The sequence below is a fragment of the Protopterus annectens genome, chromosome 4.part1 (genome assembly GCF_019279795.1).
Source record: "Protopterus annectens isolate FY-2018-M chromosome 4.part1, PAN1.0, whole genome shotgun sequence".
Taxonomy (NCBI): domain Eukaryota; kingdom Metazoa; phylum Chordata; order Ceratodontiformes; family Protopteridae; genus Protopterus; species Protopterus annectens.
The window spans coordinates 959,279,627-959,423,805 of NC_056734.1; positions in this window are offsets into that span (position 1 = coordinate 959,279,627).

Sequence of the window (144,179 nt, forward strand, 5' to 3'; positions counted from 1 at the left end):
TAGATTTCATAAGTAATAAAGAATAATAAGTAATAAAGAATGAATTGAAATATTTTCATTAATACCAGGAGTAGTCTTTAGCATTCAGCCTCATTTGCCATTTAACCTCTTTAGATTCTAAAAGTGTTTTATATTTCCCCTCTCTAGAGTTAACTTTTTACTCATTCCAAAATTCCAAATAAAAACTTCCTATATAGGTGACAAGTCCTTGAGTGTTTATATGGTTATTTTCCTTTGTGATATCATAATTATGTTTGTAAATCCTTTTATGGAGTTGTCACTCTGTTTTGCCCACATAGAATACCTAACACCCTGAACACTTTGCGAGGTAGATGACAAATTTACTTAAACAATCCCCCTTCTCAAACTTAACTTTTGAATAACCCCAAACATTCCCAGAAGTTGTTGGCTCTAAATACCCTATTTAACTGAATAAGATCTCCTCTTAGGGTCCCTATCACTTTGCCGAATGAACTATCTATTGGATACCTCTTTGATGAACTTTATTTATCAAAACTTAATCCATTGAATGCTTGTTTTAGCAAATTTTTCCCCAGGGAGAAAAACTAGTTGGCCATCATCGGGAGTTTGCCCTTTTCCCCACTGTAGTACAATCTTGGAGTTGGTATATTTAATTAGGAGGTGGGGGGCACAACACCCCACATTAGGGTGAGGGGGGTGCAGCCTTCACCTGGGTGGGTTTAAATTTTGTGTTTTTTGTGACAGTCACTAGGTTGGCTGACTAATTTTTCTCCCTGGGAAAAATTTGCTAAAATAAGCATTCAGTGGATTAAGTTTCAATAAATAAAGTTCGACAAAGAGGTAATCGACAAATCGTTCGTTCAACAAAGTGATATAGATCCCTTCTCTTAGATATCTATAAGAGACACTATAGAAGTTCAGATATTTTAGCCTTTCATAATACCTTAAATTTTCATATCCATGGATATCCTTGGAATATTTCTGCTGTAACTCTCCAGTTTACACATGCTTGTTTTCTTATAAGGTTTCCATACTGTTATTGCATACTCAAGTTTGCGTCTAATGTAACTAACAAACAATGACTTCATTTCTGATTTCCTAGACTTTATAAATCTTTTTTATACAACCTATAGTTTTATAACTATCATTAACCAATTGGTTGATATGATTAGAAAAAACTCAAAGGTAGATCTACCCATATAACTTTAATGAATCTACAGTTTCAATCACTGTGTGCTATATTAGATATTCATCTTTCAATTTATGCCTACCAAATCTCATATGTTTAGTTTTTGATGCATTTATCAGCATATTATTCTCCTGTGCCCAAATGGTCAATTTATTCAAGTTCTTTTGCAGACATGCCTTATCTGTAACACATGTTATCAGTTTACCCAGTTTCAGGTCATCTGCATATAGACTGTAGAACACCTCAGATGAAAATGTTATGTCTGTAAGATACAATATAAACAAGTAAGGGCCTTGGACACCCTGACTATAACCAAGAATCCACCTGTCCAGTTGCTTTATGATACTTGCCATGTCCTAGTTGTAAGACATGCAACTGTCCGTCTTATCAACAGTACATCGATACCTAGTTGTTCTCATTTACTGATCAGTGTTTTGTACATGACCCTGTCAAATGCTGAAGTTAAATCTATATAAAGTACATCACAGCAGAATTTTTCATTCATAGCTGTTATTATATTGTTATAGAACATCATGTTACAGACTGTAATAGATCTATTTTCAATATATGCATACTGATGTATGGTTTTAAGTCCCATCCTACTCAATTCTGACAATAAACTTATCCAATATTACCTTTGCATAAGATTTTGTATTGTTGCGTCTGAGAATAAATTTTAGAATCTGCACATAGTTTAGCAATTTGTATGTCTTTACTTCTTCCACATCTTATGTATCTAAAATGGTTTCTTATTATGCTTGATATCTTTATATACACTTTCTTCAATTTTTTCTTATTATAGTCTTAATTTGTTTGTCTAGCTTATTTCAGTTTTCAAAGTTGTAGTTTGACCTATCTTCCATTTCTTATATTTTTTTCTCTCACCTTAATCAGGTGTCTTGTTCTTATGGAAACATAGCCCCCTGATGTTGTATGGATAGATCCTGATGTTAAACATTTGTCTTTTTGCTCTTAAACAATTTCTCTTTCAAACTTAACCCATTCCTTCTGCAGTTTTTCCATGGAACATATCACTCCAGTTAATTTTACATAGTGACTGTTTTGCTTCCATATAATCTGTAATTAATCATCTGTGCATTGGTTTAGATGTCAGTTTGACAGAATTATCTAGCAAAAAATTAACCTTTATAACCCCATGATCACTGCACATCAATGGTGGTAAAACATGACTTGAAGTAACAGTAATTTCTTTAGAAACACAAACAATGTCTCGTATTTTCCGTTCCGTGGTAGTTTTTTTTTACAACCTGAAGCAATTGTTGTTCCTGAGCATACATTATGAATAATTTCCTTACTAATGTTGTTGAATCAATATTATTCCAGTCTGTTTTTGGTAAATTTAAGTCCCCAGCTAATATTATTCTTCCATCCTGTATTTTATGCAAGAAATGTATGAATTCCTTTAGATCATCAGCATTTGACTTTGGTGGTCCATATACTACAACAATTGTTATATGTTCCAGAATTGTCATTATTGTCACAGTTACACAGTCTACTGTATTGGTGTTATTATTGAACATGTAATAATCACAGGTCTCACAACTATATTTAATCCCTATCATAACACCTCCACCTGATTTTTTGTTAGAATGTATGTTACAGTAAAAACATTTATACTTTGACAGAACTGGTTTCCAGTCAGTGTTCTTTAACCATGTTTCACAAACAATAGTAACATCAACACCTTACACAGAATAACCTACTGTCTAACTCCCAGCATGGTTTCAGGCCACATCACAGCACCACCTCTGCCCTCCTCTCCTTTACTAATTCCATAAACCAAAACATGAATGACAATAGGCTATCTTCTGCCTTCTTTCTTGACCTATCAAAAGCTTTTGACATGATCAACCATGAACTTCTCATTCTTTCTCCAAAGTCAATTTCCCTCAATAAGCATGCAATCCAGTGGTTCCAGTCCTACCTGACTGGTAGACAACAGGCTGTATTATGGCAAGGCAAACTGTCCAGCCAGCTACATCTCACACTTGGTGTCCCTCAAGGCTCCATACTAGGTCCACTACTCTTCTCTATTTTCATCAATAACCTTCACACTGCTATCCCTAAAGCTACCTGCATTCAATATGCAAATGATTCCACTCTGATCTGCTCAGCCACCTCCCCATCTGACCTGAAAATCTTAACCCAAAATACATTTAACAATATTGAAAACTGGCTCTCCAACCAACACCTACTGTTGAACCCCAATAAAACTAAACATCTACTCTTCACCTCCACTAGTAAATCAGACACATTTTCATTCTCTGTCACATCTAACACTGGTACTACTATCTCCCCAGATACCCATACTAAACTTCTAGGGGTTATTATAAATAATAATCTTAAATTTGACCTACAGGTCAACAAAACCATACAGACTATCAATAATGAAGCTTGGATCTCTGTATAGAAACAAGTCATTTTTAACCCCACTGGCTAGACCTGCAATCGCCCGGACACACCTACTCTCTACTCTTATATATGCCTCTCCTGTACTCTCAGACCTTAATAAATCTGAGCTGAGTGAGCTCTCCCATAGCTACAGCCATGTTGCCAGAGTCGCCACTGGCTCCACCTATAGAACCCACCACTGCCAGAACCTGAAACTTGTCATCCTCCCAATGTGCATGTTCCTCACTGGTGTTAGTGCTGAGGATTGAGGCTCCTTGATTACTGAGCCAGTGCACAGGCATCACAAGTTATAAAACCATCATCAAGACACCAGTAATAAGCCAGACAATACTTGAACAAGTCTTGTCTAAATACTGTTTCCCCTTCACACCATAAGACAGTATTGGCAAAAGCTAAGGAATATGTTACCCTCCTGTTGCTTTTGAAAAATAAAAAGTTATTAAACAGCACTAGTTCTATAAATGCTTGTATAAGTCTGACATCTCTAGATTCTTACAAATGATAATTCAGCATTACATTGTAGAACCATACAAGGGTTTGTGAGAGATTACTGAAAATACATTTTTAATATCCACAAACCATGAAGGGTACCCAAGACAAGTGCATTATCCCTAGTCACCTGTAGACCTTAGAAGTTTAGCAAAAGAAATTGCAGATATAAGAAAGAATCATATAAAAATTCAAGAGGAAGAACTTGAGACTATAACAAAATGTTATAACCCCTTTGGATATACAAGAATCAATTTTACCCATAGTAATCAGACTGTAGCAGTGGCAGAGGAGGTCGGACCCCAATAATTCATATAACCTCATACACATTTAACTGTAGTAGCAGGACTACAGCAGAAACACATGAGCTCAGAAGACAGTTCAGAATCTACAAATTCGTACAACCTTATACATATTTAACTGTTCTACCTGGATTGCAGCAGTAATGTACTAAGTCAGAAGGAATTTAGGACTGCTAAATGATGTAAACTCATACACGTTTGACTATTGTACATGGACTACAACAGTAATAAAGGAGGTCAGAGGTAATTAAAACCCTACTAATTCATCTAACCTCATACACTTTTAACTGATGTAAATGGACTGCAGCAGAGAGGAGGTTAGAAGAGAGTTTAACACCCTACCAATGCATGTAACATCATACACATTAAACTTTTGTACTCTGACTGCAGTAGTAACAGAGGGAGTCAGACGACAGTTAAGGTACTACTAATTCATGCAACCTGATATACTGTAGTGTGAAACAAGAAAGAAGCTATATAGATGGGAATTGGAATAAAAAGTTGAAGTCATACACTTTGCTGTTTAATCACTGATGGAAATAGGTTTACAATAAATATATATATATATATATATATATATATATATATATATGTTTGTGTCTTTCAGCTTTTCCAGGTTAGGGGTCGCCACAGCAGAACTCCAGTCCGCTAATGATTGGCAGTTGATTTTTACATACCAGCTTGCCAGGCCTGACGCACAACCTTCAACGAAGCTACGCCCATTCACTCATGTCTCAACGCAGAAGACGGTCTAGCTGAGAATCGAACCGGACAGCGTCTTACTGTGAGGCGACAACGCTACCGCAGCACCACCACATATATATATATATATATATATTTTTTTTTATTATTTTTTACTGTCTGTCAGTGTAAGCATCATTTTATCAATTAATAGAAAAGAATAATGGTAGTTTCTGGTGGGTTTTTTGTCAGGGATTTATTGGATATTTAGGTGGCCTTTTTTGTTCATTTTTATTTTTTTCTTAGACTTGTGCAACTCAAATGACTTTTTTTAGCATGGTTTACCCATTTTCTTATACTTAATAGAGAATGGGCATCTCTGCATCTATATCACCATTCTCATTAGAAAGCAAACATTCTCCAGCAGAGTGTTAATGTCCAGGTAATGCCCTCTGTAAAATAAGTCCACTGCTTCACAACAAGATGTTAAGCTGCAGTGAAGCTCATATAGTTAAAAAGCAAAGGTATGTCATTTTTATGCTTGCTAAACAGTGCTTAGTTGTTTAGTGACTGTAAAATGAAAAGAAAAGGTAAACGAAAAAAGGAAAGAAAAGCATGTGTGTGTGTGTGTGTGTGTGTGTGTGTGTGTGTGTGTGTGTGTGTGTGTGTGTGTGTGTGTGTGTGTGTGTGTGTGTGTGTGTGTGTGTGTGTGTGTGTGTGTGTGTGTGTGTGTGTGGTGTGTGTGTGTGTGTGTGTGTGTGTGTGTGTGTGTGTGTGTGTGTGTGTGTGTGTGTGTGTGTGTGTGTGTGTGTGTGTGTGTGTGTGTGTGTGTATGTGTGTTTGCGTGCATGACAGTATAAGCGACCAAGAGAGAAGGAAAGACACACACACACACACACACACACACACACACACACACACACACACACACACACACACACACACACACACACACACACACACACACACAGAAGCAGAGCCAGCTCTGACTGCAGCATGGAGTCCAAAAGCAGAGATTAGTTAAAAATAAGAGGAACTAAACTTGACTGACATTATTCCTTCATGATTTCTGCTCAGACAGTGGCATTCTAAAACAACATACAAAGAAACACTATGGGGTAAAATCAGGCACAGTAAAGAGGGAGGAAGCTGCAATGAATTGTGTTCTGTGATTTTTTTTTTATTTGCTTGCAAATAAAGACACATTTGAGGATGTGTTCACTCAACAAAGTGCCTGTAATTGGGGTGTGTGAGTGTGTGTGTGTGTGTCTATGTATATCTGTTTAAATGTCTGCCTGTCTGTGTTTCTGAATGTCTATGTTTCTTTGTGTATGTATATAGATATATATAATGTATATGGATTACCTTTCAAGTCCCAAAAGAAGAAAATCCTGAAAGTTATTTTTGCAAGACGAAAATAATAAAAGTTAAAATCTCGAAATATGTAAATTTTCCCAGGGCAAGTAAACACTTGCCCAAAGCTACAAAGTATACACTGTACCATCAGAAATTCACCGAGGTGGGGAGGCAACACCCCCCAACTATATATACCAACTCCAGGATGACTCTACAGTGGGGAAAAGGACATATCTCGCCACAATGGGCAAGTTCCTTTTTTAATTGTTGAGATACTACAGATGGGAAGTGAGTACAGCCATCCCTTGTTTAGTCTCTACGTTTATTCTGTGAGCTCAGACTCAATAACATTTTTATTCTGCTCACTGTACCACTGAAATGACTTTGAAGCTGCATTATCTGATGAAAATCACTTTAAAAATGGACACAGAGCGATCTTAACCTTTGGAAAAATAAACATGCATATTCTATGTGCACCTAGCCCCAGTCAAATAAAAAGCCACATTCGATTTTAACTCCATGGCTATCTAATTTTAAGTCATAATATAATTATTACTTTTTATATATTCACCTGTTAATTATGTAGAAATAAATCCCATATTATTATTTATATTATTCTTTCTTACATCTTATCTTAAATGTAGAAACTTTGCAACAACCTTTCATATGTTATGACAGGAATGCAATTAAAAAAGCAGGAAATAATCCATGAATAAAAGTAGCAGAATTATATGCCTTTAAACTATTATGGCACGTAGTTGTGAAAAACCAAATATTTATTACATGTAAGGCTGGAGCTTAGCATGAAGAGTTTAATCACACAGATGTGCCAAAGCTTAAATTTAGATCACCATTTGAGAAATATGCCAGAAATCTTCTTTTTCTTTTCGGCTTTTCCCGGTTAGGTGTCACCACAGCAGATCACCTGTCCACTCTTAATTGGCACTGGAGTTTTATGATGTTGAGTTGGCAGCCTGCCACCCAACCTTCCACGGAAGGCACACACATTCACACACTCATGCCTAGGGCCAATTTAGAGTATCCAATCCACCTACAGCATATCTTGGGGATGTGGGAAGAACCCGGAGCACCCAGAGGAAACTCATGCGACCACAGGGAGGACATGCAGACTCTACACAGAAGGGACTCCAACCAAGGATCAAACCAGAAAACCTCTTGCTTTGAGGTGGCAACGCTAACTGCTGGACCACCACGGCCACCCAGAAATATGCCAGAAATAAATTTAGTTAATGCAGAAACAATAAAAGATGTAGTGATTACATCATATAAACACTGAAAACATCCACTGGACTGTTTAAAAATCAGTGTATCAATATATAGGAAATGGGTAGCAAACACTGCAAACACAAAATGGTACATGCAGAAGAACCAGAACTTCTATAACATGAGCTGTGAAGGCTGCGACAAGAGAATCAAATTAGGAATACATGTAGCTCTACTGCTTTTGACCAAATGTTGTTTTGCAAAACAGTTACAACAAAATAGCCAAATATGCAAACTCACCAAGAGGCATAGTCCTAAACTGAAGGATACCCAGATGTGACTAGGGCCATGCATATTCTAACTCTTTGTTTTACATATTCTATAAGATGAACAAATGACCCACTCTTAAGACTGATATGTATGTTAGACATTGTACTTTTTAATCAACTGATTTCACGACACACTGTATAGTAGTTCATGAATACAGTTTGCAATCAAAATTCAAACAAAAATATATATAGAATGTAAAAGCATTCCTACAGTGCATTCTGCATCTCAAATAAACCAAGAAGTGAATAAATTAGTGAAGGGGCAGCAATGTTATGTAGGTATTTTGCAGTGTACACCCTTAAATATAAAGAACCATGCCTCTATCCACTAATGTGTCCTCTCTCCAAAGTGTCCTCACTTCAGAAAAGACTGCAGTATTTGTGCATGCAGAACAAAGTACTGCACTCCTCTCTGAAATAGCATGACCTTGAACAGAGTATATTAGAGGGGTACATGGGGTTGTAGCCCCCACAAAGTCTGCAGGTGGGGTTGCACATTTGTGAAACCAATTTTTCAAGTTCTTTTTTTGTTTGAGTGTAGTTACCTTTTTTAAACACTGTTACTAACTTTCAAGTCTGTGCTTAGCAGCATTTGGCTACCCATGTTTGGAGTATTTAAATTTACTAAAACAGCATTTATGACAATTAAGAGAACCAAGAAAAGTGTACAGTATGAAACAGACTACTTAGTTAACAAGCCAGAGTATGCTTCATTTTTACAGTTTTAGGACAATTTGTTGTGAATTTTAATGGGTTGTTGTGAAAGTAACAGCAGGTTGACTAATACAGCACCCTGGACTGAAAAGGCACAGTTATCATTTCGCTCAGAACACTGGTTTCACCTTTTGTCACAGAGTAATTTGGATAAGAACACTGAAAAATATCAATGGCCGTCTGGCATACACTCTAGTTCTCCTAAGCACTGAATTTCAGTTGTAGCTGGTGAGACTCCATATGGCAGAACTTAGAAGGCACTGATATTCACTAACAAATTTCAAGTGCACTATAACAGTGCAGTGTTAGTGTGTTGCTGCACATACTCAATTAAAACAAAATATTGTGTCAGTAATCTGGGGTCACTTTAATGGTACATTAGCATTCTAATATGATCACTGGGGTGCAGCATAATTATGACATCACTGCTCAGTTACAGTTGGAGTTGGAGTCAGACGAAAATGCTACTACAGAACACCATACTAATGGCATTGCTGTGGTACAAAAACATTCTTTGGTTGCCATTATGAGAGCAGCATTTACGTACTAACAGTTTCCTTTGTATAACAACATTACAATATCACAGCTGTGCTGCAGTAACACTGTGAGATTACTGATGTAATAAAGGAATGCCTGACAGCAGTTATTGTACACACAAACATGACACTGCTGCAGCTTCATTCTGACAGCATAACACAGTAAATTCTGACATTATTACTATTATAGTAGAATTCAAACATCAGTGTTGTAGCAAAGTACACTTGGTGATATTGCCATTTTGTTCTGGCAGCATTCCGACATTAGTACTGCAGAACACCAGCACTCGAATGGCTCCACATTACGCTGACACCTGACTCACCAAACACAAATCTGGCAAACTGTGCACATTGAAAATAATGCTGCTGAACCTGCACAGTACAAGCTCATACAGGAATGAAGCACTAGCTACTGGTCAGATGACCAAGTTACTGTGAGGCACCATGCATGTGTGGTCAAGCAACAGCATGTGGTATAGGGATGGGTGCACACTGTGACTGCTCCTACTTGTGATGGTACCTCCTGTCGCACATATGAGGCACCATGCATGTGTGATAATGAAACAGGATGTGGTGCAGGGATAGGTGCACGAGGCACCATGCATGTGTGATAATGAAACAGGATGTGGTGCAGGGATAGGTGCACACTCACTGCTTCTACTGGTGTTGGAAGTCTTGTGGTGATGCATAGGTCATACTAAGCCCATGACTCTTTTGCAGGATTTGGAGTGTCATTTATATGAAAACCTCACCCTCTTCACCAGGGATGGGATTTGCTATAAATACATACAGCAGATAACTTTTTCATTGCTGCCAGCAAAGTTTAGCATGACTTTTACATATAAAATGCCCTAGGCTTTTTATTTTTATTTGTAGTATCACCAAAAAAGACAGCTGGGACCTTCAATGTGCCACTTGCTAAGTTAATGACTGCTAAAACCACTTGCCTAGTATAATAGCACTCTGGCATCACTGTTGTGATACAATATAATTATGACAATTCAACATCTCTGCTGCTGTGGTACTGTCACATCTTTAACATCATATCTGTTATGTGACAGCCTTTAACTTTTGTTGATGTTGATGTGGTAGCTTGAAATTCCTATGGTGGGAAGCCAAGTAAAATTGCAATATGATTTCTATGGTACACCTGCAGTCTAACTGTTCTCTTTCACAGTAGCATTTGCATGTTCCACTTGAGGTTCAGCAATGTGATGACCTCATCACTGTGATACAATAGCCTTTTGACATAATTATTATGGCACAACTGAATGTGATCATTTCTGTTTGTCACTACTGAACTGCAGTAATAGCATCTGATAGCACTACTACCTCACATATCATGCTACAGCTGTATGGTTTTATGGAAAGACAGTCTATAGAGATTTCACCATGGCTGGCTGTTAGAGGAACTGCAGTAGTTAGAGGAATTGTTGAGACTGAAGAACTGGACAGCTGTGTAGTTGAACAGTAGGACAGAGGAGGTTGTTGTGACAGGGACAAATTGGGAAAATGACTTCTGGAGAAACATGTATCAGTTCTGGACCAGCATTCATCACTGCTTTTACCTCAGATGTAAGTAACAGCATGGAAGGCAGGATCAGCCTTTTTTCCAGACAAAGTTATAGCAGTGGAGGATGGGGATATAGTCTGTATGGAAGGATTTCAGAAGGCTGACTATGAGCATGGAAAGGAGAGAGATGAAGGTTCAGGTTAAGCAAATGCAGAATATTTCACTTGGGTCATAACAACCCTGGTGTGAAGTATCAGCTAAGGCGAGTGGAAAACTGATGACAACAAGAAAAGCTGATGGTGTTGGCCACATCTGGACTGGACCACCAGAAGCAGAATGAGAAGCAGTGGCAGCAAAAAACAGTTAGTTGTGATGTATCTTGAGAGGAAAGATGTCCAGAAGCAACTAGATAATGCTTCTGCTATAATGGATGCTGGTCAAGTCAGGCCAAGCCTTGATTACTATGTACAGCTTTGAAAGTCATACAAGGACAGAGATGTGAGGCTAATTAGAGAAGACAGGAGAAAGGTACTAAGAAAGTACAGAGGAAATGCACTAGAAATATCTGCGAAATGGAGGGGGATTTATATGTCCAGAGACTATAAAAGTACAGCTTTTCTCACTAGAAACCAAAACATGCAAAGGGCATGATATAGATGCACAAGATTATACTGGGGAGATGTGAAGAGTCACCCTGAATGGGGAGGAGGGTTTACGGGCTGAAGATGTTAGAGGCCAACTACTCTAAGGAGCTATGAATATACTTCTCCACTGAGAGGGTAGTAAACCCACAGAACGCATTAAAAAACAACATGGAGCAAATGGAGATAAGAGTAATAAGGAAGGTAGGGATGAAGCAAGTATTATTTTAATGCATTTAAAGGACGGACTAAATAGGTTTAGTGTCTCATTTTGGCACCAAGTAAATGTAACTGTATAAAATCCTAATTTCTAGCAATATACTGTGTACTGTATGAAGACATGAAATATTCTGTGGCTGTATAAAGACATGAATGCTATGCTGTACTAGAGAAACATTTGGTGGCTGTATAAAGATGCGAATGCTATGCTAGAGAATCTATGGCTGCATAAGTAAGTGAATGCTATGCTATGCTATACTAGAAAACCATCTGTGGCTGTATAAAGACACAAATGCTATGCTAGTTAAACAATCTGTGGCTGTATAAAGACATATCCTATACTAGACTAAGATTACTATGGTACAGCAACACTTTGGCATCAAGTTTCTGGTACAACTCTATTTGTATAAAATCATTCACTTATCACAAACGGATAAAGAACAATTCTAAACACAGACCTATAGTAAGGGAGGTTTGTTACATTCTATCTGCATAAAACTGCACTCCATCTTTACGACTGGTACCAAAATATGAGAGCTGTAGTAAAGGTACATGCTAACATCACTGCAGAACAGCAGTCTAAGATCAATGGTATGATTCAGCATTATCTGACATTATCTGTAGGACAGAACAATTCCCTGACTGCTATCACAGGGCAGCACTACCTTTGCTATGGACACAATGGCAGTGTTATGTTTCTAGCATGCTGCAGAACCAGTCTGACAGCACAATTCTATAGCATTCTCAGCATGACAAAACAGCAGTATGTCATAACTTCTTTGGTGTATCAATAATTTGAGAGTGTAGCTATATATGTATCACTGTGCCACTTATCAATACATAAAATAATGCCCTCCATGGCTTAAAATCATGTTTCTTACCTTGCAGTGCATTTGGGGGTAACCTGTAGGTACTTCTGCCTACTGTTGGTAAACACGAAGTTAGTTCCATGGCTAGTAGGAAATTCAGCAACAGTTTTGGTGAGATCATCTTAAGTTGAAGATGTCAATTAAAAGGTTAGCTTTGTTGTTTTCTTTCTGTGTTGCTTTTTCTTTTAAATCACAGTAAATTTTGGTCCGTGTTTCTGTTGCCTCTACTTCCTTAACTGTTTCATTTGTCAGTAGAAGAGGGAAATCACATAATGCAAAGGCTGAACAATTAGCAACTTTATTTATATCTGTGAATACATTAACACGGAACAGTGTGGGGGGTAAGCTTGGGGGCGGGTTCCATGTCTGAATGATGGAAGCAGTTGAATTCATTAAAACTTCATCGCATATGCAAAAGGTAGAATCTTGAAGTGAAGTGTTTGGGTCTGATGGGAAGTTTTGTTTAAATTCATTAGGGTATTTACTAGAGCTGAGCTTGGTCAAGCTGGTGTGCACTTGGAAGAGGAGCAGAAGCCTGTCTGTCCTGTCTGAATGAAGGCATTGTCTTCTGCACCCGGAAAGAATGGTACTGTCAAAGTGGCCTTTAATGATCACAGACAAGCCGCCCTAGCTGATCCATTTTCATGCTTTTTATCTGTCAGAGTAGAATTAATGTCAGTTCAGATCATTTTACTCTCCAGTGTTTTTCTTTTAAGAAAGTAAAAAAAAAAAAAAAAATATATATATATATATATATATATATATATATATATATATATATATACATATATAATTTATATTGTTAATATAAAGAAAGGAAAGCAAGTGTATTACAACTAATTCATTTTTATAAAGCAGTTTCACACTTAAAACTATATGGAATTAACGACTTGTAGATAAAGGACCAGAGTCAATTTTCATCAGTCTCTGTCTTTTAATTTTCATGATCAAACAGATTGTCAAACAAAAGAGTAGATCATTAACCCATTACCCAGATTTGTTTATTTATTTATTATTAAATAAATAATTGCCAACACAATTGTTTTAGGACTGGGAAAAGGGCTGCCTTTCAATCCAGCTTAGTGCATGTAAAAGCAAGGCACTAAAGACTAAGCAGTGAGACTCCTTTTTTTGTATTCATTCACCAAATGTTTACCAATGAATTTGTGAATAGTACATATAATAAAAAAACTTTCATCGATCCAAAACTGAGTGATCTAAAAGCTCCAAATTCAAAATGCTGAAAAAAAAATGTAGTTGCAGGGGAACAAGCCCCCCCCCTGTACACCTTCTACTTATATATGCCAACGCCAAGATCACAGAACAGCAGGAGAAAGGACAAATTCCCAATCCCCACTGTACTGCCATCTCCCTTTAAGTAATGCTGGCATTCTGCAATCATATGACTATTAAATCACTTTTGCCAGCATTACATATGTTCATTATTCCAAAAGTTTGACCTAAGAGAGAATGCCAGTGAATTTATATATAACCTGCGCAACACGTACTGGATGCAGTACAGAGCTTGTCTTCTTGTCAGATGGGTGATTTATACACTCTATCCAGTAGAGTCTGTGTAGCGCAGTGTGAAGTGAAGTGGTGCACTCTTCACATTGACATGGACAGACCTCCACTACAGTACAAGGGTGGATCAGAGAAGGAGGAGAGATGGAGCAAAGGTAGGGCAAGCCGCTCGTGTGCCCTCCATCACACACTAAGAGTGAAGGCAGGGAGAATGATGAGATAGGGGTTCACATAACCTGGGCATCCTGGAGATGAGTATGTCATTAAGTGCTGGTTTGGGTACTAACTCCCTAAATTGGGGATGCATGGGTCAGGGCAATATGTATCCTGCAGGTGAGTGGAACTCTGAGTACTGGCTAAGGGCTAACAGCATGTGAGACAGCGAAAAAGAGAGAGAGATGCATGGTGTAGGACATTGTTTACCCTGCAGGTGAGTAGAGCTCTGAGTGCAGGCTGGGTGCCAACAGCCTATGACAGAGACACATGGTGCATAAAACTATATATCTTTTTTCTGTTTTTAAGTGGTCAATGTATTATATGCAGATTTAGTGAGTCATACACATATATACACTCTCACATACAGATACACATACACATACCATATGTGTTTGCACATGTTTGTGTGTAGTCACAAATCAGATATAGATGTGTATATATTGCCAATAGTTATCTTGCAGGTGGTATAAAACAAGTCTCATGTAAGGCTGGCTAAGAGTCAGACAGGGAGTTGTTTCATGTTTTAATCCCTAGACAAACCTCCCTTAGGCCTACTCCTATGCTAATACCAGAGTTTGACCATAATTTTTTTGAGTTTGTCGGTCACATTGATTGTTGTCTGTAGGCTCAAACCCATGTGCTTTGATGGTAAGTAACAGTCTCATTTTCCTGATGTGTTTGCCATTGCATAGGTCATACAAATATTTCTCCCAGGTTTACCAACATTGACCCATACAACAGAAGACCTATAAGCACTGACAACAGGCCCAGACTGAAGATGACAGCCTTCAGCAGTGATGAGTTGGCTGTTGGTTAATGCACTCCTGTCAATGGGTATGGTAACACTTCTACTATCACAGATGGAACTGTTGGTATCAACTGTGCGGCCAATGCTTTGGTGCTATGTCCACAGCCGAGTCTGTTTGTGTCAGCAGGTTTGGCCTTCCAGGTTTTGGCACTAGTGCTCTCAGTAGGAAGTATGCAGTCCATGGTGATTTCAGTATCTGCATTGGAGGCACCCATGGAATGGACGTATACAGTGTCTGTTGCCAACCATGTGTTAAAAAAAGAAAAAGAAAGCACTGGATACACTCAAAGTCTTTTATTAAAAGTCACAAGTTAAAACCTCTCTTCAGAGATAAAACTTTCACCATAAGGCTTCCTCAGGCGAATACATCTTAACAGTTGCAATCATCAGTTAAATAATCATTAAAATCACATGACTCAGTTTCAAACCCGTTGATGTAATTCCCTTAAGTAAGGTTTTAAAGTGAAACAATCATTTAGTCCTGGTGGTACATGGGACTTCATCCACAAAATCCATTTCATTTCCTCACTTTCTGTTAATATTTTTACATCCCCTACCCTAAGTGGTTTATAAATTACTTTCAATATCATACATTTAAATACATGTTGTTCACCTCTTTCCAAAATGTGCTTGCTTAATGCATTTGTCAATAACTTGCGTTTAATATCACTAAGATGACCAGCTATACGTTTTTTGAACCTTTTATTGGTCATGCCCACATAGTAGCTTTCACATAGTTCACACTTAGCCATATACACCAGATTACTGGTGTTACAATTTCCATAAACCTGTAATACGAACTCCTTTTTTGTAACTGCATGTCTTATTGAACGGTTCATATATAAATGTTTACAATAAATACAATTATTACATTTAAAAGTGCTCTGCTTACATCTACTACCAAGGAAACAACTTCTTGGTTGCTCTTTGTAGCACAATGTCTGTTTTAACATACAATTGCATTTGTAACCAAACGCTGGACCTTCTGCTACTAAATCTTGCACCCCTTGAACATCTCTTAAGATTTCCCAATGTTTCACAATAATATTGTTTATTGCTGTAGTATTCCTATTGTAAGTAAGCAGACATCTTGTTTTATTTGATCTAACTTCAGTCCTAGCCTTTCTATAATGGCCTCTCCTAAAACATGGAACTATATCATGCTCTAGTTGTTGCTGTTTAATCTCTTCCATTGCTTTATCCACTGCTGTCTCTGAATAGCCTCTCATGATGAAGTCCTGACTCATGTTTGTTAGCTGAATATCTAACTTATCTTGTTGTGTGTTTAACTTTACAACCCTTTGCATTTGATTCAAAACTATATTTTCAAACGTAAATAATTATTACGTTTCACTTCCTTTTTATACATTTCAGTGTGTATTTCTCCTTCACCATTTTTATTAGCATGACATCCAGAAATGCTATCTGCTCGAAAGAGCATTCATATTTGAATTTCAGAAATGGCATGCTCTCATTAGCATACGCCAAGAATCCATGAAATTCTTCTAAACTACCCTCCCAGATTAAAAAAAGGGCCTCCACAAAATGCTTATAAAACGTAATGTGATCCCTATATCCATCTGTTGTTGATAGGACATATTTTTCCTCCCATATATACATAACTATATTCGCATAGGTGTTAGCTACACTTGTTCCCATTGCTACACCCTTTTGTTGATAGTACAGTTTTGTGTCAAATAATAAGACATTGTGAGTTAGAACTAATCTTAACATCTCACAGAGCATATTGATTTTTTGCATCTCATAGCCTGAAAATCTTACTAAAAATGTCTTAGTGCTAGCTATCTCTTCATCATGTGGTATAGAAGTAAAAAGTGAATCAACATCTATAGTAACAAAGTGTGACCTATCATTTAGATGGCCTACTGACCAATTATAAAATTACTCCAAAACGCTAGCTGTATCTTTCAATATAGTGGGCATTTTATCCAAAAATATCCATAGTTGCTGTTCTAAATATTTACACATCGGTTCTGTCACCCATCCTCTTGAAGACACTATAGGCCTCATTGTGTTAACACAAGTCCATTGAGCAGTCCAGCCTCTTCTAAATGTTCTGGCTGTCCCATTTGTCATACATCAGGACAGAGGAATCCTAGACATTTGTACTATTTTTACCATGCTGTCAAGCCTCAGATGTGTTTCTTCATTTTTGGAGTTGTAATCTCCAAAGATCAGAAGACAGCATATGTGTAAGGAGAAGCATGTAGGCTCTCCTGAAGACTGTCCTGTGCCACATATCAGTAATGAGAATGATACTGACTCCTGTTCACATCTGTTGACCAAACATTTGCAGAGGTCTAGGGATGGTGCGGCATATCCCATATCTTCCCCACCATGAATGGTGCAAAAAACCTTTTGTTCCACCCAGCAGTCATCTTGGGTACTCCAGCCATTGAACAATAGTTAAGGGATGCCACCAATGCATCTTGAGAAAGCCCCAACACTGTAGCTCCTGTTCCCAAAAAAACAGACAGGATTCTGTGGCCTTTAAAAACTGAAGCTTCAGTGAAGAGACTTTTAAACTTCATACTGTTACTGTAGCAGCCCTTAAAATGCTCCAGTTCCTTAGTTCCCAGCAATTCATCCTCCTGATAGAGTCAGTGGTTTTTGACCATCTAGGAACCAGGTTTATGTGCCCTCAACATTCTTTATGAGGACCAAAAGTTAAACTTCAACACAGCTGGTTTCCAGTGAAAACATGCTTGATGACATCCACCTTACTATACAACCTAAAACCCAAAATATAGCAATTCCACTGATTAAACCGGTAAGTAAAAATCAACAATTAAAACATAATTGTGAAAGATTCATAACTAATTGTGATATGAAGTTAAAAGCCAACTCAAAATAAAAATGTTCAGCCAAAATAGTAGCACACACTCAGGTCATTGGACCACAATTACCAATATGACTCAGTCATAGTCCATGTGGGAGTAAATGACCTGAGATGTGCCTCCCTAGACTATATGAAGAGAGACATCATGGAGCTCTTGGGATATGTATTTCAGGCTGGTATGAGCCTAGCATTGAGCAGCATTTTACCTTCTCCAAGGATGATTCCAAAATATGAACAAAAGATGATTGACTTTAATAATTGCCTTAGTTTCTGGTGTCATTCTAAGTGGGTGCAATATTTGTCAGTATGGAAGGTGATGGTCAACAGACCACACTGCTTTGCCAGGGATGGTCTGCACCTCACCCCCTAATCTTTTGAATATTAGCTAAAACATTGTCTTCCCTCATAGTGCCTTTTTAGGCAATGCCAGACTGAAAGAACTTCTGACACAGCAAATCAAAACCAAGAAAATATATTACTGCTCAATGCTAGGAGTCTAAACAAAAAACGCCACTCCCTAGATGCTCTCGTTACCCCAGAGAATGCCGACATCTGTGCGGTCACTGAGACATGATTTAAAAACACAGAGAGCACATCAACAGTGCCAGATTATAAAGCTTTCCATGCATTTAGGCCAGCTACTTCACAGGCAGGGACTAAAGGTGGTGGTGTCTCTATTTACATCAGAAATAAATATACTTCAATGCTGTTCAAACAGGACAATGCACTTGAGCTGCTCCATGCTCAAATCACCATAAGCAAAATCCAATACCACTTCCTTGCAAGCTATATGTCCCTCCTCTTTGACTCAGGAAACCAATACTATGTATTTAAACTTTTTAGAAACACTAACTATCCAACCCAATACCATATTCATGGGTGACTTTAATTACCCCACTATTAACTGGGAATTGTATATGACACCAAACATACATGCACAGAGATTCCTGGATTTTGTAAACACAACTTCCCTGGGCCAGATAGTCAATACACCAACCAGGGGTGCAACCATACTGGATCTGGTCCTCACTAATATGGGAGAGTGCTGCACACTCCCTACTGTAATGCCTTCCCTGGTAAGGTCAGACCACAAAATGGTCTCCTTTGCAGTAAAAATAAAACTAAGACCCCCAGCTAAACCTGGGATATTCAGGAACTATTCTAAGGCTAACCTCCTGCTGTTGGTGAGAACCTGGCAAAATGTCAAGCCCCCATAAACCCTGCATACACTGCTGCCTATGCAGAACTGTTCAAATCAACCCTGTACAAGCATGTTAATAGCCACATAGAGGCAGCTCTACCCATCATGAAGAAGTACAGAACTAAGTCAAAAAACAAGTCATCCTGGTGGAATCACAAAATCAATAGGCTATATAACAGGAGGAAGAAAATCATGGCAAAATTTAGGAGGTGCAGCACCCAGCAGGACAAAAGCATGCTCATCAAACTAAACAAACAACTCAGAGGACAAATAAAGTCTACCAGAGCCAAATTTGAGGTAAGTTTGGCCTCCCAGGCCAAGGACAGCCACAAAGCATTCTTTAGCTATGTCTGCAACCTCTAAGGCAATATACAGTTATGTGCAGGACTCATTATAAATGGAGCAACCTATACTGAGCCAGAATATATGGAAAACCTCCTGGATGATATATTCAGCTCCAACTTTACCCCCCCTCTCCCCCTCAACCTTCCCTCAGGAAATATCATCAAATATAACTCCCCATACTATCACTAGGGAACAGGTCCTTAATGCTGTCTCTACGACCAAGAACACTGCATAACTGGGTCCAAACAATATCCCATGATGCCTTCTAAATAGCATGAAACATGACCTATCAGGGCCTCTGGAATTACTGTTTAACTGTAGCCTCCAAACAGGCTTTGTGCCTCATGAATGGAGAAGGGCAACAGTCATCCCTCTGCACAAAGGTGGGCCATCTACAGACACTGGAAACTACCGACCCATAAGTCTCACCAGTTTTATATGTAAAGCAGTGGTAAGAATCATCATGGAGATGATCAATAGAGATAGTAAACCTCCAGACACTGGACCCTACCCAGTTTGGTTTCATCAGATCATGTCTACTCATCCTGGTGGACTTCTTTGAAAAGGTCACCAAAGCAGTGGATGAAGGCAAAATCATTCACACTGCCTACCTTGACCTGGCCAAGGCATTTGACACAATATCCCACTTGGGCATTGCTGACAAATTCAAGAGGTTAGGTACAAACCCATATGTCACCCAGTGGATAGCCAACTAGCTCACAGAAAGTTAGAATTGGGGAGTCCACCTCTACAAAGAGGCCAGTCACAAGTGGAGTCCCTCAGGGATCAGTCCTTGGACCGCTCCTTTTGGCATTTACTTCTCAGAAGCCAAGGCCATTGTCAGTGGTCTCTGGCTGGCTAAATTTGCAGATGATTGCAAATCAGGAGCTGACATTGAAACTCACACTGCCACAAATGTTCTCCAGGAGGGGCTGACACAGACAAACAACTTATGTCAGAGCCATGGACTAAAACTAAATGCCAAGAAATGTATAACAGTATCCTCTGGGAAGTCATCCATCCCTGGTAACTATCATATTGACAACACACCCCTTAGAGTTGACCCAGTAGTCAGGGACTTAGGGATACACATAGATAGTAATCTAGACTTTGACCATCACATGTCTACAGTGGTAAGGAAATCACTCTGTGCTGTGCAACTTATAAACAAAGGTATTCTGCATTCATCAGATCTATCACTGAGTACAATGCCCCCTTTGGTATGTACCTAACCAGGCATATCCAACAATTGTCCACAGAGGTTCATCACTAAAAGAATACAGGGCTTAAGTAAAATGTCCTATGCAGACCGCCTCAGTGTCCCATCCCTGTATTCTGTCTCCCACAGGCTTTTGAAGGGAGATCTATGCCTGGCATACATGGCATTGTCAGACCCCACTCTAATGGACCTCCTGCATATCCACAAAACAAACAGCACCAGAATTACCCATTCTAAACACTTAAATCTTGCCTGTGATATACATAGGACTTGATGGAGAGATAAGTATGTATCCAAGAGACTACCCCATCTATAGAACAGGCTCCCCATCCATGTGAAGCAGAGATCCTCCCTAAACCAATTCAAGTGCAACTTGGACAATTGGATGTGAAACCAAAAATTCATCTCTGGTTTGGCACCTATATCTCTAACGGACACAGGTTACCTGTATCCCAGGCCGATGCTTACACTTATCAAGGATATCAGAACTTGTTAAAGATTTGGGATGCATGGCTAGGCTAAAAAAGGCCCTTGTGGTCATTAGACCAGTAAACAGCTATGAAGCTATAGAGTAGTACCTGTGGCACTGAGGCAGACAACTGTACAAGCCCCCCTGCACCCCCTATGTATATATATATATATATATATATATATATATATATATATATATATATATATATATATATATATATATATATATATATATATATATATACCCAATCCGAGATCGCACATAAAAAAAAAACTCACACCATGGCATTCTCCACGCACTCGCACACAAATGCACATCACACATACACAAACACCAACAAATCCAACACTCATACTTACACATCCTGACCCTTACCCATACATACAATGTACAAAAACACACACACACTCATCTGCAATTTCATGCACCATAGCACTACACGCAATGTACTGGAAATGCATAAGCACGGATTTGAGATATTCAAATTTGATCTTATGCACTTTCGGCATTCTGAATTTTCAGCTTCATGGTCTCAGAATGCTGTAATTTGGTATTTCAGCATTTCACGATTATGAAGTGAAACTATATATATATATATTTATATATGTGCGTATATCTACCAGATCTGCCATATGCACCTACACAACAAGTGTGTGTGTGTGTGTGTGTGTGTGTGTGTGTGTGTGTGTGTGTGTGTGTGTGTGTGTGTGTGTGTGTGTGTATTTAGACTGCTGTGCATTTTGATAAATTTTATGTGTGTGTGTGTGTGTGTGTGTGTGTGTGTGTGTGTGTGTGTGTGTGTGTGTGTGTATCTATATATATATATAAAGAGAGAGAGAGGGCAGTTCTTTTGGCCTAGTGCTCTTTTGTTTGACCTAGAAAAACTGTGACTTGGTTTTACTAAACACTGGATTTGCTGAACATGCAGTTTCCCAGTTTTGGTTATGTGGAGTTATAAGTGGAGAAGCTGAAGTGCATCATATTGCTTGACCCACTTTGAGTTGTGATGTAAACAGAGGCACTTCCACCCTTTGCCCCTTTCTGTGCAGTAGCTGTTTTAAATGTGTGAAAGACATTATAGCACTGCTCTGCTAGTGTGCTTTCAGTGGCTTTGAACCATGTCTCAGTAACTACATAGACATCCTTATTCTCCAGAGTGAGGAGAGCTTGCAGGGAGCAGAAAGGCAATATCTTCCATTTGTTCTGTGGCATCAGCCCTGGAGAAGGTAGAATGCTGCTCACTGCTAGGCTCATACCTGCCTGAGGCAAATAGTTGGATAGCTCCATCATGTCTGTCTTCAAATAGATCAGGGAGATATGCCTCAGGCGCTGGAGCCCTTACAGGCCTAACCCCAAAAAGAAACCTCAGTCAGCACCTGTCATCCCTGTCAGTGAGGGACACAGGTGGAACCCCTGGGACAAATATGTGGTTTCCCATGCACTCATCAAGGCTGCACTTGAAGAGGGTCAGCGAGGTACTCTGACGTGTATGAAGAGTTTATTCCAGGGACGGAGCAGCCTCAGGGAGCCAAACCCGTCTCTCCAGCAGGTTTTGTTGATGTTGCATATTAGATTCAGGCCTTTTGAGTGAGTAATGCACAAGGAGTTAGACTTACAGATATGGAGCATCTCTAGTAGGGCAGGGGCCAAGATTGCTTTGTAGGTGAGACGCAGATCACCTCTGAACAATCTGTACAATACCGAGTAAAGTGATAGTGATTTGAGCTTGTCAGCATAGGACAGGTGTTGGAGGCCATGGATTCTCTTTGTGAGGTATTTCTGTGGCCTTTCCAATTGGTGCAGATGTTTGAAGAGGTACATACCAAATGGGTAGTTATACTCAATTATTGGTCTAATGAGGGAAGAGACTAGAGAGGTAATAACCTCCTTTTTTCTGGATGCAATCCCTTTAATTATGAGATGAACCAAGTAAAAGGCTTTTCTGACCACAGCCACTAAATGATGGTCGAATGTGAGATTGTTGCCAACCTGAGTACCCAGGTCTCTCACCACAGGTTGTGTGCTTAGGGGGTTGCTGTTGATGTTGTAATCAGTAGGGGCTGTGTTTTTGCCAAATGGTATGATGATACATTTTTTTGCATTTAACTTGAGGCCATGACTTTGTCACCAGTTGTTAGTTGCTGTGAGACAATCTTGCAGTATGTTAACATCATTTGGGGAGTCAATGACAGCACCCAACTTACAGTCATCCCTAAACATGGTCAGCCACAGGCCTTTTGTCTTTGCCTGGAACTCTGAGAATAGATGCCAAACAGTAAGGATCTCAACTAGTGACAGGTCTGCTATCAGAGGTGGAGGCACCTGTTTTGACCTTGAAGGTCCTGTCGATGAGCCAGTTGGCCACCCACCTGAAGAAATAGGGATTTATGCCAAGTTGTGTTAACTTTTTGATGATGGCCGAATGGGGGATTGTGTCAAAGGCCTTGGCCAAGTCAAGGTAAGCTATATGTACTGACTTTCCCTCATCCAGGGCCTTGTTGACAGTCTCAAAGAAGTCAACCAGGTTCAGCAGGCAAGATCTGCCCTTGACGAATCTGAACAGGGTGGGGTCAAGTGTTTGGAGATTGTCTATGTCCTTGTTTATGAGATTCATAATAATAAGCTCCATAGTTTTACAGATTAGACTTGTCAAGCTAATGGGGTGACATTTTCCAGGGTCAGTAGTGGCACCACCTTTGCACAAGAGGATGACAATGGCAGTTCTCCAAACTGCTGGAATGAAGCCTGTACTCAGGTTGTGGTTGAATAGGATGCTCAATGGCAAAGCTAGTTTTTGCTGGAGATGATACAGAATACAGCCTGGGATATTATCAGGTCCCATGGAAGCTGTGTTCTTTGCCTTGGATAGAGCCTTTAACACTTTATCTATGGAGATGTGAGGTGTGGGATAAGTATCAGAGATGTCTAAAGGGCCTTTGGGGGGACAGGGGTTGAAGTTTGCACTGAACCTATCTGCTAGCAGATTGACTAAGTCAACAGAATCAGTGTAAGTGATACTATTAAGTACTAATTCAGAACAAACCCGGGCTTTGCCATGGTGGTTTCTGACATAACTGAAGAAGGCTTTGTGATTTCTCTTTGTTTTGGAGGTCAGTTTTGATTCATAAGTGGCTTTGGAGGTTTTCACTAGTGATCTAATTTGCTTGTTGAGGCTAAGGAGGGAGTTTTTTTCAATTTGGAATTTGCTCATTTTTACCCTTGGACAACAGTTTCTTCCTTTTGTTGTAAAGGCTGTTGATAGAGGGTGTCCACCAGACAGGTTTGTGTTGCCTTGAGGAGCAAGTTTTAGTTCTGTTGCGTATGGCTGAGTCCATGCAGTTGTACAGGTACTTGCATACTGCATTGACATACCATTCAGCATAGTTGTCTGCATACTCTAAGGGGGGAGATGGTGTGACGCTACTGATACTCTCCCATAGGAGGTTGTAGTCAGCCTTTGCGAAGTTGATTACAGCTGGGGGAGAGGGTTTGGGTGGGATAGAAGCTTTGCATGAGACAGACCGATGATCTGATCTCACCAGGGAAGAACATACTATGGATGTGGTGCAGTAGTCACCCATGTTGGTGAGAACCAAGTCCAGAATGTTATCTTCCCTTGTGGGGGAGGAGACGAGCTGGTCTAGTGCATTAGAATTGAGGAAGTCAATGAATCATTGGGTGAGTACATTAGTGCAGGAATAGTTTACCCAGTCTATGTGGAGTAGTTGAAGTTACCAAGGATCAAGGTGTTAGAGGGTACCTTGATGGAGTCAAGTAGATCCAGGTAGGAGGAGTGGGTGTCCTGAGTCATGGATGGGGGGGGGTCTATAGCTGGGTATAACTTGGATAGGTGTCTTGCCAGCTGTCAGTAGCACCTGAAGTAGTTCCAGTGCATCATGCTGGTAAACCAGTCTGGCTGTGTACCTGACCTTAATGAAGATAGAGACTCCACCACCCTTAGTCTTCCTGACCTCATTTCAGGGTTGGAATGTGTGGAATGAGGTATAGCCTGGTAAGGTAGGGGGTGCTCTCCACTGCCTTGAACCAAATTTCAGTGACCTCACAGACATCAGCACTTTCCAGTGCAAGGAGAGCCTCCAGTGAGTGCATTTTCAAATTAAGGCTCCTAGCGTTAAGCAGCATGACCTTCAGTTTGCTTTTTGACAGACCTTTTATGTTGGAAGATTTGTCTTTGGGACATTGCCTAAAAAAGGCACAATGGGGGAGACAAGAGTCTTGGCTAGGATCTGGAATCACAGTGGTGACAGGTGGAGGCCATCTCTGGCAAAGCATCGAGGCCTGTCAAACATGTCAGCCTAGGCAGACAGGTTCTGGAACTCCTTGGAATGACACCAGAAACTAAGCCAATTGTTGAAGTTAATTATTTTTTGTTTGTATTGTGGTATCATTCTTGGTGAATGTAGGATGCTGCTTAGGGCTAGGGTCATACCTGCCTGGGTCACATACTCTGAGAGGTCAATCATGTCTCTCTTCATATAGTCCAGGGAGGTACGTCTCAAGTCATTCACACCAATATGGACAATGATAGAGTCATACTTGTACTTGTTGTGGAGATACTTAAATGCATGCATGATGTTGTGGATTTTGGCACCAGACAGACAACTGACCATGACCTTCTCCTTGTTGAGCTTGGTGAGGGGGACATCAGTGTGTCTCACAACTGAGTCGCCATTGACTAGTATGTTTGGTTTATTGTTATGCCTTGTGGGATGTGTTGGTTTATTGTTTTGCCTTATGGGATGTGTTTGTGAGACACTGGTGCGTTGTCTGCTGTGTGTGATATGTTTGGTGTTGTGTGTGGAATCTTTGTGAGTGTGTTTTGGTGGTCTCTGCTGTTTAGGTAAGTTTTTTTTACTGAGGACCTCTGCACAGGTGGGTGTGTTTTGTGCTTGGCTATGTGATGGGGTGTTTGTGCTGGCAATCTCTTCTTTGTCAGGAGTACTGACTGTGGCACGAGACAGCATGTATTCCAGGTAACTGATGTAGATGCATTTCTCACAAGTAGAAGAATTATGTACTAGGAGAAGAGGGCTGTCAGTAAACATGAGACAGTCGCTACACTGTTTCAGTATGCCCATGTCGACTAGGCTGGCAGGAGAAACTGATGGGAATTGTCCAGACATAGTGTTCTGAATACTTGGGCTGACTTATGGAGAGAGGATTTTTATAAGGGTTTGTCCACAAGAGTGTAAACTTCAAAAACCTTCTTAAGTGTAAAGTAACTGGCCTGAAGCATAAGTGCTAAAACCAAAACTAAGATGCATAGAATAACAGATAAATTTAATCATGCTACTAACAATCAGTAATAAATGCAGCAGAATAAAAGCACTTGAACACTTAAGAGCACACCGCAAAAATAAGATAATAAAGTAGGAAGAATACAATTACAACAAAAGCAGCTGAATAAAGTGTAAATTTTTCTTTAAGTGGAGAGGGGGGAAACAGAAAATAGTCCAAGATTAAGAAACTATGAGGGTTGGCCTTCCCAAATGGTTTCACTGAAGTCAGTTGAGTGATCAAATGAGATGGGACTGGGAGGAGTGTCCAAAGTCAAAGAATCAAGGGGGGTAGTCCTTCCCAAATTATCTCACTGTAGTCATTTGAGTGAGAAAATGAGATGGGAATGGGAGGAGTGACCAAAATCAAATTTACAGCAGGGGTGGGCAATTCCAAAGCCTCCAAGTTTAAGAGTACAACAACACTTGGGTGAGAGGGCAGGAAAAACAAACAATGCAGACAGAGACCAGCAATAAACAATGAAGCAAATATATAAATGCAGTACAGTTTTGTTAACTATCACTGAAACACATCAAGTGCAAGAAGGTATACTTATATCTGCTTGGTATATCCACACAGTTATAGAATCCAACAAAAACAGGCAATTAGCTCTGCTATATCATCTCTGCTGCTGAGAAAAAGTTTCACATACTGCACATTTAGAGTTTATATACATAAACATGTCATACTAAACATTTATAATTTACATACATTCACAGTTAGATGACTGGCATTCTAGAGTTAATAGTATTTGTTTAGGCTGTGCTTTCTTATTAAGAAACAGATTGGAGTCAGTCAATCTGACTGCTTAGACCTAGGTAAGTACAATTAGAATGGCAGGGTTGACAATGTATTTAGTTGTTAGTAGGTGGCTTGGCTTCCAAAATGATTCTGATGTTACAAGTAGATCAATTGTAGATGAGGGAGGTTAGTATTATATGAGGAGGTAATCTGGAGGAGTAGAGGACAGTTAGCCTGGAGTTAAGCATGTCTATAGCCATGATTTATTTAAGTGTTCTTTTAAGGAAGCTTTAATGAGATATTAGCTAGGAGTTAGGCTAATGGTTGGTGGGAGGAAGTTTCATAGTTTTGAAACAGAGTGTGAGTATTGTGATTTTCCTAACTTATTAGAAGGTTTATAGATCTCAAGTAAGTTTTTATCCTCAGATCTGAGAAGTCTGCTAGGTTTGTATTGTGTGATTCTGTTTGCTGAGCCAGGACAGGCAGTGGGTTTATAGATTAGGTTGTGTGTTGTGGTTAAATGTGTATATGTTAGTTGGTTTGATAGTTCTAGCCATTTAGTTCTTGTAGTGGTCAGATGGTAGTGGATTTTGTGAAAAGATGGACATGGCTGTGGTGAACACGTATTTTAACAAGAGGGAGGAGCATAGGGTGACATACAAGAGTGGAGGAAGATGCTCACAGGTGGATTATATCTTATGCAGGGGGGCCAGTTTGAAGGAGATTGGAGACTGTAAAGTGGTGACCGGGGAAAGTGTAGTTAGGCAGCATAGGATGGTGGTTTGTAAGATGATGTTATGGTCAAGAAGAGGAGGAGGAGTGTGAGGTGAGCACCAAGGATCAAATGGTGGAAATTGAAAAAGGGTAATTGTGAGGTGGAGTTCAGGGAAGAGTTATGACAGGCACGTGGTGGCAGTGAAGAGTTACCAAATAGCTGGGTAACTACAGCAAAGCTAGTAAGGGAGACAGCTAGAAAGGTGCTTGGTATGACATCTGGACAGAGGAAGGACAACAAGGAGACATGGTGGAGGAATGATGAAGTACAGTAGAGTATACAGATAAAGAGGTTGGCAAAGAAGAAGTGGGATTGTTAGAGAGATGAAGAAAGCAGACTGGAGTATAAGGAGATGAGGCGCATGGCAAAGAGACAGGTGGCAAAGGCTAAGGATGAGGCGTATGGAGAGTTGTATGAAAGGATGGACACTAAGGAGGGAGAAAAGGACCTGTACTGATTGGCTAGACAGAGGGACCGAGGTAGAAAAGGTGCACAGCAGGTAAAGGTGATAAAGGATAATGAGGGAAACATACTTACAAGCAAGGAGAGTGTGTTGAGAAGATGGAAAGAGTACTTTGAGGGGTTGATTAATGAAGAGACTGAGAGGGAGAGAAGGTTGGATGATGTGGGGATAGTTAATCATGAAATGCAATGGATTAGCAAGCAGGAAGTAAGGATAGCTATGAAGAGGATGAAGAATGGAAAGGCTGTTGGCCCAGATGACATACCTGTGGAAGCATGGAGGTGTTTAGGTGAAATGGCAGTGGAGTTTTTAACCAGATTGTTTAATGAAGTTTTGGAAAGTGAGAGGATGCCTAAGGAATGGAGAAAAAGTGTTTTGGTACCGATTTTTAAGAATAAGGGTGATGTGCAGAGCTGTAGTACCTACAGAGGGATTAAATTGATCAGTCACAGCATGAAGTTATGGGAAAGAGTAGTGGAAGCTAAGTTAAGAAGGGAGGTGGTGATTAGTGATCAGCAGTATCGGGAAAGAGCACTACAGATGCAATGTTTGCTCTGAGAGTGTTGATGGAGAAGTACAAAGAAGGTCAGAAGGAGATGCATTGTGTTTTTGTAGACTTAGAGAAAGCATATGACAGGGTGCCTAGAGAGGAGTTGTGGTATTGTATGAGGAATTTGGGAGTGTCAGAGAAGTATGTAAGAGTGGTACAGGATATGTACGAGGGTAGTGTGACAGCAGTGAGGTCTGCGGTGGGAGTGACGGATGCGTTTAAGGTGGAGGTGGAATTACATCAAAGATCAGCTTTGAGCCCTTTCTTATTTGCAATGGTGATAGACAGGTTGAAAGACGAGATCAGACAGGAGTCCCCGTGGACTATAATGTTTGCAGATGACATTGTGATCTGTAGTGAGAGTAGGGAACAGGTGGAGGAGACCCTGGAGAGGTGGAAATATGCTCTAGAGAGAAGAGGAATGAAGGTCAGCAGGACTAAGACAGAATATATGTGTGTGAATGAGAGGGAGGATAGGGTAATGGTGAGGATGCAAGGAGTAGAGGTGGTGAAGGTGGATGAGTTTAAATACTTGGGATCAATAGTTCAGAGTAATGGTGAGTGTGGAAGAGAGGTGAAGAAGAGAGTACAGGCAGGATGGAGTGGGTGGAGAAGAGTGTCAGGAGTGATTTGTGACAGACGAGTACCAGTAAGAGTGAAAGGGAAGGTCTACAAGAGGGTAGTGAGACCAGCTATGTTATATGGGTTGGAGACAGTGGCACTGACAAAAAGGCAGGAGTTAGAGCTGGATGTGGCAGAGTTAAAGATGTTAAGATTTGCACTGGGTTTATCGAGGATGGACAGGATTAGGAATAAGTATATTAGAGGGTCAGCCCCGGTTGGAAGGTTTGGAGACAAAGCCCGAGAGGCAAGATTATGTTGGTTTGGACATGTGCTGAGGAGAGATGCTGAGTATATTGGGAAAAAGATGCTAAGGATGAAGCTGCCAGGTAACAGGAAAAGAGGAAGGCCTAAGATAAGGTTTATGGATGTGGTGAGAGAGGACATGCAGGTGGTTGGTGTGACAGAGCAAGATGCAGAGGACAGGAAGAAATGGAAAGAGGTGATCTGCTGTGGCGACCCCTAATGGGAACAGCTGAAAGAAGATGATGAGTGGTTTACAGTGATGTATGAGGTCATTGGTATTTGTTGCAACATTGCTATTTTAGTGTAACATTGCTCCATTTTAGTTTTGGAGGCATTTTGTAGATTAGTTAGTATACAAGAACCATACAGTAGGGATGGGAGAAGAAAGGTTTTTACTGTTAGAAGTAATAACTGAGGTAGATCTTGGAGGTTGAATAAATGATGAGCAAAAGCAAAGTTACAAGTAAGAGAAATGAAACCAAGGAAAAGGAGAGATAGCATGGACAGTTCTGACAAGGCGATTGGTAGCAGGTGTCATAAAACTGGGTTTGGAAACAAGTGTGGTGACATTGAGCAAACAGATTTGTCCACATTAACCATGTATTGTTGTTTTTTTTTTTATGTGTGTGTGTGTGTGTGTGTGTGTGTGTGTGTGTGTGTGTGTGTGTGTGTGTGTGTGTGTGTGTGTGTGTGTGGTGTAAAAGAACTGAAGCAAATCTGCACTGACACCTGCTTGCTGCCCTGCTGAGGGGGACACTTGTGTAATTGCAGTGGACTGGCTCCAATAGGAAGGGATGAGAGTCCTGAACTGACATCCATCAATAGTTTTCATTTGCCAAAGCCATTACAGCAATGTTTTGCAGAGAGGTGGGAAAGGCCTCAAAGCTAACTGGTATGTTGTGTGGGTGTGGGTGGCTGTATTCGTAGGGAGTGGAGGTGTGCATTTGTAAGTGTGGTGCGAATGTTATGCATTATGAAATTGAGAGCTTGAGTAAAATTGTGCTCAGTGTACTCCCTAGGTATTTCAGCATTGCTTGATTGAGACATACAGATTTCCCTATGTTTGTCAGTGCAATGTTTGGATGCTCTGTCTGGAGTATGGTATCACTGCTATAGCTGCTGGTACTCTTTCAATACAAGTATCTAATTGGAAGTTTTCGCCAGGAGTCTGTTGCTGAGAGGATGAGGGGCATGCTACAAGTATACAACTAAGACTAACTACATAAAACAATTGTAACAGAAAGTACTGGGTCAACTTAGAGGTTAGGGAGGTCATTGTTAAGAAGAAACTAAGAATTGTCTCATTATTATGTAAAGCTTGGCATTAAATACCATAATTCAGGTTATGCTATAACAGAATAACTATGCAAAGATAACCACATGAGCAGCCAGAATGCAATTCAAATTGAATATTTTACTATGCACATTTTAAGAAATGGATAGATTGGCCTAAACTCTGGGTTATGTGCCTTTTTTTTTTTTTTTAAGAAATAATTCCTGGGAAATGCTATTCAGAAGTGGAGAGACATATGCGGGAACAGTTTGAGTGGTGCACCAGGCTGTGATTTGTTTGTCTATTGTCATAAAAAGCTGACTAATTAGTTGAGTCTAGCCAAGCTGGAAATGTGAGACTCTAGCCCACTGAAGGAGGGAAGATGAGAGGAGTAACTTGGCCAGGAATTGAAACTTACAAAACCGCTCCTTGTGAAAAGTCTTGTTTATCTCATAATTTGCTTACACTTTTGCAAGCTTCTTTCAGGGTATGTGTAGTACATCAGTAGGAACAACATTTGTAAAATTCAATCCATAGCAGTCATTGACACATAAGCTGAAGGCTCTCAAACTTGACAGTTTTTTTTTTCAGGTGTTCCATTCTAAGTGAATGGATGTCTATCTAGTATGACAACAAATGGTAGGGCTATTTATTCTCACAATCTGTGCATTATGGGACAAATTTAGCTTTCCAAAGGAATCATGATGTTTGCCCCATGAAGGCTGACAAGAGTAAAAAAAAAATAAATAAAATTAGGAATGTGTACTTATTTTGCTGCAGGAAGCTTTGAGAGGTGCAGTAAATCACATAAGTCTGACTACCCTCATAGGTATAGCCATGGAACTAATTAATCAGGACATAGGGGACTTCAAAATACTAGACCCATCTCAATTTGTATTCATTAAGGGCTTTGAAAAGGTCATCAAAGCAATGGATGAAGGCAAATGGTACACACTGCATACCTCAACCTGGCCAAAGCATTTGACACAATTCCCCAATCAGGCATAGTACTAAAGCTTACTAAACTAGAATAAACCCCTATGTCACCTGCTGTATTGCAAAATGGCTCACAAATAGGATGCTGGAAATCAAAATAGGGGAAGTTACCACCACAAAGAGACCAGTCACTAGTGGAGTCCCCCAGGGTTCTGTGCTAGGACCTCTCTTGTTTGGCATCTATGTTTCTGAAGTAAAGGCAAATACCAAAGGACTCTGGCTGACTAAGTTTGCAGATAACTGCATGTTAGGAGCAGTCATTGAATCCCCAAATGATTTAGCCATCCTGCAGGAAAGTTTTCCCCAAATAAATAACTGGTGCTAAAATCATAGACCAAAACTAAATGCCAAAAATGCATTATTGTATCCTTTGGGAAGACATCTATCCCAGGGAACTACCACATTAACCATGCCTCCCTAATTGCTGACCCAGTTGTTTGGGATTTGGGAACTTAAATGGACAGTGACCTAACGTTTGACCAACTTGTGTATATTGTTGTAAGAAAGTCCTTCTATATTACACAGCTTATAAACAAAAGGATTCTGTCTAGCTCTTGGGATGATATTGTCTCCCTTTAACCAGCCCTCATTAGACCAGTCATTGAATATAATACATCCTTTTGACTCACAGTAGAACAGTGCACATGCACAACTGGAACACCCACTGAGATACCTTACTAAAATGATAGAAGGCTTAAACAATATGTCCTACAAGGAACAACTCAAAGACCTGTCACTATACGCAGTATCCTACAGACCGTTAAAAGGGCTATGTCTGGCATAAAATGGCATCTTCTGATCCAGTACTCATGGATTTACTGCACATCAGCAAGTCAAATGACATCAGAAATACTCAGTCTAGCAGATCTAAACCACTTCTACAACATCAACAGAATGGTTTGCAGGGACAGGTATATCTCACAGGGGATACTGCTTCTCTGTAACATACACCCCATCCATATAAAACAAAGCTCAGTCCTGTGAATATGCAAGCACAACTTAGATCTATGGATGGGAAACAGACAATTTAACCCAGGACTGCCCACTGTTCTACTTAAGAAAACAAGAGTCTCCTTAATGATTTATCCCATGAATGGGTTACATCAAATTATCTGTGGTATGATGCAATTTATTCTCATTATGGCTATTATATAGTTATCGACCATGGGATGGGTAAGGTCAGTCTCTAACCAAATGGGATAGGTTCATTCAAACACAAAAAAGGGAACTTAGCTAGGCTTAAAATGGTGTGTAAGGGCAGCTAGCCTAGTATTTGCATATGAACCTATGAACGTATGTGGGTGTGGCATGGTTCCTTACCCAGTAATTTAAATACCTCATTCTTTATTAAATGAAGCCAGTGAGGTTTGCAGAAAGACAGACAGACAGACTTAAGTATGGAACATTGCAATAATCCAGCCTTCAGTAATACAAGTGGTTACTATTTATGTTGTGGTGTTCTATCTTGCTGGCGTTGCTTAGACAGAAATTCCAAAGGCTTATACAAGAGAATATACTTCATCATTTAGTGAGAGTTCAATATTCAGTATAACTGTTTCTCTTCAGAAAAAAATTCCAAGGGAGATGTAACAGTCTCTATCTTCCTAGGATTAAGTATCAGTCATGAGGAGAACAGTTATAAAGATAAGGAAAAAAAAGCCTCTACTATAGTCGCTGATTACACGGAAGATGTAAATGAGAAATACAGCTGAGTATCATCAAGTTGCTGTGGCAACTCAGATTGTGTCATGTCACAATATCATCCAGGGAATAAATTTCATGTCAAAGCTGTCATAACTCACATTGTGCCATGTCACAATATCATCCAGGGAATAAATATCACAGCAAAGTTGTGGTAACTCAGATTGTGCCATGTCACAATATCATCCAGGGAATAAATATCATGGCAAAGCTGTGGTAACTCAAATTGTGCCATGTCACAATATCATCTAGGGAATAAATATCACAGCAAAACTGTAATAACTCAGATTGTGCCATGTCACAATATCATCCAGGAATTAAATATCACGGCAAAGCTGTGGTAACTCAGATTGTGCCATGTCATAATATCATCCAGGGAATAAATATCACTGCAGAGCTCTGACAACTCAGATTGTGACATCTCACAATATCATCCAGGGAATAAATATCACGGCAAAGCTGTGGTGACTCAGATCATGAAATCTCACAGTGTCATCCACAGATAAATATCCCTTCAAAGTTGTAGTAACAAACTTTGCTATCTAACTATATTATCTATATTATACAGGGGATAACTATAACTTTATAGTTGTGGTAAATCAGAGTGTACCATGTCACAATAACATCCAGGGGTTAGATATCACTGCATAGCTGTGGTAACTCAGAGTGTGCCTTCTCACAATATTATCCAGGGGGAAAAATATCATTGCAAAAAATGTAATAACTCAGACTGTGATATCTCACAATATGATCCAGGAGATAAAACCACTGAATAGCTGTAGTAAGTCAAACTGTCCCATCTCACATTCAGGGGGATAAATATCACTGCAGAGATGTGGTACACCAGATTGCCACATCTCACAATATCATCTACAAGATAAGTATCATTACATAGCTGTGGAAACTCAAACTGTGCCATCTTGCATGTATGTAGCTGTGGGGAACACAGACTGTGCTATCTTACAATAGCATCCTGAAGATAAATATTACTGCAGAGCTGTGGTAACTCGCATTGTGCCATCTCACAATATCATCCAGGTAATAAATATCACTGCAGAGCTGTGTTAACTCAGGCTGTGGCATGCCACAATATCATATAAGGGATGTGCATCACTACAGAGCTGTGGTAACTCAGGCTGTGGCATGCCACAATATCATATAAGGGATGTGCATTACTACAGAGCTGTGGTAACTCTGACAGTGCCATCTTGCACTATCCTTCATGGGTAAATGCCACTACAGAGTTGTGGTAACATAGATTGTGGCATCTCACACTATCATCCAGGGGATGACTATCTCTGCAGACCTATGGTAACTTAGACTATACAATTTCATAATACCTTCCATTGTATAAATATCATTGCAGAGCTGTGGTAACTCAGACTGTGCCATCCAACAATATTATCTTGGGGATAAATATGACTGAATAGCTGTAATAAATCAAATTGTCCCATCTCGCAATATCATTCAGAGGATAAATATCACATTATGGCCGTAGTAACTCAAACTCTGCCATTTCACAATATCATTGGTAATCCAGACTGTGCCACTTCACAATATCATCCTGGGATGAGTGCCATCACATATTTGTGATAATTCAAAATGTATAATTTCATGAAGGAATCATCATGGCTGAGAAGTAGTAGCATTTCCTGTTTCACTTCACCAGTATTTTTCTAAGAGAAACCTTGACGAGTGGATGGGAATCAGAAAATTTACCCCAGGGATCACTGCAGTGGCTCTGCTGGACAGAGGCACAGAGAACTAATGGCTCTGCTGGACCAAGGCACAGGGAACTAATCTAAGGGGGCGGCGAAAGCAAACACATTCTGGCTAAGTTTATAGATGCCCTCGGGCAGATAGCCTAGTACTTACCTATGAACCTATGAACCTAATTCAAAGCAGCTTTTACCCCATATATCTGTAGTCCTTGGCATTCTGCTAATTCAGTTTATGCATGACTTTTGAGGGAATTGTGAACTAGTAGAATGCAGCTTATAGTGTACAAATCATTCATAGACAATCAGCTTTGTACCAACTAATTTTTTCTGTTGTTGGCCTCACTACTGAAGCTGGTTCTCAACTATTCCACATGGAAAATCAAAATAATTCCAAGGAATTACAGACTACCAAGACCAAATTCTCAGTAATTACTACGCCAGAAAAAGAAAATACATGTAAAAGACAAAAAGGGCACTAAGTAACAAGTCCCCAAATGTTTAAAACTGAGCAGTCTGCTTTACTACCTATGTAGCAAGTAGAAGAAAATCTTTTGAATCAATTATTTAATACCTTCAGAGATTAACAAAAAAATGAATATACCAGAAAATAGAACACCTATTCAAAAGGCAGAGATCACAACATGGAAAAGAAGTTAACTGTATGTTGTCATGACATGTCAAACATATTGTAACAAGTGATGGATGGATTTAGAAGCCAGAAGTAGGAGAAACATTCTTACTAGAAGACATCTGGAAGAAAACTTAACCAACCCAACTTAATGATGCAATATAAGAAATCTTGCTAAATTTCCTAGTCATTCAGCTTCAACCCAAAATCTACAAATTGAAATAGCTCACAGAGCTCTCAGGGGCAAAAAACACTAAATCTTTCAAAGAAAAATATGTTATATTATTAAACTTCCAAGCTGTGACTGCTGTATTAAAATTTAAAAAAGAATAGAACTCCCCCTGGGATTATGAAACGTTTATTATATTGTGATGGACAGTTGTGTGCAACAAGTGACCATGTGCAGGGTGAGTACAATTCATAGATGCATTGTATACAAATGAGGGAGGATGAGCAAAATAACTGCCTATGTTGTATGGAAATGGCAGTTTAATGACATATTGATGAATAACATTATTAAAATGAGCAGTTTGGTAGATGTAAATGAGAGTAAACAATATGATGGGGCAATTCAGAAACATACATATTCTGCAAATATAGGAGCTGACTGCGGGGACTGACTGTCATAAAATGCTGCCTTTACAGGAGAAGACTAGAAGGACAGTATTAGGGTTAGCCACAGCATGAACAAACCTGTATATGTAACTGCTGTTCTCATTGCTGGCAGCCAGAATATTGCACATCAATGCCTTTGAAGATGCCTTATCATCTGACCATGCTTAATGTTATTTCCTTTTAAAACACTGAATATATGGAGTTGTTGCCCTGTGGATACAATTGCTATTGACAAAATGATTAAGATGTATTGCCATTGTCTGCAGGCCCAAGCAAGTCACAGAGTACTTCTTCCTGTGGATACCAATGTATGTATGGCTTGGAGAATACTAAATAAAAAGGACCTTTCATTGATGAGCAGGAGACATGACCCATCACATATCACATGCACCTTCTTCTAGGATACTCCACTAGTTCCACAAAGCTGTGCTACAACATGTGAGGGAGTGTACATAGTATCCTTGCACTACAGAGGACACATGATGTTTATGACATAGTCCATTTCCCCTGAGGTACAGCCTAGGAGAAGCAAAGACTACTCTCATATTAAAAAAAAGGCTCCAGTGGCAAGATAAGAAAAGCATCCATTAACTGTAAAATGTACTACTCCATTCACTGCCTGGTGGTCCATATTGCCCAGGGTATAATCTAAAATATGTCTGCAAGCCACTCAGGCAGTACCCATGACTCCCACATATGACACATGCGCATTCTATATCAGTGATTCTTATTGGTGATGTCAGATATGTGTGTGTGCTTGTATGCTGAACTGGGTATTTATTTATTTATTTATTTATTTATTTATTGCATTTGTTGAATTTGGGAAAGTCCACTGGGCCTAGGAAAAGCCCATTTTCAGTGGAGGCCCAGGGAGAAAAGCTCCACGGTATTACATACATAAGCTCCACAGTAATACATACATAAGTAATAGAACAATGTTGATACATACAAAAGTAAAAAATAAAGTTGAAACATAGGACAATGTCATTCCATTAATTACATACAAAAACCCTTAACTATATGCAAGAGTAAAACTGTGTTAATGTGTAGGATCAAGCTTTATGGGCAGTAGTGTGACATAGCAGTTAAAGTAGTGGCAGAAGTGACAATAATGTATTACAGACAGCTATAGCTGTGAAAGTTAAGTTATAAGGTGAGCAGAGTTGACTTCTGGGTAGAAAGCTGGTGAGAGGTCAGAGTTAGTCCTGGTGAGAGAAATGAGTCAGAAAGGTACAGAGGAGAAGTGGGGAGTGAGAAGGAAATCAGATGCTGGGGATATTTGGTGAGGTACAGGAGCATAGCTAGTGAGAGGAAAAATGTAATTTGAGGAACTTTTTGAAGGAAGCAGGATTACTGACTGTCCTGAGTGAAGGAGGAAGATTATTCTATAACTTAGAGACAGAATTGGAGTACAGCATTTGGCCAGCTGAGAGGTTAGGTTTCTCAATGGATAATAAGATTTTGTTTTCAGACCTGAGATGGTGATTGGGGTGGTACATGGTCAGTATGGATGTGAGGGAGGGGCAGCTTTCAGGTTGAAAGATTATCTTGTGGGCTGTAAATAATTGTAGGTAAGTGAGGTGGTGGGGGGATTCTAGCCACTTTAGGTGATGCAGAGATCAGCAATGGCAGCTATAATATTTTGCGCTTGTAGCAAATTTAGCGACTTTATTGTAACAAGAGTCCAGCTTATTTTTTAAGGAGGATTGTGGGTTGGTGACGATGGGGGCTCTGTATAGAAGGGTTGGAAGTAGGAAGGATGAAGCCAAGGCCTTTTTTGCAAAGAGACAGGAAAGAGTTGTGCTTATATAAGGCACCCAGCTTTTGATGTTTTTTTTTTTATGTTGTTGTGGATGTGAAGGTCAAAAGTTAATGTGTCATCAATGATGACACCTAGCAGTTTGGTACTAGGGACAACTTCAATGATAGTTTTATTATGGGAACTAACATAGGTTCATAGGTAGGTACTAGGCTATTGGTCCAAGGGCCTACATAAGCCTAGCCAACAAGGTTCCCTGGCTTACGCCACCCAAGAAAGTTATTTTCCTGTGCCACTGTCGAGCAGAGACACAGAAGTGATCCCCGGAGTGTATTTCCTATTTCCCATCCACTCATCAAGATTTTTCTTGAAGAGTGCTAATGAAGAACTTTGCTTGACATAGATGGATAGCCTGTTCCAGAGTATGGGAAGTCTCTGGGATAGGAATCTATCTCTCTAGCATGTCCTGTTTATTGTGGTGACAAGGTTTAGGTCCCTAGAGCGTGTAGCTCGGAGGGATTGGGATTTCTTTAAGTGTAGTATGTATAACAGCTCTGGGTTTGACATAGCTTTATATGTTAGGCAGAGGTCACCTCGGAGTAGGCGATATGCTACGGAGTAAAGCTGGAGTTTTTTGAGACGGTCAGTGTAGGGCATTTGTTTGAGTCCAGTAATCCTCTTTGTGAGGTACTTCTGTGGCCTTTCCAGCTGCTGCAGATGTCTTGTGAGGTACATTCCAAAAGGGGTGTTGTACTCTATAATGGGTCTAATGAGTGTCAAGTAGAGGGGAACGATGACCTCTTTTTTCCTGGATGAGAAGCCTTTTATGATGAGGTGTGCCATGCAGAAGGACTTCCTGACTACTGTGGCGATGTGACTATCAAAGGAGAGACTACTGTCCACCTGGGTCCCAAGGTCTCTTATCACGCATTCTGTGTTAAGTAGATTGCTGCCTATGTGGTAGTTCATGGGTACAGAGTTTTTACCAAAGGGGATGACACTGCACTTTTTGGCATTGAGCTTGAGGCCATGGCTCTGACACCAGGCATCTGTCTCAGAGAGGCCTTTCTGTAGAATGTTCACATCATTTGGGGATTTGACTATGGCTCCTAGTTTGCAGTCATCTGCGAACTTCATTAGCCAGAGGCCTTCTGTGTTAGCCTGTACTTCAGAGAAGTAGATACCAAACAGGAGTGGTCCCAGGACGGAACCCTGTGGTACTCCACTTGTCAGTGGTTTGAGGTCAGATTTGGAGTCTGCGACTTTTACAGTATGGGTTCTGTCAGTGAGCCAGTTGGCAACCCATCTTGTGATGTAGGGATTTATGCCTAGTTTATTGAGTTTAGCTATAATTCCAGAATGGGGGATGGTGTCGAAAGCCTTGGCGAGGTCAAGATAGGTTGTGTGAACCACCTTACCCTCATCTACGGCTTTGGTGACTGCTTCAAAGAAGTTGATCAGGTTCAGGAGGCATGATCTGCCTTTGACAAACCTGAACTGGGTGGGATCCAGAGTTTGGAGGTTACCAATGTCTTTGTTTATGAGTTCCATGATGATATGTTCCATGGCCTTGCAGACCAGGCTCATCAGGCTAATAGGACTATAGTTCCTGGGATCAGTGGTGGCTCCCCCTTTGTGGAGTGGGATAACTGTTGCTGTGCGCCATTCAGTGGGCACAAAGCCTGATGCGAGGCTATTATTGAACATGGTGCTTAAGTGGGGAGCCAGTTCATTCTGAAGTTTGTGTAAAACGCAGCCTGGGATGTTGTCCGGTCCCTTGGATGCTGTGTTTTTGGCTTTAGAGAGTGCAGCTTTCACCTGCGTAGTTGTGATTACAGGAACTCTGCATTCTTCCTGTATAGATAATAGCATGTGATATGCTGCATGTAGTCTGTGTTGTTTAACACAAAGTCCTCCTCCCACTTTCCCAGGGCTATGTTAGCTATGCTGGGAGCCATGGCAGCTCCCATTGCAGTAAATAGAGTCTTGTCAACAGGGCTAGATTTTGTGGGGGTAAAAAATAATAGTTTTGTCTTATTGGGGTCAGATGGAGGAACCAGCCACAATAACAGGTACAATAGCAAGAATAACAGGTGCCACAATAAAAGGTGCTCCACTTATCTGGAACCACTCTGTTAAAGCACTGACTGAAGATGAAAAAAGTGTGTTGTCTAAAGGACTTACTTTTGTACCAAGCTGCAGGAGTGATGTTGCTCAGGTACTGATAGACCTTAAAATAGTTGTGAGGAAGCTCAACTTAAGGGTACAGTTTCATGGCAAAAGTAATGACACTGAAACTATAAAAAGGCCTAGCAGCTATTGTTCACCACTACATCAAACATTAGCTGCTTTTGAAGTGAAATGTGAGACTGATATCAGGAAACTACTTAAAAAACCTCCTAAGAAAAAACTTTATAACAACACAGAGAGAAAGAAAAGCATTGCTTGAGCTAGGCAATGATAAATCCAGACGTGTAATGAAGGCAGACAAGGGAGGAGGTATACTTGTGACTGATACCACTAGCTACAACCAAAAGATAGAGAACATGCTGGAGGATAACAGATTTTATGAGTTATTTACCATGGATGATATAAACAGAGCCTATGATTTATGGAACACTAATCTCACCACATTATGGGAAGACAAACTTTATTACTGAAAATCTTTATAATTCTTTATGGAGCCCATCTCCACGTTTACCTTACTTTTTTGGAATACCAAAGCCACACAAGAACAGAGAAGACCCACCTTATAGACTGGTGGTAGTAAGTGGAGGTTCTCTTACTGAAGCCACAGCCATTTACCTTTATTACATGCTGAAACCTTTAGCAGAAAAGAATAAGTCATACGTAAGAGATTCAATGGATTTTTTGAGGAAAATGAAAAACATTACAGTGGAAGCTGACAGTATTTTTTTAACTATTGATGTGGAATCCTTATACACAGTGCTCCCTCACAATTACTGTATAACAGCAGCTATGGAGTCTTTTAAGAAACATAATCAAGGTACACAGGCACAACTGCAAAAGTTAAGCAAGCTCATTAATGTTGTACTGGACTTCAATTTCTTTAGTTTCAATGGCAAACACTACAAACAAAAACCTGGTATAGCAATGGGGGCTGCCATGGCTCCCAGCATAGCTAACATAGCCCTGGGCAAGTGGGAGGAGGACTTTGTGTTAAACAACACAGACTACATGCGACATATCACATGCTATTTGTTTTATTGATAAAATCTGTTAACCATCTTACTGTGTAATTTAATTTAATCCTGATTTACGCTCGGGATTAACTCTAACCTGTGGAACTTGTTTAACTTGCTTACTTATGTAATTCCTGTAAATAGTCTGTTTGTAATATGTAATGCTGGTATTATGTAATGCTGTATCTGCTTACCCTTGGAGCTTTTCTCCCCAGGCCTCCGCTGAAAATGGACATGTATCCAGTCGGACTATCCCGTCAACAAATGTAAAATAAAATAAAAATATTGATGACATCTTAATTGTATGGGAAGGTGACACCCTGCAGCTTAGAGATTTTATCACTTACCTCAATCAAACAAACCCCTTCCTGAAGTTTACCTCTTCCCATAGTTATACTTCAACCACTTTCTTAGATATGCAGATTTCCAAGGACACCAACAATAACAGAATAACCACTGATCTATTCAGAAAACCAACAGGGGTTCCATAGTAAAAGCCTACCTCCTACAAAACACAATTATAATATAGTGAAGTCCCAGGGCTATAAATTAGCTAGAATTACCACAGAGATGGAACCATTTTTGAGAAACCTGAACAACTTAAAAAATGATTTTCTAGCAAGTGACTATGAAAGTCAGATGTTAAAATACATCCTGGAACCCATTATAGAACTAAAAAGGACTGAAGCACCTTCACTCAACCTCCCCAGTAGGAGAATGTTAAGAAATTCCACAGAGAACAACAAATGCAAAAATAGCTGCATCCTGACATAGGCTTTGGATTATCACAGTATGAAAAATGTTATTGAAGAAAACTGTGACATTGTCACAGGAAACCCTTTTCTGATTAACATCTTAGGTGAAGCCCCATCATTTATTTATAGGAAGGCCAGGAATATTAGAAGTTTTGTTGAATTTAAACCTAGACCATATGAGAGAAACACTAAAAGATGTGAAACTAATTCTACATTTTGTATATTTATACAGCAAGGTGATAGTTATTGCCCTTATTTAAAGAAAATCATTAAGACCAGTGCAGGGAGTGACTGTAACACTACAAAAGTAATTTACAGGGCACAGTGCAATGAATGTTATGCATTATATGTGGGCAAGACTGTAAATAAACTTAAGCGTAGGATTTCATGTCATCTGTCAGAAATCCGCTCTGGATGTAAAAATAATGCACTAGTCAAACACCTTTCTCTTCATAAGAGACACACAGGAATTACGTTCTAGATCCCAGATTTAATAGACATGGGTGATCTTGAAGGAGACATCCTGAATATTCTGGGGAAACATGAACTCATGTGGCAATTAAAGCTGAACTCCTTTAGGAAGCCTGGACTAAACTACTACTGTTCAATTTAAAGTGTACTGGAACTTAGAAAATTGCCACATTGTTTACATGACTAATTTTATTTTATTTTATTTGATTATACCAGTTGGTTTTAAATACCATTTTAAATCAGTTTTAATTTAAGTGTATATTCTGTTTCCATGATCATACATTATTTCTTTTTCAGGATCTCTTTTTTTTCCACTTTATTCAAAATGATGTGTAATAACAATACTAATTATACAATAATATTTTATTATTTATTTATTTTACATTTGTTAACCGGGGGTGTCTGACTGAGCCGAAAAGGTCCTTTTTCAGCAGAGGCCCAAGGCGAAAAGCTCCACACAGAAAAATTACAGATACATTTAAACATGATCAGTATACACACAAATTACAAAAGACATGTTTTTACAGTGGTATGCAGCACATCAACAGTTACAGTGGAGGGAACAAACAAAAAAATATTAATTTAAAAATAAAGGTACTTAATAGATTTGTGGTGTACAGCTGAAATTTGGAATATAGGTAGAATACATACATAGTACACAGGTACAGTACATACATTGTAGATTAGCCAGTGTTTGTGAGTAAGACTGAAAACTATTATCAAGTACTCCAGATTTAGTATGTATAGCTTATCCGCTTTCACTAGCCTGGGGAGCAATCATGGCACTGCCAACTTTGCTTGAGATGTTGCCTGATGAGGTCTTTAAAGGAAGCTTTGGATGATGTGTTTTGAATGCTAGTGGGGACAGAGTTCCATTTTTAGCCACTGAACTACTATATAGTGCATCTCCAAAGCTATTGTAGCTGTTGGTGACTTCTAGTAGCAGTTTGCTTGATGGTCTAAGAGGCCTTTTGGCTGAGTGATGTTGTACTCAGTTTTTGAGGGCAGGGCACTTATTGGGGAGGTAATAGATAGAATGACAGGGGCAGAGCTGATTGTAGGTTAGGAGGTTGGGCAGTTCAAGCCAGTGGAGCTGTCTGAAAGCAGTACAGTGATGAGTTCTATATGGGCAATTTGCAGCAAAGCGGGCAATTCTGTTATAGCAGGTTTCCATTTTGCTTAGTTCAGTTTTGTTGAGATTAGTCAAAATGGGAGATGCATAGAGTAGGGTGGATAGAAGTTGAGAGCGAGCAATGGCTAAACTTGTGTTGTTGGTAAGAAATGGTTTGATATGGTAGAGTGATCCCAGTTTGGCATGTACTTTTTTAATAGTTAAGTTGAGATGACTATCAAATTTTAGGTGGGAGTCTATGGTTATTCCCAATAGCTTAGCCTGTGCCACTGGAGCGATTGGAGTAGCATTTGTGGAGTAGATAGTAAACTGACTGTTATTAGTGCTTTTGTTAGAACTGGTTATAATCATAAGTTGAGTTTTCTTTGCATTGAGGATATGTCGGGCTTTGGTAAATTAGTTTTCAATGTCAGAGAATGCTAGTTGAGTTGCTTGCAGGAGGGTGGGAATATTTTGTGCAGCACATATTAAGGTAGTGTCATCTGCATACTGAATGATAGATGCATGCTGTGTGGAGGTAATGGAGGTCATTTGTGAAGATTATGAATAGTAGTGGTCCTAAGATAGAACCCTGTGGGACTCCTATAGTTATGGGCAGCTGAGGAGAGAGAGAATTTTCCCATTTCACAGCTTGGTACCTGTCAGTTAAGTAGCTTTGGAACCAGGTAAGAGTGGAATTTGATAGGTGATACTGGTTTAGTTTGTTTAGCAGGATTTGGTGTGAGACTGTATCAAATGCTTTGGACATATCCAAAAAAGAGTTGACACCTGCAGGCCTTCATTTTTGAGATGGTTTACTGTGTCTGTGAAGCTGAGGAGGGCTGTAGTGGTACAATGGGCAGGTCTGAAACCATGCTGAGTAGGTGACAGGATGTTGCTGTCTAGGAGATATTTTAGCATCTGGGTATGGATGCATTTTTCTAGGATTTTGGCCAGGGGGGAGAGTAAAGCAATGTGTCTCTAGTTATTAAGTTCAGGGGAGGTCCCACCTTTATGTATGGGTGTAACATAGGATATTTTCCAGAGTTTGGGCACATAGTTTTCAACAATTGATCTGTTTATGAGAGTGGAGATTGGGATAGCAATAGCATCTGCTGTGAGTTTCAAGAAATAGCTGGGGAGTAAGTCGGCTGTTGTTGATGAGGTTTTTAGTTTGGAGAGGATGCTTTTGATTGAAGTGGTGGAAACTGTTTTGAAGGTAAAGCTTGTATTAGTGTTATTTGTGTTGGGGGGGGATAGTGAGAAAGGAACTGTCCTGTGATACTAAGCATAGAATTGAGTTCACAAAGTGGGAGTTGAATTGTGTTTCAATGGGAACTTTAGTGTTAGGGGTGGTTGGTTTAGTGATAGCCTTTTGGGTGAGTTTTAGTAGCTGGTTTATATTTTTACAAAATTTTGGGGGGTTGTGTTGGTATTTAGTTTGTAATGTCATGTAGTAGGATTTTTTTGTCCAGCCTAATGCATTTTTTTTTGCACAGTTGCACAGTTCTTGGTACTTAGTTAGGCTTTGTGTTTCTTTGTTTTTTTGATAGTAAAGCTAGGCAGTGTCTCTGGACTTCAGGATTTGTTTGGTTTATTGTCACCTCACTGTCAGGTGCTGTCCGGTTCGATTCTCAGCTAGACCGTCTTCTGCGTGGAGACATGCGTGAATGGGCGTACCTTCGTTGAAGGTTGTGCATCAGGGCTGGTAACCCGGCACGTAAAAATCAACTACCAATCATTAGCGGACCGGAGGTCCGTTGTGGCGACCCCTAACCGGGAAAAGCCGAAAGACACAACAACAACTAAGCCAGGTTTGTAGAGGTTCTAACCTTGATTTTGCGCAATGGAGAGACAGTGTCTAGGTGTTGTAGAAATGTTTTGTTGAAATATGCTACAGCCTGGTCAAGTGGGAGGGTTTTTAGAGGGGTCAAGTCACCGTTACAGAGTAAAGTATTGAGGACCTCATGAGAGAATTGTTTTGTGTTTCTAGTGGATATATAGTTAGTGGTTTTGCATATGCTTGTTCTACTACATATAAAGTATATTACGTTGTGGTCACTTAAGGTGTTTGGGAGACTGCCTGCGTGGGGGTACAATGTGGGGTTGTTATTTAGGACCCAGTCAAGGATGGATTCCTTTTTAGATTTTTTATCACATCTAGTTGGAATTTGGACTAGCTGCTGGTAGCCATAGAGATTTATTAGATTACTTGGTGGTTCTGATATGCAGGTGAACCAATCTAGGTTGAAATCCCCCAGAATAAGGGTTTCTTGTGAGTATGTGAAAGTACACCAGGATAAGAAGTCTTCAAGGCTAGCAGGTGTATTACCAGGTAGAATATAGATCACAATTGTGGTGATGACCTTTTTAAGGTGAAGTTGAAGTTGTGAGATAAGTATGTCCCAATTATTGGGGGAGGGGTAGGAGTTTGGCAATTGACGTACAGTTAAGTTGGACTTATACAGTAAGGCAGTTCCACCCCCTTTACAAAGTGGTCTGTCTTGTCTAATCATATTGTAGCTGGTAGGAAGAACTTCTAAGTTAGCTATGTTTTTATTTAGCCAGGTTTCTGTTAAAACAACTATGTCTGGGGAGTAGTGTGCTATTGTGGCCTGGAGTTCTGATATTTTATTTTTGATACTTCTAATATTAATATTTAGCATTAAAAGATGGTTGTTTTACTGCTGTTGTTGATTTGCCCAGGGATGAAGATAGTGGCGGTGTTATGTTGTGACATTTGTGTTGGAGCAGTTTGTGTTGGACAAGATGGATTTGGGCCTGGGTTGGGGGGGATATCCCCACTTATGGTGAGCCTGGTGTTAAAATGGTGATACAGATGTTGGAGTTTGGAGAGGAGTGTGAGAAAGTATTGTGTTTTTTTGGAGTAGTTGTCTAGTTCTGAATTGGTTCGTTATGTAGTTCATGAACAATTGTGGACAGATATTATAATGTGTGGTGTCTGTATATGAGAGTGCATAATGTAGTGTTGTGCTACTAAGTTTAGGGATATTGCTACAGTGATAACTTGTGGTGTTACAAAGAATTATGAGAAGACAGACTAGACTTAGTTGTGTGATAGTCATAGTTATAAAGTTTAAGATGGTACAAGGTGGGGGTTTGAATAGGAATTATAGGGTTGCACTATATGTGGATGGGTAAGTAGTGTGGGTGATGTAAAAAATGCCTAATGTGAATAAGAGTGATTGGGAGTATTTTTTGTGGAGCAAGTTGGTGTGGTATAATGTGATCTGACTTGAGGAGCTGTGATTGGTGGAGGTGATGTAAGGGTGAGCTGTGGGTGGGGCTGTGATTACTATACATGTAGAGGTAATGGGGTGGGAGGCAATAGGGGGCAGGGCAGAGGGGCAGAGAGAGCCTGAGTGTTAGCGAGGGTGAATGGAGTGGGGCAGAGCCCACCAAGACAAGAGTAAAAAGTAAGTATTACTTTACAAATCTGAACACTTTAAACAAATTCCTGAGGTCTAATGGCTTACCAGCAAGCAGAATGTAATTGTTGAAGAGCACTTGTGTCCTGGCGGAAGACTAGAAATTTAAAGATGGCTCCATGCTCAGCAGGATTCTAATATAGACTTAGTATTGGGGGAGGGAGAAAGCACAAGGGGTGTAAACTAGGTGGAATACAAAGAAACCAGAGAGGCAATCAGTGGAAAACTATCAGTGAAGGCCTCAGAGAGGGGTAAGTAAGAATTCAAACTACCTGTAAAGTGATGGAGAGAAGAGACAGCAAACTTTATTAAGGTTGGGAGTGTGTCTTCACATTGACTTGCTGATTAGTAACCAGTTTGTGCATAGATTAGAGTAGGGAGATACATTAGCAATGAAGGGGAATGTATAGAGATGCAAATAAACAGTTGGGCCTCCAAGTGATACAAACTAAGGCAGAAAGCACTGAGAGGGCTGCTTGATGGTTAATTTAGTCACAGGGATCTGAATTAAATGTATACTGTCTATTGTACAGTTAGGATTACTGCACTAGCTGGGGGGGGGGGACACAAGGCTACAACAGTCAGTTTATTAGCACGCTGAGAACTACTAAGAAATACTGCTAATGTAATAGCTTCACTCTCATAATAAATACAAGTAGAATGCCTGGGTGGACTGACCCTGCTCTTGAGGCTCAAAATGTATATCCTTGTTTAGTTTTGCAGTACGGGTTCCTTCTTATACTGCATGGGTGGAGTGGTAGCCGCTGACTGCAGATTTGCTTGAGTGTGAACTATAATACACACACACATATATATATATATATATATATATATATATATATATATAATATTTTTATAGATAGTTTTTAGGGTTCTTGTACACAGACCTGAAGAAGTCTAGAAGGATGAAAGTGATCTTTGTTAACAATAGGTTATGAAAATAGAATATGATTTTTACAATTGATTTTTTACATGCAAAATGTATATGTATATATTTATACATATTTTTTTGATTGCCAAATGGAGTAAGGTTTATATATTTTCAGCCATGTAGTATATTGTCTTGGATAAAATCACAGACTTAATAATCTGGTTAAATAAGAGGTACCACATTTATTTATTTATTTATTTATTGACATTTGTTAACCGAGTTAGTCCAGCTGGGCCAGGAGCCTATTTTCAGTGGAGACCCGAGGATAAAAGCTCCAATTACATACAGATTAAGTATACATAACAGTTTAGTGTAAAATTAAAAACATACATAACAGTTTAGTGTACGATTAAAAACAATCAATTCATTGGCTAAACACTGCAAGTTCACATATATTTAGAACTGCAAAGAAATATATATATATATATTTTTGTTTACATCATTATACATTTTTTTTAAAGTACATAAGGGTTATATTATTATGACAGCTACTAAGTAGGGCAGAACCAGCTCGAATGTCACACTGATTGGGGAAGGGATGTGAATTTAACATGTGTACTAATAACACTTTGTTTTATAGCACAATAAACCACTCACTTGCCTGACAAAAAGTAAATATATATTTAGAAAGCTAGTGAGGAAAGTATTACTCTATTTTTGTTTTACTTGGATTGCTTGTCTGTGTACTTAATAAAGGATTTTCAAGTGGAAACAGACTGAGTGTCTTGCTTGGATTACTTTTGAATACTTAGTAATTCTGTACAATATTTCAAATTATACTACTTCTACTACTATTGTCTGATCTGATTAATATACAGTGATTAGCTAGAGATATATGCACTGAAAAAGCTCTTGACCTTTTTGGAGTATAGACCTACTTTTGGAGTATATTCACTGTGGCTTTATGTCTTGTGTCTTTGTGCCTTTTATTAAACACTGTTCTAAAACGAGGTCGTAGGATTATTGGCTACAGAGTGTTTTTTTTGTTTTATTTGCACTGAAAATCCTCCACACAGAGAAGTTTCTTACACTATTTTGGGATCTAGATTCCACATTCCCTGTGTCTGACACAGACATTGTGCCCTTAGATCATGCCATGTGTTTATTGCCATCATTGTTAGTGTCAATGTCATCTCCAACATGAGGTAGGTATATCCACAGTGGAAGAGGTGATTAGTACATCACCTGTTAAAAGACCAAATGAAAATATCCCTCTGTTAGCAAAACCCATCATGACTACTTTAATCCCAGTGAAGAAATGATTAGCAAGGCATATAGTGGTAGAATGTAATAATATAGACCGTACCTGCTACTTGAAGCCCTGATGTTCCCATACAACAAAGAAAACTGCATTTAATGATACATACTATACTGCACAGTAAGACACTGCCATTACCAAACTCACAGCTTGTATACCAATGTACCAATGTAGCATTCTCTCTCCCCCATTAATGTAACACTGTAGCCAGTATAGAGGCTATGCTCAGCCTGCATTTGACTTCACCCAACAAGGAACTGCAGTCAAACAGCCCTATCACTTGCTTTGTGTGATAGTTGCCCATTGCCAGTGTTGTATTTGACATGTGATTCACTGTAGGAGATTCTTTACATGGGTGCCTACTGTATGCATCTTTGTAGACACAAGCCACACTTAGCAAAAGACAAAACCTGTATATAAGCAGACTGCCTACAAGCAGGGTATGGGTTCCCCAACCAGGAGTGGAATACAGTCACATGTAGCGCCATGCAGACATGAGCATATTCTGTATATCTTGTTCTACAGGAACGCTGCTGCCCAAATCTGTAATATTGTGAAATGAAGTTTCTGTGAGGATTCCATACCAAATTTTACTTCAGCCAGTGACAAGCAATCATATGATATATATAATATGCCTTTATACCATCTCCACTAAAGATTATGTATAAGTCTGGTACTTAAAGCTGCTGTATCAAACTTCCCCCATCCAAAGAAACCCTTCCACATACAGTGCCAGTAGAGTATATAAATGGGTACATATTCAGTAAGGATGTACTACCTCTGCTGTAAGCATTAACAAAAAAATGTACATTTCATAGGTTCATAGGTTGGTACTAGGCCCTAGGGCCTATACAAGCCTAGCCATAACAATTCCCACAGTATTAACCTCCCTGGACCCCTGTCTAGCAGGGCGACTGATGTGATCCCCGGAGCAAATTTCCTATCTCCCATCCAATCATCAAGGCTCCTTTTGAAGAGGGCCAAAGAGGCGCTCTGCTTGACATGTATGGGCAGTCTATTCCAGAATCTGGGGAGTCTCTGGGTCAGGAATCTATCCCTCCAGCATGTTTTCAGACTTCATACACTTCAGAAAACTCATGCTAATGCAAAACCTGTTATTCTATCAACTTTCTAAATTTGTAAGAGCAATATTTAAAAAGTGTCCGTATTTTTGGTCCTTTGTCCCCCTTATTTATGGTTTTGTACAGATTTCTTGCTCTAAGAAGTTGACAGGGATGCTCCTCACTGAGGGGTCCAAATGGAGAGATGAAAACTCAGCAAGCAAAGGAGAGTAGTAGTGCTGAAATTTAATTCATCCTCAAGTCTTGGTGAGTACCTTCACGAGGTGGACCCTGTTTTTTGCAAAATCTCACCAAGGCAACACTGATATACAGACTGTATTTAAATAGCATAACCCAGGGTGGTGGTGCTGCAGTAGCGTTGTCGCCTCACAGTAAGATGCTGTCCAGTTCAATTCTCAGCTAGAGCATCTTCTGCATGGAGACATGCGCGATTGGGCGTACCTTCGTTGAAGGCTGTGCGTCAGAGCTGGTAACGACCCCTAACCGGGAAAAGCCCAAAGACACAAACAATATCATGGACAGACGTAGGTCAAAAGCTAAAAAAGATAGCTGGGTGCACAAGACCCAGGATAAAAAAAATATCAAATCCTGGTAGGCGCAGTGGTGCTAGGACTGGCAAAAATGTCAGCATAGAACCCTCAAAAATATGGAAACATTCCTACAATAGGGTCAGGCCAGGCCCAGAGAGAGGATGGCTCCCATGTTGTAGAAGGAAGTAGCAGTCCACAGAAATCACAAAAACTGATAGGCCAAAGAAGGGCCATAAAGACGACAGAGTGGACTATTGAGAATAAGAAAGAAATTATGTATTGTTACAATTATGCAAAAAGCCCAAAATTTCCAGACACAAGATATACAAAATGATTAAGAGATAAGTTAGAGGAAAGAAAAATACTTCCGCAATAAAACCTGTCAGGAGCTTCAAGTAAAAATTTAGGATCATTAATACAACAGATTTTTGAAAAACAGTATATAGATCAAGAAACTTTGATCTGTTTGGAAAAAGAAGCATCTGAAGAAGTATAAAAATGCAAACAAAACCTAGATATTTTTGAAAAGCATAAAAAGGAAATATGGACATGGCAAAGAAAGAGAGATTTGATGTGGTGCAATATTTATGCAAAAGTGAAAGCCAAATGAATCAACATAAAAATGGCAGCCCCAAAGATATTCAAAGAGAAATACAGGAAAAGGCATCCAGATATGGAAAATGTCATATTAAAGAAAATAATATCATAAAATAATATCACAAAGAGGGAATGTAGAAGTTAAAAAACAGAAGTTGAAGTTATGGAATGCCTGCAAAGTGAAGGATATGACATAGAAGGTCTAATACAGGTTACATCACAGCATGATGGACTAAGTCCCCAAAGTAAGGAGAAATGGGAAGATCAGGAGACATCTGAAGAAGAAATGTGGACATGGGAAAGAAAAAGAGATTTGATATGGTGTAATATCTATGCAAAGGAGAAAACAAAACTAGTAAATACAAAAAGAGCAACACCAAAGATATTTGAAGAGAAATACAGGCAAATTTATTTATTTATTTATTTTACATTTGTTGACCGGGCTAGTCTAGCTGGATATATGTCCTTTTTCAGTAGAGGCCCGGGGAGATAAGCTCCAAGACATGGTCGAAATACAATAGTACAAGTTCAAACAACACAGAAAAAATATCAAATATACTAATAAAAATAGCAACTTTCAAAATGAAAATAAACATAATCAACAATGGTATTAAGTAATTAACGGTACAGAGTTTGTAACAGGATATATTATTGAGGACAAAAATCATAAAACAGTGAAATTTCAGGCATGGAGACATAATTCAGGTTAAGTCAGAGGTAAACAAAGGACGTTAGGTGAGTAGTAATGTAGCAAAGGAGTTACTTAAGAAGAGAATGTAAAAAGAGGATATAAAAAAATGAAAAAGGGTAGATAAGAAAAATATGATAAGATGGAAAAAGTAGCAGAGGATAGTAAGCATGGATAGGTTAGTCAAATTAGTAGAAGTAGATGACTAGTCTGGTTTTGAACAGGGGCATAGCCAGTGAGTTTTGAGGAGAAGTTTAAGTCTATTTTTACAGAGATAATGAGATGAGTGAGGAGAGGTCACAAGGGAGAAGATTCCAGGATTTACCTACAGAATTAGAGAAGAGGGAATCCCCAGCTCTGTTGTTAGGTTTAATGGTGTGGACTGTAGTTTGTGAGATGAGCGTAACGACTTCAGATTTGTATAGGGGGTGATGAGGGTAGATAAACTTGGAGTATTAGAAGGTTTATAAAGAATGTTGTGGGCAAGGGTGAGTTGGTGAAATTTAATCAGGTGTTGTAGTTCTAACCATCCTAGCTGTTTTAGGTTTATGCAATGATGGGTTCGGAATGGGTTGCCTGAAGCAAATCGTGCAATGTTATTATAGGCCATTTCCAATTTGTTGAGGTTATTCTTGGAGAGATTAGTATATATGGGAGAGGCATAAAGGAGTGTAGAGATCAAATGTGTGTGTGCAATAGTAGTTTTAGCAGTGGGGAAAGGAAGGGTTTTATCCTACAGAGGGTACCAATTTTTTTATTAACAGTCTTTATGGTATTATTGATGTGGATGTCAAAGCTTAGATTATTGTCGATGGTTCATAAGTTCATAGGTAGATACTAGGCTATCTGCCCTAGGGCATTTATAAGCCTAGCCAGAGTGTATTTGGCTTCTGCCTCCCTATTAGATTAGCCTGTTGTACCTCTGTAAAGTAGGTCACAGAAGGTACCCTTTTAAGATTAGTTTACTGTGCTTCTGTCTAGCAGGGACACAGGAGAGATCCCAGGGGTGAATTTGCGATTTCCCATCCACGCATCCAAATTTCGCTTGAAGAGGGTCAGTGAGGGGTTATGTCTAACATGAATTGGGATTCTATTCCAGAGTGAGGGGAGCCTCTGGGAAATGAATCTGTCCCTCCAGCATGTCCTATTTATTTTTGTGCTGAGGTTTAGGTCCCTGGAGCGTGTAGCTCTAAGGGACTTGAATTTTTTGAGGTGGAGCATGTCCATTAATTCTGGGTTTGACATGGCTTTGTGCGTCAGGCATAGATCGCCTCTGAGTAGGCGGTAAGCAACTGAGTAGAGCTGGAGTTTCTTTAGTCGAGCTGCATAGAACATCTGTTTGTAGCCCATGATCCTCTTGGTGAGGTACTTTTGGAGTCTCTCTAGTTGCTGCAGGTGTCAGGTAAGGTATATCGCAAAAGGGGCATTGTATTCAATTATGGGCCTGATGAGTGATGAGTAGAGGGGCATAATGACCTCTCTTGATCTAGATGCGAACCCTTTTGTGATAAGGTGGGCTATATAGAAGGTCTTTCTAACCACTTTGGCAACGTGATTATCAAAGGAGAGATTACTATCTATGTTGGTCCCCAAATCTCTAATTACTTCTTTCTTACTTAATGGATTACCACCTATGTGGTAATTTGTGGGCACCTTGTTTTTCCCAAAGGGGATGACTATGCACTTTTTAGCATTTAGCTTGAGGCCGTGGCTCTGGCACCAAGCAACTGTCTCTGTGAGACCCTTTTGGAGGATGCTTGTGTCAGCTGGAGATTCAATTATGGCCCCCAGTTTGCAGTCATCTGCGAACTTTGTCAGCCATAATCCCCCCGTGTTAGCCTGAACCTCAGAGAAGTATATACGGAACAAGAGAGGTCCCAGAACTGAGCCCTGTGGGACGCCACTTGTAACTGGTTTGGATTCGGACATGGCACCTGCAATTCTGACCATGTGGGTTCTAGCTCTGAGCCAGTTTTCACCCCATCTTGTGATATAGGGGTTGATATTTAAGCTGGTAAGCTTATTTATGATGCCCGAGTGGGGTATTGTGTCAAAGGCGTTTTCAAGGTCCAGGTAGGCTGTGTGGACTACCTTGCCCTCATCTATGGCTTTGGCAACTGTTTCAAAGAAATCAACTAGGTTTAAGAGGCAAGATCTGCCCTTAACAAAGCCGAATTGGGTGGGGTCCAGTGTCTGGAGGCTCCCAATGTCTTTGTTTATGAGTTCCATGATAATACGCTCCATAGCTTTACAGACCAGACTAGTCAGGCTTATGGGGCGATAGTTTCCGGGGTCTGTTGTGGCACCACCTTTGTGGAGTGGGACCACTGTAGCTGTACGCCATTCTTTGGGTACATATCCTGTAGTAAGGCTAAGTTTGAACAGTGACTTAATGTGAGGGTTCAGTTCTTCTTAGAGCTCATGTAAGACATAGCCTGGGACACCGTCCGGTCCCATAGATGCTGTGCTTTTTGCCTTGGAGAGGGCAGCTTTCACCTGTGCATCTGTGATGTCAGGGAGGTTACATTCAGTTGGGATAGGCATTTGTTCTTTTGGGGGGGAAGGGGGGGAGAAGTTTGCGCTGAATCTGTCTGCCAGGATGTTGGCTATGTCTGTAGGTTCGGTATATTTTGTACCGTTATGCAACAATTCAGAGCATATCTGGGAGTTTCCGCCCATGTTTCTGACATAACTAAAGAAGGCCTTGTGATTATCTTTAGTGTCTAGGGCAATTTTTCTTTCGAAACTGGCCTTTGATGATTTTATGAGGGATCGAAGTTTCTTGCTAATACTGATCAGAGATGCCTTCCCTTTTTGGGATTTTGCTCTGTCATGTAGTAGCTTCCTCCTTCTGTTGTATAGCGTATTTATGGCCAGGGTCCACCAGACCGGTCTCCTGTTTTTGGAGGAGTGAGTCTTGGTTTTATTTGGGATAGCATGATCCATGCATTCCTGCAGGTGCTCATAGAATGCATTTGTAAAGGATTCTGCAGATTGGGCTGTATTATCCTCTGGCCCAGGGGCTTTGAAGGATTCCACCTCAGTCTTGAGAAGTGCAAAGTTGGCTTTTGAGAAATTCTTTACAGTGATTTCCTTGGCTGGGGGTGGGGACAGGATATGGATGTCCAGGGAAATTTGTTTATGGTCTGATCTTACCAATGAGGGGTTTACCTCTGGTGTGGAACACAGAGTCCCCATGTTGGTGATGACCAGGTCCAATATGTTGTTCCCTCCTGTGGGAGTGGTGACCAGTTGTTCTATTGTGTTAGAGTTTATAAATTCAAGGAACCGTTGGGTGAGGGTGTTTGGGCTTAAATAGCTTTCCCAGTCAATGTTTGGGTAGTTGAAGTCACTCAATAACATAGTGTTTGGAGAGACCTTCATATTCTCCAGTGTTCTCAGGAATGCCAAGAGGGGTTCCTGTAATAGGGAGGGTGTTCTGTAGCAGGCTACAAACTGAAAGGTAGTTTTGCCCGCTGTTAGTTGCACATGGATGGTTTCCGATGCTTCATGCAGTGCCACTAACCTAGAGGTGTAGGTATCTTTGATGAATATAGATACTCCCCCTCCTTTTGTGCTTCGGTCCGAGTTTTGGGGCCTAAACGTATGGTATGAGTTATAACCTGGTAGTTCTGGGGTGCTCTCAGGAGCCTTGAACCAGGTTTCTGTTACTGCACAGACATCGATTTTCTCCATACTGAGGAGAGTCTCGAGTGCGTGCATCTTGAGGTTTAGACTTCTGGCATTGAGTAGCATTACCTTTAGTTTTTTTATCTTTGGGTTGTCTATGGAGGTGGGTTTATCCTTTGAGCCTTGCCTAAAAAAGGCACTATGGGGGTGGCAAGAGCCTTGGCCAGTATACGAAAGCCTAAGGGTGACAGGTGCAAGCCATCCCTAGCAAAGCAACGTGGCTTGTCGAGCATGTCATCCCAGGCTGACAGACACGGGATCCTCTTTGAATGACACCAATACTTTAGCCAGTTGTTGAAACTGATCATTTTGTCTTTATACTGTGGCATCATTCTTGGTGAGGGCAAGATGTTACTCAAGGTCAGGGACATACCAGCCTGGGCTACATGATCAGAGAGCTCCTCTATGTCTCTTTTCATGTAGCCCAGGGAGGTACATCTCAGGTCATTCACACCAGCATGGACAATGACGGAGTCATACTTGTACTTACTTTGGAGTGACCTGAGTGCTTGCGTTATGTGGCGGATCCTGGCACCCGACAGGCAGCTTACAGTGACCTCCTTGTTCAGTCTGGTGAGTGGGATGTCAGTGTGCCGGACAATAGAGTCCCCTATAACAAGTGTATTTGGTGTGTTGTTTGGCCTTATGGGCTGTGACTGTGAGGCATACTGATTTTGTGAGATATGTGATTTGTGGGTATTGTTGAGGGGTGGCTGTTGCTTGGATATCTGCTTAGGAGGTCTTTGCTGTTTAGGCAGATTTTTATTTAAAGCCTCTGAGTGTTTTTGTGTGTGACACCGAGTAGTTTGGTGGTAGAGTCAGGAGATATAATAGTATCATTGGTAGATGTTACTGAGAATTGAAGAGGGGAGGACTTATGAGTAGGAGTGAAGAGGAGGAGTTTGGTTTTTTTAGGGTTCAAGAGGAGGCAATGCTGAGTGAACCATTGTTCAACTATGTTGAGTACTTTTTGGGTGAGAGCATGAATGTCATGGGATGATGTAGCTGAACATAATAGTGTTGAGTCATCAGCATATTGTATGCAGGTGGCTTGTGGGATAGCTAGATGAAGGTCACTAATAAATATAGAGAAGAGGTCCAAGTATGGACCCCTGAGGGACTCCTAAGGGTGGAGAAAGTGTTTTGCCAAAGTACTGCTTGCTGTCGGTTGTCAAGGTAGGATTGGAACCATTTTATGGAAAGTGGGTCTAATGACAGAGATTTCAGGATGTTTAAGAGAATTTGGTGGTTTACCATGTCGAATGCTTTGGACGGGTCGATGAATAGAGCAGAAGAAAGGTTATTCAGGTTTCGGTGCCTGTTAATATAGTCAGTGAAAGACAAGAGGGCAGTGGTAGTGCTGTGCGAGGGTCTGAAACCATGTTGACAGTTGGAAAGTAAGTTATTTTCAATTAGATGGTGGAGTAGTTGCTTATGGATACACTTCTCCATAATTTTAGCTAGGGGAGAAAGTAGGGCAATGGTGCGATAGTTTGATATTTCTGTGGAATGTCCTCCTTTATGTAGGGGGATTATATGGGAGACTTTTCATAAGGTGGGGATGTAACCTTCAGTAATTGATCTATTGATCAATATGGAAATAGGACAGGCTATGGCCTTGGATGATATCTGTAGATATTCAGATGGCTGTAGGTCTGCAGAAGGAGAGCATGGTTTCAGTTTATTCAAAAGGGTTTTAATAAATGAGGTTGTAACAGGTTTGAAATGAAAAGGGGGCGGTGGGGTTGAGGAGTATGAGGATATTGTGAAGGTATTAGGTGATAGTTGACTGGCTAGTAATTGGATAGTATCTGTAAAAAAGGTATTGACGGTATTAGCTGTATGGATTGGATTATTCAGGTCTGTATTTTGAGGGTTTGGTGTAGTAGATTGACCTGGGTGGAGTAATTGCTTGATGCTGGCCCAGAATTTCTGTGGGTTGTTGTGATTAGGTTGTTGATATTGTAAGTAGTAGTTTTGTTTATCAGAGAGTATGGCCTTTTTAGTGTAATTTCTTAGCCGTCTAAATGTTAGTTGGTCAGTGGTGTTTTTTGTCATTCTCCATTTGGCCCAGTGTTTATTTCTGATGTGAATTTTGTGTTTGGTTTTGCTGGAAAGCCATGGGGCAGGCTTGGCCTTAGTTCTTATAGATCTGGTTGGAGCATGGTGATTAAGAATGGCAAGGAAGGTAGAGTTAAAGAAGTTAACGGCTTCATTTAAAGGAAGATGTTTTAAGGGAGCCCAGTTGTAAGCTCTAAGTTCAATTTTGAATACATCAGGTTACATTTCTTTTTGGATCTAATATGTCTGGTAGAGGTTGGGGTAGGGGTGTTGGCTTTATGTCTAATGATATAGGTGAGTGAGTGGTCAGTGATGTCATCAGGGAGGGTTCCAGAGTCATAGTCGTGAGTATGATTGTTAGTGAGAATCCAATTTAGTGTGTTAGCTTTCTTGTTAGATTTATTTATTCTGGTGGGGGAGGTAATGGTCTGGGAGAAACCATATAGGTTTATGTGAGTGGTAGGGAGGCTACTACAATAGGTATTCCAGTCTAAATTCATATCGCCTAGGATAATGGTTTCTTGAGGCAGGTGTTGGGATAGCCAGCAGAGGATATTTTCCAAGGTGGCTATGTTATTTCCAGGGGGAATCCAGACATGGAAAACTTTACAGTACAAAAAATAAGAAGACACAGAGAAAAAGTAGAAAAGCAGATCAGTAATGGAAATGTTACAGAAATAGAAACTGAGGTCATGAAGTACCTCCATAGTGAAGGATTCAGTGTAGAAAATCTAATTCAGTAAGCACCACAAAAAAGACAGAGCAAGCTGGACAGCAAGGGAATGCACAGGCAACTCTGGAAACTCTGATGCAGTTAATGTTAAAGCATGATAGGCCAGTGAGTTCTCATATGGCAGAGCAATGGATGGCACCAAAGGAAATTGAAGAGAATGTGCCACAGGAAGATGTAGTAGAACTTTCTATAGAATGTCCACAGGAAATGGAAAACAAAAAATGCGCCCTCAGTCTGGAAGAAACCAAGCTAAGAGAAGAGTTGCTTGACTTAATAGAGATAGACATATTATGATTCACCCTCTCAAACTCAGGAACCTCACATGGCCTTCCTGAAAACATTGGAGGGGATAAATGTATCTCCAAACACCATCATACTAGGTGACTTCAACTACCCTAATACAGACTGGGAACACTACTCAAGCCCGAACACTCTAACCCAAAGATTCCTGGAGTTCATAAACTCAAATGCCATGGAACAACTAGTCACCATCCCCACAAGAGGAGAAAACATACTTGATCTCATCATCACGAACATGGGATCAAAATGTTCAACACCGGAAGTATACCCCTCACTGGTGAGATCAGATCATAAACTAATCTCGCTGGAGGTCCTCATCCCGCCCCACCTGAAACACAAAAGACCATAGTGAAAAACTTCTCAAAAGCCGATTTCACACTTCTAAAAACTAGTGTGGTCTCCTTTAAGGCCCCTGAGCCAGTGGTAAACATTACTCAAACCGCTGAATCACTTAAAATGCCTTCTACCAGCACCTACAGGACTGCATGGATCAGGCAATCCCAAACAAAACTAAGACTCTCTGTACCAAAGGCAAGCGTCCAGTCTGGTGGACCCCAGCCATAAACAAGCTCTACAACAAAAGGAGGAAGCTACTACAAGATAGAGCAAAATCCTTGAAAAGTAAGACACCTTTGATCATTATAAGTAAAAAACTAAGAGCTCTCATAAAATCATCCAAGGCAAATTTTGAGAGAAAAATCGCCAAGGACTCTAAAGACAATCATAAGGCCTTCTTTAGCTATGTTAGAAACCTAGGAGGAAACTCCCAGATATGCTCAGAATTAGTTCAAAATGATGTGAAAATTACTGAACCTACACACATTGCTAACATACTGGCTGACAGGTTCAGTGCAAACTTCTCCCCCCTCCCCAAAGGAGAGATATCTATTCCAGAGGATTGTAGCCCCCAAACATCTCCAACGCCCAGGTGAGAACTGCCCTCACTAAGGCAAAAACACAGCATCCATGGGACTGGATGGTGTCCCGCTGTGTGCTTCATGAACTCAATGAGGAATTAAACCCACAGTTAGGACAGCTGTTTAATCTTAGCCTCACCTCAGGATATTACCCAAGGAGTGGCGCACGGCGACTGTGGTCCCACTTTATAAGGGCGGTGCCTCCACAGACCCTGGAAATTACCCCATTAGCTTGACAAGCCTTATCTGCAAAGCCATGGAGAGGATCATAATGGAACTCATAAATAAAGACATAGGGAACTTGCAGACTTTGGATCCAACCCAGTTTGGCTTTGTCAAAGGCAGATCCTGCCTCTTAAACTTGGTTGACTTTTTGAGACAGTCACCAAGGCCATTGATGAGGAAAGGCAGTCCATACAGCCTACCTCGACCTGGCAAAGGCCTTGACACAATACCCCACTCAGGTATCATCGAAAAACTCATCAGCTTGAATGTAAACCCATACATCACAAGATGGGTTGCAAACTGGCTAAGTGACAGAACCCACAGGGTCAGAGTTGCTGGAGCCATGTCAGACTCAAAGCCTGTCACAAGTGGTGTCCCACAGGGCTCAGTCCTGGGTCCACTCTTGTTCGGCATCTACTTTTCTGAAGTACAAGCAAACACAGGAGGGTTATGGCTGACAAAGTTTGCAGATGACTGCAAACTGGGCCATACTCGAAAACACATCTGACACAGATATCCTCCAGAAGGGCCTCACAGAAATGGATAACTGGTGCCAGAGCCATGGCCTGAAGTTAAACGCCAAAAATGCATAGTCATACCCTTCGGGAAAAACAAGGTTACCCCTAGCTACCATATAGGTGGCAATCCACTGAGCACAGAAAAAGTCATCAGGGATCTGGGGACCCAAGTTGACAGTAGCCTTTCGTTTGACACTCATGTTGCTAAAGTAGTTAGGAAAACCTTCTATATCGCCCACCTGATCATGAAGGGATTCACATCTAGATCAAGGGAGGTCATCGTTCCCCTGTACTCATCACTCATTAGACCTATGATTGAGTACAATGCCCTGTTCGGAATGTATCTGACCAGACACCTGCTGCAGCTTGAAAGGCCCCAAAAGTTCCTCACCAAAAGGATAAAGGGTCTCAAAATATGTCTTATGCTGCCCGACTGAAAGAACTCCAGCTCTATTCAGTCTCATACCGCTTGCTCAGAGGTGACCTGTGCCTGACATATAAGGCCATGTCAAACCCAGATTTGATGAATATGCTTCACCTCAAAAAATCTAGATCCCTCAGAACCACAAGGGCTGGAGACTTAAACCTTGACACGGTTATAAATAGAACGTGCTGGAGGGACAGATTCATCACCCAGAGACTCCCTATGCTGTGGAACAAAATCCCGATACATGTGAGGCAGAGCACCTCTCTGGCCTTGTTCAAGAGGAATCTTGACCAATGGATGGGAGATCGCAGATATACCCCAGGGATTACTTCAGTGTCACTGCTTGACAGAGGCACAGAAAAATGATAGGCATAGTTTTTATTCAAACTAAAGGGGTGGCGAAAGCCACATAACTATGGGCTAGGCTTATAAATGCCCTTGGGCAGATAGCCTAGTATGAACCTATGAACCTATGAACCTATGAATAAAAGAAATAGACTGCAGAAGATCAATAAAACCCAAAAAGTCAGAAGTTTGATAAAACAAATGAACATAGTAATTAGGACTGTCCATAGAGATTCATGCGATATAACAGAAGTAAACAGGATATATTACTGCGTAGCCAAATTAGTAACTGTAAAGATCTACCACAAGAACACGGGGTAGTGAAGGAGAGAAAGGGGAGAAATCAAATACCATCATGGAGGTATCAAACAGAGAAAACTATAAGCAACTAAGACAAGATGTGTCACTGTTAGAAGAAGAGTATGGAAGAGGGAACAGATCAACAAAAATACTCAGAAAGATAGACTTGATAAAAGCAATGTGCAGTATTAGAATAGATCAGGATCTATCATGCAGTATCACAAATAATAAACTAAAAATCTCGGCAGAGGCAGAAAAACTTAGAAGATGCATAGACAAACATAAAGGAAAAGTACAAAATAAACAATTTATCGATGACCCAAAAAAGTTTTATAGAGAATTGGGAAATAAGGTAAAAGGAATTGAAAGACCACCCAACAAAGAAGAAATTGATACATTTTGGAGAAATAGCTATGAAGATCACGTGGAACATAACAAAGATGCTAAATGGACAGAAGAAGTAAAAGAAAGAATAAGAAGTTTAAAGGTACAGGATATGACATGGGATGAAGTAACAACCAGAGAGATTGAAACAAAGTTAAGAAAAGCCTCTAATTGGAAAACCCCAAGCCCAGATGCAGTACCTAACTTCTGGTTAAAAGTATTAACATCTTTGCACGAAGATTTATGCAGCAAACACACAACGGATACCCTTGTATATCTGTTTTTAAGCTTTACAACTGCTGTACACAATTTCCAAAAAATATGCTTTGCACCTTTAATGCTTCATTTCTCATTCACTTCAAGCAGTTTGACCCTAAGTAACCTCCCCATGTGATTAGTATATCTGCTTTGACCCTAGGTAATCTCTCCTTTTGAATACTATACCTGCCTTGACCCTAGATGACCACCCCTTTGATTGGCATGCCTGCACTGACCCTAAGTAGTCTCCCTTTTTGTTTAGTATACCTGCCTTGATGCTAGGCACCCTACTCATTTCATTTGTACACCTGCCATGACCCTAGGTTAACCTCCACATTTCATTAGTATACCTGCCTTGACCCTAGGTATCCTCTCCTTTTGATTAGCATACCTTCCTTGGCCCTAGGTAACCTCCCCTTTTGACTGGTATACCTGCCCTAACCCTAGGTAACCTCCCCTTTTGATTGGTATACCTAGGGGAGGTTACCTAGGGTCAGGGCAGGTATACTAATCAAAAGGGGAGGTTACCTAGGATCAGGGCAGGTATACTAGGTAACCTCCCCTTTTGATTAGTATACCTGCCCTAACCCTAAGTAACCTCCCCATTTGATTAGTATACCTGCCTTGGCCCTAGGTAACCTCCCCATTTGGTTAGTATACCTGCATTGGCCCTAGGTAACCTCCACATTTGATTAATATACCTGCCTTGGCTCTAGGTAACCTCCCCATTTGATTAGTATACTTGCCTTGGCCTTAGGTAACCTCCCCATTTGATTAATATACCTGCCTTGACCCTAGGTAACCTCCCTATTTGATTAGTATGTCTGTCTTGACCCTAGGTAACCTCCCCATTTGATTAGTATACCTGCCTTGGCCCTAGGTAACCTCCCCATTTGATTAGTGTACCTGCCTTATCCCTAGGTAACCTCCCCTTTTGATAGTATGCTGGTCTTCATTGCACTGTTTACTGCTGAAGTACTGTACAAATGCTCCCACTACATTCAGACATTGTACAACAGTGTATGCAATGCAAACAAGTACCTGCTGAAGACAAAGCAGATAAGGAAAAATTCAGAAAATGTTACTTATTTGATTATTTATTGAGTGATTAATTGATTGATTGATTGCATTTGTTGACCAAGAATGTTTGACTGGGCAAGAACCTCTTTTTAATGGAAGCCCGGGGAGAGAAGATCCAAACATACATGTTAGGCTGCATGATAAGTACATTACAATGCAGAAAATAAAGGAATTAATCTTACAGTACAAAGCATTGCCAAATAGGTTAGGCATTTTACTTGGCTGTGCGTAATTATTATTGTTATTAGCCTGTAGTTTAAACGATGTAAAGCCATTGCTTGTTGAGATGTTAGTTGAGCTTAGCTTTAAATGAGTGCATTGTTTCAATTTGCCTTATACAGAATGGTAGAGTTACATTTTTTAAATAAACAGTGACAGTAGTTTGCATCTCTTGGAACATTTTTGGATTTGGTTATCGTAGGTAACAGTTTATTAGCTGACCCAAGTGCCTGGTTTGGTGAATGATACCAAGTTTGGGCATAGTTCAGGTTTATAAAGAATTTTGTGAATTATTTGTATCTGAGTCTAAGTTATGATATGTATGAGTTTGATCCTGTTTAGGTTCTTTAGAAACAAGCAATGCTGAGATCTATGAGGCACATTTGCAGTTTGCTATTTTGTTATAGCATCTCAATCTCCTTTATCCAGAAACTAATTCCCAAGCTAAAACCCTGTACACTCTCTGATGACAACCTTCCAGCTGAATACCTTCAACTTGCAGCCAGAGCAATTGCTCATCCTGTAGCTATTCTCATTAACCGTACCATTTCTGAAAGCACTATCCCCAATCTTTGGAAAATCTCCCACATCATTCCCTTACATAAAGGAGGCAACTCTAATGAGTACTCCAACTATAGGCCCATAGCACTACTCTCACCTTTAGCTAAGATCATGGAGAAATGTATCCATCATCAGCTAATAGACTACCTAACTAAAAATAACATCCTGGCCAGCTGTCAACATGGCTTTAGACCCTTTCACAGCACCACCACTGCCCTTCTATCTTTAACCAATACTATTAACACCAACCGGAACAATAACTACCTCTCATCTGCACTCTTCATTGACCTGTCAAAAGCCTTTGACATGGTCAATCACTCCCTACTTATAAATACCCTACAATCCCTCTCTCTGGATTCTAATTCTATCATTTGGTTCAAGTCTTACCTCAGCAACCGAAAACAAGCTGTTTTGTGGCAAAATCACTTGTCTTCATATCTCCCTGTCTTACTAGGAGTTCCTCAAGGCTCTATTCTAGGACCCCTTCTCTTCTCTCTGTTCATAAATGATCTTCATGTAGCTATTCCTCAATCCACCTGCATACAGTATGCTGATGATTCTACTATCATCTGTTCTGCAAAATCTCTCCCTGAGCTGAAATCTCTAAGCCAAACTGTTTTCTCCATAGTAGAAACATGGTTCCAAACTCGGTGCTTACTCTTGAATGCCAAAAAAACCAAATTACTTCTGATTACTCCTAACAACAAGACCCCTCCCATACACTTCTCCATCCTAGCTAGTAATGGAACCCTTATATCACCTGAACTGACCTGTAAGTTATTAGGCGTTACAATAGACAATAAACTCACTTTTGACAATCATATTAATAACACCATTAAGTCCGTTAACAGAAAATTAGGCTCCTTGTATAGGATAAGACCCTTCCTCACCCCAAAAGCAAGAACTACCGTTGCCCACTCTCATTTACTCTCTACCCTCCTCTATGCTTCTCTCATTTACACCAATTTAAAGCAAAACAATCTCAACAAACTTACCAAAGCCTACAACAGTATTGCAAGGTTTGTAACTGGTAAGCCCTATAGAACCCATCACTGCATTAACCTACACCAGCTAGACTGGCTTGAACTGCAAAATGCTGCTATTCTCTCAACTAACAACTGCTCACAAAATCTTCTACCTTCCTAACAACACACCTACACTAAACAATCTTATAACACCCTATAATAATCTTCATTCCCTACGCTCCTCTAATAAACTCCTAGCTTATATACCCAAATCTAACAACTTAGCTGGTGACTCCTTGTTCTCCACCACCACAGGTAAGCAATGGAACATGCTGCCACCCAACCTAACCTCTATTTCCTCCTTTCCCCTCTTCAAACTTAATCTTAAAAATCACCTAAAACTTCAATGGTTATGCCCTTGCTGTAACGCTGACTAATACTCTACTATTAGCCTATAACCTCACTTCTCTCTCTTCCTTTACATTACTACTCTGCCAACAAATGTTATGTAAATGTTATCTTCCATATTTTTATCCCGATGGTTAACTGTACAATGTTACGTTAATTCCTTCCTAATGTATGTGGCATTGCCTCTTATTGCTTTGTTTTTTCTATATTATTATTAAGTATGTGGAGCTTTTCTCCCCGGGCCTCTACTGAAAATGGAAATATCTCCAGCTAGACTAGCCCGGTCAACAAATGTAAAATAAAAAATAAATAAATAAAATATAGAGTCGCTGACATTTCTGAGTTTTATAGAGCTTAGATCTGCTAAAAAACTGGAGAGGCATACAAGAGGGCTGGGAGAAGGAAAGTAATGGCATTAGTAGATCTGGCTGTGTCTGTGAGGAACTGTTTGAACCTACAGAGACTGCCTAATTTTAGGTGGATCTTTTTTATGACTTCAAATGTATGAATGTCAAATTATATTTACTTATCTATGGTCAGTTGCCTACCTTGGGTTATCTGGGATAGCTCTATTGAGTAAAAGCTAGACATAAAAACCAACAATCAACCTGACAAATGTGAACTAAGAGTTGCCATACTCAGTGTAGCTTATCTGACATGGAAGTGGATGACATGATGGTAAGGAGGAAGCTGGACATCCTATGCATCCAGGACACAAGGTGGAAGGGCAGTGCAGCAAAGCCACTTGACTTAGGATCCAGAGTCTACTACACAGGAAGAGAACTGGATAGAAATGGTGTAGGAATTGTGGTGAAGGAGAGGCTTCAGAACACAGTAAGGGATGTCATCAGAATTAGTGGTAGACTCATGGTCATCAGTCTCCAGTGCAAAAATTGGGCAGTATTCATAATCTTAGCCTATGACTCACAGCAGGATTGTGACAGTGAGGAAAAGAGCACATTTAGTCAGCAGTTGTAGGACTTACTAGATAAAGTAGGACAACATGAATTGGTGTTGATAATGGGTGACCTGAATGCACATATCAGGAGAGACAACATGATATGTGGACAGCCGGGGTCCACATGGATGTGGCAACAGGAATAAAGAAAGAGAGACCATTCTAGACTTCTGTCTGACAAAAAGCTTGATGGTGGCCAACACATGGTTCAGAAAAAGAGACAGTCACAAGGTCACATACAAAAGTCGCCAACATGCAACTCAGATAGACTTTCTACTAGTAAAGAGAGGGCAATGGGGTACAATCAGTGATTGAAAAGTCATACCCTGTGAAACAATCAGCCTGCAGCATAAACCACTGGTTGCCACAATCATCTGCAAGCAGTGGTCAGAGACTAGGTTGAAGACATGGATGTTTACTGGAGAGAAAGCATAGGCATTTAGGGAATTACTCAGGGCTCTTGCACCTCAAGAAGTGGAGGAAATAAGTGGAGTTGAAGAAAAATGGCAGTTCCTCAAAACAGCATGTGAAAGGGCTACAGAACAGATATGTGGCCGAGCCACGTATGGAAATAAAGTACATAAGAAAGGTTGGTTGTAGAAGGCAGAAGTCTAGGAAGTCATCTAAAGAAAGGAGTACATAAAAAAGTAGGAAATACAGTAAACTCTCAGTTAACTGGAACTCAAGCAACCAGCACTCTCAAGCAACCGCAAGAAAACAAATCGAAGAAATTCAGGACAATTTTCATGTGTTGCACTTTCTGTTTTCCCCTGCAGAAACATACCTTATGATTTTTAGAGTTTTAAAAAGGATGATAGGAATAAATTCCCTCTCTCCCCAACCTGAGAACAAGTCAAACCAAACAAATAGTCTAGGTTACAGTATTAGTTAGGTCTATTTTTAATAGTAACTCTCAAGCAACCAGAAACTATTTGTCCATCATCTACCAATCCCCATGAGTGCCAGTTAACTGAGAGTTTACTGTATAAAAGACAGACTTGGTTAGGAAGGAGTACTGGTTTCCTAACAAACAGGCTAAAAGAGGAGTTGCAAGAGCAAAGAAAAAGGCATCAGAGGCACTCTACCAACTTCTGGAAAATGACTCAGTGGATGGCACAAAGAAATTCTATCAGGTTGTGAGAAAAAGACAGAAAGGTAAAGAAGATAGTCAGACACGCTTCATAAGGGATGCCAACAACAACCTGCTCACCAGTCCACAGGACATGAAAAGCAGATGGAAGAAGTATTTCCAGCAGCTTCTGAATGAAAAAAAAAAACACAGAAGCTGTACTGCCCCAGACACACCCCACCCGTGGTGAGAAAAGAGAAGGAGACCACCCTAGAAGTAAGAGCAACACTAAAGAAAATGAAGTTAGGGAAAGTACTAGGCTCAGATGAGGTTACAGCAGACATGATCAAGATGTTGGATGAGACAGGGGAAAATGGCTCCTACGGGTACTTATACCAATATGGAAAGAAAGGCATACCCCAGCTGACTGAAGAATAAGCATAATAGTTCCAGAACAAAGGAGACAACTGTGGGCTGTATAGAGGTATCATACTCTTATCTCACTGCATGAAAGTTCTGAAGAGGATGATTGATAAACAAATATGCAGAGTAGTAAAAAGTAAAATGGGAAATGAGCAGTTTAGATACAGATCAGGATGCAGCACAACTGGCCCAATGTTTGCAGTGAGAAAGATAGTTGAGGAAAAGCTAGAAATGAGGAAAGAGTCCAACTGGGCATTCCTAGACATAGAGAAAGCAAATCACAAGGTCCCAAGAAGGCTGATTTGGGCAGTCTAGTGGTGGTTCAAAGTCCCATTGGCAGAATTAGTGCAAGCTATGTGCAAGGACCCAAATATTCAAATATAAACAGTGTTTGATCTCACTGAGGGGCTTCCCGTGGGAGTGCGTGTGAATCAGGGTTCACCTCTGAGCCTGCTGCTGTTCATACTGGTGATGGACTACATTAGCAAACAGGTAGAAAGGGACAAGCCAACAAAGTTGCTGTACACAGACGATGTGGCATTACAGGCAGACTCTGAGCAAGAATGTCAGTAAAGTATAGGGGAATGGAATGCAAAACCAAAGGCACATGGGATGAAATTATGCACTGATAAGGCCGTAGTAGTGGCAGCAAATGGAAGGAAATCAGAAGAAGCTGAAAACTGAGATAGAAGTGAAAACAATGGAACAGATTAACAGCTTCAAGTGTCTGCTATAGGTGGTTGAGGAGAAGGGAAGTCTGAATGAGGAGGTCAAAGCTAGAATCAGAAGGGCTGCAGCCAGCTGGTACAAAGTATCTGGGGTAGTGTATGACAGAAGGCTAAAGAAGCTGAAAGGTAAGATGCATACAACAGTGGTGCAGTCAGTACTACTATATGGTTCAGAAACCTGAGCAGTAAAGGGAGAGCAGTTGAGGAAGCTAGAGGTAATGGAAATGAAGTGCCTGAGATGAGTGGTAGGATGCACAGTGTGGGACAGACAAAGAAATAAGGACATAACGTCTGAAGTCAAAGTAGCTCCAAGTACAGAAAAGGTCAAAAGAAGCAGATTACAGTGGTTCAGGCACATGTGCAGGAAAGCAGAAGACAATCTGGTAATGAAGATTTGGAACCACAGGAAGAAGGAAAGACAAAATGAGGGCATCCGGCAAAGAGGTGGATGGACTGTGTGAGACTAGCCCTGCAACAGTCAGGCATGAGTGCTGAAGAAAGTAGGAGAGTGTCATTGAATAGGAAGAGATGGCCACAAGTGACATGATAACCCAACCCCGAGAAAAGGGGATTGATGATGATGGTGATGATGATCTATGATCACTCCGAACTGTTTGGCATGCGTCACTAGTTCAATTTTGGTATTGTTTTTTGAATTTATAGAGAAAAGCTGTTTTTGGTTAGTTAGTTTTTTGGGGATAAACAACATTAACTTGGTTTTATTAGGGTTAAGGAGTATTTCTGAGCTGCAAACCAAGTTTCTAAGGAAGAGAAAGATCATTGGGTTATCTGCAGCAAGCTAGGTAGAGTTTTTGCTGTGCATAGCAGTGTAAAATTATCAGTATATTGTATTTTAGAAGCATGCAAGGAAATAGTGTGCAGGTCAGTGTATAAAGATATTGAACAGTAGAGGGGCATAGTATTAAGCCTTGAGGGACACCAAGGGTTATATGGAGGAAAGAGAAGTTGTTTTCCCATTTCACAGCCTGCTGTCTATTTGTTATGTGCCTATGAAATCAGTTAAATGCAGAGTTTGTGAGGTCAAATAGTGAAAGTTTGTTTAGGGGTTCAGGCAATGTCAAAACTTTAATAAGTCAAGGAAGAGGGTGGCCACTAAGTTACCTGGGTTTCTAAGCTGATTAACTGTGTTGGTAGAGCTAAGCAGGTCTGTTATGGTACTGTTGTGTGGTGTGAAGCCATGTTATGTGGGAGAGAGGAGTTTGTACTTTAGGATATAGTTAAGAAGCTGGGAGTGAATGCACTTTTCCAGGATTTTTGACAGAGGCGATAGTATGGCAATTAGCCTAAAATTGGAGAGGTTCGAAGAGGGGCCTCCGTCATGGAGAGGAAAGAAGTAGCATTTATTTCTAAAGATGAGGTACATGATTTTCTTTTATGGAGTGATTAATTAAGATGAATGTTGGGTAAGCCATTGCAACTAGAGCAGTTTTGATATATTTATCCTAGAGGCAGGTTATCAGGGGCTAAGGTGGATTGTTTTAGCTTTTATAAGAATTTGATTAAAATGTGTTGGGTTTACCTGGAGTTTGGGCTTGAGTTTTTGGGTTGGAAATGGAAGTATTTGTAATGAGAGAGACTGCTGTTTTTATAAAATGGGAATTGAACTGAGATGCTATGCTTCCATTTTGGAAACAGGTGGAAGGGTATGATTGGGTTGTCTTGCTTGGCTGTAGAAGGCTATTAGCTGATTTCCACAAGAGTTTTGGGTTGGAGTTAAATTTATCTTGATATTTTATATAGAAGTGGGTTTTTTGTCATTTCAGATGTGATGTTTCAGTTATTTTTTTTTAATTGTCTGAGACATTGCACATTTGTGAGTGATTTATCATGATCCATTTTTCTATGCATAGTCTCTAACTTTTTTTGATGGGGAGGGGTTAGATTTGACTCTTTGTTCTTATGGGTGCTAGTCTGTCAAGTGTGTTAAGGAAGGTTTTGTTAAATTCTGTGACTGCTTCATCTAGGGTTAAGAGTTTTAATCCATTCAAATTGAGATGTTGTATGGTAGAGATATCAGTTTGGAATTTGGAATGATTTCTCACTTAGTTGTACTGGAGCTTAGAAGATAACTGGGTTTGCTGTCTGAGTAGATAGGTGAAATGAGAAAGTTGGGTACAGTACCATAGGATGCATATTTTTTGGATGGTCTTTGGGAATCCAGTGTAAGATAGGCTCCCTGTTTGTTTATGGTCTCTTGTGAGAGTGTTAATAAGTTGTGAGAAGCTGTATAATTGCATATTATTTGTTGGACTACTTGAGTTAATGCTGTTGCAATCTATATCTGCATTGCCTAGAATTACTGTTTCTTCTCGTATATTTGTAGACAGCCAGTAGAGAATGGCTTTTAAGGTAAATATATTATTACATGGTGGTATGCATAGAGCTACTATGACCAGATTTTTCTATGTGCTGAGTCTGAGAGAAGTTATTAATAGTTCAGCATTATGAAAATGAGGTATGTTGATATTATAAGAAGAGATGTTATACATGTTATTGTTAATAATACCCGCTCTGCCTGCCCTTTTGTGTTCTCTACCTTGACTGAGTATGTTAAATCCTGGTGGGAAAATGTATTAATTTGTTATCTGCTGCTATATGCTTGTTAAATAAGTATAAACCCCTTTAGAACATACTGGATAGCTAGTTGACTCACTGGTAGGACCCGGGAGGTTAGAATTAATGAGGGCACCTCCACAAAGAGGCCGGTCACCAGTGGAGTCCACCAGCACTCTGAGATAGGCCCACTCCTCTTTGGCATCTACTTCTCAGATGTCAAAGCCAATGCCAAAGGCCTCTGGTTAACCAAGTACACAGATGATTGCAAACTGAGAGAAGTCATTGCATCCCCAAAAGACAAGAACATCTTCAGGAAGGTCTAACACAGACACGCATTTGCTACCAAGGCCATGGCTTAACATTCAGTACAAAGAAATGCATTATAGTACTTTTTGTGAAGTATGCCACCCTGGATAACTATGTCATCTATAAAACATCCCTAAAAGTGGATTCATTAGTCAGGGATCTGGAAAATCATGTAGATAGTAACTTAGCCTTCGACCAGCATGTGTCCAGGTAGTAAGAAAATCCTTCCATGTTTCTTAAAGTATAAGCAAGAGCATGGAATCTAGGTCCAGAGAGATCATCATACCACTGTATGTGGCCCTTATCAGGCCCATCATAGAGTATTATGCCCGCTTTGGTATGTACCTGATCAGACATGTGCAGTAACTGTAACATCCACATAGGTTCCTTCTAAAAAGAATATAGGGAGTAAACCCAGTGCCCTACATTGATTGCCTCAAAGCCCCGTCTCTTAACTCAGTATCATACAGACTTCTGAGAGATGATCTTTGCCTGGCATACTAGCATCCCTGGTTCTCTTTTAATAAACTTTTTGCACATCTGCAAAACAAACAGCATCATAACTACTGGATTACTATACCTAAATTTTGCTTGCAACATAAATACGACATGTTATAGAGACAGATATATTCTTCAGAGAATTTCCATTCTCTGGAACAGGCTCCCTATCCATGTGAAGCAGAGTCCCTACCTATCTCTTTTTAAGTGCAACTTGGGTCAAAGGATGGGTAATTGGAAATTCTCCCCTTGTCTTGTGCTTATGTCTGTGATGGACAGAGCCTTCAGTAAATCACCTCTTATAAAAATCAAATTTGTGGGTGACATTTAGGTTGCATGGCTAGGCCTATAAGGGCCCTAGTGATTGTTAGCCTTGTATACACATATGAGCCTATGAATCTGTGGTCTAAGCTAGGTTTCAGTGGCCACTAGGATATTAGGTGAGTCAACTGCATGAACTTCAGGGATTTTGGTACGTATACTTCTTAGATTAGTTTGAGTCATTTTTATGCCTGTGTGAATAGGCGAGGGGTTTTGATGTTGCTGGTTTGTAGAGCTGGTAGAAGGCCACTGGGAATGGGATAGGGTTTGGATGGATGTCACTGTTTAGTTTCAAAGGTGTAGAAATGTGATGAAAGAATTAGAGATATGTACAGTTGCATTTGGTTATAGTTTGACACTTATTTTTCCGGCTAACAGAGTTTTAGTTGCTATATTTAGTTTTGAAGTAGTCTATGTGGATGGATCCAAATAAGGAAGGCGTGAAAGTAATACTTTTGGTGGCTTTAAATATTAGAGAGGTCTAGGAGAAAGATGAGAGGACATAGTGGCTATGGAGTGTGAGATACGCAAGTATGGAAAGTAAAGGAAAAGCTAGTAGGAGGGATGTTTTCTTGGTGATTACTTTCATTGGATTATATGCCTAGGTGGTGATATAGTAGTGTATTTGATGCAAGTCTGTATGGGGTGGTAGAAGTATAAGATGATCTGCTATTTGTTAGGATAGTGCATGGGAGGAGTTTGGTATAATAGAAAGTTAGACTAAGTGGAGGTGGGTGGGTGGGAATTGGGGGGAGAATCGGGAAGTGAAGTGAGCTGGAGTGTTTGAGGTGAATGGAGTGGGCAGATGTCCACTTCAGAAGTAAAATGTCATGTTATCAAGAAGTTAAGCATTAAGGCTTACATCACAAAATAGTTATGTACCTTACTTTCCAAAAATGTTATACAGCTTGGATTGAGTTGCATCACTTCCAGTAATCTGCCATACCACATGGAGTCTTCTGGCAGCCACTGGGATTTTTATATTGTAAATCTGAGTTTATAATCATCATCATCATCATCTTCATCAACCTTCATTTCTCGATTTTTTACATGAGTCACAGTATTGTGTCAACTGTCACCATCTCTCCTTATTCACTGTCACTCTCCTACTTTCTTCAACAGTCACGCCTAATTGTCATAGGTCTTCTGTCACACAATCCATGCATCTCTTTGAAGCACACTCTCTTGCCTTCTTCCTGACTGTCCCAAATCTTCTTCACCAGACTGTCTTCTGTTTTTCTGCACATGCCTAAACTCCATAATCGGTGTTATTTGACCTTTTCTGCAATTGAGGCTACTTTGGCTTCTGCTTTGCTGTCCCCATTTCTTTGCCTGTTTCACAGTGTGCATCACACCACTCACCTCAGGCACTTCTTCTCCATCACTGTTACCTTCCTCAACTTCTCTGCCTTTACTGTCAGGTTTCTGTACCATACAGTAGTACTGGTTACACCAGTGCTTTGTACACATAACTTTTTAATTTCTTTGGCATTCTTCTGTCACACACTACCCCTAACATTCTGTGCCACCAGCTATTATCTATCCTTTACTGAAATTCTTGATTAGAGTTTGCCTATAATGCCACATTGTTTGCATACAACAGCTTTATTGATCTGTCCCTTCTGACCAGTTAGCTAATGTAGTCCATCACTGGTATTAACAGCAGTTGGCTCAGAATTGAACGCTGATGCACACTCACTCCCACTGGGAAACTCTCTGTAAAACCAAACACTGTTCATACTTGAGTCATTGGGTCCTAGTGCATAGCCTGCACTAATTTTACCAATGTTTCTGGGATTTTGAGCCACCACAAGACTGCACAAATTATATTTATCAGGACCTTGTCATATGCTTTCTCCAAGTCTAGGTATTCCCAGCTGGACTTTTTTCTCATCTCTAGCTTCTTCTCAACTATCTGTCTCACAGGAAACCTCAACTTATTTTTGCTGTATCCTGATCTGAATCCTATTTGCTCATCTCCCATTTTACTTTCTACTACTCTGCATACTTGTTTATCAGTCACCTTCTCCAGAACTTTCATGCATTGTGATAGAGTTTAATACCTCTGTACTGCCTACAGTTATGGATGTCCCCTGTGCTGTTGTACACTGGCATTAGTATGCTTTTTCTCCAGTCATCTGGGATATGCCTTTCTCTCCCTGCTGCTATGAGTACCCTCAAGAGCCATTTCTTCCTTATCTCACCCAGCAACTTTATCATATCTGCTGTGACCTCATCTGAGCCTGCAGCTTTCTCTGACTTCATTTTCCTCGGTGCTGTTCTAACTTATTTTAAGGTGAGTTCCTCCTCTTCTTTCATCATAGGCTGTGTCTGGGGCAGTACAGCTTCTGTGAGTTTTCTTTATTCAGAAGCTGCTGGAAATACTCTTTCCACCTGCTTTTGATGTGCTGTGGTCTAGTGAACAGGTAGTTGCTAGCATCCCTTACAAAGGATGTTTGATTATCCTTTATCTTTCTGTATTTGCCTTGAAATCACAGCTTCTTTGTGTCTTCTACTGAGTCACTTCACATGGTAGAGTGGCTCTGATGCCTTTTTCTTTTCTATTGCAACTCCTGTCTTAGCTTCTTTGTTTAGCCAACCAGTGCTCCTTTTAGCCCAGACAGATTTTTCTGTCTCCCCCTTTTTGCTGCACTCTTTCTTTCTTTTGATGATTTCCTAGACTTCTGCATCCCCCACAAGCTTTCCTTATCCATGTTATTTCCATCCCTGGCTCAGATGCATCTGTTCGGTAGCCTCACACATGCTGTTTTGAGGTGCTGCCATTCTTCTTCATCTCTACCTATTTCCTCTTCTTCTTGAGGTGCTAGGGCCCTGAGTATTTCCTTAAAGTGTTGTGCTTTCTCTCCAGTTAACTTTCAGGTCTTCAGCCTAGTCTCTGTTGACATTAGAGCCTCCTCTGACCACTGCCTGCAGCTGACTGTGGAAACCTGTGGTTTAAGCTGTAGGCAGATTGTTTCAATGGGTATGACTTTGCAATTGCTGATTCTACTTCAGTGCCATTTTCTTACTAGGAGGAAGTCTACCTGAGTTGCATGGCGGACACTCTTATATGTGACCTTGTGACTGTCTCTCTTGCTGAACAGTATGTTGGTCAACATCAAGCGATTTTCCAGACAGAGGTCTAGAATGGTCTTTCCTTCTTTACTCTTGTTGCCCTACCCATGTGGACCCAGGCAGTTCTTATATCCTGTTCAGTCTGTCCCAATATTTGCAGGTCATCCATTATCAACACCAATTCATGTTGCCCTTTACCTATTATATCCTGCAACCGCTACCTAAATGCATTCTTTTTCTTATTATCACAACCTTCCTATGGGGCATAGTTGAGATTATGAATAGTGCTCTGTCCTTACAATGGAGTATAATTTGTCATAGATTCACAGATTAGTGTTAGGCTAACTGCCTTTGTAAGCCATTTTAAGCTTAGTCAATTACCCCATGTAAGAATCAAACCCTGCACCTTGTGTCAGTATGGTAAACAACTTAACCATTATGCCAACCTCTCACAACAAAAAAAGGTGGTAATCAAACCCTGCATCTTGGGTTTGTGAGGTAAACACTTTAACCGTTCTGCCAACCCCCCCCCCCCCTTCAAAATCCAGGGTTTGTCTGGGATATGAACCCGGGACCTTTCACACCCAAAGAGAGAATCATACCCCTACATCAATAAGCCACCATGACTCTGTCAATAATTCTGATGATATCCCTCACCATCTCTGTAGTACCTGCCTCACTAAAATTCCCACACCAGTTCTAGTCAGCCCTCTTCCTGAATAGTAGAACCTGGATCCTAAGCCAAGTGGCTTTGCTGAACTGTCCTCCATCATGCATCCTGTATACATAAGATGGTAAGTCTCCTCCTTACCTTCATGCCATCTGCTTCCAAGCTGCACCCTGTCAGTGAACCTACATCAAGTATAGAAATTCTTAGTTCACGTTTGGCAAGTTGATTGCTTTTATGTCTAACTTTCACTCAAAAGAGCTATCCCAGCTAACTCAGGCTGGGCAACTTGACACCAAACAGACAATAGATTATTGACACAGGGCTGCTGGGCTTTATGGTTCATAAACACTGGCCAATAGGGGTACTTACACCCTTCCCATTGTTAGCATGGGTCCCTGGAGTAGATCAGGGTAGACAGGTTTCTCAACCCATTTATTGCTGACAAATATCCATGCCAATTTCCTGGGAAGTAAATATTGTGGGAAAAATATCCAGGGAATTACTATGGCTAGGCATGTATAGGCCCTAGGGCCAATAGCCTAGTACCAACTTATGAACCTATGACCGACTCACATAAAGCCATTTTACACCATTGAGTGGCCAGCCATTATGTGGTGTGCAGTCTGTGATCTGTATACTCCTATATACACCACAGTTGATGTCCAAGATGGATGGTGTATACAACTCTTCCCCATCTATGCTCTGTGTTCTGTAAAATAGCAAATACAAGTTAACTCTGCTCTATGTCTTTATTATTAACTGGTATTTGAGCTTGCCGTCCCTGTAAAATTACTTGTTAGCAAGGCTTGCATTTTCTTCTCAGTTAATTGCTTGCAACAGCAATTGTATCACAGTTCAGGCTAAGCAAAATGTCCGTGACTGCCCCCCCCCAAACACACACACTTTAACATTTTATCTATTGTTAGCCAATTTAATTTGAGCTAGGAATGAGACTGCGTGTCCCCAACTAATAAGTAAACATTTTTAGTACAAAATTAACAATGTACATGATTTTAAATGGGTATCTTTACAATTAGTTGTGCTAAAGTTGCCTGCATAAAGTAACCGTTTCCTGATACTGTGATGGTTTACCTCTGCCCTTTACAGTGTTTTCTTGTTATTTTTGGTAATTCTTCTCATTTTAATACATTTCCTCTTACCCTCTTGCAATACTAGATAGGTACATCAGACGTTTTTTGCAAATCTGTACAGGTAGTTACCTGACCCTTTAACTACACTCATGGCCAGTAAGTTGTTATTGCTGTTCTAATTCCAGCTACAAATAATGACTGATATTTTTATATAATGTGCATGAATCTTTATTTATTTATTTTTTTGAGGGTCATTATGCTGAGTAATTAAATGGATGATGTTATGGCACATTAAGTATTGCACTAGCCCTTTCTACTCTGAATCAGCGTGTTGGAATGGATTCAACTGTAACACTGCAGGTGCTGCATGGCTGCTAATATCACCATTTATACATTAGGGTGAAGTGATGCAGATCTTATACTTTATTGTATATTTATATGTACTGTATGCCTCACCTGCTTGTACAGTAAACTCTCAGTTAACCAGAACTCAAGCATCCAGCAAAAAAAAAAAAAAAAACAGAGTTGCACTCCACAAACTTGTTTGTCCAATTATGCAAAAGCATTTCCCTGGCATACTAATGAATTATTTTCCCCAGTAACCCCTTCATTAATTTGTATTGTGTATGTACAAGCAATAAAATGACGCAATAAACTATTTTGGCTTGCAGTCACTTTTGCAGTCTGACCATGTATGCATAAGCACTTTCCTGATAAACAAACAAATTATTTCCCCAAGTAGCATCTTCAATAGTATGTCCAGGTGTACAGAAGCACCAAAATGAAAAATTTCCCAAAGATACCCCTTCAGTAAAATGTCCAGGTATGCACAAGCACCAAAATAAACATTTGCCAAAGCAACCCTTCAGTAATATGTGTACATATACACAAGCACCAAAATAAAACATTTGCCCAAGCCCCTTCAGTAACATTCCTACTATGTGTGCAAGCACCAAAATGAAACATTCACTAAAGCAACCCCTTCAGTAAAATGTTGAGGTATGCACATGCACCAAAATGAATCATTTGCCCAAGTGACCCCTTCAGTACATTCCTAGTACGTGTACAAGCACCAAAATGACACATTTCCCAAACAGACCCATTCAGTAAAATAGTCCAGGTATGCACAAGCACCAAAATTACTAATTTTCCCAAGCAACCCCTTCAGTAACATTCTTAGTATGTGTACAAGCGCCAAAATGAAGCAGTCACCCAAGCGACCTCTTCAGTAAGATGTGCATCTTTCTATGCATTCCTCTGTTTATTTAAATAAATCAATTATTTAAATACCTGTCCATTACATTCTTCTTCTCGGCCCATGGTTTCCGCTGCTATTTTTCCACAGCTGTTCTGCATCTAGGTGTGTGACTGTCAAAGGGCTTCCTGCTGGCCTGCAGCTGCTGCGTGCATGCATACATCATGGTGTGCAACTCAGCCAAACGGAAAGCCACCATGGCACCACCTAACTAGCCAAAAAACAAAAAAACACAACAGCTTCTCGAGTGCCTCCTGGGACAGACTACCCCTCTCACAGCACCCCCAGCTATGGTAGTTCCATGTACCACTCTCAAGAAACCAGAAACTACAGTTACCCAGCAGCTATTGAACCCCCTGGGTGCCAGTTAACAGAGTTTTCTGTATATGGCAATGTATGATGGAACTCATTAAGTGTTTTGCAGTTTTGTCTTTTCTTGTTTTCTTGTTCCTTTCATTGTACACTAGCATACTGTGCCTTTGACTCTTTACTTTAGAAACTAATATCGTAACTACTCTTTTCTTACCGCACTTCTCTTTTAGGAAAGTTCAAGCAACAGTTCGGGTCAATTTTCTTTTACAATAAACAACAAGGCATTGCACGTCTACTACTGAATGCCCTGACTACAACATTTTACTATACTTTTCAACTTGCAAAAGGCATGTTGTTGTTGTTGTTGTTTGTCTTTCGGCTTTTCCCGGTTAGGGATCGCCACAGCAGAACTCCGGTCTGCTAATGATTGGCAGTAGATTTTCATGAAGGCCGAGGTGCCAGCTCGACGTCCAACCTTCAAGGAAGGCACGCCCATTTATGCATGTCTTTCAAATGCCCATCCAGCCGCGGGGAGGACATGCAGACTCCACACAGAAGACACTCCCCGAAGTCCAGCCGAGAATCGAACTGGAGAACCTCTTGCTGTGAACTTGTAAAAGGCATGTAAAGTAACAAATACAAGTTAACTCTGCTGTATGTGTTTATTATTAATTGTTAACTGAGCTTGCAGTCATGGTTAAATTACTTGATAGCAAGCCTTGCATGTTCTTCTCGGTTAATTGTTTTTTAAAGCAACTGCATCAGTTCATGTTAAGGGAATGTCTGTGACTGCCGCCCACCTACTTTAACAGTATATCTATTGTTAGCCGATTTAATTAGGGCTAGGAGTGAGTTTGCACGTACATAACTTATAACTAAGCATTTTCAGTCCATAATTGGCAATGTACATGATTTTAAATGTGTCTCTTTCCTATTACTTATGCTAAAGTAGAAAAGACTGACCAGGCTAGGAAGGATTACTGGTTGGTTAAGAAAGAAGTTGCAATAGCAAAGAATAGGGCATTGGAGGCACTCTACCAACTTCTGGAAAGTGACTCAGTATGTGGCACAAAGAAAATATATCAGGTTGCAAGGCAAAGACAGAAAGATAAAGAAGATAGTCAGACACCCTTCATAAGGGATGCCAGCAACAACCTGCTTACCAGTCCACAGGACATCAAAGGCAGATGAAAAGAGTATTTCCAGCAGCTTATGAATGAAAAAAAACCCACAGAAGCTGTACTGCCCCAGAAACAGCCTACAATAAAAGAAAAAGAGGAGCCCACCCTAGGAGAAGTAAGAACAGCACTAAGGAAAATTAATTCAGGGAAAGCAGCAGGCTCAGATGAGGTCACAGCAGATATGATAAAGATGCCGGGTGAGATAAGTGAGAAATGGCTCCTGAGCAGTGTGGAGAGAAAGGCATATACCAGATGACGGGAGAATAAGCATACCTATGCCAGTGTACAAGAGCAAAGGGAACATCCACAACTGTGGGCAGTACAGAGGCATCAAACTCTATCACATTGCATGAAAGTTCTGGAGAGGGTGATTGATAAATGGATACTCAGGGCGGTAGAATGTAAGATCAGAGATGAGCAGTTTGGACTCAGATCAGGATGCAGCACAATTGACCTGATATTTGCAATGAGACAGATAACTGAGAAGAAGCTAGAGCTGAGTTGAAAGTCCAACTGGACATTCCTAAACTTGGAGAAAGCATATGACAAGGTCCCAAGAAAGCTGATCTGGGCAGTACTGCGATAGTTTGAAGTCCCAGAAACATTGACACAATTAGTGAAGGCTATGTACAAGGACCCAGTGACTCACATATGAACAGTTTTTGGCCTCACAGAGGGGTTCCCAGTGGGAGTGGGTGTACACCAGAGGTTAGCTCTGAGCTCACTGCTGTTCATACTGGTGATGGACTACATTAGCAAATAGGCTGGAAGGGACAGATCAACAAAGTTGCTGTATGCAGACAATATGGCATTACAGGCAGACTCTGAGCTAGAACTTCAGCAAAGGCTAGGAGAATGGAATGGAAAACTGAAGGCACATGGGATAAAACTAAGCACAGATAAGATGGTGGTAATGGCAGCAAACTGGGGAAAGCAGAAGAATTTGAGAAGAGAAATAGAAGGGAAGATAGTGGAACAGGTAAACAGCTTCAAGTATCTGGGAGGGGTGGTTGAGGAGAAAGGAAGTCTGAATGAAGATATCAAAGGTAAAATCAGAGGGGCTGCAGCCAACTGACATAGTGTGTCAGGTGTAGTCTATGACAGAAGAATGCCAAAGAAACTGAAAAGTAAGGTGTACAAGACAGTGGTGTGACCAGTACTACTGTTGTTGTTGTTGTATCTTTCGGCTTTTCCCGGTTAGGGGTCGCCACAGCGGAACTCTGGTCCGCTAATGATTGGTAGTTGATTTTTACATGCCGAATTACCAGCCCTGATGCACAACCTTCAACGAAGGTACGCCCATTCACGCATGTCACCACGCAGAAGATGCTCCAACTGAGAATCGAAGTGGACAGCATCTTACTGTGAGGCGACAATGCTACCGCAGCACCATGGTACAGAAACTTGGGCAGTAAAGGCAGAAAGGTTTAAGAAGCTAGAGGTGATAGAAATGAAGTGCCTGAGAAGAGTGGGAGAATGCACACTGTTGAACAGATGAAGAAATAAGGACATAAGAGCAGAAGCCAAAGTAGATCCAATTGCAAAAAAGATCAAAGAGAACAGATTACAGTGGCTTGGACACCTGCAAAAAGGCAGAAAACAATCTGGTGAGGAAGATTTCGGACAGAGAGGAAGAAGGAAGTGAGGACGTCCAGCAAAGAGGTGGATGGATTATGTGAAAGAAGATCTGTGACAGTCAGGCATAAGTTTCAAAGAAGGCAGGAGTGTGGGACTGAATCGAGAGAGCTGGCGACAGTTAACACAATACCCGGACCCCATGTAGAAAAAATAGGAAAAGGGGGGCTGATGATGATGATGATACATATATCAACACATTCCAACACAGATTTTGCATAAATGCAGTATTTTGCACAGTTATATATATTTACGGATATTGGTATTTGTATTATTGTCGATTTGTTGTCTTAGATTATGTCTTACTTCTCCTTGTTAATTATTGTTTTCATATGTTACTGGAGGATTTGCAGAATATGAATTTCATTGCACTTTGTGACATTGTCTCTAGTACGTACATATGACAATAAAGTTGAATTGAATTATCCATCAGTTCAATGCATATGTGTAAATTGTAATACATACAGACATTCATTTATATATATATATATATATATATATATATATATATATATATATATATATATATATATATATATATATATATATATATATATATATATATATACAGATATATATATAAAAAACACAACGAAACGTAGTTAGACAACCCCTATTTCCTGAAGCTGCATTTTTCCAAAAATGCAGTTTTGTGAAAAATTAACTAAAACACACACACACACACACACACACACACACACACACACACACACACACACACACACACACACAAAACAACACTACCAACATAAATGCAGGGGGGCAAGCACCCCTGCACCACCCACACCCACTCTACTTATATATTCTTACTCCAAGATCACACTACAGTGGAGAAAAGGGAATATTCCCTTATCCCTGCTGTGCCGTGATCCAAGCAACAACCTCCATTGCTGTTCACTAAGTTGATTTTTCACAAAACTGCATTTTCGAAAAAATGCAGTTTCAGGAAATAGGGGTTGCCTAATTACATTTCAGAGAAACGTAATTTTGTTGGGTCGAGGTAGACCCATATATATATATATATATATATATATATATATATATATATATATATATATATATATATACATACACACACACACACACACACACACACACACACACACACACACACACACACACACACACACACACACACACACACACAAAATCAACACATATACACACAAGCAAACACAGTTATTTACCATTACCAGAAAAGCACTTTTTTTACATACTCATATAACTACTTATAGATACTTCTTTGAACTTCTATCCTTCTCATCAATGCACTTTTTTGTCTTCTCCCTCATCTATACACTACTCACTTCTTCACCTTCCCCTGCCTACAAAATCATACCATACAGCTTTTAGCACACAACCTTACCACTCACCACTGCCTTAACTATCCATATACTCCCCTGTAAACATCTCCCCATCTTTACCGCACCTCTTTCTCTTCATTTCTCATAACACTTATTTCATTAATACATCACACAGCCATTATCTTACCAAACCTCCACCTTCTTCTACCCAATGTCTAAACTCTCACCATCTCAACTCACAATGACAGTAAGTCAGTTGGTATTGCTTTGTACACTCACAGCACTAGCTCACTTCATTAACTACTAACTACCATAATATTCCCACATCATATCCAAACTCAATCACAAAAACACATTCATTACATTCCAAAATCCTGTCTCTCTCCTTCTGTCTCTTCTTCTCTGTACCAAGAGACATGCTCAGATCTGTTCTCTTATAGATGTATTAAAGTTAAGAATAACACCTTTTCAGTGCTACTGAAAGTCAAATGCAAATACAAATGGCTTCATACCTCTACTTACCCCACCTCCATCTTGAAACCTAGAGGAATCTTTATGTATCTTAGCAGTATATATTCCACAGGCAGCAACATTACAATAGCTGAAAATATCCTACACTGGATAACTGATAATATCCTCCAGTAAACCTTCATCTTAGGTAACCTAATTATAGACTGGCAATCCATAAACAGTAGCAACCCCAAGGACTCTATTCACCTATTTGGCATCACACAGCTAATAAGGTCCACCACCAGAATCAACAAAAGCCTTAACAGGCAGTCCACACCATACTGGATATTGAGAAACAAACCCCATAATATAAAATCCTCTGGTTGCTTACCAGATATTGTAAGTGACCATCTCACAACCTATATAATAAAAAAAAACATGATTCACCCAAACAATCTATAAACAAATACACAATTTAACCAAATTTTACAAAGACACATTTATTACAGCCCTGACTCACTACAACTGGAATGCATTGAGTAATGCCCCTAAACAAAGCAGTTACTCACTTCATTTACACCTTCCTAAAAATACTAATTGATTTAGCACCAGTTAGGATGAGAGTACAAACTAACAGAGCACCATGGCTGTCAAAAGAGACCAAACAGCTCATGCTGCAAAGAGATATAGCATGGAAAGAATGGTATAAGAATAAAACAACATGCCTACCAAAATGTTAGTTATCTCAGAAACCGTACCAAGATCTTTGTAAGATCTAACAAGAAACCATACTACAATAATCTCCAACAAAAGCACCAAAACCACCCCAAGCTATTTTGGTCCCCTCTAAATAAACTATTACACCCTGGTCATACCACTAGACCCTGTCCTTCTACCTCAAACAACAATGTCCATTGCCACTCAGTTCAACACTCATTTTATCCAGTCAGTTCTATCACTTATCAATGACCACCTCATTTCACCCCTCCAACTTCCAACTATTCTTGAAAACAACACAGTGCCTTTTAGTTTTCAGCCTGTCTCAATACCAGTTGTAAAAATAACTATCCAAATTAAAAGCAGCAACCTCAACTGCTGATAACCTTGCCACTGAGTTCATCAAAATAGCTGCAAAAGCACTAGCCTTCCCTGTCTCCATTCAGATCAGTCAATAACCAAACACTGTAGGTCATCCATCTGGGAAAAAAAAACATTATTATACCTCCTCGTAAAGGAGGTATTTCAATGGAGTTAACTACAGACCTATTGCTATCCTATCACCCCTCTCAAAAATCAAGAAATGTATTCACTCTCAGCTTAACCAAACACAACCTCCTCTCCAACACCCAGCATGGTTTCAGGACCAACCACTGTATTACTACTGCCCTCTTCAACTTCCCAACATAGTAAACCAATTCAGAAATGAGTGGAACCTTGTTCCTTCACTTTTCCTTGACATTTACAAAGCATTTGACAGTGTCCCATCAAAAGCTCCTTTATGAACTTGCAACTCTAGGTCTCACTTACCTCTCCTTCTCCTAGTTTCACAGTTGTTTATGCAATCATCAGCAGGAACTAAATGGCAACAAAACCTTTCAGCAGTTCAACCAATCTCTGTTGGTGTACCCCAAGGGACGATATCTGTCCCACCTCTATTTAACATTTTCATAAATAAACTTCATATCACTAGAGTAGTTGCCACTCTTGTGCAGTACACTGATGATTCAACCCTTATCTGCTGTGCCCCATCTATAAAAAAAAATCTTCCACTGACATTGAAATATGGCTGGCAAATTCTAACTTGCTGCTTAAAACTAAAAAGACAAGCTTATGCTATTTACTCCAAAACATCTTAACCGAAAACATACATTTCATACTATCTCATAATACATCACCTTATAACACAAAAATAGAAACCATGAGCCAAACTAAACTACTTGGAGTCAAAATAGATGACAACCTCAGATTTGATCAGTACAAATATCATTCCATCAAGAAAACTCACCAAAAATTGGCTCAAAATAGGGCTAAACACTACCTTAGCAGCAACATACCTCCTTCATTCTCTATTATATGCTTGCCCTATCTTACAAATATCAATACTATGTATAAAACTAAGCCAGCCTCCTGCTACTACAAAATAACTACATTTACAGACAACCAACTAGCCAACCTTATAGAATACACCACTGCCTTGCATTAAAACAATTAAACTGCCTTCAGCTCACAAACCAATTGACATACTCACAACTAATAATTGCCTACAACCTATTGTATTCTCCAGACAAATGCCCAGCATTACAAAATGCTCTGATGTACTATTCACCCACTAGAGACCTTTGTTTTAGCAATAAACTGCTATTATGTATCAGAAAGACATTCAGCAATGCTGAAAACTCTCTCCAATCCCATTATGTGTCAAAACTCTGGAATAAAATCCCCACACAGTTAAAACAGATATAAACTTTCCTTAAACAGCACTTGTACCAAAGATGGCTTTTCTTCCTGCTCACCTGCACAGCTTTACTCAGATTATTTTTCTCCAACTCCTGCAACCACTTTGCTTCCCAGTCTTTTGTACCTTATCGTTCCTCCTCATACTGCACTTATTTCCTAAAGTCTTACTCTTCCTCCTTCTCTCACACACCACCACTGACTACAATTCCTCCTCTGTCCATTTATCCTCCTGCTCATTTACAACATTTCTCCTTTCATATCTCTATTATCATCAGTTTTTAAGCTACAGTATTGTTTATGTGACTGTAAATTATTACTAACCTCACAACACCCCAGTCTGATTTTTCCCCTTCAGCTATCATACTGTAAATACATTAACTCTCATTGTATTTTAATTTTCTTTTCAATAATTAGCCAATATACGTTAATCTTTCTCTTTTTGTATTAAAAGGCTATATTCATGTAATTTTGTTTTTAAAAGGCATGTAAATAAGCTCATGTGCAGATGTTTTGCCCTTCAATTATAAATGTATATCATATGTAACTTAAATGTAGAGCTTTTCTCCCTGGGACTCCAACTGGACTTTTCCTGCTCAATAAAGACAAATAAGTACAGTAAATAATAAATCTTCTTTCGGCTGCTCCCATTAGGGGTTGCCACAGATCAACTGTTTCCATTTCTTCCTGTCCTCTGCATCTTGCTCTGTCACATCAACCACCTGCATGTCCTCTCTCACCACATCCATAAACCTTATCTTAGGCCTTTCTCTTTTCCTGTTACCTGGCAGCTTCATCCTTAGCATCTTTTTCCCAATATACTCAGCATTCCTCCTCAGCACATGTCCAAACCAACGTAATCTTGCCTCTCTGGCTTTGTCTCCAAACCTTCCAACATGGGCTGACCCGCTAATATACTTATTCCTAATCCTGTCCATCCTCGTCACACCCAGTGTAAATCTTAACATCTTCAACTCTGCCACGTGTAAATAATAAATAAATAAATAAATAAATTAATTAATTAATTAATTTGTTGTCGGCATGGAAGGAGATATTCAACAGACCATGCTGCTTTGCCAGGGATGGTCTACACCTCTCACCTTTAGGCTTTCGTTTATTAACTAAAACATGGTCCTCCCCATAGTGCCTGTTTTAGGTAATACAAAACTGAAAGTACTTTTGACATAGCAAATCAAAACCAAGAAAATCTAAAGGTGTTATTGTTCAATATTAGGAATCTAAACAAGCAGCTCTACTCCAAACAAGCTTTCCTCACTCTAAAGAATGCTGATGTCTGTGCAGGCACTGAGACATGGTTTAAGGCCTTTGAGAGCACACCGGCAGTAAAAGGCTTCACACATTTAGACCAGCTATTACACAGACAGGGACTAAAGGTCATGGTATCTCGATTTACATCAAAAATAAATATACCTCATGGCTGGTCAAACAGGACAATAAACTTGAACGTATCCACATTTAGATCACCATAGACAAATCCAATACCACTTCCTTGCATGCTTTAAGTCTCCCTGTATGACACAGAAAACCCATAACATGTATTTAAGCTTATTGGAAACACTCACCATCCAACCCAATACCGTATTAATTGGCAATTTTATATACTCCACTATTAACTAGGAATCTTGTATGATACCAAACATTCAGGCACAGAGAGTCCTGGATTTTGTAAACACAAACTCCCTGGACCAGAATGCCAATATGAGGACCAAGGACGAAAACTTATTGGATCTGGTCCTCACTAATTTGGGATAGTGCTGCACATTCCCTAATGTAATGTCCCCTCTAGTAAGTTCAAGCCACAAAACAGTCTCCTTTGAAGTAAAAATAAAACCTGGAATCACAGCTAATACTGGAATGTTCAGGAGCTACTCTTAGGCCAACTTCCTACTATTAAGGGATAACCTGGAACAATTTGAAGCTCCCATAAACCCTGTGAACATAGCTGCTTTGTATTTTTCCTGATCTAATGTTCAGTAGCATATATATATTGAGAAAAAAATATTCCTTCCTTCATTGTTAGCATGTACTTATCCTCTCTGGTACTATTTTACAGTTTCCAGTGTCTGCTTGTTCCCAGGAGTGCATTCTGATTAGTTTTCCTACTAGTAATCCCACTTCATATATATGCATACCTTTCAACTGTCTAGATTTTCACAGAATGTCCAGATTTTTGCCTCAAAATTTCGGTCTGTTCCTCATAAATTTTTTGGTTTTCTAGCAAATCACTGAAATAATCTGAGGAATGAAATTGTAGATAATGCCATTTGAGTTTCAGACTTCATATCCTTTAGAAAATGCATTTTAATATGTACCCTGTTATTCTAGCAACTTTCTAAGTTTATAAGAGCAATATTTAAAATCCGACCCTGTTTTGGGGCCTTTGAACCTCCATTATATCAGGTTTTGTCCAGATTTCTTAGGCTAAGAGTTTGAGAAGTATGTATATATGCCTCTCAAATTGTACACATTTTTACAATGAATGCAAATATATTTTGAAAAGCTTATCAATTTATTTCAAGTATATTTGGTTGTTCTACTGTAGTGGTTACTTTGTAAATATTTATTTAAAATTATGAACTGTCTTTGATACAGAAAATCTAGTTAAAACATAACAGGAAAACGTGTGACTTGTATGGCTCCAAGCATGGTCTGTCAAGTCTTGTATATTCTTGGCACAGTTTGTTTGAGGTCAGCACAGGCAAGTATGCATAGAAACAAGTTGGTCCTACCTGTCTAACTATACAATGAAGACTTATGCAAAGGAAAGAGTGAGACATTAAAAGCAAATTTTTTTTAAACAAGCATAACAGTATATTTTCTAATAGTTCAGTATTTCCAATAGTTAATTCCTGAGGTCTATGTTAGGCTACTGAAAAGGATAAAAGTTGAACTGCTAAATTTAGAATGGGACATAGCAAAATAGAAAATTAGTGAACAATGACAGCATCAAAATTAAATGCATCAAATGGCCATAGTTGGCCTACAATCAGGAAATAAGGTGATGCATAAGGTAAGTGAAGGGAAACCTTTTAAATTTAACCTATTCCCCACTGTAGTGCAATCTCAGAGTTGGTTTATATAGTTAGGATGACATGGGGGGCACAACCTCCCACATTGGTTGGTCGTGTTTGTGAAGTTGGCCGACTATGGCTATTTGATGCATTTATTTTTGATCATAGGAAGTTACTAGGCTAATGGCCTTTGAGCCCTTACAAGCCTAGCCAAGAGTTTATCCCCAAAAAGAAACCTTAGTCAGCACCTGTCGCACCTGTCAATGAGGGACACAGGTGCAACCCCTAGGACAAATTTGTGTTTTTCCATCCACTCATCAAGGTTGCACCTGAAGAAGGTCTGCGAGGTGCTCTGCTTGACATGTATGGGAAGTCTATTCCAGAGATGGGGCAGCCTTTGGGAGACAACCCTGTCTCTCCAGCAGGTTTTGTTGATGTCACATATAGGATTCAGGCCTTTCGAGCGGGTAATGTGTGAGGAGTTAGACTTATGGATATGGAGCATCTAGAGATTGCCTTGTAGGGTCGGAGATTGCCTTGTAGGCATGACACAGATCACCCCTGGGCAATCTGTACAATACCGAATACAGTGAGTGATTTCAGCCTGTTCACACAGGACAGGTGTGGAGGCCATGGATTCTCTTTGTGAGGAATTTCAGTGGCCTTTCCAGTTGGTGCAGATGTTTGGAGAGGTACATACCAAATGGAGCATTATACTCAATTATTGGTCTAATGAGGAAGGAGTATAGAGAGGTAATAACCTCCTTTTTTCTGAATACAATCCCTTTATTTATGAGATGAACCAAGTAGAAGGCTTTTCTGACCACCGCTGCTACATGATGGTTGAATGTGAGGTTGTTATCAACCTGAGTGCCCAGGTCTCTCACCACAGGTTGTGTGTTTAGGGGGTTGCCACTGATGTGGTAATCAGTAGGGACCGTGTTTTTGGTGAATGGCATGATGATACATTTTTTTTGCCTTTATCTTGAGGCCATGAGTTTGGCACCAGTCATTAGTTGCTGTGAGACCCTCTTGCAGTACATTAACATCATCTGGGGAATCAATAACAGCACCTAACTTACAGTCATCCACAGACGTGGTCAGCCACAGGCCTTCTGCCTTTGTCTGGACATCTTCTGAGAAGTAGATGCCAAACAGTTGGGGTCCAAGGACAGATCCCTGGGGAACTCCACTAGTGACAGGTCTGCTATCGGAGGTGGTTGACTTGCTCAGAGTTGATGTTCTTGTTGTTTACTAATTTTCCATTTTTCTGTGTCCTGTTCGAAATTTAGCTGTTTGAATTTTATCCTTTTCAGTAGTCGAATGTAGACTAATTTCCTGTACTATTATGTTTATTCACATCCCTGTATATAAGTTTCATATGTGATATAGTAGTATGATCATAAGGTACACAACACTTCTAGGGCATGTCATTAATGAGCTGTTTTCTGTGCCCAAGACACAGCGTTTGATTCCTTCCATCTTCACTTGACTTAATAAGGCAATGCTCCTGGCCTGGATCACACCTGAAAATGTGCAAGTTGTCCAGTGGGCGAATTCAGTCAACAAATGGATGAAAAGAAAGAAAATGCTCTAAGTGAAATTCTTAAATGAATATTACTTAAAATAAAGTATTGTTAGTAGGAAAATCAGTTCCCTATTTTCCACGGACCAAATATTATTAGTATGAAATTTGACAGTAATGGAGAACACTGGACCTCATGCAACCATGTGACAAGCTATTATAGTTTTCCTCTTACGCAAGGTCCAGTGCTCCTCATTTTTGCCCCCAGGATATTACCATCATCATTCCTATACTGCAGAAGCTTATCCAGTGCATTACTGTAGAATAATCCAAAGGATATCCAGGAAAAGAAAGGACGCTGCTCGCACAGGTGATGAATTTTATTCCACTCTTACAACATATAACTTGGTGCAGACCATAAGTTAAGCGCTTTCAACTGAACAAACTCAGTCTTCTTCAGAACAGTGTATTCATTAGAAAACAAAGTATATATAGTGTCTGTTACTGGTTTAGTTCAAAAATTGCGCCAAAACTTTTAAAGTGACACAGTGCATTAAACATAACATCGTTGACTAAATCCATAAATATGCCTAAAACTTGCTTTGCTGCCATAAAAACATATGATATACTATAAAAGCAACAGTAAATATAGATATTGCTTTGTATAAATATTATATAAAATATTATATAAAAAATATTATATAAAAAAATTTTTTATAAAAAATCCTATATGTTAAAAAATCTCAATATATAAGACATTCAACCTACTATATAAATATGTATGACAACAATACTGTCTGCTATATATAATTATATATAATTATTAATAAATGAATGTTAATAATTATTAATAAATAATCACATTGTTAATTGATGAGTGATATCTACCAATATGTTACAAAATGCTTGAATACTAATAACGCTACCTAACTGAACAAGAATATAGTATTTAACTAAATTGACAGATAAGAATAACACTGGTGATCCATGTGATAGCAAATACAACCTAACATAGGGAAACACTTAAAAATCCATTTCTAAAAATGGTTTGATACTGATGTGGTCGTTGAGACCTGGATATCTAGTGGCATCGGTTCTTATCTGCCATGTACTCTCTTTTAATGCCAATTGTACTTTCCAATTTCCTGTGTAATTATCTTGATTAACAATATCTATAATACTAAATAAAATCACCTTTATCTACAATGTGTCTATATAGGGCATTAGTTTTGTCCTTCCTACGTATTTTATAAAGATGTTCATATATACGTTTCTTTAACATCCTTTCTGTCTTCCCTATATAGAATGCGGTGCACACAATACATTTAGCAATATATACAATTTGTTTGCTATTACAATTTCCACCTAAACATCTAATTTCTGTTCGATTGGAGCAGAAGCAGCATTAACAACAGTTCTCAACCTGTGTTCAATGAAAATGGAAAGGGGCTCTATTAACCAACCATTACCAGAAACAATTGGCCAGACTGGGGGCCAGAGCATCTTTATGCACTTTAGGTAGTCCATAAATCAATGGTAACAAGGGATGTTCAACAACAAAATACTCATAAAGTTCAAGATCAATAAGTCTGTTCATTAGCAGATCATATAACTAATCTTTAACATGTTGAATCAACCTTTGTTAGGAAGCAGGGTATATTCTTAAATAAACATCACTCTCAGATAGCATATTATACATTTTATCATCATATACCACTTTATCAAAAACAACAATAACCCCACCCTTATCAGCTGATCAAGTCTGAATATCAACAGTATTCCTGAGATTATGTTAAGCTTTAGTCTCTTTCTGATTCAAATTAATAAAAAACATTGGAGCTATTACTAGCTTGTAGCCCAGAAAATTCATGTTCACATCATTTCAGAAATAAGTCAATGGATGCTGTCAATGGTGGACAAAAAGTACTAGGATTTTTATATGTGATGGAAGGAGCAGTCTCAGAAGGAAAAACTGTCCGAAGCATAACATTGCAAGCAAAAAGTCTTAATTGCAGAATAACAATAGTCATATCAGCTCTGTGGGCAGGAATAAAGGATAAACCTCGATTTAATACACTGACCTGCGCTTCCGTAAGCTCATAAGATGATAAATTGAAGATCAAAGTATTTTGAGCTGTTTCCACTTCGGCTTCTTCATTATATCAGCCTCCATTGAAAGTTTTGTCTTCTTTCTGTCACTCCTTAAATTCACATCTTTTATCAGAGCTGGAAGTACCAGAAAAGAATTTCCCAGCACAGAAGCAGCATATCTCTAGATCTCAAATATTTGTATATCCATCTACCAGCTATATATTTAATCCTAAATTCTATGCAGACTGTTCTACTAGATGTATAGTGTATCTTGCTATGTGTAACAAATGTTGCAGTTTTTATGTAGGTAAGACCTGCAGGTCATTGAGAGAATGTCTGCTTGAACAGGTTGAATATATTAGAAACAAATATGCTACTAGTGCCTTGTTTAGACATATATCTGATTGTAATGATTATTCTTTTAGTTTTTGGTGATACAATGTATATCTCAGAGTAATAGAGGGGGGGGGTGATGTTAATAACAAGGTGGAAAAACCTGAGACAAAATGGATTACTGTTTTAGAAGCACACAGATTTCCAGGGTTGAATGGGTGTATTCCCTTAAAACCTTTATTGAAGGAATGTAAATTGCCTCATTAATTAGCTAATTACTATGGTATATATATTGTTCATGTTGTTTTGTATTTTGTCTGATGAAGTGCCTGGTGCTGGGCATGAAAGCCCTTACCTTCTATTAAAACAAACTTTTATTCAGCCTTTTGTGGACTGGTATATAAGTTTTTATTTTTGCTGCTGATGATTCTTTGAAAATGAAGTGCCTGAGAAAGGTGGTAGGATGCACATTGTGGGACAGACGAAGAAATGAGGACATAAGAGCAGAAGCTAAAGTAGCTCCAATTGCAAAAAAGATCAAAGAGAACAGATTATGGTGGTTTGGACAACTGCAGAAAAGCAGAAAATAATCTGGTGAGGAAGATTTGGGACAGAAAGGAAAAAGGAAGTGAGGACATCCAGCAAAGAGGTGGATGGATTGTGTGAAAGAAGATCTGTGACAGTCACTCATGAGTGCTGAAGAAGGCAGGAGTGTGGCACTGAATTGAGAGAGTTGGCAACAGTTAACACGATACCCCAACCCTGTGTAGAAAAACGGGGAAAAGGGGGCTGATGATGATTATTCTTTGCTATACCGGACCTTTACTGCCTTTGTGGTCAGCTTTGTTGTATTGATATTTTAAATGTTTTAAGAATTGATTTCATATATGCGGAGTCTTAAGACTGAAATTAATTTCCTTCTAAGGTAAATTCTGTTAACCAAATGTAAGGATTATTACACATTTCTTATTTATCATATTTAATAAATGTATAAGAATTTAGTATAATCTGTTCCTGTATGGTTCTCCATTGACTAGTATAAGTTGAGTCCATCCAGAGTATAATAGAGTTAAAACTTGCAGCAAGAATATAAGAATGAAGTTAATATTTTCAATTTTCTTTAGCAAACACACACACACACAGATAGATAGATAGATAGATAGATAGATAGATAGATAGATAGATAGATAGATAGATAGAGATATAGATATATAATCTTGGGTAATATAATCATTTTAATTATTAACCTATCATGAAAAGTAAAAAAAATCATTCCATTTTATAATAAACACTTCTTCAATTACTTTTTAAAAATTATTAATCTTGATAGATTTTTATACGTAAATATTTTATTTTTTTCCTTCCCAATTATATTTATCTTTAAAATTACTATTGAGTAATTGATTAAACAGTAAAGTTTCAGTTTTATTATTAAATTTCAGTAGCGATATTTCCAAAAACTTCAATTTTCACATCTATTTCAACTGAATAATTTAAATATCCTATAGTTAAAATAAAAGTAAAATATCATCTACAAAAACCTGCATTTTATTTTGACAATCTCTGTTAATTGAGAATCCATCATTTTTTTCATTGTTTCTTATACTATTAGCTAAGGGTTTGATAACTAATGCAAGTAGTAGAGGGGACAAGGGTCACCATTGCTTTGTGCCTTTGTTTAAAGTGAATCCTTGAGAAACGTAAGACCAAATTTTAACATATGCTTTGGAGTCCCAATACAGATTTTTAAATATTCCAATAAAATGTTCTTGAAAAGCAAATGCTTCTGATGTTTTAAAGAAGTAGTTCCAATCTATATAATCAAAAGCTCTTTTGATATCTATGACAATTAGGTCAACTTCTTGTTCACGCCTTTTGATAAATCTAAGATAATTAAAACCCTTTTCATATTATTGTACATTAATCTATTGACTATAAATCCTATTTGATATTTATTAATTTATTTATCTACCATAGCTCTTAATTTTGTTGCGATAATGGAAATAAATATTTTAATGTCTACATTTAATAATGAAATAGGTGGATATGAGGAAAGTAACTTATTATGCTTTCCTTGTTTAAGTATAAGTGAGATTACAAAAAAAATTCCATAAGGGAAGAATAATTTTGTCACTCTGAATTATCCACAAAATGTCACTCAGCAATTCTAAATATTTAATGGAAGCAGACTATATAATTTCATACTTAAACCATCTAACCCTGGAGCTTTACCATTTTTCCCTTTTTTTATAGCCTCTTTAACTTCTATCAGGGTAATAAGCTTATTCAGCAGAGATATTTATTTGTCATTAAGTTTTTTAGTAACATTTTTCTTTAAATAATTGTCAATTTTGTAATAAGGATTATTATTTTGGTTAAGATCCTCATGGAATTTAAAAAATATATATATTAAGCATTTCCTCTATGTTTGAAGTAAGCTTGCTAGTGTGAAGATTTTGGATATTACCAAGTTGTGTCCTTTTGCTTAACATCTTACATCTATTAGCTAACCTATGTAGATTTTTTTGAAATCATATAACTGTGCAATTTTATTTTTGCTAAAGCTATCTCCCAGTTTATGTGTTAAGACTGATATTCTGTCATTATTTTTAATGACATCAGTATTATCTATTTTCTTTACTGTTCAAACCTCACTTTGTTTTGTCTTTAATATGCATTTTTAAGAAGTCACATAGTATGACTTTACTAACTTGACCATTATCATTCACAGATACAAAACCTTTGATTTGTTTCTTAAGGTAACTCAAACTTTTAATTTCGTCATATATACTGGGATTCTATAAATAATCTGAAATTTCCTTATACCCATTACTATACTAATACTTAGCACATTATGCTCATATATTGTTTTAAAATAATTCACTTTATTAAGTAAATCTATAGAGACATAAATCCTATAAATACAAGTTTGTGTCCCATGTGCATCGGAATAATGAGTGAAGAACAATTACTTAGTTTCTGCTTTTACCAGTGAATCAATTAAATTATTATTACTAATCCATCTATTTAGTGATTTAGCTTATGGAAGTATTTCAACTTTATTCTGTTCACTTGTATCATCTATACTTGATATGCAGTTAATACACCCCTGCTGAAATTAAACTACCCTTCCATTGACTTTGTAGTAAGTTTAACTGATCTTTAGCCACTCTTGTACCTATTCCAGGGATCCAGTAAAAATTTGTTAGTGTATAGAGTTTGCCATTACATTTAATTATTACAAATGTATACATTCCTTTGCGATCATTAATGGATCCCATATCCTTAGGCATTACAGTAGATTTTCTTCAAAGTATAGCAGTTCCTCTGTCCTCTATTTGTTAAAAAAAATAGATGATAACATTTTATAACCTAAGTTATTTAAATATTATATATATATTTATATATCAACTGAGCCTCTTGCAAAAACATCTCATCTAATTAAATTTAGATATCTCATTAATGATTTCCTTTTGTTACCATTATTTAATTTACTTACAAGTGATTATAGAATAAAATTATCCATATTGTGTATTTAAAAAGATTTATTTTAAAAGATAATATGACACATTTATCCAGCTTATTAATTTAATTATATATAACACTCTAATGCAGTCCTCCAACACTATCTTAAATTCCACGTTTTCTTTTCTACAAACTAAACTACTACAACTCATAAATAACAAAAACAAAGACAAGTCAGGGTTGGCAGGGTGGCCTAATGGTTAAGGTGTTTGCCTTACAAACACACAGTTAGCCTAGTACTAACCTATGAACCTATGAACCTATAATTGTATATATTGCTAATAAAACACAGCCTACTATGGATACCAAAGTTCCTAGTTTGCCTGTCGAATAGACAAACTACCATACTATTGCTCTATGTACCAACACCTAAAAATTCATCAGAAAATTAGCCCAAATCATGACTTACAAATAATTAATATAATATTACATATAGGTCAAAAATAATAATAGACCGTTAATTTAGTTATATATTTTGCCATTTAAAACTATTCCCCCATTACTACAGAAACATTTAATAATCCTCTTCTATTAATCACAAGTATTGAGTAATCCAAAAAATAGTATATTATATACCTATTTATGTAATAATAGTATAAATGGCCCATTAAATATTCCTTAATTATTCACTCATTCAACATTATTATAACTAGATTTCTAAATAAATAAGTATAACAGAGTGAGACCTGAAGAGATAAAGACATATGTAAACTGAGAGGTGACTGTTTATCTTATCATATTATAATACAAAAGGGAAATCAATCCACATATATATTTAACAAACTAAAGGATACACATTTTATAGACCTAAAAAAGTTCTGAATTGATTTTTAAAGTACAAATGTCTATATTCTTAACATGACAAATATTAAAATATTTAATAATCCTTAAGCGTATTAAACTAATTCATGAAATGCATACATTACTGAGGTTGAAGAGAATGTCTTGCTATTTCTATGGAGTCAAAAACATTTGCAGTCTATATTTTATTAAAAAGTTACAATGTGTTCAATTCAAATCCCATTGTCCCATCCCGGATTCAAAATTACCAAAAAAATATACTTTACTTTCTGTCAAACCGGATGTACTGATTCAGCGAAAACTCTCAAATTTCAGCTTTGCCTTATGAAATTAGTTATTTCAGGTAGTCTTAGTTAATCTAATTACATAGAACATGTAAAAAGCTTCAAAGTTTACATGACAAAGCTTCAAATTTCATCTTTCAGATTATTTTCAAATATTTTTATATGGTTTTCTAAGTAAATTATATGAGATCTTGTACTTTCCCATTTCTGTCATATGCAGGTATATGCAAAATACATCTTTTTAAAAGAAGTTTATTATTTAAATATATTTCTGTCTTATTTTCCCACTAGTATTTTACCTTACTCTATAGATCTTGTATTTCTAAAATCTCCCACTCAACAGCTTTTTAATCATCAATTCACTATTAAAGAATATAGTATGCACACATATTTCTTAACTTACTGATACTGCTCTTTTACTGATCTTACATTGTAGATATTGCATTCCTTATGCATATGCAAATTATTCATAAGATGTTTACTCTTATTAATTCTAGTATTACAGCAATCTTGACTATATACAAAAGAATCCCTGGTTGTTTAATTTGAATGTGTGTTTTAACCATTGTGAACTGCTGTTCTGATCTAAGCATCACATACTGACATCAGAATTTGACTACAGCCTGTGAAAGTGACAACTTACAACATACAGTAGCTGCTAATTTCCTCCCTCTTAGTTCTTTTCAGCTGTTCTAATCAGTAACAAACATCTACCATTACTTCTTTCAATTAATATTTAAATTGAATATGTATAGTTTAAGTTAATAACACTACAGCATACGCTACTGACATGTAAAATGTAAACAGGTTATATGTTACATCTCAGTATATTACTAAAACTTTGGTCTCATCAATTCTTCACTTCTAAGAAAAGAAAAGAAAAAAAATGTGTTATTTGAGTAGATTTCTCAAATATATACTTGAAAAAAAGAAAGAAAAATAAAATAAAGCTATTTTCTTTTTTTCACAGCTATCAGTGATGAACTTTGACTTAGATCATTTTCAGGACAGCTCGAATCAGGAAGAATACAGCACTCTGACAGAAATGGAACATTCTTTTGTTCTCAAGCTTTTGATGAGTTACATTTGCTTCATAAATGATCAGTGAAAGGAATGTGTTAAGACAGGAACAAAGAAAACAAAATCATCAGCACTTTAACACTTATAATTAGCATATTACTTAGATCTGACATTCGGTTAACCCAGCAATGCACATACTTAGCAAAGTCAAATTAAATAAAATTCTAAATTTATATAGTCTTAAAGTTACCAATTCTTTTGTTTATAATTTATTGACATTCTCTTACCGGAAGTATTTGTTTAACAATTAGAAACACACTTATAAGTTTAAATGAAATATGTTAAGTTTTTCACTGTAAATATAGTAAAACCGTAAAGCTAACCATTTGTATTCTCATCATGAAAAACTATTTGGCTTAAAATATAAATATATGACTACATATATTTTGAAGTTTTAAGTCAGTATAAACTTTGTACTTAAAGGGCAAATCTACTGATTCAGAGAATAAAAGTCTTGCAGTCAGAGAATGAAAGTCACTTGTTTTTAGGCTTTTCTTAGTTTTAGAAGCAGTTTTCCAAGAATTCTGTCTCTTCAGGGATATACTGTTCTACTCCATTTGTTCAGTATTAAGAATTTTATTGCTGTTAACAAAAGTGGATGCCTCCTCCAGTGTGTTAAATAATTTTGTTTCTTCAGAAATAAATAATTTGTTCTTTGTAGGATACACAATGTGGCTTTAATATTGCTCTTTTTAAATTTCTTTTTCAGTGGTAAACAAGATTTTCTTTTACTCATTACTTTACTGGAATAATCATTGTCAAATCTAACTGCATGTTCACCTGTTTTAATATGTGGGCTGGACCATGCTGTTTTTAATGTTTGATTTTTTTTTCTAAGCTAGACATGAACTTAAGTATAATTGAACATGGTGGTGAGTTTCCTTCTTTGATTGTTTGAAGGGACTCTAAGGGATCTATGTGCCCTTTCAATTCCAAAAAATAAAGTTTCTGGTAGTTTAATGTTTTATGTAGCCAGCTAATTAAAAAGATTATTATATTGTCTCCCTTGTACTGTTCAGGTCTACCATAAATTCTAATGCTATTTCATCTCAGCCTATTGCCTAAATCATTGGGTTTTTCTACGAGAAAGTTATTTTGTGTTAAAAGAAATTCACAAAAACAAGAATAAATCCACAAACTTACAAGCTAGTAATGCAAACTTTTTATTCCATAAAGCGCTTTTCATCTGGCTGGATAGCTAGACTTCTTCAGATACAAGTAAATATTCAAAATACAGTATATAACATGAACATCAGTCAGCTGATCCACCCTAATAATTAGAACAGCTGATCAACACCAACCAATGCATATACATACCCTCGCAGACTAAACCAAAATGTCTTAAACACACATACCATGAATTATATATACTTCTCGTTAAGTTAATTAAAACTTACTAACATGTTTATTCATTTAAGTTATAGTTTACATATCTATAAATATTCTAAAAACATTCTAAAACTTATGAAATACTTAATATACTATGCGAAAAGTATAAAAGTCAGAAACCATATCTATAAATGAGTTTCTGACTTTATTATGTACATACTCAAAAACCATATAATTTAAACAGGCTAAAACAGTTAAACTAATGATGCAAAACTCATACATCGCTCCTACTGGGACATCTCTACTTAGTACAATAATATAATATAATATACATAACATATAAAATCATAAAGTGTTTGCTATGTAAAATAATATACATTTCTGCCCTAAAAGGTTTTTAAAACCTTCTATCAGTCTTTCCGATATAGAAGGCAGGGCAGTTGTAACACTTAGCAAGATAAACCACTCCTTTTGTATTACAATCAAACCTATGTTTAGTAGTATATCTAACCCCTCTGATAGAGAAGTTTGTCCCTACCTTTATGTGTCTACAGTATGGGCACATATGACATTTATACATGCCCCCATGTTTTGTACTAAAATTAATAGGTTTATGAGTTTCTAAAAGATTCTTCAAATTCCTACCTTTCTTAAAGACTGCCTTAGGAAAATCATGTAGTTTTTTAACAGTAGGTAGGTCTGTTTTTATAAATTCCCTATTCTTTCATATTATGTTTACAAAATCATAGCTATCCATATAAAATGTGAGAATAAGACTACATGGGTCCACAGGGTTGCTAGGTAGTTCATCCCAATATACTGCCCTCTTGGTCAATAACACTATCTAAACCTATATTGTAGAGTTTAGTGACTAAAATAGGTCTATAAATACCTAAAATTCTCTTTTTTATTACCTTTATGCTTATTTCATCCAATAATGCATCCGGATAGCCCCTCTTTTTAAATATTTCTACTAGTTTGTTACATTCCTCCAAAATGTCCTGTTCATCTGAGACCATTCGGGCCACCCTTACTTATTGTCCCTTTACTACTGAATGTTTTTGAAATGATGGGTGGCAACTACTATAATAAAGGAATGTATTGGAATAAGTTTCCTTTCTAAATATACTTGCTTTCCAACATTTGTTTATCATGTCCTTTCTTAAATCTGTATCAAGATAAGATATTCTATCACTGTTAAAACACTGTGTAAATTTTAAAAATTCAGTAGTGTTATTCAACTGGTTAACCAAGGACAAGGCTACATTTTTGTTTCCTTTGAATAAAATAAAGATATCATCCTGGAAGCGAGTATAAAAACTAATCTGTTCTATAATGTGGGTCACTCCAAAAATGTGTTCCTGTTCCCAAAATGCCATAACTAGTTGGCAAAACTGCTACCACAGGGGGAGCCCATAGCAACCCATATCTTTTGTAAAAAGTATCTGTTGTTGAAAGTATTAAAGTTGTTGGGAAAAACAATGTCCAACAACTCTTCTATTAGTTTTACTTCACTTTGGGGGGGGGGCATCCTGTGTAGCAGTAAGCCTACCCATTCTATACCTTCATTGTGTGGGATTCCTTACATCAATTGTAAGGAAATTAAAGTCATCCCTGTATTCTATATTGTTCAAGTTGGCCAAAAAGGTCCAGGAATCCTTACAAATTTGACTTTGTTGGGTTACATATTTTTTAAGCATATGGTCAATAAATTTTGAGCAAGCATAAGTAATGCTGGCTCTATCATCCACTAATGGTCTCATAGGGGGGGTTAGTGATAGACTTGGGAATCTTTGGAACTCCAAAAATAGTAGGTATTCCTGGTGCTGGTGTATCAAGAAAATTAGCGATTCCTACATCTATCCTTGCTTCAATAAACAACTCATCAAAACTAGAATGAATTCTAGCATAAGCTATGTTTAGCTCATTTTTAGATACTTCAATGTATGTTTCACTAGCTAAAATTTCTTCCATTTTCTTAATATATATATCCAAGTCTAGTATCACTAAACCACCCCCTTTGTGCGGTTTCATTGTTCTCATTCGGGCTTGCTGAAGCACAGATAAAGCTTCCTTTTCATCTCTAGTTATGTTGAATTTCAAAGTGCAACTTTTTTATTTTTATTATTTTTGTTTGAAGTTACTTGGTTAAAAAAATCTAATATACACACTTTTTCAAACAAAGCTATAGTAGGTTGTAATTGAGGGCAGAAAGTACTAGATACATAAAATGGTGTTACTGTGTGTTGCCCCTCCCCAAACAAAACTTTAAAATTAGGTTTTCTTGTAAACAGTTTAAAATATGTAATTAATTCTGCTATGTTAGTTTTTACTGTGGGGACAAAAGTAAGTCCTTTTCCTAGCAAATCAGCCAGCACCAAATCTACTTTAAATTCAGAATAATTAAAAATATTAAAGTCACCTTGTGTGTTACACACTACTGTGTGTTTTAATCCATTTAGTTCTGAAGTCTGACTTCCCAGTCCTTCACTCTCTATTGTTTCTGGTGTGAACTGTAGTAAACTTTTGGAGCTCCCTGCCTCAGGTTGTAGCCTGAGGCAGGATACGGAAATTTTTCTCGTTGTTTGGACCATGCTGTTGGCCCACAAAGTTAGTCCTCCTTCTATAAGCTTCTCCGCTGTTCGTGTTATTATTGCTAGTGTTGTTATTAGAAGCATTGCTCTTCTTTTTAGTAGATACATATGTCCAACCTTCTTCACTCCAATCCGATCCTTGAACAGGTAGAGCCGTTTGATTCACACCTGCTGCTGCAGTAACTTCCTGAATGCCCAAATTTTTCTGTGTACCAGATTGTGACAATGGTGGTGCAGGGTAGGCAAAACCTTTTGCATACGCTTCTCTGTCCCGGTTTAATTTTTTAAGGTTTGTGCTTTTTAGCTTCTTTATATACTGGTCAATACTCGTGAATGACCTTTCATAGTCGTATTTGTATCTATGAAAGTCACCATCCTTCTTAAGTTCTTCATCTATATCAGAAGCTTCATGTAGTAAACCATCCACCATGATTTGGTAAAGTTTACTAATTAACCCTAAAAGTTCAATTCCATGGTTGTTAAACATTTCAATCAAGTCTTTGTGAAAGTCTGAACCGCTTATAAGGCCAGTGGGGTATTGCCAAACACGGAGCAAAGCAAATCATGGTGGATGGTTTACTACATGAAGCTTCTGTTATAGATGAAGAAATTAAGAAGGATGGTGACTTTCATAGATACAAATATGACTATGAAAGGTCATTCAGGAGTATTGACCAGCATATAGAGAAGCTAAAAAGCACAAACCTTAAAAAATTAAACCGGGACAGAGAAGCGTATGCAAAAGGTTTTGCCTACCCTGCACCACCATTGTCACAATCTGGTACACAGAAAAATTTGGGCATTCAGGAAGTTACTGCAGCAGCAGGTGTGAACCAAACGGCTCTACCTGTTCAAGGATCGGATTGGAGTGAAGAAGGTTGGACATATGTATCCACTAAAAAGAAGAGCAATGCTTCTAATAACAACACTAGCAATAATAACACGAACAGCGGTGGAGCTTATAGAAGGAGGACTAACTTTGTGGGCCAACAGCATAGTCCAAACAACGGGGAAAATTTTCAGCATCCTGCCTCGGGCTACAACCTGAGGCAGGGAGCTCCGAAAGTTTACTACAGTTCACACCAGAAACAATAGAGAGTGAAGGACTGGGAAGTCAGACTTCAGAACTAAATGGATTAAAACACACAGTAGTGTGTAACACACAAGGTGCTTTAATATTTTTAATTATTCTAAATTTAAAGTGGATTTGGTGCTGCCTGATTTGCTAGCAAAAGAACTCACTTTTGTCCCCACAGTAAAAACTAACATAGCAGAATTAATTACAGATTTTAAACTGTTTACAAGAAAACTTAATTTTAAAGTTTTGTTTGGGGAGGGGCAACACACAGTAACACCATTTTATGTATCTAGTACTTTCTGCCCTCAATTACAACTTACTATAGCTTTGTTTGAAAAAGTGCGTATATTAGATTATTTTAACCAAGTAACTTCAAACAAAAATAATAAAAATAAAAAAAGTTGTACTTTGAAATTCAACATAACTAGAGAAGAAAAAAAAGCTTTATCTGTGCTTCAGCAAGCCCGAGTGAGAACAATGAAACCGGACAAAGGGGGTGGTTTAGTGATACTAGACTAGGATGTATATATTAAGAAAGTGGAAGAAATTTTAGCTAGTGAAACATACACTGAAGTATCTAAAAGTGAGATAAACATAGCGTATGCTAGAATTCGTTCTATTTTTGATGAGTTGTTTATTGAAGCAGGGATAGATGTAGGAATTGCTAATTTTCTTGATACACCAGCACCAAGAATGCCTACTATTTTTGGAGTTCCAAAGATTCCCAAGTCTATCAATAACCCCCCATGAGACCATTAGTGGATGCTAGGGCCAGCATTACTTATGCTTGCTCAAAATTTATTGACCATATGCTTAAAAAATATGTAACCCAACAAAGTCAAATTTGTAAGGATTCCTGGACCTTTTTGGCCAACTTGAACAACTTAGAATACAGGGATGATTTTAATTTCCTTACAATTGATGTGAGGGACTTATATTCTTCCCTCCCACACAATGAAGGTATAGAATGGGTAGGCTTACTGCTACACAGGATGGGGGCCCCCAAAGTGAAGTAAAACTAATAGAAGAGTTGTTGGACATTGTTTTGCCCAACAACATTATTACTTTCAACAACAGATACTTTTTACAAAATATAGGGGTTGCTATGGGCTCCCCCTGTGGTAGCAGTTTTGCCAACTAGTTATGGCATTTTGGGAACAGGAACACATTTTTGGAGTGACCCACATTATGGAACAGATTAGTTTTTATACTCGCTTCCAGGATGATATCTTTATTTTATTCAAAGGAAACAAAAATGAAGCCTTGTCCTTGGTTAACCAGTTGAATAACACTACTGAGTTTTTAAAATTTACACAGTGTTTTAACAGTGATAGAACATCTTACCTTGATACAGATTTAAGAAAGGACAGGATAAACAAATGTTGGAAAGCAAGTATATTTAGAAAGGAAACTTATTCCAGTACATTCCTTCATTATAGTAGTTGCCACCCATCATTTCAAAAATGCTCAATAGTAAAAGGACAATTAGTAAGGGCGGCCCAAATGGTCTCAGATGAACAGGACATTTTGGAGGAATGTAACAAACTAGTAGAAATGTTTAAAAAGAGGGGCTATCTGGATACATTATTGGATGAAATAAGCATAGAGGTAATAAAAAAGAGAATTTTAGGTATTTATAGACCTATTTTAGTCCCTAAACCCTACAATATAGGTTTAGATAGTGTTATTGACCAAGAGGGCACTTTATTGGATGAGCTACCTGGCAAACCTCTAGACCCATGCAGTCTTATTCTCACATTTTGTATGGATGGCTATGATTTTGTAAACATAATACGAAAGAATAGGGAATTTATAAAAACAGACCTACCTACTGTTAAAGAACTACATGATTTTCCTAAGGCAGTCTTTAAGAAAGGTAGGAATTTGAAGAATCTTTTAGAAACTCATAAACCTATTAATTTTAGTACAAAACATGGGGGCATGTATAAATGTCATATGTGCCCATATTGTAGACACATAAAGGTAGGGACAAACTTCTCTATCAGAGGGGTTAGATATACTACTAAACATAGGTTTGATTGTAATACAAAAGGAGTGGTCTATCTTGCTAAGTGGGGGCGGCCATGGTGGTGCAGCAGTTAGCATTGCCGCCTCACAGCAAGAGGTTCTCTGGTTCTATTCTCGGCTGGGATGCCTTCTGTGCTGAGTCTGCATGTCCTCCCTGTTGTCGCGTGGGTTTCCTCCGGGTGCTCTGGTTTCCTCCCACATCCCAAAGACATGCTGTAGGTGGATTGAACACTCTAAATTGGCCCTAGGTGTGATTGTGTGCATGTGTGTGCCTTCTGTGGAAGGTTGAGCGCCGGGCTGGCAACTCAACACCATAAAACTCTACTGCCAATCATGAGCGGACAGGTGATCCGCTCTGGCGACCCCTAACCGGGAAAAAGCTGAAAGAAGAAGAAGAGGTCTATCTTGCTAAGTGTTATAGCTGTCCTGCCTTCTATATCGGAAAGACTGATAGAAGGTTGAGGGACAGACTATATGAACATTAGTATAGCATTAGAAACAACAAATTAGACAATGCCTTAGCTAGACACACTCACTCTTTTCCCAATCACGGTTTTATGTTTAGAGCTATAGAATGTGTAACTTCAGATGCTAGGGGTGGCCCAGTACATTTATTACTTGAAAAAATGGAACTGTTTTGGCAACTACGTACGTTTGCATGTCTCTATCCAGGTCTTAATGAGATGTATTCTATCAAATGTATTTTAAAACTTAAAAGTCTTTTAAGATAATTATAGCTATATATTTTTAAAGTAGTTTTTAAAAACCTTTTAGGGCAGAAATGTATATTATTTTACATAGCCAACACTTTATGAATTTTCTATGTTATGTATATTATATATATATTGTACTAAGTAGAGTTGTCCCAGTAGGAGCAATGTATGAGTTTTGGATCATTAGTTTAACTGTTTTAGCCTGTTTAAATTATATGTTTTTTGAGTATGTACATAATTAAAGTCAGAAACTCATTTGTAGGTATGGTTTCTGACTTTTATACTTTTCGTATAGTATATTAAGTATTTCATAAGTTTTTAGAATGTTTTTAGAATATTTATAGATATATAAACTATTACTTAAATTAATAAACATGTTAGTAAGTTTTAATTAACTTAACGAGAAGTAGATATAATTCATGGTATGTGTGTTCAAGGCATTTTGGTTTAGGCTGTGAGGGTATGTATATGCATTGGTTGGTGTTGATCAGCTGTTCTAATTTGTAGGGTGGATCAGCTGACTGATGTTCATGTTATATACTGTGTTTTGAATATTTAATTGTATCTTTAGAAGTCTAGCTATCCAGCCAGACAAAATACGCTTTATGGAATAAAACGTTTGCATTACTAGCTTGCAAGTTTGTGGATTTATTTTTCTTTTTATGGCGCATTAGTCGGTTTGTTGCTGTTTTTTCCTGGTTTAAAAGAAATTCAGCCTAAGACTCCCCTTCACTTATTCTTCCTTCATGATTGTTTAAAGTTTCTTAAATACTGCTGATTTGTGTACTTTATTGTTTCATAATGAGTTCTACATGTTTCAACTTCTTTCTGTTTTTTGCTTTGAGACTTTCTAGTTTGGGATCCAGTTTGTCTGTTTTAAGTAATACATCAAGCATATTAGATATTAGTGACCGGATGTCTTTTTTTAACACAAGAATGCGGAGTACCATTTCCTGAGTGACTCATGTTGAAGTCTCTTCTCTCTTAACCAACCAGCTGAAATTCTGAACTGTAAGCTATAAATCTTTTTTCTATTAGTAAATAAAATTAGTTAACAAGTTTCTACAAATTTTAATTTTTTGATTATTGTTTCTGGCAGAGAAAAGTTTTCATTCACAGAGCTTTCACCAGTTGCTGCCATCAGTTAGCCATCTTGGCCATGCCAGGATGACCTATGTTTAACCTAAAGAGAGAGTGAGAACACCTCAACACTCTCAGCACATTCCAATTTCACATGATCATCTGTATGGTATACTGCATTGTCAATGTATAGGCATACTTTCTGTGGTACAACAAATTGCAAATGTAAGAATAATAATGCCATATTCATAGGGCTATTATGGTCACTAATATACGAATGACCTTAAGCTTATAGCACCCCTTGAAAAGAGAACTGCTAAGTGAACTTGTATTTGCAAACAAGACGCACCATGAACACATCATTCTTTCTTGACTGCTATTTCTGCAGTGCAATTCCTTACACAGTTAAATATTGTTACAATGCTCTCTTTGCAATATTTTTTTCTATTTAATTATGACACTATGAATGCTGTTTGTAATGTAGTTTATATAATGTTTATATGTGTCTACCATGTATGAGAGCAATGGTTCTGTGTGTTTTTCATCTAGCCATATGGCCTGGGTTGTTTCTGTAGAAGGTCAATCAGAGTAGTATGCATGCTGAATTAACAAATGTAAAATAAATACATAATTTCTTAAAGCTCCTGACCGCCAACTACTTTAGCACACCAAAACACCTACTGTTATCCCTAGCACATTTCCCTGAAGTAAACCTATAGCTACATGCTGTCAGAGAAGCAGCAACCAAGGGCTTAGATTCCTTTACTAACAACTAAAGGTTATTGTCAAGTTTTCCTGGTATATGCTTCACAAAAGGCAATTAAGACTGTACCATTGTACTTTGATGTTGTTAGTGTAGATATGCCAGATATGCTGCAACTGCCATGGGCTTACTGGGAGCACAGACACATGTGCTTTGCTATATAAATTACCTTCATATTTGCTTACCTGCACTTTTGTCTCTGATTCTTTCTTTTGGCATTTTTAACTTTTAGTGTTGAATGTAGACTGGCAGGAGGTTGACCTGCAGAGGCATTGCTATTAGAAAACTAATTCTGAGAAGTATCACTAGTTAAAAACATATTCTGCTATCTCTTTCCAATGGAATGTTAACATTCTCTCTAGAGGTACCAATTTATTTCATTGTTTTGCACTTCAGTTAACTCTTCAGAGTGCTATGTCTTTATTTCGTTTATTTGTTGATTTTGCCTTTAACTCATTCTAAATTTACCTTTTATTTGAAATTGCCTTGTCAGGGTAGTTTAACTTGTTTTGTTGTAGTATTGCACTCTCAAGCAATATTTTTGATGTTTTTATATTAAGAGGTTAGCAGTGCCCTATACAGGCACAGGTGCCCATAAAGCATATATTATATATAAAACTGTCCTTAGAACTGAAACCTGTAACTTAATGTGGCTAAAACAAAGCCACTGTGCACATACAAGCTTTGAACAACTATTTTGCACATTAAACACCACTGCTATCAAATATTAGCCCAGTCGAATGTAGTGACTCACAAGGAGACCTTTGTATAACTTAGTCCACAACCTACAGTAGTTCACCCAAATACAGGTCCAGACAACATGGATATGCAATTTCCAAATGTCTCTGTAGCCAGCTTGGTAAATATGGGCATCCTGAGATAATGTAGCAATTGTGTCATATTCACGGGCAACCATTTAATCCTTAAAGCAGTAAACACAAATACGCGAGATGCACATAAACAATTTCATTAGAGGCAAAAATTATGTATACAACAAGATTGTCAAGAACACACACACTACATACACCATACATAGTTTCCACCACACACACAGACCAGCTCTCCTCTGCGATCTGTAAAGCACTCACCAAAAACAATGCCAAATACCTCACATATGCCTACGCCCAGTGAAGCCCCAAATGTAAAGCCAATACATTACCTAGGGCTGTTGTCATGGGGACTCCATTGTATGACACACTCACCAAATTGAACAAAGAGAAGATGATAGTTAGTTGCTTATCTGGAGCCAGGGTCTCCCGAGTTAAGCACACACTCACGTCACTACACCACAGGTACCAGTATGATTCTATCATAGTCCATATGGGTGTTAATGACCTGAGACACACGTCCCTGTACTATATGAAGACAGACATTGTTGATCACTCTGAATGTGTGTCTCTGGAAGGTATGTGTCTTGGACTGAGCAGGATTCTACCTTCACCAAGGATGATGCCACAATATGAACAAAATATAATTGACTGCAATAATTGGCTTAGTTTCTAGTGTCTTTCCAGGGGAATTCAATATCTGTTACCATACATACTTTATTGTATTTTATTATTTAATTGGATATTGCTGGTATAATTTTTGTCCTAGAAGTTGATTTAAGTTCCTTTGAATTCTTTGCTACTGACTTTGTGTAATTTTGTTCCCTTTGCAATATTTTATTCATTTAAAGCTTAATATGGATTCCTTAAATGAGTATGCAATTAACAATTTGCTAATGCACAAGTATCTTGTACAGTGTAATAAATGCAATGCATATTTAAAGGTAACAGCTGATAACACTGGAGATCTTTGTTCCTCGTGTCAAAAGTTGGATGATTTGCTCACCATGGTTAGAAGCAAATCTCGACTTAATGATGATGAGTGCAAATGTGCAACTGGGATGGCTTGGAGAACTGTTGTATCATATATTAATGACTGGACTGATGAACTAAATAATGTTAGGCATAGAACAAATAGAACAGATTTAGGAAATGATGCATCTATTTTCTGTAAAAATCATTCAACCCCTATGAAACAAGGTGATGCCCCTAACAACTCTGGAATTCTGGATGCAAGTACTCAGCAGTCTGAGGATCCAGTTTGTTTAGAAGGAAACAAAAAAGAAAAGAAAGAAAGAAGTTCACAACAAATAACAAGGAAGAAAAAGAAACTGACTAATGACTGTAAAGGAAAGAGAATACGTAGTAAAAAGGATTCTGCTTTGCTATGTAACACACTGATGACAGGGAATGTAGATATCTGTCTATCAGAAAACCCTCAGTCTACAGAAAAAGGCATCACCTTTCCAGTGGAAAAGGTAGAAAAAAAGAGGCAAGGGGCAGGTGAAAAGGAAGAAATAAAAACTGAACGTGGAAGGATTGAAGAACATTACTATAAGAAAAAGAAGAGAAAGACAGATGTTGACTACATGGATCAAGCTGTGAATTTACAATGCCAGCTGGATGAGAATTTAATACGCAATGAAAACAATGGAATTAATAAGACTAATAGTGATGAAGATCTATCCTTCGTAACAATTCATAGAGCAGAAATTACTGTATTAGAAGCTGAAGATTCTTCAGAGATGGTCAGCAAAGATATTCTTGTAATTGGAGATTCAGTTATTAGAGTAACTGATACTTATATTTGCAGAGATGATAATGAACATCGAGTAGTGTTATGCTTGCCAGGAGCAAAAATAGAGGATGTGAAACAAGCCTTGGAACGCCTTAATGTAAGGAAGTATGGATCTGTTTTTATTCATGTTGGTGCAAATGTCACCAACAAAGATTCTCTGACAGCCTTCCAAGATAGTATAGCTTGTACTGGTATTAAGACATATTTTGCACAAATCACCTATAGAAAGGATAGTCAGGTCACTGTGAATGAAAAGATTTTTTGGATAAACACCTACATGGAAAAAATGTCCTGTTTTAAAAAATGGAAATGTGTAGACCATCCAAGCTTTCTTTTGGGCACATGTGTGTTCAGACAGGATGGTGTGTATTTGTCTAGATCAGGGACAAAAATTTTTGCAGCAGATATTTAAGCAATAACTCACGCCTGGGTGTGGGTAATGCTGGATTTACCCACAGTTGGTGTGGTTTGGTCACGAGAGTGAAGCCCGAGTGGCCAAACAAAGACAACCGTGGGTAAATCCAGCATTACCCACACCCAAAAGTGAGTTATTGCTATTATACAATGACATTATTTAAGAAAAAAGTACTTACTTTTCTTAAATAATGGTATTGTATAATGCCTCCTTGCTGCCCTTCCACAGCTGTCCGGTATTCTGCAGCAGTTCTGATGTACTGCGCATGCATATGCTTATGCAGTACATCAGAGCTGTGGGTGGAAGCAACGGAGAAAGCAAGATCTCCGTTGCTTTTTACAAAGTGTCTCGCTATGTTAACCCATTTAACATAACGAGACAGCTTTAAAAAAAAGCAATGGAGAAAGGAAGATCTCCGTTACTTTTTTTAAAGCTGTCTCACTATGTTAAACTCCTTTAACATAGTGAGACAGTTTCTAAAAAGCAATGGAGATCTTGCGTTCTCCGTTGCTGTAAAAAAAACACAGAAGGTTAATTACAGATTAGAGGGAAGCAAAACAGTTACTATATAAAACTTACTGGAGTGAGGTGTTCAGTGGAAAAACTGCAGATGGAATGTGGAAAGTTTTAAAAGAGAAATTGTTTGAGTGCAAAAAGTCAAAAAATGTTTAACATCAGGTTCTAGGCATGCAGCATCAGGGGGGTATATTTCCATAAGAACAAGATACTTGATTAAGGTGAGAGACAAAAAATATAAGAAATGGAAGACAGGTCAAACTACAACTTTGAAAACTGAAATAAACAAGCTAGACAAACAGATTAAGCATAGTGTTAGACAAGATCAAGAAAAAATTGAAGAAGGTTTATATAAAGATATTGAGCATAATAGGAAACATTTTTTATAGATATATAAGATGTGGGAGTAGTAAAGACATACAAATTTATAAACTGTGTGCAGATTCTAAAATTTATTCTCAGACACAACAGATTATAGATATATTTACAAAATCTTATGCAAAACAGTTTGGCTCTACAAAAGGGGTGTTAAGCTATCCTAGTGACATCTAGGTAACCCCAGATACTGGAATTAAATTAGATTATATTGAAAAAGAACTGTGCAAACCGGATCTAAACAAAGCACAGGGAGGATACGGAATAAGTGACAATGACCTGAGAACACTTCAGCAAGAATTGACACTGCCATTACATTTATTATTCACTAGGTCATATAAATATGGGGAGATTCCTCAAGATTAGAGACATGCACTTATTAAACCTGTCTTTAAGGGAAAGGGGAGTAGGACAAACCCAGAATCATATAGACCCTTAAGTCTACTTTCATCTTGTGGAGAAATAATGGAGAAGGTAATATTGGATAAGTTGTCAGAACTGGACAGGTTGGGACTTGAAACCATATATCAGCAAGCAAATGTTGAAAATAGATCTATTGCTACCTGTAACATGATGTTCTATAACAATATAATAACAGCTATGAATGAAAAATTGTGCTGTGATGTGATTTAACTTCAGCATTTGATAGGGTCATACACAAAATACTGATCAATAAATTAGTACAACTAGGTATTGATGTACTGTTGACAAGACTTACAAATAGGACATGGCAAGTATCACATACCAACTGGACAGGTGAAATCCTTGGTTGTCAAGGTGTCCCGCAGAGCTCTGTCCTAGGCCCTTACTTGTTTAGACTGTATCTTTCAGACCTTACTTTTTTCATCTGAGGTGTTCTACAGTCTATATGCTGATGACCTGAAATTGGGTAAACCGATTACAAGTGTTACAGATAAGGCATGTCTGCAAAATAATTTGACTAAATTGACCATTTGGGCACAGGAGAATATTTTGATAAATACATCAAAAACTAAGCAAATGAGATTTGGGAGACATAAACTGAAAGGTGAATATTTAATACAGCACACAATGATTGAAACTGTAGACTCATTTAAGGACCTGGATATATGGGTAGATTCCGCTATGAGTTTTTCTAATTATATCAACCAATTGGCTAATGATAGTTATAGAACTATAGGTTGTATAAAAAGATTTATAAAGTCTAGGAAATCAAACATAATGAAGTCATTGTTTGTTATGTTAGTTACATTAGACCCAAACTTGAGTATGGAATAACAATATGGAAACCCTACAGGAAAACAAGCATGAATAAAGTGGAAAGAGTACAGTGGAAATATACCAAGGGCATCCATGGATGTGAAAATCTAAGTTATTATGAAAGACTAAAATATCTGAACTTGTACAGTGTTTCTTATAGATATTTAAGAGGATATCTTATTCAGGTGTATAGGGCATTTAGGGACAACTACCTCTGGGAATGTTTGGGGTTATCAAAAAGTACTAGAGAATAATCAGATAACCTGTGTAGGAGATTCTATAGGAATGAGAAGTGTACTAATTGGTTCTCTGACAGAGTAGCTGATGCTTGGAATAGACTACCAAATTACATTAAAGCAAGTACTAGTTTAGATATTTTTAAGAACAGCCTGGACATTTATTATGGGAACAAGTGTTCTGGTACATTGGCAAGCTAAAAGGGTATTAATGCTCATGCTTGAAACATTTGTTTACATGTATGTATGTATGTATGTATGTATGTATGTATGTATGGGAGGACATGGTTAGCAAACCACATTGCATTGCACCCTTCTCACTTAGGGTTCTAAATATTGGTTAAAACTTTATCCATCCCCCTTAGAACCTTTTTAGGCAATGCCAAATTGACAAACCTACCAACATAGCAACTAAAACCCAAAGAAACCTATAGGTGCTACTACTCAGTGCTAGGAACCTAAACAAGAAACTCCACACCATAGGAAGTCTCCTCACAATGTAGAATATAGCCATCTGTGCCATTACTGAGACATGTTTTAAATCTGCAGAAAGAGCGCAAGGCTTCAGAGTCTTTCACACATTTAGACAATTATTTGCACAAACACACACAAAAGGTGATGGACTCTGCATCTATATTAGAAACAAGTATAACACTAGGTTAGTTAAACAGGAATTTGTTCCTGGAACCTGGAATGTATCCATGTACAAATCACCATAGATCAAGTCTAATACCATATCCTAGCAAGCTATAGGTCACCCTCTATGTCCCTTGAATCCCATAGCACATACCTAGACCAACTGAAGGCAGTCCCCATTAAACCAAATACCCTGTTCAGGGCAGACTTTAACTACCCTGGACTTTATTAATACAAATACCCTTCACTAGATAGTGCGCACACTCAGAGTTTCAAACATACTGGACCTGGTACTCACCAATGTGGGAAAGTGCTGCACAGCCCCCCTCCCACAGTGTAATGGCGGTCAGGTCTCAAATCTCTCTGCTTAAAAATAAAAAAAAAATCAGCTCTCTAAATCCAGCAAACCCTGTCACAGTTAGGAACTTTTCCAAAGAAAAATATATCCCATTAAGCAATAGTTTCTCAAAACATATTCAACCAACTATATTACTCAAACATAAATCATCCCTACAACTTAACACAGTAACCCTCCCACCATACCTATTACCCAAAGAGCACAATCATAAAGTTTCCCTTATAAACAAACACATTCAAAAACTGAGAAAACTAATAACCTCATGCATATCTAAACTAGCCCTAAGTGGAGATATCCACCCCAACCATGGCCCTACCATCTCCAACCCCAATCCTCATAATCAGACTAGAAACCACAACTTCTCCCATGTTACAGCCAATAGAAAGCCAAATGACTTCCTTCTACTAAGCCTAAATATTAGAAGTATATCCAACAAAGTCCATGAACTCCAAGCCACCATAGACTTGTACTCCCCAGATATAGTCATCCTGACAGAAACCTGGCCAAAACCTCACATTACCAGTGAGCAAATACTCCCTACAGGTTATGGCATACTATGAGTAGACCGGCTAAACAAGAAAGGAGGCGGTGTAGCTATAATATTTAAACAGCATCTAAACATCCAGATCTTAAAATCATCAGCTCCACAAATAGGCAATGAAGAAATAATATATACCAACTTCAAAATAAACCAAAACAAAACCATCAACATAATTGGATGCTACTCCCCACCTGGCCAAAACATTCCTCCACTAGAAAACCTCCTCAGTTGGTCTACCCACCATCTCCCCCAAGAAACTATCATTTTATTTATTTTTTTTAATTTATTTTACATTTGTTAACCGGGCTAGTCTAACTGGATATATTTCCATTTTCAGTAGAGGCCCGGGGAGAAAAGCTCCAGTAGTAAACAATTTGATTATAAATTTGAAATACAATACAAACGATGCAAATCATAGTTGATACATAGTAAATGAAAGTAGTTCAATAAAAAATACAAGAAGCAGTGAATATAAAATGGAGATAAAAGATGGTATTTACACTAATATAAAAGTGACAAAAGTATGTGTTAAATTATTTACACAAATAAAAGTGACAAAAGGGTATGATAAAATTATGAAAATAAGAATGTTTTGTGATAATCAACAGGATAGTTGAACAAATAATATATACCAAGATGATTTCAATATTGACTGGCAATCCTGTTCTGGCAACCATCCAACCCATCATGTAAACCTTCATGGCTTCACCAAACTAGTCCAGTCGCCAACCAGGATAAATAAAAACTCCAGCAAACACACTACATTGGACTGGATACTAGTAAGTAAGAGCCCCCAGTCATATATAACAGGCTGCTTATCAGATAGCCTCAGTGATCACTCCCCAACATTCCTACTCAAAAAATACCTATACCAAGCTAAACCTGTCATCTACCATCAAATACGTAAAAAACTAAACTTTAACCCACTCACATTCATCTCCTCCCTCAAAGAATGTAACTGGCATCCCCTAAAGTACCTCAGTCTTGATGACGCAGTTGAATTTTTTAATACTACCTTCCTGAGCATCCTTAATTACCATGCCCCATAAGACTTTCCAGAATCAAAGCACAACCCTCCCCATGGGTACAGAAAACCACTATGTCAGAAATGAAAAAACAGGGATAAAGCCTGGGAGTATTGGCGCAAAACCAAAACCCCCTCAACTAGACAGAAATTCCTAGAACTACGCAATAAAGTCAAAAACTAATAAAACAGGACAAATTCCAATACTACCAGTCTGCCCTAGACTCCTCCCAACACAGCCCCAAACAAATCTGGTCCTCCATAAACTCCATCCTCCACCCAGGTAAAGTCCGTACCCCTCCTCCTAACACCCCTCACTCCTCAGAAAATATTGCTACCTCATTCAACACACACTTCACACAAACCATACAATCACTAGCTAAACAACAGAACCCCCCTCCCCTCCAACCCACACCTTCAACTAGTAATCTCCCCACTGCCTTCTCTTTTTCTCCTGTACCTACCTCCAACATAAAAAAACTCTTAACTAAACTTAAACCCACCAAATTAGCAGCAGACAACCTCCCAAGTGAATACCTACAAATCGCAGCTGATGCTCTGGCCTACCCAGTATTCATCTTGATTAACTGATCTCTGTCAGAAAGTTACGTTCCAACACTGTGGAAAGTATCACATATAATTCCCCTCCACAAAGGCAGACCATCCACAGAACTAACCAATTACCATCCCATAGCTATTTTCTCTCCACTCTCCAAAATACTAGTGAGATGCATACACTCTCAGGTCTCAGACTACCTCCTTACTAACAACCTCCTTTCCAATACTCAGGATGGCTTCTGACCAAACCATAGCACCACCACTGCCTTACTCTCCTTTACTAACACTATCCTTCAGCATAAAAACAATGGCTATCTCTCCTCTGCTACTTTCCTAGACCTATCTAAAGCATTTGACATGATCCCACACAAACAACGTATCTCTGTCCTAAATAACCTATCCTTCTCACAATCAGTCACCAACTGGTTTCAGAGTTACCTGTCTGACCACCAACAATCCATTGTATGGCAGAATGACATATCTCCCCAACTACCTGTCTACATAGGGGTTCCACAAAGTGTACAGACACAGCAGTAGTAGCTTGTTACAACCAAAATGCAGTTTATTAAACTAAAATCCAAAAGGTAACAAGCGCAACTTACGATTTTTATACATGTATTTTTTATGTATTATAATTATCCCTTCTATGCATTTTAACAGTTCATTGTGTGTTTCTAGTTTTAAATTTCTGTATGAAAAAGACATTTCAGTTTGAAGATATTAATTTGTGGATTTTTTAGTCTTGGTACTGTTTACAATGAAGTATTTATTTACTTAATTTATCACTTAATTTTATTGGTTGTTTTAAATTTTAATTGGGGTATTTAAGTAGAATATTGATGCGCATGTTTCATCTGATGAAGTTTTGACGAAACGTGGAGGTTATATTGACTACGTAGCTGCTATTGTTGCACTTGTTACCTTTTGGATTTTAGTTTAATAAACTGCATTTTGGTTGGAACAAGCTACTACTGCTGTGCCTGTACACTTTGTGGATTCTAGCCCTATTACTGGCACTTACGCTGAGGTCTTGGTGCATTTGTTTTGTTATCAGTTTTGGTTTGCACCTTCCATTTTTTGTGTACATAGGGGTTCCCCAAGGATCCATCCTTGGACCCCTACTCTTCTCTGTTTTCACCAATAATCTAGCCTCTGCCACCAAACATGGCACACTCATACAATACGCAGATGACTCAGCCATCATCTGCTCAACCCAGTCCCTACCCAAACTGCAAAAAGTCACACAGGAATCCTTTTCCTCTGTTGAAACTTGGTTATCCGATGCCCAGTTAATACTCATCCCAAACAAAACTAAACTACTCATCTTCCAACCCACCAAACATACTCAAAACAACTCTCACTTTAACATCACAGCAAAAGACAACACCACTATATACCCAACTGAACACACCAAATTGCTAGGAGTGGAAATAGACAATAAACTAAAATTTGACATTCACATATCCATGACCATAAAAAAAGTCCACAAAAAACTAGGAGCGCTATACAGAAATAAGCAACTTCTCACCAAAGCAGCAAAGATTTCAATAGCAAATTCCCACCTTATCTCCACCCTACTTCATGCCTCTCCAATATATACCAACCTAAGGTAATGCAATCTAAACAAGCTAGAGACCTGCTACAACAAAATCGCCAAATTCACCACAGGGGCATCCTACCATAGTCACCACTGTCTCTCACTTGCTGAACTGGGCTGGTTTGAACTCCCTCACCTCCTTCAATGGTATCAACTCTCACTCGCCCACAAACTAGTAAACCATCCACTAAATGTCTCATCCCTCCAGAATCTACTCCAACCCTATCGCACCACCAGACCACTAAGATCCAGCAACAAAAATCACTTGCAGATCACTAAAGCCAATAACTCTGCTGGTGAAGCACTATTCTCTTGCACCATTGCCAAATTATGGAACTCCCTCCCACCCACAATTACCTCCATACCATCAAGCACCCACTTCAAAACTTTACTAAAAGCACACCTAAAAACATGCTGGCTATGCCCTTGCAACTCCCACTCTAACGTCACCCACCCCATCCAACCACTACCTTTCTTTCCACTCCACTAACTACCTTGATTATAGCAAGCTCAGATGCTCATAAGCCTAGTACTTATTATACAGCAGGAACTTCTTCTTGTAACATTTGTTAATGTCCATTATGTACTTCACAGATAAAGATTCTAGTTGTCTACTGATGTGCTATGCTCTTCATCTGTAAATATGTTGTAAGTAATTGCTATGTAAATTGTTAATCGCTATGTAATTCAATGTAACTACTGTCTGTTTATTTTAACTGTGGAGCTTTTCTCCCCGGCCTCCGCTGAAAATGGACCTATGTCCAGTCGGACACTCCAGGGCAACAAATATAAATAAATAAATAAATAAATAAAACTGAATACTCCCTCCCACCTCTGAGTTCATAGCAACCTATGTGGATTTGTTCACAGAGACCCTGTGCAACCATGTAAACGGCTGTATAGAGGTTGCTGTACCGTCTAGAAGTAAGCCCCAAAGAAACTCTAAAGACAATGATAAAATGATTGACTTCAACAATTGGCTAAGCTTATGGTGTCATTCAAAGGGGATCCAGTATCTGTCTGCCTGGGAAGACATGATTGACAGACCACGATGCTTTGCCAGAGATGGTCTGCACCTGTCGCCCCTGGGATTCAGGTTACTGGCTAAGGCTCTTGCCACCCCTATAGTGCCTTTTTTAGGCAAACTTCAAAGGACAAAACCACCACCGTAACAGGTACAAGCATGCAAAATCTGAAGGTAATGCTACTCAATGCTAGAAGTCTAAACCTCAAAATGCATTCTCTCGAGGCACTCCTAAAAATGGAGCACATTGATATCTGTGCAGTAACTGAGACCTGGTTCAAGGCTCCAGAGAGCACCCCTGCAATACCAGGCTACAACTCTTACCACACTTTTTGGCCACCAAACCAGGACCGAAACACTAAAGGTGGAGGAGTGTCAATATTCACCAAGGATATTCACACCACCAGGCTAGTTGGCCAACACAATGTGTCTGAAATTCTCCAAGTGCAACTAACACTAGGTAAGACTGCAATCCAAATTGTAGCTTGCTACAGATCCCCCACCATACCCCAAGATTCTCACTGCACCTTTCTAAACTTACTGGAAAATATTAAGATAGAACCAAACACCCTAATACTGGATGATTTTAATTACCCTGCCATTAACTGGGAAAACTACTCATGTCCCAACACCTTTGCGCAACGGTTCTTGGAATTCATAAATTCCAACGCCCTGGATCAACTAATCCATAGTCCCACCAGGGGCTCCAATATCCTAGACATGGTCATTACCAACATGGGAAATCAATGCTCCATACCTATGGTCACCCCCCTCGTTAGTCAGGTCTGACCATAAGCTAATCACCCTTAACATCCACATCACACCCCCACCCCCCAGTAAAGAAACCACCATAAAAAACTTCTCCAAAGCCAACTTCATGCTACTCAAGTCAGAAGTGACAAACTTCATGACACCCATGCAGACGGGAACTGAAAGTTCAACTGCTGAATCCTACACTAAGGCACTGTATGAGCACATCCACTCATGCATGAATCGTGCCATCCCAAATAGAACCAAAATGCTCTCATCCTTAAAAAGGAAGCCAATCTGGTGGTCCCCTGCCATAAACAAACTTTACAACAAAAGGAAGAAACTTTTGCAGAAAAGAGGAAAATCCCAGGATGCAAAAAACTCCCTTACTAGCCTCAGTAAGAAACTGAGATGCCTCATAAAATCCTCCAAAGCGAGTTACGAAAATAAAATTGCCAAAGATTCCAAAGACAACCACAAAGCATTCTATAACTATGTCAAGAATCTAAATGACAATGCTCAGATCTGCTCTGAGCTGAAACAGAATGGCATTAAATATACTGATCCGAAGGATATTGCCAATATCCTGGCAGATCGATTCAGTGCCAACTTCACCCCCCTCTCACCCCCTAAATGGCCCATCTCAATACGGGAAGATTGCCAAATTCCAGTAATAATGGCCACACAGGTACAAAATGCACTCTCTAAAGCCAAGAATACAGCATCCATGGGACCAGATGACATCCCGGGCTGTGTACTACATGAACTACAATATGAACTGGCACCTCACCTAAGTGTCATGTTTAATCATAGCCTCACCTCAGGTTTCATGCCCACTGAGTGGCGCAGAGCTACAGTTATCCCAATCCACAAGGGGGGATCCACCTTGGATCCCGGAAACTACCGTCCCATCAGTCTAACAAGCCTTATCTGCAAGGCCATGGAGCGTATTATCATGGAACTTATAAACAAAGACATTGGCAACATTCAAACACTGGACCCCACCCAGTTTGGGTTTGTGAAGGGCTGATCTTGTCTCCTGAACCTGATTGACTTCTTTGAATCAGTCTCCAGAGCCATGGACAAGGGTAAGGTGGTCCACACAGCCTATCTAGACCTTGCCAAGGCCTTTGACACCATCCCCCACTCTGGAATCATAGATAAACTTACTAAGTTGGGCATTAATCCCTATGTCACCCAATGGGTTGCTAAATGGCTTACTGATAGAACCCACACTGTAAAAGTAGCTGACTCCAAATCCAGCTCCAGATAAGTGACAAGTGGAGTACCTCAGGGTTCAGTCCTGGGGCCGCTCTTGTTTGGCATCTACTTCTCTGAAGTACAGGTCAACACTAAGGGACTCTGGCTAACAAAGTTTGCAGATGACTGCAAACTGGGAGCCATTATTGAATCCCAAATGATGTGGATACTTTACAAAAGGGCCTTACAGAAACAGATGCTTGGTGCCAGAGCCATGGGCTCAAGCTCAATGCCAAGAAATGTATTGTTATCCCCTTTGGGAAAAACATGTATCCATGAATTACCATATAGGTGGCAGTACACTAAACACAGAAAGTGTGATAAGAGATTTAGGGACACAGGTGGACAGTGGTCTCACCTTCGATAACCACATTGCCACAACAGTCAGGAAATCCTTCTATGTGGCACACCTCATCACAAAGGGCTTTTCATCCAGAAAAAAGGAGGTCATTGTCCCATTGTACTCATCCCTCATTAGACCCATTATAGAATACAATGCCCCATTTGGTATGTACCTCTCAAGACATCTGCAACAACTGGAAAGGCCTCAGAAATACCTCACTAAAAGAATCACAGGCCTAAAGCAGATGCCCTACGCTGACCACCTTAAAAACTCCAGCTATACTCTGTGCATATCGTCTACTCAGAGGCGATCTCTGCTTAACATACAAGGCCATGTCAAACCCAGAGCTGTTGGACATGCTACACTTAAAGAAATCCCAATCCCTCAGAGCTACACGCTCCAGGGATCTAAACCTTGTCATCACAATAAACAAAACATGCTGGAGGGATAGGTTCCTGACCCAGAGACTCCCCAGACTCTGGAATAGATTGCCCATACATGTCAAGCAGAGTGCCTCTTTGGACCTCTTCAAGAGGAACCTTGACGATTGGATGGGAGAAAGGAAATTCACCCCAGGGATCACGTCAGTCGCCCTGCTAGACAGGGGTCCAGGAAAGTAAATAATGTGGGAAGAAATAGCCAGGGAATTGTTATGACTAGGCTTGTATAGGCCCTAGGGCTGATAGCCTAGTACCAACCTATGAACCTATGAACCTATGAACCTATGACAAAACAACACTGGTGGAATCCTATCCTTAATAGGGTATATACCAAAAGGGAAAAGGCCATGGCTAAAATCAGGAACAGCAACTTCTAAAATGATAGGAGGTCTCTAATTAAACTAAACAGTAAACTAAGACCAATTAAGTCCAACAAGGAAAATTATGAGCTCAAGATAGCCTCACAGGCTAAAGACAACCACAAGGCCATCTACAACTATGTCCAAAACCTCAAAGGCAGCACACATAAGTATGCTGATCTGGTGGTCAGTGGTACCACCTTCACCAAGCAAAGTGACATAGCAAATTTTCTGTCTGACAAATTCAGCTCAAACTTCATCCCCCACTCCCAGCACCTCCCCCATAAAATACCTGCTAGCATACACCTCAACTATTAATAGGAAGCAGGTCCTGGCAGCATTAATTATGACCAAAAACACATGCTGAATTGGCCCCAAAAAATATCCTGGATGCCTCCTAAGCAGCCTGAAACAGGAGTTTGGCTTTTTCAAGGGAAGGTCATGGTGGAATTCTTTGAAACAGTCATCAAGGCAAAGGATGGGGGGGAAATGGTGTATACCACCTACTTGGACCTGGCTAAGGTATTCAATATACTACCCTACTTAGGTATAGTTGACAAACTCATCAAGCTGGGCATAACAGCCTACATAACTCACAGGATTGTCAACTGGCTCAGACAGAACACAGGAAGTCAGGATTGGTGAGATCACTTTCCAGAGACGGATCACCAGCTGGGTACCTCAGGACTGTTTGCTGGGACTACTCCTATTTTGTATCTACATCTCAGAAATAAAGGCTAATGTCAAAGGACTTTGGCTGACCAAGTTTGCAGATAACTGTAAGTTGGTAGCTATCATAGATTCACCCCATGACACAAACATCTTACAAGAGGTTCTAATATTGACAAATGACTAGTGCCAAAGTCATGAATTAAAACTCAATGACAAGAAATTCATTAGGGTACATTTTGAGAGAACCATCAGACATGCTAATTACACCATTTATAAGACAGCCCTAAGAGTTGACCAAGTACTCAATCATCTGGGAATGGCATCCAAGTCCAAGGAAGTCATAGTGCCACTTTATTCGGCCATTATAAGACCCATCAAGGAGTATAATGCCCCCTTCAGCACGTATCTGACCAGACGTACGCAACAGTTGGAATGCCCACAAAAGATTCCTTAGCAGGATAATCCAGGGTATAAACACATTGTAATATATGTATTGCCTTAAAGCCCTATTTCTATACTCAGTCTCCTACAACTTACTGAGAGGCAATCTATGCCTGGCATACAAGAAATCCTCGGATGCTTCTCTGATGTACCTTTTGTACATCCAAACAACTAACAGCATCAGAACCACTAGATGAAAGGATTTAAATTCTGCTTGTGACATAACTAAAACATATTGGTGAGACAGATGCATCTCAGAGGATCCCCATGGTCTGGAACAGACTCCTCTATTCACGTGATGCAGTCCATCTCTAATCCTACTTAAACATAACCTTGACCAATGGATGGTAAATTAGAAATTCACCCCACCATGTCTCTGATAAAGGGCTGTGGCATTTAATGCTGAGAATTTGAGAGGTATGCTGGTCAAGATAAGTGTCAGCAGTTACTTTCCTGGTGCCATACTTCTAAGAGATAATGCCACATTAAATTGGTTGAATATATCTGTCCACTTTTCTCTTTGATATTGTAATAATTTGAGTACAAGACAAGAGTGTAGCTCCTTTAAGTCAATGTTTTTCCTTACCACTACCTCACTTGGTTTACTGATATGTAAAGCAATGATGCTGGTGTGATTCTGCTTTAAATTGTTCAAAGGTGAACTGTTCTTTGTTATACTCACACCAAGCTATACAAAGAATATTCACTTTTTATTTATTGTTGTGATAGTTAAAAGCCCTGAGCTTGAATATTGGAGATATGACATTGTCAATAGGGATTAAATTTGGGATATGAAAGTCACTTAAAGAAGCTTTCAGAAAATGCCTACAATATTAGGAAACATTTATTCATTCGGTTGTTGGCGTCATGTTGTCAACGGAGATTAAAATAGGTGAATGAAAGATAACATTATTAAGAAAAGCTTCATTTGTTACTCCATTCCAAAGCTGGAAAGACTACTGTGAGGTAAAGCCAGGTTTGTTTTTGTTGCTTATAGTACTGAAGCATCAGAAAAATATCAATTTTATTAAGTAATGTTTGATCTCAGGCAAATCATTTCATGATGTATCAAGTTAATCTAGAGTAGACTGGCAATTAACTGTGTGAAGAACTTGTTAGCCTGTTAAGCAATATTTTGATCCAAAGCTAAGTATTATAATGCAGTGTTTCAGGTTTAATTCTTGCAGTAGGAAATCTAATGAATGTGATGTTGTGTATGAGCAGGAGTCAGATACACTGCAGGTAGGACCACTACTTTGTCAAAGCATAAAATAAAATTAATGCATTTGGAGAGATTTATAGTACTCTTAATCAAATGTCATCTGCTACTTTAACTTCAGTAATGGTGAAGTCAATTATCACTAGTTCACATAGGAAATATCCTATGGTACATTTTATTTCCAGTGACAGTAATTTAGTGTATGCAGTCTTGTTTCTATTATTTATAGTTGTGTCTGCGAGGGTGGTGTGTGTGAGTGGGGGGGGGGTTCTGCCCCTTTAAAAAATGTTTTTAATGTGGTATTGACTAGTTCCATGTTTTACCTTGTTGAGTCATTTAGTGAAAATATTAGGGAACACGGGTACATATGGACAATGGAGGGGAATTGTGCACTTGCAAACATATATCTGTGTACAAAGGACAGTTTCAGTGATCAGAACATATGGAGGTGATAAAAAAATCACAAGAACAAGACAGGAGTATGATTCAGGCAGCATACAGGGAAAAGAGTCATAGTCCATGTGGGTAGTCCTCATCTGATCATATACAAGCCTTTGCACGGCTGGACTGTCCAGACTGTGATCCCAGCATGTGACTGCAGTCACCAACACATACACACACACACACACACACACACACACACTATGCAAAGTTGACCAGACATGTAAAGTGAGAGAAACTGATGAATCGGTGATTGCTTTGAAAATACATACAGGACATGTACTAGATATCCTGGGAGTTTCCCAAGTTAAATATTCATTTAATTTAGGTAAACTAGTTTGTTTTTACTTCCTGTTTTTTTTTTAGAGGGGGTGTTGTTTGCATGAACACACAGCACATGAGGATTGGGAGGGTGGCCTAATGGTTAAGGTGTTTGCCTTACGAACACAAGGTGCAGGGTTTGAGTATCACAAGGGATAATTGTCTAGACTTAAAATGGCTCACAAGGGCAGTTAGCTTAGTACTAATCTATGAACCTATGATTTGCATCATATTTAAAAGTGATTGTAAAACAAATACTTTTCCAAATGGATGTTTTATCATAAATGGTGCTGTTTTAATAGCACAAGAAGGCAGTTGTGATGCAATACTGCCACATTCCTAATTCATAGAGGTAATTCTTACCAGATAAATACTTTGTGCAAAGGAATATTGTGCTGATGATGTTTGCTAAGTACTGGCCTGCAGCTTCTGTTGGGGGGGATCACTGCACTAGGGAAGTCATCCATTCCCTCATTATAGTGACCTCAGCTGATTATAATGTAATATGTGCATTGTAGTGTCAGTGATGGGCTTTATCTTTCACAAGAAGGACTTAAATCTTGATGTACTAGATCTTTCTGATTATTGTAAATGAGTTTTATTTTCTCACTGCTGGACTGACATGCATTATACTTTCACTGTGGTTGTTGTACACTGTCTTTCAATGTTCAATGTATTTTACATACATGCAAATATTTCAGGCATGGGCATTAATGCCCTTGCCTGCAAATAAACCAAAACAGTTATTCCCATAATAAGTGTCCAGGCTGTTCTTAAAAATATCTAAACTAGTGTTTGCTTTAATGTAATTTGGTAGTCTGTTCCATGCATCAGCTGCTCTCTCTGAGAATGAATTAATATGCTTCTCATTCCTATACAATCTTCTGTATAGGTTGTCTGATGATTCTCTACTACTTTTTGATAACCCTAAACATTCCATGAGGTAGTTGTCTCAAAATGCCTTATATAAATGAAACGTATCTCCTCTTAAATATCTGTATGAGACACTATACAAGTTCAGATATTTTAGTCTTTCATAATAACTTAAATTTCCACATCCATGGATGTCCTTGATATATTTATGTTGTACTCTTTCTAGTTTAGTTATGTTTGTTTTCTTATAAAGTTTCCATATTGTTATTCCATACTCACATTTGGGTCTGGTATAAGTAACAAACAATAACTTCATCATTTTGGATTTCCTAGACTTTATAAATCATGTTATACAATTTGTTATGTTATGAAGTAGTGCATCTGTGCCAGGGAGAGTAGGGCAGTCGATGTGTACATATGCCAGCATAGCTAGCTGGAGTTTTGTAAAGAATTTTATGTTATTTGGCTATCACACTGATTCATACAGATGTTTGAGTTAAAAATAAATTTGTAAAGTTACTGATGTTAAAAATACATCAACAGTAGGTCCTGCTGGACAGAAAGAATGTATGCATGTATATTACGTTGTATTGTTGCAACTGATCAAATGTGTATGTTTATCAGAGAACCCTGGAAGGGTGGAAGGTTTGAAATTGTGCTATAGCTTTCAGATGCTGCCACAGATTTTAGCAAAGCTGTGTGTGTGTACTTTACCAGTCAGGTGACCAGAGGTGATGTCATCTTCTAACCAGCATCTGGTTTCTTTGGAACCCTCACAGCAGCCCTTTAGAATCTGACAGGAAAGATTTCTGACGGGATATATATCTCACACATCCACACAGACAGAGACAGACATCATCTGGCTTTTGTTGTGGTAAGACTCAGCACACATCAGTTTGCCTTACTTTAGTAAGTAGTCAGGGAACAGTAATTATTTAGTTAGTCTGGGACATTTAGTGAGAATAGTTTAGTATTGTTTTCTGCATCTGTGAGAAACTATTAAACTGTATTAGTTTTTATACTTCTGTGGTTGAAGCTCTGTTGTTTATTGTATTCAATATTCTCCTGTTTTCTGTGTTATTATTTATCATTAAATGTTTTAATACTTTTCATTGTGGCTGGTCCTTTAGAGAATACTTTTAACATCTTCAGAGTACTTAAGCTTGTTTTAGTGAAACTGTGGCCACTCCTGAAAGCCTTGCTGCTCTGGTCACACCCTACCAATTGCATTGGTATTAATTTTACACAGTAGAATTGGATACCCTTTGTAAGAGCCTTAAGAGTAGCTGACTGGTGGCAGCGTGATTACCTCAGAGTCTGATCAGAAAGAGGCATAGCTAGTAAATCTGTGCCAGCTTTTCCCAGGTGTGTACGTGTATATGTGAAACTCAGACATCCAAGTATATGTATCAGCTACTGAGAAAAGAGACACAGAGCTCCAAAGTGGTCACTGTGGAGGTTTGTGTGGGTCTAGAGAGAGAAAGAGTGATCCCTGTGTGCTCTTAAGGGAAACTGTGCTTGGTGCAGGGAGCTTTATCTCAAAATACTGTGTGAATCCATCTTTGCTCTTAATGACTGTCCCTCAATGGAATCAGTGGTAACTGTCCCTCACCAGAATCAGTGGTGAGGATTGAGTCTCCTTGATCATTGGCCCAGAGTAGGGACGAATCACACAATCTATAGTTCTATATCCATTAACCAATTGGTTGCTATGATTAGAAAAACTGAAAGCTGGCTCTACCCATAGACCCACGTCCTTAAAATACTTTACAGTTTCAGTCTCTGTGCTGTATTAAGTATTCACCTTTCATTTGATGTCTCCCAAATCTCATATCCTTAGTTTTGATGTATTTATCAGCATATTATTCTCATGTGCCCAAATGGCCAATTTAGTCAAGTTCTTTTATAGAAAGAACAAAGTACCTTTTAGTATACTGTCCTTGACCCTGAAGTAACTGAGTTAGAATACTGTATATAATTTGTTTCAGACCATACAAAAAAGATGTTTTGCAAGAGTGTATCAGACTATTTAAAGAGGAGTTTGGCAGACAGGATAACTGCTGCAAAGCTGCATTTGAACAGCAATATACTACTAATAATTTATAAATGTAGGTCAGTCACATACATTTGAAAATAAGTGTTGAGGCAAAATGAAGCCATCTCTTGCAAGAATAGATAATGCGAGCTGTACCCATTGTTCCAATTATGAATGGCCTACAAACTTATGAAGAAACTATTCCATTTAGTACAGTATCATATACTACAGTGCTGGAAAATGCACTTGTTGTCTTAGAAAATGGAAAGCAGTTTCCAAATTAGGGCATAAGCCATACATACCAACAACACGTTTTCCAATTATAAAAAGTATATGGAATTAAATGCTTGTAATATTTTGTTTAGATTCAATACCCAGACTTTTGGAATGGTCTCTTTGCCTCTTGTATTTCAAGGATCAGTTTATTTAATGTCTGTTGACTAAGGTATCAGTAGGTATAGCTTGTTTACAAGGCAATCCTGTGAGAAAAGCTACATTCAATACAAGTACATTTAATATAATTTCAATTAAAGAAAAGAAACAATACCATATCAATATAATACAAGAATGTGATAGAATAAGTAGAATATACAAATATCAATTTAGTGTTTAGATTTTTTGTTGTTGTTGTTGTTGTTGTTTTTTGTTTTTTAGATTGAAAACACTTTACGACAGCAACAGATCACATATCAGGTTCTCATAAAAAGGAAGAACCAAACCAAATCACCAAAAATCAGGTGGAACAAATGGAATTTATTAAGGGCTTTCATCCACTGTTACAGGACTTCATCAGAATAAACTTTAAACACACCCACCTGTCCTTATATAATATTAGATAAGTCACATAACATCTTAATAAATTCATTACACAATAAATCATCAGACACACTTACATAAACAATCAATAACTAGAACAATAATATATATATATATATATATATATATATATATATATATATATGTATGTGTGTGTGTGTGTGTGTGTGTGTGTGTGTTTGTGTGCGTGTATAAATACTGCAACAATAGAAGAAATCAATTACTTTTTAACTTCTTAGAATTAAAAAAAAACATTTAATGTTAATTTTACCATTCAACCCAGGAAACATGTCTGCTACATATCATAATTGTCATAAGGTTTTCTTTTGCTCAGCTCTGTTCTTAAAATCACCTTCCCTTAAATCATGAACTAGTGATGTCTTTCGGCTTTTCCCAGTTAGGGGTCGCCACAGCGGAACTCCGGTCCCCTAATAATTGGCAGTGGATTTTTACAGTGCCAAGTTGCCAGCCCAACCCCAACCTTCAAAGAAGAAACACCCATTCACACATGCACCTACTTGCATGTCTTTAAAAGTCATTCGACCATGAGGAGGACATGAACTATACTATCTAAATAAAAAATAGTCTTTACTGTGTTCTAAGTTACTTTTCTATGCTTATAGAAAGCATTATTCTATTTTTTGACTTTATATCATAAAGATTTTCGAGTATGCTTTTCCTGAAATATCTGGTGGTCATACCCACACAAAATGATGCAAAACAACCACATACTGCAATCTAGAATCACACTGGCCGTGATTACAAAAGACTTGCTGTCAGAGCAGGCTGAGAGCAGGTGTTTTACAATCTGGTCCTTGTAGTAAGCCTGTTATAGACAGGCCTTACACCAAAGTAAGTCAGAAAGTCAAAGAAAGAGGAGGAAAAGCAGTGCTCAGCAAAAAAAGACAAAAGTGAAAAACTGCTAAAATAACCAAAAAATCCAAAGTCACTGCCAAACACCAAAACCAGGAGATGAAAAAAGTAGTGGAGTCACAAGAACTTTATTCAGCAAACTAAGAAATAAATAAAAAATGATAAATACATTAAATGCATTCACAGGATCACCACACTTTTTGAGTTTTCAACTCTGATTTTAGGAGCCCAGAGTTAGCTTTTGAGAAGTTTTTCATGGTGGTTACCTTTGCGGGGGGTGGGGGGTGGGAGGGATGTGGATTTCCATGGTGATTAGTTTGTGGTCGAATCTAACCAGGGAGGAGTTGACTATTGGTGTAGTGCAATGGTCGCCCATGTTAGTTATGATCAGGTCAAGGATACTGCTACCTGTAGTGGGGGTAAGAATGAGCTGATCCAGGGCATTGGAATTAATGAATTCCAGGAAATCTTGGGCAAGTGTATTGGTACATGAGTAGTTTTCCCACTTATTAGAGGGGTAGTTGAAGTCACCCAGTATGAGAGTGTTAGGTTGGACGCTAATATTCTCCAGGGCGCTAAGGAACATGAAGTGCGAGTCTTGGGACATGGTTGGGGACCTATACCAGGCTACGACCTGAATCACTGTCTTACCCAATGTTAGCTGCACCTGAAGTATCTCAGATGCATTGTGTTAGGCCACCAGTCTGAAGGTGTGCACATCCTTTATGAATATGGAAACACCACCACCTTTGGAGGTTCGGTCCAAGTTGTGGAGCCGAAAGGTGTGGACTGAGTTATAGCCTGGTAGTGCAGGGCTGCTTTCTGCTGCCTTGAACCAGGTCTCTGTTACAGCACAAATGTAGATGTTCTCCATTTTAAGGATTGCTTCGAGCGAGTGCATTTTGAGATTGAGACTTCTAGCATTGAGCAGCAAGTCTTTGTCAAATAGATTATAGTGGAAATCTAATTACATGTGTCTGTTTTTCTTAAAGAAGTCTGTAGATCATTTACTGTATTGCTATCCCTTCCCTTATGATAATTTAGCAGCAGTGCTTAATTCCATAACATCTTAAATGGTAGTAAAGTTACTGCTAGAAGCTATGATAACATGACTGCCTATATGCATGCAGTTACAGTAAGTGACATAAACTGGCAACTTATTCAGTATTTCAAACAACTAAGCCATTTAAACCACTAATATTTAAATCCATTAGTAGCAGGGAAACTCAGATGTACAGAACAAATACTGTAGCAACTGCATTATCTATATAAATGCGAACATATTCACCTATTCTCACACATTTTTGTTCAATTGTCTTAGACACTGAAACATTTTCTGCTGCCTGTTGTAACTGAGGGTTCATGTGATCCAGCTTTAATATATACCAGAATGATGAAAAGAGTGACAGAATAAAGCCCTCAAAAACAATTTACCCTGGCTTTCCTTAGTATAGGCCACAACACAACTGATGTCATTCTTTGTAAGGTTTACTTCAATATACAAATGACTGCAGCATCTGCAGTCAAAATACAGTGTCATAAATTGCAGATTTTGTGCAAAAAGCACAATAACAATTGCAGAAACTGCAGGTGCAAATTCCACAGTGAACCTGCATGTAACAGATAAAAAGACAGAAAAAGGAGTACTAAACTACAAGTGTAAACTGAAAGCTAGGGCTAGCAGTGTTATCACCAAACAATGCTAGTAGGCAAGAGTGAGATACATTCTAGTAGCTGAAATAGAGACTGAAAGGGTAACCAGTCTTTTAGTAAGTAGGAGGGGACACAGTACAGTACCTGAAACTGTACACAGTCATTAGTGCAGAGTACCATGGTTTCAACCACTCCTGAGTATCAAAGTGCATAAAGGCAGTTTCAGAACAAACAGATAAAAATGCAGCATTTATATTAGCATCCATGCGTTTGGTATATAGGTAGAAAACAATCTGACTTAACATTTATTTTCCCCTTTCCAAATTTACAGTTCTATATTCAAATTAAGCTTATAACTAAACACATAACATGTGCCAGGTTGAGTTTATATAAAAACAGAATTTATTACCCTATTAGGAATATACAATTTAATGAGCAGACATTAATTGAAAGTGCTGCACAGTATAAATAAGACAGAAAAAGTCACTTGTATTACTTTAGTGGAGCTCAAAGTCAGGAGTGTCAAACACTATTTATAAGATTACAATAAGTTCTATGTTCATCCAGTATTTCTTTCCAAGGGCCTTAGGCTCTTAATGAGCACTGGAAAAATAATTCTGAGATGTGTCCAGTCACAGAATCTAGAAACACTGAAGATAATTATTGTCAAATCCACAGTGGTCTCTTTGGACAAATATTCATTTATCTGCAGGGCAGAAAGTATCTGGCTTCCTTCCTGGGTAACTCTCTACTTTACTGAAAATAGATTTCTTTTGCCTTTATGACAATGGCCATAGAATTAGCAAGAAGAGATATCCCAACTTTAGTCCCTTTAATAGACTGTGTCTGATGAGTCTTCTGTCATGCACCCAGACCAGTCTCTTTCAGAGTCATCTGTACCTGTGCAGTTCTGTGTGATAGACGGGCACCTCAGATAAGTGAAGAAAGAAAGAAAGCTGAATGAACGAATTAATGTACAAGTTTCCCCTGCAATGTGTTTATCTTGACAAAAGGAGAAGGAGGGAAGACTTGGGATTTCTTTGTTTTCTCTTTTTCTCTCTCTCTCTTCCTCTCTCTCTCTCTCTCTCTCTCTCTCTCTCACACACACACACACACACACACGCACTCACTCTCTGTCTCTGTCTATCTCTGTCTCTCTTTCTCTCTCTCTCTCTCTCTCCTTTTGGTTGTTCCCAGCTGTTAGCACATTAAGTCTTCAGTGTCAAGCCTCTGGAGCACAAGCTTATTTTTCTCTGCCCAAGTTTATTGCTATTTGATAAGAATATGTATTAGGAGAGGTAACAGTGTTTGGTTTGTAAAATATTAATGTCCCTGTAACCAGCTCTATTTTTTTTTTTCAAACACCTTTATTGACTTATCACTTGCACCTCTTGACACCATACCTTTCAACTTCTCAGAACCAGAAATCTGGACAAAGCCAGAAATAATGGGGGACAGGGCCCAAAAATAATGACAGATTTTAAATATTGCTCCTATAAACATAGAAAGTTGCATGAATGACAGATCTTGTTTTATTATATATTTTCTGAAGGATATGAAGTCTGCAGCTCAAATGTCTGCCATTATTATTATTTAGTGACTTCAATCCTCAAAGATTTGCCAGAAGTATCAGGGACAGACTAAAAAAAGAAGCAACAATCTGGAGATTCTGAGCAAAAAGCAAGCACTAATTGACCCTAGCACTAGACCCCCCCTATACTGTCCAGAAGGAAAAGGCTCTCTATTCGTCACTACCAGCCAATCAGTAAAACAGCTCACTTTACCTATTCAGGCATGTCCAAAGGGCAGTTTCAGGTGTACTCTCCAGTCCAGCTGGTGAATCTGGGCATTTTGAGGCAATGTTACAACTGCCTCCTGTACACAGACAACCCTCTCCTCCTACCACCAAACACTAATATATGCAAGAGATGCAATTATACAGCCAAACTGGAGGCAAAGCTCTCTCAACCCAAGACTGAAACTGACAATCAAGAGGAGAAGGAAAATACTTGCAAACACACCACCAGTCTCACATAGACCTATTAAACCAACACCGGCAAATAACACACATAAATACACGAAAACATACTCGGAGGCTCTAAATAAAAATCTGCAAAAGCAACAGAGACCTCCAAAGCAGACACCCAAGCAACCTCCACACCCCATCACAAACCATGAAACACATACTTCACATAATCAGTGTGCCATGCAATCACAGCCCTTAAGGCAAAATAACATACCCAACACACTAGTAATAGGCGACTCTATAGTCAGGCACACTGATGTCCCACTAACTAGGCTGGACAAGGAGAAGGTTACAGTTAGCCGCATGTACAGGTGCCAGGATCTGCCACATAACACAAGCACTCAGGTTGCTCCAGAACAAGTACAAATACGACTCTGTCATTGTCCATGTTGGTGTGAATGACCTGAGATGTACCTCCCTGGACTACATGAAAAGAGACATGGAAGAGCTCTCTAATCACAAAGCCCAGGCCGGCATGACCCTGACCCTGAGTAACATCCTGCCCTCACCAAGAATGATGCCACAGTATAAAGAAAAATGATCAATTCCAACAATTGGCTAAGTTTCTGGTGTCATTCAAAGGGGATCCAGTATTTGTCCGCCTGGGATGACATGCTCGACAAGCCACATTGCTTCACAAGAGGTGGCTTGCACCTGTCACCCTTAGGCATTTGAATACTGGCCAAGGCTTTTGCCGCCTCCATAGTGCCTTTTTTAGGCAAAGCTCAAAAGACAAACCCACCACCGTAAATAGCACAAGTAACCAAAAACTAAGGGTAATGCTTCTCAACACCAGAAGTCTAAACCTCAAAATGCATGCACTTGAGGCACTCCTCAATATGGAGAACATCGATATCTGTGCAGTAACAGAAACCTAGTTTAAGGCTCCAGAGAGCACCCTGGCACTACCAGGCTATAACTCATACCATACTTTTAGGCCACAGAACCCAGACCGAAACACAAAAGGCGGGCGTGTATCCATATTCATCAAGGATACTCACACCTCCAGGTTAGTGGCACAGCACAATGCCTCAGAGTTCATCCATGTGCAACTAACAACAGGCAAAACTGCAATTCAAATTGTAGCTTGCTACAGATCATCCACTATGACCCAGGACCCCCATTCCACATTTCTGGAGACACTGGAAAATATGAAGGTCCTACCAAATGCCCTAATATGGGGTGATTTCAATTACTCAAACATTAACTGGGATAACTACTCAGGTACTAACTCCCTTGCCCAATGCTTCCTAGAATTTATAAACTCGAATGCCCTGGATCAACTGGTCAACACCCCCCCCAGACGTGACAAAGTATTGGACCTGGTCATCACCAACATGGGCCACCGGTGTTTTACACCGGAGGTCAACCCCTCAGTGGTTGGAACAGACCATAGACTAATCACTCTGGATATCCACATTCCGCCCCCACCCACAATCAAGGAAACCACCATGAAAAACTTTTCAAAAGCAAACTTCACATTACTTAAGACTGAGGTGGAAAGGTTCACAGCCCCCATGCTAAAGGACAATGATGTCCAAGCTGCTAAATCTCTTACAAAGGAACTCTATGAGCACCTGCAAGAATGCATGGATCATGCTATTCCAACCAAAACCAAGACTCACTCCTCCAAGAAAAGGAAACCAGTCTGGTGGACCCCTGCCATAAACAAGCTATACAATAGAAGGAAGAAACTAGTACAGAAAAGAGTAAAATCCCAAGAAGGAAAGACATCCCTGATCAGTATCAGCAAGAATCTATGATCTCTCATAAAATCATCCAAGGCTAGCTTCGAAAGAAAAATTGCCAAGGACTCCAAATATGACCACAAAGGGTTCTTTAGCTATGTCAAGAATCTAAGTGGAAACTCTCAGATCTGCTCTGAGTTAGTCCAGAATGGCATAAAATACACTGAACCAACTGATATTGCCAACATTCTGACAGACAGGTTTAGTGCAAACTTCACCCCCCTCTCACCCCCTAAAGGGTCCATAACCATACCAGAAGAATGTAGAGCCCCGGCAATCACTGACACTCAGGTTAAAACAGCCCTATCCAAAGCAAAAAACACAGCTTCAATGGGACCGGATGGTGTTCCAGGCTGTGTCTTACATGAACTCCAAAATGAACTAACCCCTCACCTAAACACACTGTTCAAACTCAGCCTCTCTACAGGCTATGTACCCATAGAGTGGCGCACAGCAACAGTTATCCTGCTCCATAAAGGTGGAGCCACAACGGACCCCAGGAACTATCGCCCTATAAGCCTGACTAGCCTGGTCTGCAAGGCTATGGAGCACATAGGTTCATAGGTTCATACTAGGCTATCTGCCCAAGGGCATTTATAAGTCTAGCCCATAGTTATTTGGCTTTCGCCACCCCTTTAGTTTGAATAAAAACTATGCCTATCATTTTGCTGTGCCTCTGTCAAGCAGTGACACTGAAGTAATCCCTGGGGTAAATCTGCGATCTCCCATCCATTGGTCAAGATTCCTCTTGAACAAGGCCAGCGAGGTGCTCTGCCTCACATGTACTGGGATTTTGTTCCACAGCACAGGGAGTCTCTGGGTGATGAATCTGTCCCTCCAGCACGTTCTATTTATAACCGTGTCAAGGTTTAAGTCTCCCGCCCTTGTGGTTCTGAGGGATCTAGATTTTTTGAGGTGAAGCATATTCATCAAATCTGGGTTTGACATGGCCTTATATGTCAGGCACAGGTCACCTCTGAGCAAGCGGTATGAGACTGAATAGAGCTGGAGTTCTTTCAGTCGGGCAGCATAAGACATATTTTTGAGACCCTTTATCCTTTTGGTGAGGAACTTTTGGGGTCTTTTAAGCTGCAGCAGGTGTCTGGTCAGATACATTCCGAACGGGGCATTGTACTCAATCATAGGTCTAATGAGTGATGAGTACAGGGGGACGATGACCTCCCTTGATCTAGATGTGAATCCCTTCATGATCAGGTGGGCGATATAGAAGGTTTTCCTAACTACTTTAGCAACATCATCATGGAACTCATTAACAGAGATATTGGGAACCTCCAAACATTGGACCCTACCTAATTTGGCTTTGTTAAGGGCAGATCATGCCTCCTAAACCTGGTGGACTTCTTTGAAACAGTTGCCAAGGCTTTAGATGAGGGAAAGGAGGTCCACACAGCCTACCTAGACCTCGCAAAGGCTTTCGACACTATTCCCCATTCTGGTATTATAGACAAGCTCACCAGCCTGAACATAAACCCCTACGTCACAAGATGGGTTTCCAATTGGCTCACGGATAGAACCCACACTGTGAGAGTTGCAGGCTCTAGGTCCAAATCTAAACCGGTTACAAGTGGCGTCTCCAAGGGCTCAGTCCTGGGACCCCTCCTAATCGGTATATACATCTCAGAGGTACAGGCAAGCACAGGAGGACTATGGCTGACCAAGTTCACAGACGACTGCAAACTGGGGGCCATAATTGACTCTCAGGCTGATACAGACATCCTCCAGAAGGGTCTCAGTGAGACGGAAACCTGTTGTCAAAATCATGGCCTCAAGCTAAATTCCAAAAAGTGCATAGTCATCCCCTTTGGAAAAAACAAAGTACTTCTGAACTACCACATACATGGTAGTCCCCTAAATACAGAAAATGTAATAAGAGATCTTTGGACCCAAGTACATAGTAATCTCTCCTTTGATAACCATATTGCCAAAGTGGTTAGAAAATCCTTCTATGTGGCCCACCTAATCACAAAAGGATTTGCATCTATAACAAAAGAGGTTATTGTGCCCCTTTACTCATCACTCATCAGACCCATCATAGAGTACAATGCCCATTTGGGATGTACCTTTCAAGACACCTGCAACAGCTGGAAAGACCACAGAAGTACCTCACCAAGAGGATTACTGGCCTCAAACAGATGCCCTATGCAGCCCGACTGAAGAAACTCCAGCTGTACTCAGATGCATAACGCTTACTCAGAGGTGATCTCTGCCTGACATACAAGGCCATGCCCAACCCAGAATTGATGGACATGCTCCACCTAAAAAAAAAAACAAATCCCCAAGAGCCACACCCTCTAGGGATCTAAACCTCACCACAATGATAAATAGGACGTGCTGGAGGTATAGATTCCTGTCCCAGAGACTCCCCATGCTTTGGAACAGGATTCCAGTCTACATTAGGCAGAGACCCTCACTAACATCTTCAAGAGAAACCTTGATGAGTGGATGGGAAACAGAAAATTTACCCCGGGGATCACTGCAATGGCTCTGCTGGACAGAGGCACAGGGAACTAATGGCTCTGCTGGACAGAGGCACAGGGAACTAAGGCGGTGGCGAAAGCCAACATATTCTGGCTAGGCTTACAGATGCCCTCGGGCAGATAGCCTAGTTCTTACCTATGAACCTATGTGGACAGTTAAAGAGTTATGTTTGACACCTTAATGTCCCAGAGCTGGATAGTGTCCACTTTATAGGTCTGGCCTTGAAGTCTCTTCAATTGTGAGTGATGCCATTTTGGTGTGCATTCCTTTTGTGAGCTGAATACAGATACCACTGGAGGAATTCACCAAAGAGTTGCTTGATATTTCATCTAGGAAATCATCTTTTGAGATGTATAACTTTCATACATTCTGTTTTCTGTGTCTTTGTTAAATACTACCACATTATGTAAAACATTGGCAAGGATAATACAGAACAATATATGAAGTTAAAATGAATAAATTCAATCAATACACCTGGTATACATACTGGCATTATCAACAATAGTTATAGAAATAACTGATTATCAATATTAGTAGTGTTTTCTTTATCAAAAAGGCTTCATTCCTTCAACAGAACATGGGGTGCACAATTATGTATATATTTCAAATACAGTAATATGTACAGAAAATGTGTAATGTCCAAATACACACCATGGCCAAGGAACAAAGCACCATCCAAATTAAATATGCAGCAGAGACAGCTGTCTTTCATATGACATAGTCTTGGCAATGAACTGCAAAGACTTGAGCTGGCCCAAATAACAGAAAGCATAGGCCAAGCCCGCCCTGAACCACTGCAGTATAAAAGCACATTGTCTGTGTCACACAAAGCAGGAGAGAACTGTGAGCACTCCTACAGCTATATTAACAAGTATAGTAGAACACTATATAACATGACCTGTGTACAATATGCAGACAGTGCTCCCACATAAAGGATACATAAACATGAAGATAAAACTACTGGTACCACAATTGTATGAAACCCACCCCCAAAAGAGAGCTAGAGAGAGACAGATTAACACAAAAACACACATGCACGCACGTATACATGAAGATAATTTTTATTTTTGTTTACACTTTGTTTACCAGGTTAGTCACACTAGGCCAATGGCCTCTAATCGGGGTAGAACAGAGGTAGTGTTCATACTGATTATGGGAAATTTAGCCAGTGCACCAGAGAACTTCCCCTACTCGTTGAAGGAGAGTAACACTACTATTAATTAGTAATGCTGCTTTTATAATACTATGTTGAATATTATAAATTTGTAATATTAACATTTTATTGTTGCTAGGCAGAGGGAGACAGATAAGTGTTTTCATTTCTTGATCTGATTTTAACTCTGTGTTTGCGTTAGCTAAAGTTTTTAAGCCTATATTAGTACATAGTTGCACTGTATTTTTGCTGTTTAAGTTGTCTAACTGTTGTTACTAATCTCTGGGTTCATTATTGTGCACTGACTGTATGCCAAGTTAATTCAGGACTTGTCTTTGCATTGGGGCAGTTCTAGGCCAGTAAGCTCAGAACTGTTTTCTCAAGACTGTATCTGTTGTTGCCTGCCCTTTATGATAATTTGACAACATAATTCCCTCCCTTTCCCAATTCATTGGCTTTTGAGAACAATCACATAAGTATCATTTTGAAAGTGTATCCCCTTAAACTACTCAGCAGGTTAAAAGATCCATGATAAAATTGCTTCATACTGATACTGCTTGTTTTGATAGTATCAAACTAGCAAGTTAGTTTACTATAATTAGTTTATGTGGTCTTGTTGGTGGTAGAAGTAGGTTTGCAGGCTAGTTGTTTTGTACTGAAATTTAGCAAACACCAAGCAGTTATCCTTTGCCCGGAGTCATTCCTGTCAGTATCATGTACCAGCACTTCACCACACATTCTCTAGCCTTCTTGATTGAGTTATGTATCTTTAGACAGTGTAAGAACTGCCTCATGCTGTCTGACAATTACTAATACTCAAATAACACAGAGTGTCAGAGGTGTACATATAATATCCTTGGAGGCAAAAATCTCACACACAGTAAACTCAGACACCAAACTTGTCAGCTGTACACCACATATGGGATCATAGGAGATTACTAGGCTATCAACCCAGAGGTCATTTTAAGCCTAGCCCAATGCAGTACCATAGAAGTACTAGTCAGTATCCAAGACTGCATTTAATGATGACTGACCGCATCCAGGAGGGTTGTGGGCACTATTCCCGGTAAGAATTTACAGTGTCACATCAACTCGTCCTATTGAACACTGTCATAGAGGTGCTTTGTTTCACATGAATTGGTAGCCTGTTACAAAGACATGGCAGTCACTGGGAGATAAAACTGTCCCTCCAGCATGTCCCATTTAAGTCACAGGCCATATATTAGTCCCTGGAATGGGTAGCCCTAGACCCATTAGATTTACGGATATGCAGTAAGTTCATTAGATTTGAGTCTTGGCAGGAGCAATCTTATGTCAACTGGTGCTCTAGGCAAAAGGGCTCCACGGCACCCCACACCACACTACCTGGTGCCCCCATCCTGGTCTACCTACACCAAATAAATACTGGAAAAGCACCCCTGCTAGACCGGCACCCTAGGCGGCCCCCTAGTTGGCCTATGCCTAAGGCTGGCTATGAGTGTTGGATCCCTCTGTAGACCAGGCATAACTCTCCCCTAGCAGTCTGCATGATACAGAGTACAGCGACAGGGACTTTAGTCAGTCCATGTACGACACATGTTGGAGGCTCTTGATCATCTTTGTTAGAAACCTCTGAGGTCTCTCTAATTGCTGCCGGTGCTTAGTACAGTACACACCAAATGGGGCATTATACTCAATTATGGGACAGATAAGTGCAGAGTATGGGGGGGTTATAACTTCTTTTGCTTTCGAGGCGATGCCTTTACTAATCAAGTGATCTACGTGTAAAGCTTTCCTTACAACAGTAGACACATTGTGGTCGAAGTTAAGGTTGAGGTCAACCTGTGATCCCAGGTTCCTTATCACTTCATCATCATCATCATAATCAGCCCCCTTTTTCCCATTTTTTCTACATGGGATCGGGTATCATGTTAACTGTCGCCAACTCTCTCGATTCAGTGCCACACTTCTGCTTTCTTCAACACTCATGCCTGACTGTCGCAGATCTTCTTTCACACAATCCATTCACCTCTTTGCGGATGTCCTCACTTCCTCTTACCTTCTTCCTGTCTGTCCCAAATCTTCCTTACAAGATTGTCTTCTGCTTTTCTACACATGTGCCCAAACCACCATAATCTGATCTCTTTGATTTTTTTCTGCAATTGGAGCTACTTTGACTTCTGCTATTATTTCCTCATTTCTTCGCCTGTCCCACAGTGTGCATCCTACCACCTTTCTCAGGCACTTTATTTCCATCACCTCTAGCTTCTTCAACTGTTCTGCCTTTACTGCCCAGGTTTCTGTACCATACAGTAGTATTGATCACACTACTGTCTTGTACACCTTACTTTTCAGTTTCTTTGACATTCTTCTGTCATAGACTACACCTGACACACACTATGCCAGTTGGCTGCAGCCCCTCTAGTTCTAGCTTTGACCTCTTCATTCAGACTACCCTTCTCCTCAACCAGCCCTCCCAGATACTTGAAGCTGTTTACCCATTCCACTATCTTCCCTTCTAACTCTATTCTCGGCTTCTTCTGATTTGTCCAATTTGCTGCCATTACTACCGTCTTATCTGTGCTTACTTTCATCCCATGTGCCTTCAGATTTGCATTCCATTCTCCTATCCTTTGCTGAAGTTCTAGCTCAGAGTCTGCCTGTATTGCCACATTGTCTGCATACAGCAACTTTGTTGATCTGTCCCCTCCAACCTGTATGCTAATGTAATCCATCATCAGTATGAACAGCAGTGGGCTCAGAGCTGAACACTGGTGGACACCCACTCCCACTGGGAACCTCTCTGTGAGGCCGAGCACTGTTCGTACTTGAGTCACTGGGCCCTTGTACATAGCCTGCACTAATTCTACCAATGTTTCTGGGACTTCAAACCACCACAGTACTGCCCAGATCAGCTTTCTTGGGATCTTGTCATATGCTTTCTCCAAGTCTAGGAATGCCCAGTGGGACTCTCTCCTCATCTCTAGCTTCTTCTCAAGTATCTGTCTCAATGCAAACATTGGGTCAGTTGTGCTGCATCCTGATCTGAATCTGAACTGCTCATCTCCCATCTTACATTCTACTTCTCTGTGTATCCATTTATCAATCACCTTCTCCAGAACTTTCTTGCAATGTGGTAAGAGTTTGATGCCTCTGTACTTCCCACACTTGTGGATGTCCCCTTTGTTCTTGTACACTGGCACAAGTATGCTTATTCACAGTCATCTGGGGTATGCCTTTCTCTCCACACTGCTATTAGTACCCTCAGGAGCCATTTCTTCCCTATCTCACCCAGCATCTTTATCATATCTGCTGTGACCTCATCTGAGCCTGCTGCCTTCCCTGACTTCATGTTCCTTAGTGCTGTTCTTACTTCTTCTAATGTGGACTCCTCTTCTTCTCTCGTTGTAGGCTGTTTCTGGGGCAGTACAGCTTCTGTGGGGTTTTCTTCATTCAGAAGCTACGGAAAATACTCCTTCCATCTGCCTTTGATGTCCTGTGAGCAGGTTGTTGCTGACATCTCTTATGAAAGGTGTCTGACTATCTTCTTTATCTTTCTGTCTTTGCCTTACAACCTGATATAGTCTCTTTGTGCCCCTTACTGAGTCACTTTACAGAAGATGATACAGTGCCTCCTATGCCTTATTCTTTGCTATTGCAACTTCTTTCTTAGCTTCTTTGTTAACCAACCAGTAGTCCTTCCTAGCCTGGTCAGTCTTTTCTGTCTCCCACTTCTTCCTGCACTCCTTCTTTCTTTTGATGACTTCCTGGACTTCTGCATTCCACCACCAGCTTTCCTTATGTACCTTATTTCCATACTTGGCTCAGCTACATATCTTTTCTGTAGTCCTAACACATGCTGTCTTTAAGTGCTGCCACTCTTCTTCAACCCCACCTATTTTGTCCTCTTCTTGGGGCACTAAAGCCCTGAGTAATTCCTTGAACTGCTGTACTGTTTCACTGGGATGACTTTGCAATCATGGATTCTACCCCAGTGCCTTTTCCTTACTAGGAGGAAGTCTACCTGAGTTCCATGTTGACTACTGTTGCATGTGATCTTGTGACTGTCTCTCTTTCTGAACCATGTGTTGGCTACTATCAAGTCATTTGCCAGACAGAAGTCTAGAATGGCTTCTAATTCTTTATTCCTGTTGCCCCACGCATGTGGACCCAGGCAGTCCTCATATCCTGTTCTGTCTGTCCCGCTATGTGCATTCAAGTCACCCACTATCAACACCAATTCATGTTGTCCTGGTTTATCTAGTAGGTGCTGCAACTGCTGTGTGAATGAACTCTTTTTCTCACTGTCACAATCCTGCTGTGGGGCATAGACTGAGATTATGAATACTGCCCTTTCATTACACTGGAGTCTGATTGCCATGAGTCTGTCATTACTTCTGATGATATCCCTCACTGCCTTCTGGAGCCTCTCTCTCACCACAATTCCTACACCATTTCTAGCTTGTCCCCCTCCTGAGTAGTAGAGTCTGGATCCTTACCACTTCATGGGTAATTAAAGTATTGTTGTTGATTTTGATAGTGTGAAGGGACCTTGTTTGTGCCAAAGGGAATGATGATGCATTTCTTTGTATTCAG